The 123,134-nt window shown below is 41.8% G+C and overlaps 8 protein-coding genes and 1 pseudogene across 9 annotated transcripts; 6 read left to right on the top strand and 3 right to left on the bottom strand.

Annotated features, from left to right (window-relative positions):
- Window positions 1-21,800: 21,800 nt before the first annotated feature.
- LOC139656910 (hydroxycarboxylic acid receptor 2-like) lies at window positions 21,801-23,519 on the top strand. Its single transcript, XM_071534552.1, has 2 exons — window positions 21,801-22,193; window positions 22,824-23,519. The coding sequence occupies exons 1-2, from the start codon at window positions 21,801-21,803 to the stop codon at window positions 23,517-23,519; spliced, it is 1,089 nt and encodes a 362-aa protein (XP_071390653.1).
- A 10,700-nt stretch (window positions 23,520-34,219) lies between these two features.
- Window positions 34,220-36,264, top strand: LOC139656911 (hydroxycarboxylic acid receptor 2-like). The gene is made up of 2 exons (XM_071534553.1): window positions 34,220-34,621; window positions 35,569-36,264. Exons 1-2 carry the CDS (start codon window positions 34,220-34,222, stop codon window positions 36,262-36,264), a joined length of 1,098 nt encoding a protein of 365 aa, XP_071390654.1.
- A 12,701-nt stretch (window positions 36,265-48,965) lies between these two features.
- LOC139656912 (hydroxycarboxylic acid receptor 2-like) lies at window positions 48,966-51,215 on the top strand. The gene is made up of 2 exons (XM_071534554.1): window positions 48,966-49,307; window positions 50,553-51,215. Exons 1-2 carry the CDS (start codon window positions 48,966-48,968, stop codon window positions 51,213-51,215), a joined length of 1,005 nt encoding a protein of 334 aa, XP_071390655.1.
- Window positions 51,216-58,068: 6,853 nt separating this feature from the next.
- LOC139656913 (hydroxycarboxylic acid receptor 2-like) lies at window positions 58,069-60,130 on the top strand (annotated as a pseudogene).
- Window positions 60,131-66,388: 6,258 nt separating this feature from the next.
- On the top strand, window positions 66,389-68,492 carry LOC139656914 (hydroxycarboxylic acid receptor 2-like). Its single transcript, XM_071534555.1, has 2 exons — window positions 66,389-66,799; window positions 67,836-68,492. Exons 1-2 carry the CDS (start codon window positions 66,389-66,391, stop codon window positions 68,490-68,492), a joined length of 1,068 nt encoding a protein of 355 aa, XP_071390656.1.
- A 3,083-nt stretch (window positions 68,493-71,575) lies between these two features.
- On the bottom strand, window positions 71,576-73,885 carry LOC139656915 (zinc finger protein 135-like). The gene has a single exon (XM_071534556.1). It carries the CDS (start codon window positions 73,883-73,885, stop codon window positions 72,329-72,331), a length of 1,557 nt encoding a protein of 518 aa, XP_071390657.1. The 3' UTR covers window positions 71,576-72,328.
- A 2,737-nt stretch (window positions 73,886-76,622) lies between these two features.
- LOC139656919 (uncharacterized) lies at window positions 76,623-81,845 on the bottom strand. 2 transcript variants are annotated; one of them, XM_071534561.1, is made up of 3 exons: window positions 81,735-81,845; window positions 79,202-80,277; window positions 76,623-77,143 (listed from the first exon to the last, which is right to left on the bottom strand). In XM_071534561.1, exons 2-3 carry the CDS (start codon window positions 80,037-80,039, stop codon window positions 76,701-76,703), a joined length of 1,281 nt encoding a protein of 426 aa, XP_071390662.1. In that variant the 5' UTR covers window positions 80,040-80,277; window positions 81,735-81,845; the 3' UTR covers window positions 76,623-76,700. The 2 variants fall into 2 exon arrangements, with proteins under 2 accessions (XP_071390662.1, XP_071390663.1); XM_071534562.1 differs by having other exon boundaries at window positions 79,202-80,259; window positions 81,735-81,820.
- Window positions 81,846-82,737: 892 nt separating this feature from the next.
- cunh10orf88 (chromosome unknown C10orf88 homolog) lies at window positions 82,738-103,335 on the top strand. Its single transcript, XM_071534559.1, has 9 exons — window positions 82,738-83,098; window positions 83,750-83,899; window positions 85,611-85,808; window positions 87,149-87,218; window positions 87,531-87,734; window positions 89,033-89,143; window positions 92,065-92,176; window positions 92,644-92,839; window positions 101,749-103,335. The coding sequence occupies exons 2-9, from the start codon at window positions 83,757-83,759 to the stop codon at window positions 101,954-101,956; spliced, it is 1,242 nt and encodes a 413-aa protein (XP_071390660.1). The 5' UTR covers window positions 82,738-83,098; window positions 83,750-83,756; the 3' UTR covers window positions 101,957-103,335.
- A 10,074-nt stretch (window positions 103,336-113,409) lies between these two features.
- LOC139656918 (serine protease HTRA1B) lies at window positions 113,410-121,662 on the bottom strand. The gene is made up of 6 exons (XM_071534560.1): window positions 121,468-121,662; window positions 119,635-119,667; window positions 119,029-119,143; window positions 118,165-118,222; window positions 116,857-116,952; window positions 113,410-114,043 (listed from the first exon to the last, which is right to left on the bottom strand). Exons 1-6 carry the CDS (start codon window positions 121,660-121,662, stop codon window positions 113,875-113,877), a joined length of 666 nt encoding a protein of 221 aa, XP_071390661.1. The 3' UTR covers window positions 113,410-113,874.
- Between the last annotated feature and the right edge of the window lie 1,472 nt (window positions 121,663-123,134).

Consider the following 123,134-nt stretch of genomic DNA (forward strand, 5'->3'; position numbering starts at 1 on the left):
TAAAGCAGGCCGAGAATAACGTCACTATAAACTCATTATCCAGCACCAGACACACTGGAAGTTCCTATAGGAGTATTATAGGAGTATTATAGGAGTATTATGGGAGTATTATAGGAGTATTATAGGAGTATTATAGGAGTATTATAGGAACACTATAGGGCTTTGATAGTGATTCCCTGTGAACAGCGTGCTGACAGACAGTCTGCTGCAGTCTGGTCAAACAAATCATCAAAGTTTAAATTGTCTCCAGACAATAAAAGGCAGCAGCCGCCCGGAGCCGGTCTGAACCGGTTCTGCTCTGACGACAAAAACGCTGATCCTATGGTACATTTCAATAGGATACTATACAAATATCACTGCAACTATAAACTATATATAATATCCCTATAATAGTGATATCATAGGAGGTAAAAACAATCTCACAACAGTGCAATAAACTCATTGTATACCACTATAATCACTATAGGAGTATTATAGAGATAGCCTACTGTAGGAGATACAAACTATAAAGTACAGTAAGGTCACTGTAACCCATACTGAGCACCACAGACACACTGTAAGCACCAAGAGAAATGGAATGGGAGGAATAGGAATATTAGGAGATAGTAAAAAAAATACTATAAAGTAGAATAAAGTCACTATATAAACTCACTAATAGAGAGCACAAGTCTGTATAGTATGAGTATTATAGGAACATATAATACTCATATATTGATAAACATGCAATAGTGATAATAAACATACAACTCACTATAGAGAATAAACAATAAACTCACTATGGAGTACCACTATAATCACTATAGGAATATTATAGGGATATAGTAGTGTTAGGAATAAAAAAAAAAAAACACTAGGCTATATAAACTCACTATGGGCTAGGCCTATAGACACACTGTAAGGACCTATAGGAATATAAGTACTGCAGGACTCGGAGGTTATGTCGGGTGAGCCAGACTGGATGACATCACAGAGTAATTAAAGGCTGTGTAATTAAAGGGTTGCAGTGTTTGCTGACTGGACCAACTGCTGTTTGGGTTTAAACAAAAGCAGACAGTCAAACCCTCCTGAACACAAACAACAAACATTCACATTTTTTTTTTTTTTTTTTTAAATTGTTTATTCTTTCAAAATGTTAATTGATATGTTGTGTATGTAAGCTATGTGTTATGTATGTATATTGCAGCTGAATAATGGCATCATCATTTCATCAAATGTAAACATCATTTTCCAAAATAATAGGCCTAGAGATAATAAACAAATACAAATAATTCAGATTTTTCTGCTTTTTATTTTGCTTTACTGTTGTATATATATGTATGAAACAACAACAGACCCGACTGAGATGTGTCCCTCCCCTCCCGACAGGTCACAGGTCAGCAGCACAGGTCAAAGGTCACCGCCCGACATAACGAGGCAGCGGAGTGTGAATCCTCCTGAGAAACAAACAGTGATGCAACTCTGACTTCATCCTGTGGAAATCATCTGCTGGACTTCAACCAGCCGGATCTGGACCTTCATCAGCTCAGACTCTGCAGGTTCTCCCTCCAAAATGATTTCTGGAACGCAGCTTCAGCCCTTTTTCTGTTTGTCCTCTTGATTTCCTTTTTGTTTTCACCACATTCTGTCTGTTTGTTTGTCTGTTTGCAGGATTTCTCAAAACTTTATCAATGGATTTGCAGGAAAAGTTTGGTCACGGGGCAAAGAAGAACTGATTAACTTTTCATAGCAGTTGACCACAGGGGGCGGGGCTTCTCACGAAAAGACATATAACTTCTGGACAGACTCACGCAACACCATCAGACTTTGAGGCCAATCAGCAGACAGAGGAAGAGATAAATTATTATTGGTATTGAGATAATCAGATCAAATGATTAAAAGTGTGTAGAATGTGAACAGGCAGATCTCATGTCACATTCAGGTCCAGTCAGGAAAATGTGAAACAAGTTGGTGATGTGGCATGGAAGAGATTATTAAGTTTTGGTGAAAATCCAACATGTGGAGCTGGAAGATCTGGACAGCTGCAGAGAGTTATCTTGTTGTTTTGTTTCTCTCGAGCTGAGATGTTTTAGCTCCTTGGTTTTTCTTTTTTTTTCAGCCAAACAATCTGGGGCTGGATTCACAAAACCCTCTTAAGAGAAAAAAACTTAACTTTAGCCTTAAGGAAAAAAAATAGGGAAACATGCTATTCTCAAAAACAGTTCTTATATATTTTCTTAACTTTCTTCTTATGTTTCTTCCTAAGAAAAAACTTAGGAATAAATGGTATTCTTGAAATGAAAGTTGTCAAATTTGTTGTTGATTTTTTTCTTAACTTTAAGACGGCCCTTCACCTGTCTTAAAACTCCTACAGTGAAAAGGTAAGCCTCTAATATCATATATTTAAACACATTTTAGACAAGTAGGTTATAGTTCAAAGTCTTCATAGGTTCCCCTACACCTAACATTAAGATGAACATTTATTGTAAAGCTTTATTTGGTGTAGGGCCAGGTAGGCCTCTGTCTCATGTCTGTTGGAAATAAGCTGCAAATTTTACAGTTACCAACAGCAACCAATGTTTAGATCTTTGCTCTAGTTGCTCTAAATAGGTTTTTCCCCAATTGTTTTGTAGATGGAAGCACTTTGAGTTGCCTCCTAGCCTTGTCTCCTAGCCTCCTAGCCTTGTCTCCTAGCCTCCTAGCCTTGTCTCCTAGCCTCAATGGCAGTAAGCCTAAAGTTTATTAACCAGAATTAATTCAGGCCCTATTTTGAGAAGTTCTTAAGTAGGAAAATAAAAAAAAATTGTAAGAAATTAGACTGTTACTAAGAAAATATTGAGGAATTGCACTTAAGAGCCTTCTTAAGAACTTCCTAAAATTTCCTCTTATGTCATTTCTTCAGATCTATCTTAAGAACACATTGGTGAATCCGGGCCCTGTATTTTTCCCTTTCCGTTGTTTCATAAGTTTTGATGTCTGCATATAAATAATCCCCAATAACACTCGTGAAGACACAGCTAACTCCAGGCTGAAGTCTGTTTGTTTGTGAACGTACCTCTAGCCCAGTGAAGCAGGCATTTTACACAACGCTCAAAGACAAAAATAACATGATCAATCATCCGGGAGTCGATCAATACACCAGCTGACCGCTCGACACACCACACAGCACAACGTCCAACACCATGCAACAGAGCCCATTCTCCATAAGAAATTGCAGTATTTGCATTTTTTCTTTTGTAAATACCAACATTTGTCCAAAAGGAATTTCACATGTTGCACTTTTGTAAAATTGAACTGGAATATGTTCCTCAGGTCTATGATGTAATGGATCTAGTCAGTTTTTTTTTTATTCTGTAAGCTTAATTTCCACATGGCAATGAAGTTTCTATTCTATTGTGTAGGCTAGTAACAAATACCTAACTGTATTGTTATTGTAATATTGTATGTTCTGTGTACTTTTTTTTCTTTCTTTTTTCCACTTTTTTGTTCTCCATCAAGGAACAAGTTGGAAACAAGTGTTTAAGTGCTTTTATGTGTTATCCTCTGGGATGTACTATTGCCTGTGCTTTAATACCCAATAAAGTCAATCAATCAATTATTAATTCAATCAAGGGGAACCAAGAGGAGAACATTAAATAAAAAGTGTGGGTTGTGTTAGTCAGTCATCTGGGGGTGAAAATGTATAAAAATATGACAATATCTAAAAAGAGAAACTAGTCCTGTGTCCAGAATTGTTTTGAAGTGAATCTCTTTCTTTATGTTTATTAAACCTTTCAGTCTGAACAAGTGGAACACCGAAATCTGGTCGGAGGAAACTTATGATGATGGAACAAAGAAAATAATATGTTTATCAATAATTGTAAACAGCGAAAAAAGAGACCCATTTCTTACATTATCATATTGTGAGAATCTGCTGTGTCGGCGTTCCTTTATGTGCTAGAAGTGATTTTCAGTCTGTTCCTCCAGACAATGGCAGTGAATGGAGAGAGAAAAAAACACAATTCTCCAGTCTGCTCTACCGGAGCAACAGATCACAGAATCACTGATTTGGGGGTTTTATCATGGAGGAAGAGACACGACCCAAGACTCTACCAGAGGAACACAGCACTCGAAGACAAAACCCTTCCGGTCCCAAACTGCCAACCCAACACAAGACACCTGGTGTAAACCTGTGACAGGTCGTGATAACATCAGCTTCCCTCCTTTAACAGGAAAGTGAAATTGGAGTCTTGCTGAACACTGAGCCTCCCTCCACTGTCAGTTATCTCCAACAGTGCCGGCTGTAACCTGAGCAGGCTCACTATTATGCAGAGGAGAGGCCTGTTCTGTCTCCAGGGGTCCTGCCCAAGATCAGATCAGCTCTGCCTTTGTGTGTGTGTGTGTGTGTGTGTGTGTGTGTGTGTGTAGGGTTGGGTGTTCAAACGTCCTAAAAATAACCATTGCAAACAATGACAAAAACACACAGACAAGCATCTGTCCCGTCACTTGCCTTCAGCATTGTGTCAACACAATGCTGAGACACACACACACACACACACACACACACACACACACACACACACACACATGGATGGATGCAAACGAATAGATTTGAACAATCCAGTCATTCTTATTTTTTATTGAACCTTTATTTAAAGGAATTTAATATAAATTCTATTCTGCTCCTCTCTCCTCGCCTGATATCAGACAGAACTGTGAACTCGTTCCACTCCGTCTCTATCTCCAGTCTTCATTGCCTCCACTCTAACCGGTTTCCGTGGGGGAGGGGGCTTTGATTTTCCCCTAACCAATCACTAGAGATCAATGTATCCGCCTGAATCTAACGTCATTTTAAGTCGACGCTGATGCGTAGCCATGACAACACAGCGAAGTAAAAACAAGTAAAGTGAGTAAAGCGAAGTAAAAGCCCCTGGTTCTGACTTGGATTTGGACTTTGGTTTTCGGCTCAGTACAAACCCTTTAACTTTTACCCCTGCCTCTGCCTGGTGTGTTCCGCTTCTGGGTCCTAACTACAAACCTGACATTTGTGGCTCCATCCATTAACAGTAACCTCTGGCCTCACTGTGGCGGGGGGGGGGGGGGCGGCGTGTTCGGACCTGTCTGTTTCAGGGAGTCACATTTCAATTTGGCCCATTATTGCTCGTGTCTAGGTAGCTAGCTTGTAGCTCACTAACTAGTAAGCTAGCTAACATCTCTGCTAAATTCTAGCAGTTGTGGCTGTTCCCGGAATTGTTAGCTAATTTGATAACTGTTATATCTATTGAAGTCCTCCCTTATGTGTTGAAGTCTTATCTTCTGGGTAGAGTCCCACTGTGGGAATAAGGTCAATGCACACACACACACACACACACACACACACACACACACACACACACACACACACACACACACACACATCCAGGGAGATGTTACAAGAGGACAAACTGGTCACAAAAACACCAGCAGCAACAGATAAAGCCGACGACACTGTGTTCATTTTCGAGAAGCAACTGGATGGTGAAGAAATGAGTCTGATGTTCTGGTATCCTTCCCCCCCCCGCCAACCACACGTGTGTGTGTGTGTGTGTGTGTGTGTGTGTGTGTGTGTGTGTGTGTGTGTGTTTCCAGTGCTGGCATCCTGTTCCTCCCTGAACCACACTGGAATCTGCTGCTGTGAGTAGATCCAGTCACAACCAGTTCACACACACAAAATCTCCAAACTGTCCATTTTTGAGGAACTAAGAAAAGCAGCCTTGATCTTCTTGATGACAGGACATTTTTGACTTAAATGGTGTTTTGAAGGAACATTTTCTCAAACCATAAACAACCATGTGATCCTAAAATTGAAGTTGAACATGAAAATTAAAGTTACAGCTTTTTCACATGACGACAACAAGCAGCTGTCAGCAGAGAGCAGCTGAGTCAGCTTGTTGTGGTGTGGCTGTAGATCCATTCAGTAACGTTCTCAGTAAAAGTGAATAGTGTGATAAGGTGGATTTGTTTCCAGGTGGAGGTTACTGTGACACAGTAAACTGTTGTAAGATAAGATGAGATAAGATAAGATGATACTTTATTGATCCTCTTGGGGAAATTCAGGCCACAGCAGCAGCTGGCAGACAATGCCAAGGAAGTCAAGCATAATTCAAAAGTACAGGAAAGTAATAGAAGAAACAGGTGCTAAGATAAAAGATTAAAAAAAAAGGTAATGTACATATAGTACAAGATTTACTGTACATTATTTAACAATAGTGATAGTACAAATAGATGCAAATAAATGCAGATAATAAATGCAAATAATAAATAAATGCAATAAATGCAAGTAATGATAATAATAATAATAATAATAATAATAATAATAATAATGATAACAACAATAATAATAATAATAATAATAATGATGATTGCAGAATTGCGGATACGTCTATGGATACATTCCAGATGAACATAATCCATGTGCAGCATGGTCAAGAGTTCAAGTTGAAAAAGAGGGAGAGGGGGAAAAGGCTCGGGTCCAGTTCTTGTGCAGGTTGGATGGAGGGTGCGGGGTGTGGGGTGTAGCCCGGGGGGTGTGGGGTGCGGGCCGGGAGGTGTGGGGTGTGAGCCGGGGTGTGGACCGGGGGTGTGGGCCGGGGGGTGTGGGGTGGGGGCCGGGAGGTGTGGGGTGTGAGCCGGGGTGTGGACCGGGGGTGTGGGCCGGGGGCCTGTGGCTGAAGCTGCATATCCAACGTTTTAGGAAATAATTGAGAATGATTCCTCTGTTATCAGCGACTGAGTCACACTTCCTGTTTCCCTGTTGAATCGAACCCAACCTCAATTCACAAACACTCAGCACAAAGCGACTGACTTCCCACAATATCACACGACATAACTGGAACCCAACAAAGGGCGCACACACACACACACACACAAACACACACACACACACACACAAACACACACACACACACAAACAACACACACAAAACACAATAAATGCATCGTTATTTGTCTTGGTGAAGAGGAAGATGTTTCCTGTTCCATACCACAAAGACAGTAATTTTTGATCTGATGATACCAGAGGTGGGGACTCGAGTCACATGACTTGGACTCGAGTCACATGACTTGGACTCGAGTCACATGACTTGGACTCGTCACAGTTTTAATTGCTTGTCACTTGACTTGCTGCATGAAGAGAAGACTTGACTTGGGTTCTGGTGACTTGGGACTTGACTCTGACTTGTACTTTGATGACTTGAAACGGTTTCTAAAGTCTTGACTTGAGATCTTGCGGGGTGGAGGATGGGCGTTTGCCTTTGACGCCGACGACCGGGGTTTGATTCCCAGCGTGTTCAAAGTACATTTCAACCGTAAGCCACATTTAAATTTTTAACAAACGTTTTTTCTGATTTAACCATGACCTCTTCTCTAACCTTAACCAAGTTGTTTTAGTTGCCTAACCATAACCGTAACATAAGTTGTTTTATTTCTCAAAACGTACGTTTTCAAATTCGTGGTGGAGGAAGGTAATTCAGGTCGTGGTGGAGGAAGGTTTTTTAGGTTGTGCTCATTTCACGAAACAAATGGCAAAATCGTGTCCATGTACACGAATCAATAGATTACATTTTCGTGACTATTTCACAAACTGCCGTGAGACCGTGCTGCTAGATAAAAGTGTGAGTGCAGACAGGAGAGAGGCTGTCTGTCTGCGGTTAAAGGTTTAAAGGAGAAATAAGTAGAATTTTAAAGGGGAAGTAAGTATAATTTTCCTGCCCAAACAGACCACAATACATCAGCGGGGGTTGATTAATATGACTCATTGATTACTCAGCAAGCTGCTCAGATTTGTGGCTTTCAAAACTCAGTTTCTGAGCCGAAGTCAACCCAGTCGCCAGAATAAAATGTTGGCATTTTACGTTTCTGCAAACCACGGATACATAGAATCTCAACGTTTCTGAACCAAAAATAATTTCATATCAATATTTCTAGATACGTGTATATCAACGTTATAGTGTTTTAACCGCTCGTGGTGCTTTTGAGGCGCTTTTGGCGTTTTGAGGAAATAGAATGAGGGTAGGCTATAACAACCATTTTCTGGTTATGAAATAACATAAATTATATATTGTATTACACACCACGTATTTCGAGCATGTGGAACAATGAGATACATTTTTGTTCAGAATCGCCCAGTTCTCGTATATGCGCTTGTTTACGGCCTATGGCCATAATTTAATTTTCTGTGACATGCACACATATTTCCTTTACGAAATATGAACACAATATTCTTAACAACCCCCGATATGATTGGTTCTTGGTTCCTGTGATAGGAACGGGACGCTGTGATGAGGTAAGTTAATGTTTAGAATGTTGCACATTCTCTGCATAATGTTGCAGTTTACGTTGTTTATGAGTTTATGAGTTTATGTAAAGTGTCATTTACACAAACCCAGATGAAGATTCGTCACCTTAACAGTGCACTTCAGTAATCTACTAATTTAAAGATAAATGATTTTAGCTGGCTTTCACTCCAAAGCCTAGCGCACTCGTTGCCATAACGACGGTAGCCCGGACAGATTTGGCAGTGACACAGCGCATAGCAAAGCTCGAGGCACCTTTATTTGACACGATTCATTAATTTATTATTATTCATATTGCAGGTCCAAAGGAAATGCAGTCAAACCTGTAGCCTATCTCAAGTTCCAATCATTCACTTATTCGTCATACCCATTTATATCGGCTACAGTCAATAATAAAGTGTACTTACTTCTTCTTCTTCTTCAGTGGTCAGACCCCAGCGCCAGACAGAACAGCGCCTCCCCGAGTGCCGTGAGAGGACTACAGTCTAGCTTTTTATATGACAATTAAATGTGCATTTTCATTAAAATGTATTTGAGTGGAATGAAAAATAAAGAAATGGCGTTCTGCCGTGCTACTCAGCTCATGTCTTGGCTGTCTCTTGAATTCTGATCTCATTCAGCTGTAAAGGAATTAGTTGTAAACAGATTGACAGGTAGCTACAGTGTGTATTGACTATTTCTGTTGTTGAGAGCAATGATCATGGCAAGCTGCATATTTATAAGGAATAGAGAACCAGATTAATAGTTCTTTCATTTATGAAGATGGAATATGGAATCTATTTCAATTATCTCAATTATCAACCATACTATTGAGTGTGTGAGACAGACGGAAGAGTAGCATGCTCTTTCAACCCGGTCTCCTATGATATCTTTAACATTTCTCAATACAAAAACACGAAAGTGTCCTTGATAACTCAACAATACGATAGGTTAATGTTATGGCCATCTGTTTTAATTATTTCACCTTCCATTCTGAGAAATCAAGGGTTTTTTTGTTAGTTTTGGACGATAGCGGAAGGCTACATTAGCCTACCCATGATCCTCAGCGAACTTTACTATGAAAAAAAGATATAAAAGATATATCTACTGAGTATATCAAATATGTAGTACAGCCGAAATAGTAATTACACTGCATCTAGATGATCTATGTTAAGAAAAAGTAAAGATGTTGGTTTATTTCAGTTATTTTAGCCAAAACATGTGTGTGTGTGTTCGACTCCTGTTTTGGCTAAATTATCTGAAATAAACCAACATCTTTACTTTTTCTTAACATAGATCATCTAGATGCGGTGTAATTACTAGTTCGGCTGTATTAGATATTTGATATATTCAGTAAATATATCTTTTTACCAACCGTACTTTGCAAACCGGAAGAACTACAACCGTAGTGGCGATTTGTATCAAGCTGCATGGCGCGGCTCTAGGGAATTGTAGTTTTTAAAAAATATTAGTGTTTTTCCTAGAATTGGAAGTTGTAAATACTGAGTTGAGAGTACAGTGAGGAGTTTAAGGGGATGGTAAACACATTTTTGTAATCAGATTTTAAATATCTAATTGTTAAATGGGTGAAAATTAATTTTAACCATATTTTACCCATATTTGACAGCGCCCCCAGTTGCTGACTATACTCACATGAGAGCGGAGGTGAACAGCTCTCTATAACAGTTGGTCCCATGTCTGTAACCCCTTTTGTTGCTGAATTATAAGCCTTCAAACATACACCGAGGTCAAGGTTCAAAGGACAGTATTTCAAAGCAGGAGCCATATAGAATCTTCATTCTGACATATGTTACTCTCCAGGTCGAGACCTTTCCAACGATGTGTTTGGTTTAGCTCTACGACAAAGTTTTAATTTTCTCATTTCAGGGACACAAGCCATATCAGGCCTAGTTTCAGAGAGCACTTTGAAGGCCCAATATATAAAATTAAGCTATAAATGGGTATGACGAATAAGTGAATGATTGGAACTTGAGATAGGCTACAGGTTTGACTGCATTTCCTTTGGACGTGCAATATGAATAATAATAAATTAATGAATCGTGTCAAATAAAGGTGCCTCGCTGTGTCACTGCCAAATCTGTCCGGGCTACCGTCGTTATGGCAACGAGTGCGCTGGGCTTTGGAGTGAAAGCCAGCTAAAATCATTTATCTTTAAATTAGTAGATTACTGAAGTGCACTGTTAAGGTGACGAATCTTCATCTGGGTTTGTGTAAATGACACTTTACATAAACTCATAAACTCGTAAACAACGCAAACTGTGCAACATTATGCAGAGAATGTGCAACATTCTAAACATTAATTTACCTCATCACAGCGTCCCGTTCCTATCACAGGAACCAAGAACCAATCATATCGGGGGTTGTTAAGAATATTGTGTTCATATTTCGTAAAGGAAATATGCGTGCATGTCACAGAAAATTAAATTATGGCCATAGGCCATAAACAAGCGCATATACGAGAACTGGGCGATTCCGAACAAAAATGTATCTCATTGTTCCACATGCTCGAAATACGTGGTGTGTAATACAATCTATAATTTATGTTATTTCATAACCAGAAAATGGTTATTATAGCCTACCCTCATTATATTTCCTCAAAACGCCAAAAGCGCCTCAAAAGCACCACGAGCGGTTAAAACACTATAACGTTGATATACACGTATCTAGAAATGTTGATATGAAATTATTTTTGGTTCAGAAACGTTGAGATTCTATGTATCCGTGGTTTGCAGAAACGTAAAATGCCAACATTTTATTCTGGCGACTGGGTTGGCCGGAGTCCGTTTTGCCAAAATGTCAAATGTCAAATCAGTTTTATTATTAAATTTTTTTATATTCAGCATGGTGATATATTCACTGACATTTCTGTTGGATCTCTGCTCTACATTTGTATAATTTCCCTTTATTATGTTATTGCTGAGCTCCTTATCCCAGCCAGTCCCTCTGTACAACAGATCAGTATCCAGCACGAATCAGCCCAGCTCATGCCCACAAAGTCTGCCAGAAACTTGGGTGTCATGATTGATGACCCACTAACCTTCAAGGAGCATGTGGCTTCTGTTGCTCGGTCATGCCGATTTGCTCTGTACAACATCAGAAAGATCAGACCCTCCCTGTCTGAGCATGCAGCACAACTCCTGGTACAGGCTCTTGTAATATCACGCCTTGACTACTGCAGCTCCTTACTGGCAGGGCTCCCGGCATGTAGCTCAAACCTCTGCAGATGATCCAGAACGCGGCGGCGCGTTCGGTCTTCAACCAGCCCAAAAGAGCACATGTCACTCCGCTGTTCATCTCCCTCCACTGGCTCCCAGTCGCCGCCCGCATCAAGTTCAAGTCCTTGATGATCGCCTACAAAGCGGCGACCAAAACGGCTCCGACCTGCCTGAACTCCCTCATTCAGGTCTACGCTCCCTCCCGCTCACTACGCTCTGCCAAGGAGCGGCGCCTGGTGCTGCCACCACAACAAGGCCCTAAGTCTCTATCCAGACTCTTCTTCTGTGGTTCCTCGGTGGTGGAACGAGTTACCAAACTCCATTTGATCCGCAGAGTCCCTCTCAATCTTTAAGAAAAGGCTAAAGACCCAGCTCTTTAGAGAACACCTTCTCACCTAATGGACCGTGTAACCAAACAAAAAAAAAAAAAAATGTGTCTACCTCTATACATTTCCTCATAGCATTGCCTCGTAGCACCTAGGTCCTGTTGGACCAGAACTTAGCTTTATGGCACTTACTTTCGTTGTTCTCTCCTGACTAGAACCTTGCTTGTGTTGTACTAAAATCTCATTTGTACGTCACTTTGGATAAAAGCATCTGCCAAATGGGAAATTGTAATTGTAACGTCAATTTATGTCAAGCTGTACCAGAGATCTGTCGACGTTGTGCCAATTCCTTTATTTCTAAGAGAAGGCATTTGGACTTTTTTTTTTCCAGTAATACAGTTATTTTATCTATCTGGACTGTGGGGTCAGGTTGCACCAACTGGCTGTATCACCGGTTGAAGACGCTCTTCATAGACCGCTGTTGAAATCATACTAGCCGACCCAAAGAGCTTACAGTGAAAATAATGTTTGTCCAACCTGACTGATCTGCTAGCTGCACACTGTAGGCTACTAATATTTACACAATCATAATCAATGTTATTGCCTGATGTCATTACAAAAGTTTCAAAGTCAAATTCAAAATTTCAGTTTTAACACCCTTTTAAAGTTTTCACTCCCCATGTAATGATGACAGTTCTACAGATCAATACCAAATCATCAACAATCAATATCTGCCCTTACAGAGTCCTGAGTCTAAATCTAATCAGAACTGACCTGTAGCTCCTGTACATAAACAAGAAACTAATTAATTGTTAATACTCAATGTCCCTTTAAAGGGTTTTATAGGATTCCTACATGCTGATATATCATCTTAAATAGCTAACATTATTTTTGAAGCAGGTTTTTAAACCCGAGCCTGACCCAAACCCCGGCAGGACGTCCTGCTGCCCGGAGGAACATCTCATCACCAGAAGGGTGTGGGTTTGTTTCCTGTTGAAGTGCCACTGGGCAAGACACCAACCTGCTCACTGACTGCCAGAGTCAGTTAAATCTCTTCACTATAAACAGAATCATGTTGAAAGTCAGTCTGAACCAACAGTGTCAGGCTCTATCTTCTAAAAACTTTAACATTTTTATAGGATTTTGATTTATTTGTCATTTGTCTTTTTTATCTCTTTGCTATGTTTATTTTATTTTATTTTTTACAGTATCTTCAGTTCTTATTATACACTACATGTTTTATTCCTTGCACTTGTTCCTTGTTGTGAAGCACTTTGGAACTTTGGCTTTGAAAAGTGCTCTATAAAGTTTATTGTACTATTCATATAGTACAATAAATCCTCCAAAACCCATAGGATACAGAGTTCAGAGAGTCATTTATGCCAATGAACACACTCCGATTTGAATAACATCATCACCATCATCTACAAACACTATTCAACCTTGTTTTAAGTTGTGTTAAATACTGTTGACACCTGTAATGCCAACAGTTTCCTCTGTCTAAACAGACTATGGTCTGAACTAAAGACACATCCCCCCCTACAGGCCAAACCCCAACATGACATGAAGACTGTGGATCAGGTATAGTGATTATTCTGACAGCAAGACTGAGTCTAAAGAACTTTTGCTGCTCAATTTGTGTTTTTGTGTTCAGAACAACATAAAAACATGTGTTGTTATGAAAATACACTGTGCTGAAAAGTAACACACACGTTGAGTTACATGGATCCTTTTTAAAGCTCCCATATTACAGGAATTCAACTTTCCCTCTATCTGATCAAAGATGTTTAATGAAGACTTTGTTAAAATTAGATTTTGTGGTCTAGATGTTTGGCTTTAGTCTAGGTTGTCAGAAATTACTCAGCAGGAAGAGACATTAAAAAAAAAAAAATCAGTTTATATTCAGTAAGACTTGGTATTAAAAACACTGTTAGTAACACAATATTGATATTTGTGACTGGAAAAACATATAATGCTGGTAAAATATAATAACCAAGGCAAGATGGAGAAAAGTAATTTGAGGGCAGAAGAATTTAACATGCTTACTTCCAATGTATGAACCAAGGTCCTGGTCAGGTAAAAGGCTTTACCATCAGAAAAGATCACAAACAACAATAAGCAATCTAAAATCAATCAAAAAGCCTGCATATGAAACCACCTCACCTGATGTGCCAAAAGTAAAATAAAAAAAGATGGGGGTGAAAGAAAGACACTACTGCACAGGTGCTGTGGACACGGAAGTAGGAGTCGTAGAAATGTTTTCAGCATATGTGCTGGGTGAGCAACTTTCACTGGAATGAATGGGCCCCGATCTTTGAATTCCTCATCCATAGTTTAATACATCCATGAGTCTATCGTTGTTGATTTGCTCCCTCTGCCCTTGAAGAGTCGATCTCAGAAAGTTCACTTGAGTTATCAGAGTGATGAAAAAAACGAACTTCCGGTGCCGTTGAACATGGCTGCGACGCAGAGAGCTCGTCAACAATTTATACATTTTTTGTTGTTATTACTACTGTTTATGCTATTTCACCGACAATCATTTCACCGTCTATCATTCAGTATGATAGACAGATTTTACTGGACATCAGATCTATGATGGAAACTATTTTTTCATCGAGATCCACAACAACAAACATCACGGACTACCCCGACTTGCTACCTGCATTGTTACCTGGGAAACGGCACAGGACGCACAGGAGGGGGGAATGTAGTGGTGATAGGTATTAATGGTGTCTGATATCAATATAATTTAGAGTTAGCTTCAATGAGAATTAAGAACGGGGCACCAGATAACAGACAGCATCAACAGGTCTTATCTGAAGGAGTGACTTCTCGGCATGTTTGAATTTAAACCCACACACTGAACACAGGAGGTGACTTTATGCAAGATAATATGTTTATTACTAAACTAAAGCACACTCAATAATCAGGTAAATACAAGTGAATATAGTACAGTATATACAAGAGGTATACCTATGAATTGTGATGAATCAATGGCAATAGGAATAGATGATCATGTAAATATGCAATACTGATAATTAAACCAACATTTCAGCAGACACAATCATGGAAGAAGAGCAGTGGAAGACATGAGTCAGCAAGATAGGAATAAAGGGGCGACAGTATAACTACCTGGAAAACTGACTCAAATGAATCTTTGAATAACTGAATGGTTAGGCTACTATAACTATAGGGAGCCGTAATAAAGTGTGTGATATGTGTGTTAAGTGTGAATGTAATGGAGTAGCTATGTGTGATGTATGATATGATGCCCAGCGGACAATGATCAGTACATACGACACCAGCGAAGGTCCGGAGGGAGATGAAGCACGCTGAGGCCGGGAGGCTGTGAGGAGTCTCGGCTCGACGAGGTGCTGGAGGATGAAGATCCGACGTCTGTTCAGTTGATCTCAGCAGGCCGCAACAGAGTGAAGCACGCAGGCTGGAGCACGCAGGCTGCTGGACAGGGCTGTGGGTCTCTCAAGGCTAACACCGACCCACTCTGGAGGTTCTGATGATTCTTCAGAGTTAACCTCAGCAGGATAGCTGATAGTGAGGTTGTAGCAGGCAGGACACACAGACACACGTGCTGGTGTGTGTGTGTATTTGTCATGCAGATAGGCAGGCAGCAAGGCAATCTTCACTGTTTCAGATGAAACAGGCTTTCGTCTTGGCTTGTGATGATGATGCAGTTGAGTCCGTCTTTGGAGACAAACTTTGGAACAAAGTTGTTGTCAGACTCCGTTAGCACACGTGTCGCGACCACGTAAAGTGCATGAAATCCGCATTGGAAATGTGAGTGTTTGGTTTTGTTGTGATCAGTTGAGGGGTGTGTGCGTGGGCTGGCATGTCTAGTTTTACGGCTCATTACATATGCATGAAACCCTAATTTTGGTTCCCAGATCTATCCAATATAATTGACCGTCGTAACATTAACATTATTAAACTCAGCACAAATTCCTGAACACTTTAATATCAAACATGGCTATCGAAGCCCTATGTAAAGATAACGAAATTGAATAACGTAAATAACTATTATATAAAACATCACAGTTACACATAAAATTAGTCATATACATTAGAGTCCACCACAATGTGATACCCAAGGTTTCATGAGTCTGTATCAAAGATTTCTCTTGATTTTGGCAACATTCCAATGGGTGTCATCTCAGACTCTCTGTCTCTTTGGGGATTACCAAAGACAGGGCTGAGTGTTGGTGTTTTATGGTTATTTACCAGGTCTGGTCCTTGATACCAGCTCTGGAGAGTGAAAATGGAGTGATTTACCAAGAGGTCAGTGGCCTCCTTTACGATCCAACCACTTTCCATCCACTTTCCTGATCTGTTATCAGGGAAGAGGCTCACACACAGGATGCAAGGCCCTTCCAGATGTGTGATGACAATGACGGTGTGGGTGCAGTTACTACAGGAAAGAGCCGGACTTCTAGCCAGGCTGAGGAAGCGTGAGAATCGGCCTCATATTCTTCTGGCGAATGTCCAGTCACTGGACAATAAACTGGATGAACTTTGGAGCAGGTTGGCTTTTCAATGGGACATTAAGAACTGTAAGGTTATGTTTTTCACAGAGACTTGGCTGGACCCCTCGATCCCCGATGCCGCCATTGTCCCGGAGGGGCGCAGCATTTACAGACACGACCGGACGCCAGAATCGGGGAAAAGCAGGGGGGAGGCGTCTACTTCATGATCAACAACTTATGGTGTTCTAATATGGAGATTATCTCAAAAGGATGTTCTCCGAATGTGGAATACCTTTTGATCAGATGTCTCCCTTATTACCTCCCGTGAGAGTTCACTGTGGTTGTTCTCACGTACGTTCTGCCGCACGCTGACACTACGCATGCACAGGAAGAGCTGTATGGGATTGTAAACAGGCAAGAAAGTACCTATCCGGATGCTGCTTTTATCATCGCTGGTGATTTTAATGGTGCAAATCTGAGCAAAGTATTGCCTGGATACCGTCAACATGTACGCTTTCCTACACAAGGTGGAAACACGCTGGACCATGTGTACTCTCCGTTCCGGGACGGCTACAAAGCAACCCCCTGACCCCCTTTCGGCAAATCGGATCACACATCGATCCTACTGCTCCCTGCATACAGGCAGAGACTAAAGCAGTCTCGGCCTGTAACAAGGAGCATGCAGCAATGGACCAGTCCAGTGACGCTCTCCAGGACTTTGTTTTGAGACGACAGACTGGAGTGTTTTATGCAATGCTGCTGACAATAACATTGACACCTATGCGGAATATGTCACCGAATACATCGGAAAGTGCATCGATGATGTGGTACCGAGGTCTACCATACGGACATTCCCAAATCAGAAACCGTGGGTGAATAGTGACGTTCATGCTAAGCGCAAAGCACGAGCTGCTGCTCACAGCGCAGGGGATTTGGATGAGTATAGGAAGGCCCGGTACGAGTTGAGGAAGGCTATCACGCAGGCGAAGGGACAATACAGGGCCAAAGCGGAGTCACACTACCATAGCTCCAACACCAGGGACATGTGGAGTGGACCGAAAACCATCACGGACTACAAAGGGAATACTAACTGGTCTGCTAAACCGTCTGCATCTCTCCCAGATGAACTGAATGCGTTCTATGCACGCTTTGAGGTCAGTACTACACTACAAGTCTCTAAAAAGGATTAATGCATGCAAGGCACGTGGCCCTGATGGTATCCGCGGCCACGTCCAAGTTTGTGCAGATCATTTTCAATCTCTCCCTGCGTCAGACCACAGTCCCCACATGTTTCAACAAGACGACCATCGTCCCCAAGAGATCCCAAGTAACCTGCCTAAATGACTACCGCCCTGTAGCACTTACACCGATCATCATGAAGTGCTTCGAGCGGCTAGTCAAAGCCTCCATCACCTCATCCCTGCCTGACACACTGGACCCACTGCAGTTTGCCTACAGGCCAAACAGAGCTACAGATGACACCGTTGCCCTCACCCTCCACACCGCCCTCTCCCACCTGGACTAGAGGAACACATATGTGAGAATGCTATTCATCGACATCAGCATTCAACACCATTGTGCCCTCTAAACTGGTCACAAAGCTCAGGGATCTAGGTCTCAACTCCACACTGTGCAGCTGGATCCTGGACTTCCTGACTGACAGACCCCAGGTGGTGCGGATGGGCGCCACCACCTCCTCCAGTCTGACTCTCAGCACTGGAGCCTCTCAAGGCTGCATGCTCAGCCCTCTCCTGTACTCCCTGTTCACACACGACTGTGTGGCCAAACAGCTCCAACACCATAGTCAAGTTTGCTGACGACACCACCATCATAGGCCTGATCTCTGATAACGACGGTCTACAGAGATGAGGTGGGAGCCCTGACAGCATGGTGTCAGGAAAACAACCCCCACCTCAGTGTCAACAAGACTAAGGAGCTGATAGTGGACTACAGGACGCAGCTGGGGGAGGACACGCCCCTCTCCACATCGACGGGGCTGCAGTGGAGAGAGTCAGCAGCTTCAGGTTCCTCGGAGTGAACATCAGCGAGGACCTGACCTGGACCCGGCACACCGGTGTCGTCATCAAAACAGCAAGGCAGCGGCTCTTCTTCCTACGCAGGCTGAGGAAGTTTGGCACGGATACTCTGTAACTTCTACAGATGCTCCATGGAGAGTATCCTGACTGGTTGCATCACCGCCTGGTATGGCAGCTGCACTGTCTGGAGCGTAAGGCTCTACAGAGGACGGTTAAAACAGCGCAGCACATCACCAGGACTGAGCTTCCAGCCGTGCAGGACCTCTACGCCCTGAACATTATTAAAGCCACCCCAGCCACAAACTATTTCAATTGCTACAATCTGGCAAACGGTACAGAAGAATCCGGACCGAACCAGCAGATTCAGGGACAGCTTCTACCCCCAGGCCATAAGACTCTTGAACCCCCTCCTCCAGAAACACACACACACGCACACACACACACACGCACACGCATACTTGCACACTGCCCACTTTAGCCAACCGCACTTTACATCTCAACTTCATTCCATTTCAAACATCCATATATTTTGAAAACTGTACATATCATACATATTTTTATTTTATTGTATTTAATTATTTTATTATACTTCTTATATATTTCTATTACTTCTTATTGATGGTCACTTCACCATTTTGCACTAGTGTACTGCATTTGTTTACTTTGTTTACTTGTTTAGATTGTTGTGGCTAGCTCTAGGCTCAAGAATTTCATATCTAGCATTATCTGCTTCTCACTGTTTTGTCATGCTTATGACAATAAAGAACCTTGAACCTTGATGGAACGGCACTTAAGATGGCAGCGGGGCAAGTCAACGAGTTTGAAATGACTAATGAAACGAGTCTTTACATTCATTCAGTTTAACTTATTCAATTCAACTTTGAACTAAACTGCATTTATCACATCATGAACAACACTATTCTGATCCTGAGACAGAGAGAGTTAGAAACTAAATCATGAAAATTGAATAATATGGAGCTTTAAGATTGAAGCTTATTTTAGTTTAGAAATAGTCAGATATCTGTGAGGGAAACCACAGAGGCTTTGCTGTGGAAAAACACACTTTGCTGTAATCGGGGTAAACCGGTGATTTCAGAACTTCCTGAATCTGTTTTTATGTTTGTATATTTGTCCCAGAGAGGAAACCTTTTTCTAAATCACAGTGTCAGTCACAGTTTGTTTCAGTGCCTCAGTGCCGCATGACGTTTGCCTGCCGATGAGCTGTTGAAATCCTGACTGTGGACGGAGGCTCAGAGGAAATGTCACAAGCAAGCTGCAAAAAATAACAAGAAGTGATTTCTTTTTGTCCTTTCCAAGCTTATCTCAAAGCATTTGAGGCCAAATTTTATTACTGCAGTGCTGAAGTGGCAGTGAATTGTTTCATGATAATGTACTCGCTCTGAGACGGTTACAGAACATGAAAAAATGCAAAAAATGTCATGGGTTTGAACCCGTCCCTGAACCTTTGTTACATGTCATCCCTCTCTCTCTATGATCCTTCTTGTCTCTGTGTCAACTGTCAGTTTAGAAGGGAGCAAACCTCTGCCAACACTGAACTATTCTCCAACTCGCTGTTTCACTTAATGACATCATTCCTACCAAATTTTAAGTTAAATTGATTGCTTGACCTTAAACCAGAGGCTTAGGATTTGGAAGTCTCCATCTCTTTTAGCTTCATAGTTATGGATAAAAAACAATAATCGTCCAGTGGATCAAAGCCAAAATCATCCTTGGCCCAAGGCCAATCTGGCTACCAAATTCAAGTCAAGTTTTTGAGAGACTAACAGCGCAAATACAAAACTGTCTTGGTGGCAGAAAAAAAGCATTTGCTGAAATACTTTTTTACTTTGAGCAATTGCTGTTGCCTGATTTCAATGGAAATCAAGGTTTTGGTCTCTGTTGAAAATTGAACAGGTTTTGTGGTGCTAAAGAGGATCAATTTATCCAACGTCTCCTATTCATTGGTATTGCAAATTGATGCGCTGCTTCAATTGTATTTTAAGTGTGTTTTAATTTCAAGTTTATTTTATTGCTTTGAGATTTTATTTCTTGTTTCATGATTATTTCTACAAAGTAGCACAACTGATTTTTTTTTGAAAACATCAAGACAATTTAACTTGAAATGTTTTGAGAAATAAGCTTGACATCATCTGAATGTTCCTCTCTAGAAATGAATCATCATCATGTGGCAAATATAGAGACAAGATACCTTGAGAAACAGGCTTGACCTAATGTTAACACAGGATCTGAGTTCACATTTCATTTTTTACAGTGAGAGGGTGTGGTAACATCAGTCTTCCTGACAGAGACATAAATACAAGGACAGAGGTCGTCCATCCATTCTCTCCTCCAATACCTTCTGTAGGAGATCCATTCATACAACTGACTGGTGAGTGGTGGATATTAGCCAAATAACTTATATTAAACCTATATGTAAATGTAAATCTATACGTGTGTATATTTTAACAGATAAGAATAGAATACATTTATCATGAGTGGGGAACTCTTCAATATGAGTTGTACCAAACTAGATTCACAAATGTGTTGAGGAGTGTACATCAAGTTTCAAGTTTTGTCTAATATATTTTGATATATTTGGTATATATATATATAATAAAATATAACGTATAAGAAATAACTGTATATATATATATATGTACAGTTATTTCTTATACGTTATATTTTATGTTTTCATAGTTTTCTAATACAACCAGCCATGTTTACTTTGGGTAATGTTTGTTTAATTTGACTGATAATGTTGTATAGAGTATTAACTTAACTAATTTTACAGCTTGTAGTATGAATGTTTGGAGTTTGGACAATATTTGAATTTGTTAAATTCAATTTTGACAGCTGAGAAACCATCTAATTGTCATTCAGCAAGAACAGATGTCTAGGAACAACACTATAGTAGCTTTACACTGCACTAAACATTCAAAATGAATGATTGTTAATAATTAACTTTTGTTTAGTCTTCGTTTATCCATTTTAGTTTTCTGACATAAAATATCTACATTTCAATGCAGATGTGATTACATTTTTCACATGAAAGCCTTGTTTGTCACTCTCTTATTGAAATACAATAAACTTTTCTCTGACCCCGTGGAAGTGCTCAACATACAAACAACTCTTATCTGTTTCTTTTCAACAGATTTCAGCCTCCTGAAATAAGGAAGAAGGTGAAAAGAGGAAGGAGTTGTCAGATTTCCATTTCTAAACTTTCCTCAGTGTAGTCTCACAGTGTTTGATGCCTAGATACCAAACCCACAACTGCTTTTTATAGAAAGGATTTTAAAAGCAATCTCCTTTTGGTTGTTTTGCCAAAAATAACCACCAAACTGAGTGGCTTCTTATCCTGGTTCAACCAAACAATACTGGCTAGATAGAACTGACCAACACAACATTTTAATCTAATAGACAAAGTAAATGCTAAAGCAAACTGCATTACTTTGCCAAAATGCTGAGCAGCAACTTCACCACCATGATGCCAAAATTCACGACCCAGACCCCAGGCGGTGGCTGCCCGCCAACCGGTATTTACCTGGAGGGCCTGATCCTGCCACCCATCCTCACCATTGACGTGGTGCTGGGGCTGCTGGGAAACACTGTCGCCCTGTGGATCTTCTGCTTCCGACTGAAGACCTGGAATCCCAACAACTTGTTCCTCTTCAACCTGGTGATCGCCGACTTCCTGGTTCTAGTGAGTCTGCCGCTGAGGATCGATGCCTTGATCAGGCGCTACTGGATGTTTGGAGACGGCTTGTGCCGCATCAACCTCTTCCTGATGTTCGCCAACCGCTCAGCCAGCATCGGCCTCATGACTGTGGTGGCCATCTACCGCTACTTTAAGGTGGAGAAAGAGTTTACATTCTATTAAGTTAATTTGAGCCAAGCTTACCCAACTCACCTATTTACAGTATCTTAAGTCCAATATCTTATACTCAGGGTGGAATTTATTCAAATTAATCAAGGGGCATGACAGGCAGTTTGTCTTCACTCTGATCTTTCCTAAAATCTATGTTATGTCTACTGCCCAAAAATTGCCACTAGTTACAATGGTTTATAAATCCATCTTCTTTTGCAGATTGTAGTTTTAGTCCTACAAACCTTTCTCTGAGGCAGAGCTGCTCTGGAGGCAGAAATAATCAGATTGGTTGAGTTAAACCTCAGTGGGTGGAGCCTAAGTACTACAGTTTTTCAGAGCGCAAGTTAGCTAACTGGCAAATTTGAATGGCAAAGAAGAAACTCTGTCAAAATATAACTAAAACATAATTATCAATGACTTACTTGTTTTGACTTGTTTTCATTCATTCCTGATGTTGAAGCTCACCAGCTAGCTAGCTTACCTAGATAGCTACAGGCTAGTATAGCTAGTTTGAACTTGAAGGTCAGCTAGCTAACTAGCTAACCTAGATAACTTAGCAGTCTTGTTATATTATAAACTATCTAAACTCTCTTTTTCATTCTCCTCTTCTTCCAGGTCGTCCACCCCCATCACCGGTTCAACCGCATGAACAAGAAGCAGGCTGGGTACGTGGTGGCTTTCCTCTGGCTGCTGGTGATTGGTCCTCGGGTTCCCATGCTGGCCTACAGCCACATCAAGGGCAGCGGTAACAACACCCAGTGCTTCTTCTTCACTTCCTACAAAGAGGCGTCGCGGGCCATCATCATCCTGGTCGGGATGCACCGGATCCTGTCGGTGCTGGAGTTTTTCATCCCGCTGGCCATGCTGCTGTTCTGCTCCGCCCGGATCTCCCGCATCCTGCGGCGGCGGCAGATGGACAAGGCTCAGAAGGTGCGCAGGGCGATGCGGGTGTGCGCCGTGATCGTCGGGGTGTTCGCCGTGTGTTTCCTGCCCGGGACGCTGACGACCATCGGGCTGTGGATCATCAGATCGTACCGGCCGTGGGACTGTGCCTCGTTCTACACCTTCACCCAGCTCACCATCGTGTCGTTCGGCCTGAACTTCCTGAACTCGGCCCTGGATCCCGTCATCTACTGCTTCTCCAGCTCCATGTTCAGGAAGGCGCTCTGCAGCTCGCTGCCCGCCGCCCTGCGCTGTGGTCACAAGGCGAGCGACGGTGAGGCCGCAGCCTCCTCGTCTGGAACTCAGTCGACGACACAGCAGGAACTGAGATCCATGAGGGCCGACAGAGGGAGTGAGGCAGTGGAATAAGCCATTCCACTAGAATAATAAATCTTAAAATGGGTGAAATAATGTCAGTAGAAATGACATATGATAAAGTTATTCCAGATTTTAACATGTGACTGAATGTTTAAAAACTATTTTTCTAACAGCCATAGGTGTGGATGTTGTGTTCTCATGAAACACTGAATGCTAAGCTCAGTCTGCTAGAGAGTTTTTATTGTTTTCATCAGAATCAGCTCAACTAATAAAGAAAAGCAGAACAGAGGAACCTGAAAGCAGAAAGAGTCAGTATTAGAGTTGGACGCAGTTAGGTCGTTTTCATATTAGGTACGATTGCTTCGTACCGTGCCTGAGTACGATTGCCCCCCCTCCACTCCCCCGCCGCTCAGCTTTCACATTAGTAATGTTGTTCTGTACCCGAGTACACTTAAAGGCCCTATATGTAACAATGACACCCAGCGTTTAAAATGGGTACTGTGGTCCAAAATCAAAACATTGGAGAGAGTTGTCCCCCCCCACCCCCAGACTCAAAGCTCATGTGGGTTGCCAGGTGAAAACAGAAATAAAACAGACGCAGTTTCCATTTTCATAAATTGAAGAGTGTGAGGCTAATCAGTATGGTAGATAGTGGTAACGGGACTAAAAGAGACAAGGCTAAAAGAGCTAAGAGGGAGAGGGAGGGGAGCGCGACACCAGAAGCTCCCGAGAGCCCCGCGGATCGTTCGGCTTGAAGTTCCCGTTCCCCGGCCCCCTGCGACACGGCAGACCGGAGACTCCGGTCAGGCTCCGGTACAGCTACTAAGCTACGGTACGTAACCTAGCCTAGCAAATTAGCTTCACTTTGTTGGTACATAGCCAGCCGCCGACAGACAGGTGGTACAGAAGGGAATGAAACTACGGTACCATAGTGACTTACATTTGTCAGCAGACCATGGTGTTACTCATATCCAGTGTGTGTGCAGGTTGTAATTGCGTCGTTTAGTCCGCATTTGGCGTCTGGTTCCGACGTCCGGTGTCCTGCCTTCTGCCGGCTTGATCGGCCGTAATCGCCACGTTTAATACAACTCCATACTCCGATTATGTTACTTGATTTGTGTTTAGTCAAGTTTGTTAGCGGTAGCATTTTCCATTAGCTGCAGCTCGTAGCATCAGAATAGTAAGTGTTGGATAAGATATGTTCACAGTCTCCAGCTTTCAAATGCATCTCCAATATTTACCCGTATTTTACCACAGCTCTGGTCGTGGAGCTTTTTCGAAAGAGGACAAAGTTTTTTCGGTCGGGTAGAATCCATCTCACTTGATCCGGTTCGATTGCTTGCTTCCATGGCTGCAGTACGCTGTGTTTGCGTGCCAATTTGTTTCATATCTGGCAACCCGGGGTGTAGAAATGGGCAGCAGGGGGAGTCACACAGACCAAAACAAAAACAGACGCTCCGCTCCAGAACGGAAATTTCAAAGGAGAACATACTGGCTGTAGCATTGTTGTCGGAGAAGCCAGTATTCAACTTAGCATGTTTCCTTAATATCTGACGACATATCATGGTCATTTTATGATTTAGTACAGTAAATATATTACATATTGGTCCTTTAACGTATCTACACACTCCGATACAGTAGGTGGTGGTATGCACCTAGTTGGTTTGCGATCTGCCAATAAACACAAAGAAGAAGAAGAAGAGTACACTTGTGTCATCAACTACGCAACGTTTGTTTACTCTCGAATTAATCCATAAATCTCGGCATTTTTGTGTGTAATGTCCAGTTGTGATTGTATGTTTTCGTCTGCCCAAATTTCAAGTAAGCATTTTATTTCTTCAGTAGACCAGAGAGATCCTTTCACGGTCATATTCGCGGTCATGTTTTGTACGGGACAGTTGAATAGTTATGACGTCACATTGTAAATAGCAGTCCACTTCCGTGTTTTGGTACAGTAGTTTTCACACCTGATGCGAACCGTACCTGAGTACACATGAACCGTACTCGAGACCACCTTTTCAAGTGGACCCGGGCACGGTTCGTTGATCCGTGCCCGGGTCCAGTACACAGTGTTCACACTAATCAAACAAACTGGACTTTGGGGTCAAGTGTACTCGGATCCGGGCCCGGGTCCCTGATGTGAAAGCGCCCTTAAAGGCTTTCACATCATTTTGCTTCTCTATTCATTTTCACATTAGACTGAAACGGGGCGGGGCCACAATCCCTTAAATGGGACGAAAAATGATGTCACACTTGAGAGGACAACTGGCTCGCCATCTGTCTCACTCTGTCACCCCATCTTCCAAATACGGAGGGCCGGGGGAAAGAGAGAGTGTGTGTGTGTGTGTGTGTGTTTGTTCTCCACACCTGGCACTGTGTTCTAACGATTTGCAGGTGTCCAGGGCAGTTGATGACATCACCCCCTCTGAACATTCCGGGATTTGTGTGTCTTGGAAAATACATTGCAATAAAACTCAAATATCTCAAAAACTGTAAAATGTATTGCGTCGAAAAGTGATAGCACGTTTCACCACCATGCGCTGAATGTTTTGGTGTATAATGTGGATCTGCAGTGTAAAAACTGTAGGAGGAGACACGGTGACGAAATCTGTCACCGCATGTCTATGAGTTCTGGTCTATTTCTTCCCGATCGGCCTGCATCTGTTAAGCGTGGAAATACAATATTTTGACTTGTGTGAGTATCTATACAAAATAAAGAAACAGAAATTCAATATATAATATGATCTCAGTATTTATTGCGACAAAATGTCCTTTTCCCGACTGAAACTTATAAATGAATTTTGACAACCTTTTTTCCTGAAGATGCTTTGCAGCCTGGTTTGTTGTCTGTCTTGTCTTGAATGAATATATAAAGTAACTTTGTGCCAGGAGATTTCTGGTCGAAGCCACTTGGTGAAATGGAAAAAAATGTGAGGGGAGAGACCAATTAAAATATTACAAATAAACCTGCAGTCTGGTTGATGCATGGCTCAGCCATAACTGAGAATAAATAACAAAAAACACTGAAGAAAAAACCCTCAAACAAGCTGCAGCCTGTCTGCCGCTGCTCTGCTGTAAACACTTCCACTAGCTAACGTATACTTCCACAAACAAGTATACTTCCCTTCAGTACCTCATTCTTATCTCTTTACCTCATGTGCTCTTTGCTGTGATGACGCAGTTTCCAGCTTCATCATCTAATGACTTCTTTTTTCTTGTTTAGCTTGAAGGGCCAGTAAGTGATTCATGTCTTTTATCGCCCTCTATAGGCAGCCAGTAGGAACTACAACAACATCAACAGATCTCTGCCACAAATTACTCCACGATTAATAATCATGTAATTTGGTGATATAGAAGTGTTTGTTACTTCCCAGTGTGGAATATCAAGCTCTTCCTTTACTCCAGACCAATCACAGCGAGACATTGTCTGTTATTATAGTAATGAAAAGAAATCAACTGAAATGTGTAGAAATGTTATTATAATCCAAAACTGAAGGTATTCCTATCAGATCATGAATGGTTGAAAATACAAATAAATTATCCCTTTTTTTTCTAACCATCTCCTTAACTTTTATGTATTTTTCTTTCTTTTTTAAATATATTAGTTCTTATTGGTTTTATTTCATTTTATTTATTTTTTCTTCTTTTATATCCTTCCTTGATATGATAGAATTTTCACACAAATTTGCCATATTCAATGTACTTTATAGATTATAACCTTATCTAATCAAATATACTGTTGTATTAACATTATACAACATTAATTATCACTGGAAATTATTTTATATTTGTCAATATAAAATGTGTGTAAGATATTTTGTCAGTGTGTGCTGTACAAAATAGAATTGTTTTCAGAGCAATTGTTAATCTGACAGGCAAAAATAAAAGTGATACACTTTTCTTCTCAAAGGCACAAAACAAACATCCAACAATGTGCTTAATAATCTCTGCACAATAAATCAATTTAAGAGAGAAATCTTGAACTCAACATGAACACTCATAGCTGGTTAAAGCCTCTTCAGCTTGATTCAGAAGCCATTTTGAACTCCCAACAATTAATGATACGACTACAGTACAATGAGCACAGAAACAAGTTTGTAGCTCTCATTACAAATTACACTGGTTGGCCTGTAGAGGGCGCTATAATTACAAGTAAAAAGTTCAAACCTAAACCTAATATCTCAGACACTGCCAGGGCGATTTTGACAAAACTTGGAGCAAAGCTGAACTTAAACACGTAAACTGAATAACGTGGAACCTTTATGACGGAAGCTTAATTTACTTAAGAAATACTCAGAGGTCTGCAAGGCAAACCACACGTCTTCTGTGGAAAACCAGTCATGTGATCAGGCTAGTGGTGACTTCAGAACTTCCTGAATCAGTTTTTACTTTTGTATATTGATCCTGTCGTTTGAATGCCTGTTGAAATCATGAGCTGCAGACTGAGAGGAAATGTGACAACATTTTACCCAGCAGCACCCAGGCTACAAAAAATAACAAGTGACTTTAATTTTTGAAGTCAAATTATTACTAATGCAGTGCTGAAGTGTCAGTATGAACTTGTTTTAACACCTTCTGAGACGGTTACAGCAGTGGTTCTCAACGTGGGGTCCGGGAACAATCAGGGGTCCTTGAGGGTGTTCCAGGGGGTCCGCAACAAATTGATAAATTGTTAAACTTCAGCATTATTTCACTTACTAGAAGTTAACACAATTAGAGAATGTAGAAGAATGACTGTTTTGATAATAGTTTCTCTGTTATCTCTCTACCTATAATACAGATAGTCATGGAATTCTGGACTAAATCATATCTGACAATAAAAATATTCTCAGATTTGGGTAAAAGAGACAAAATCTCATCAAATCGGGGTCTGTGGCTCTAATGTGAACTAAATTAGGGTCCTTGACATGAAAAGGGTTGAGAATCACTGGTTTACAGTAAAATGAAAAAAATAACGTCCCGAGTGTCCCGGCTCTGGTGGCTAAGGTTTGAACCATGAAACTGCGATGTCGTGGATTTGAATCCAGCGCTGGACATTTGTCATGTCATCACTCTCTCTCTGTCTCTGTCTCTTTCATCCTTCTTGTCTCTCTACTAATGGTGAAATGATTTGTTGATCAGTAAAATTTATCAGTAAAAATACCAAACATTTGTTTGTTCCAGCTTCACAGATTTGCTGCTTTTTTGTGTTTCATCTTTTGAATCCTTTGTGTTTTTTGGCTGCTGGTCAGACTGAGGAAGAAATCTGAGGAATCACTTTGGAATCTGGGAACTGTGATAACATTTGGTCTTATTTTAGACATTTTATAGACTAAATGATTGACTGATTAATCGAAAATCGTTAGTTGCAGCCCTGTCAACTGCACAAACCTCCAGCAACGCTGAACAGTTCTTCACATAAAATGGAACGCGTATGATAAGACTCTCTTATCATACATGTTCCATTTTATGTAATACACGTATGATAACACATACTTCTTATTTTACAAGTATGATAAGAAATGTTGCTTATCATGTGGGTATAATAACATATGGGGCCCTATGTTACACTCGGCGCAAATCGCAGCGCAAGTGTCATTGCTAGTTTCCGACCGAGGCAGTTGTGATTTTCACGCCCAGCGCCCACGTTGTTTAAATAGCAAATGTACTTGCACCCATTTTTGCGCCCATGGGCATGTTGGTCTTAAAATGAGGTGTGGTCAGGCACATTGTTGGCGCATTGCTATCTTGAGGCAGCGGAAAGCGATTGCGCCATTGACCAACAAAAACCTGGTCTAAAGTCTGGCGCAGTATTTTCCTGCTATTTAAAGGCCACATTATTCAGATAGTAAGATGCGCCTACATCTGTTGTGTTATACAAACTAATAATTATATGATGCCCATTGTTATTGCCACACAATGACCCACAGCATCAGTCAGTTCTCTCTCTCTCAAACACACACACGCGTTACCATGCAAAATAGAAAAATAGGATCATCTACTATGAACATTTGCACTTTACTTCGTTCCTGACATGCGTTTCGTTGCCAAATTGCCATATGCTTTCACCATTACGCAATGCCAAATGCGCAACGTGCATGTCCGGTTAACCATCATCACACATTGCCAATTGCTAAATACGCAACCTCCAACCAAGAAAAATAACACAGTAAATATGTCAAAAGCACAGCCCAACAAAAAGTCATGAAAATAAACTGCAAAGGCATCTTACCTTCACACAAAGCACAACGTAGGCCTACCCGACGCACACACACATCGCCCTTGATTGGTCAATAGCCTACATACATATTTTACGTACCCTATAGAAACATAGCAAGGCAAGGCAGCTTTATTTGTATAACACATTTCATACACTGAGGCAATTCAAAGTGCTTTACAGAGTAATAAAAAATATAGTAAAGGTAAAAAAATTTACAATTAAAAAGTGCAAAACTACAGACAAGAGATCCACAAGATAAAAGACTTAAAAAGTTAACTAGTGCAGTTCAAATCAAGTGAAATAGAAAGATAAAAGAAAAGACAGTGCAAGAGGATTAGAAAAGTGAAAAGTACATTCAAATCACATTTCAAATAAAATAAAAAAAGATATAAGTAAATAAATATAACAGTGCAGATGAGTGTTGCATAGACAAGTTCTGTATTCTTGTTTTCTGACTCGGGGATCAGACAGTGTGAGACCGCGGTGAAGAGGAGGCTGTAGAGGACGCTGCGCCTGGCACCGGCGTCTCCAATGCGCCCTGCGTGTGATGACGCATCAGTATTTATTACCTTGAGACATCCAGTCCAAATGCCTAACACCTTGAATTTGTCGGATTTAATTGTGACAAACTGGGTCTAAAAGACTGTAATGCATTTAGGCTACTTGAGACTAATTCACACCATGTCAGCCTATAATAGATGCTTTTTGGACGTTCATTTCTCCAACTTGCCGAATCCGCCATTTAAATAGCAATGCACCAAGGTGCAAGCGCACCTGGATTTTAAAGGGAATGGGAGATGACACTCTGGTTTAATTCATGTTACGCCCAAAACACACCTATGATTAATTAAGAGACTAAATACAACCCCTTTACCAGGGCTCTATGCTAATTTTTTCCCCAAGGAGTACATGTGCTCCTAAATGAAAAAATTTAGGAGCACACAAAGAAATTTAGGAGCACAGTGAAAAGTAACACAGTTTATTAACAAACAATTCATTACATACATATTTATACTGTGCGTGCGTGCGTGTGTGTGTGTGTGTATGTACTAAGGGACACACATCTGCAATAGCACATACCACCAAAATCACACACTGGCCCATGCCTACTAGACCATAGAGATATAACACTAGAGGGGACCTGTCATAGAGAATTCCTATTCTGGAATGGGACCATATGGCAGCCATCTTACCTGGGTCAATTTCTCAGCTGACTGTAATTGGAATCAATGGTGATAGTGCCTTATGCTGCCATTATAATGCCAATATTTTTTTATTGAGACATCACTACTACTTTTTATTTAGCTCACTGTATGCAAGACAACTGTGACTGTCTAAAACGGTACCAAACATGAGCATTTTTTGCAGTTTGTAGATAAAAAATAGCTAAATTATGTTAAGTAATGAGTTTTCAATCATAAAGATTACCTTCTGGAAGTATTTTAATGGTGCATTTACTTTACAGAAACTATGAATCCTATTTCCAAGAAGACTTTATAATTCTCAGATTTCTTTGGTACTCTTTGGTACTGAGTAGTTGTATTAAGAGTATATGAAAATCTGCTTATTTTTAATGTAAAACCCCCAAATGATCTGTTGTTGTAGCAATAGACAGATTTTTTTTTTACTATATTGGCATGACATCTTAGCCTACAATTAAGATTACAATCCATAAAGAAATAATTTATATAGATGCCATCATGTAAACAAGTAGGCTACTACAGTAAAAACAAACATCTCTACACTTGAATCAACTTAAAATCCACAGTAGCCTATACAGATATGCAAATGAATGTCCTCTCTGTCTGCGACCACACGCCACTATGTCACTGTGTCACTTCCATCATTAAGGAGCGTCTTGGCAGAAATAGTCCGCAATTAATAAAAAAAAAAAAAACGCTATAGACCGTATGTTTAGCATGGCGGGTCGCGACTTTACGGTGGCGACCTGCCACAGTAGAATATAAACACTGGCTGGACATAATGCTGAATGATGTGTGCTGATTGTTCTCAGAAACGTGTTTGTATGGCAGCAGAGAGCTAGCCAACTAACATACAGCTGAAATGTAAGGATTACATCTAACAGCCAACTAGCTAACACATACCGTTACAAACTGTTTCAAATAGAAATCCAGTCTGTTGGCTACTACTAGCCGGAAATGTTGTGTTTTAAGTTGTGTCAGTTAAATTTCTACAAAAGCCTCGTTAGTTGAACCTTGCGAATCCCCCTTGCCAGATTCCTCTTTCTCCTTATCTCTTTTTCGCTCAAAATAAAAATTAATGGGCTTCATTTTTAGCGATGTCTGCATGTTAACTTATAGCCTATCGTACGGATACTTTTTTCCAGTGTTGTTCACCTGACACCAGCTGCGTCATCACAGAAAACTCTACTGTGGTTGGCGCATTGTGGCTTGTGGAATGTGGGACTTGTAGTTTTTGAACGATTAGCAGTGGGGGCGGGGGGGGCGATTACGGTAGGTTGTAATCTTTATTTTTCCGGTTCGCACATATCTATTTTTAGGGGCAAATGCAAGTGAAATACTTGCACTGTCAAGTCCTGTTTACGCTGTGCACCTTACTTTGCGCGCAGATTATATGCCATTTAACTAGCAAAAGTGGATTTGGACACGCCCTAAATGCACTTGCGCCATGCGCTTTAGACCATGCGCTATGGATCGTTTAAATAGGGCCCATGGAACATGTATAATAAGAAATGTACAGAATCAAATTGATTGTCTGTCCTAGGCTGCAATGGTTTTGATTGGCCATTATTGAACGCATGAGATACGCGTAAAGGTATACACGTTTTGACCTATCTTGCTTGCCATAAGTTTGCAAGTCTGAGACACTTGATAACCAAACGACACGATGGATCTTTAGACACATTTTCTTATTTTTCAATAAAACCACACCAAATGCTCACAAAAATTGGGAGTGTGTCTTGTTGCCTCTCCTGATGCAGGACGTCTGAGTTTAGGTTTAATTTTTTACAGTGTGCCGGTGTGGTAACTGCTGACAGGCGTGATGAAAGCTCCTGAGAACAACAAGTCAACCCCATAAATACACCCGTCCATCCCGTCCAACACCTGCTGCAGAAACCATCACACAATACAATACATACTGGTGAGACAAATAACTTTATATTAAACCTATATGTAAATGTAAACCTACATGTCTGTGTAAATTTTATTAGATAAATTTAACAAGAATATATTTAGCATATATAGATTAGCTTAGCATACTTATCTTACATGGATTATAGTCATATATATTTTAAACCACATGTATATTCATATAATTGGTTTGTCTAATATATTTTGATATATGTGGTATTTATATATGGCCATTTTGACTTTTCCAGTCAAAATCGCCATTAAGTACAAGCTATTTATTTTTCAGTGTCAGAAAAAAACCCATACACTACCAGTCAAAAGTTTGGACACACGCATTTTCCTTTATTTTTACTATTTTCCACATTTTAGAATAATAGCAAAGGCATCAAATCTATGAAATAACACAAATGGAATTATGCAGCGACCAAAAAAGTGTTAAATCCAAACTATCTTATATTTTAGATTCTTTGGAAAGAAATTCATACATAGGATCAACTTCACTATTTATATTTGTCTAAGAAACTCATTTCAAGCATTTAAGCAGAAGACTGTAGATCAGAATGGCTTTAAGCGAATGAGAAACACAGAACATTCAGTCAGGTGGGTCTGAACTTTTGACTGGCAGCGTATGTTTCCTGAATTATTGTTTGACACCAATAAAATAAATAATCTGTACTGAATGGCCGTTATTTCTTATGTATTTTTCTATTTTTGTAGTTTTCTAACACAACTAGCCATGTTTAATTTGGGGAATGTTTGTATAATTTGACTGATACTATTATGGTTTATAGGTATCGATATTTGAAGATAGAAGATATTTTAAATTGTTAAATTAAATTTCGACAGCTGAGAAATCATTTGTCATTCAGCAATGGATATCCATGAACAACATTATAGCATCTTTAAACTGCTCTTAAAAATAGATGTTGATTATTAATTCACTTTTTTTTTTAGATATAATGTTTACATTTCAAGGCATATCTGATTACAATTTTTGACATAAAGGCCTTGTTTATCACTCTCTTATTGAAATACAGACGTTTGGATTTGAGATGCTCCTGAAGTGCCGAATGAACTTTTCTCTGACCCTTGAAAAAGTGGAACTGCTCAACATTACAAAACAATTTTTATCTGTTTCTTTTCAACAGATTTCAGCCTCCTGAAATAAGGAAGAAGGTGAAAAGAGGAAGGCAGGAGTCAGATCTCCTGAATACGCTCCATCTCTGAGCTTTCCTCAGTGTGGCGCCACAGTGTTTGATACCAAACCCACCACTTTCATAAAAAAGGACTTTAAAAAAACAATCACCTTTTGGTTGTTTTGCCAAAATTTGCCACCAAACTGAGTGGCTTGTTGACCAAGCTGCTCTGTCTAGACAGAACTGACCAACACAACATTATTTTTCATCTAAGAGACAAAGTAAGAGCTCCATTTTGCCAAAATGCTGCGAGAGCTTAGCAGCAACTTCACCACCATGATGCCACAATTCACGACCCGGACTGCTGGCGACTGCCCGCCACCGCAAGGAGTCCGCCTGGAGCGCCTGATCCTGCCGCCTATCCTCACCATCGACATGGTGCTGGGGCTGCTGGGAAACGCTGTCGCCCTGTGGATCTTCTGCTTCCGACTGAAGACATGGAATCCCAACAACTTGTTCCTCTTCAACCTGGTGATCGCTGACTTCCTGGTTCTAGTGAGTGTGCCGCTGAAGATTGATGCCTTGCTCAGGGGCTACTGGGTCTTTGGAGACGGCTTGTGCCGCATCAACCTCTTCCTGATGTTCGCCAACTGCTCAGCCAGCATCGGCCTCATGACTGTGGTGGCCATCTACCGCTACTTTAAGGTGGAGAAAGAGTTTACATTCTATTAAGTTCATTTTTTACAAATTGTTTGCTCATGAACCGAGCTTACCCAACTCACCTATGACTTTACAGTATCTTAAGTCCAATATCTTATCGTCAGGGTGGAATTACATTAATCAAGAGGCATAACAGGCAGTTAGTCTTCACCTGGATTTTCCCTATCTATAATTTGGCAGGTTGGGGCTGTTAAGTTGGAGTCTACATTGCCCAAAAATTGCTGCTAGTTACTAGTTTTAGTTTCATAAACATTTCTCAGATGGGGCGTCCCGGTGGCTCAGTGGTCTATGTGGGACCTCCTAGGTTCGAATCCGACCCAGGACCTTTGTCAGATGCAGAGCTGGTCTAGATGCAGAAATAATCTGATTGGTTGAATTAAACCTTAGTGGGTGGAGCCAAAGAACCAGAAAATTACAAGTACAAGTTACCTAACTGACAATCTTCAATGCCAAAGAAGGAACTCTGAATTAAAAATATAAACCACAATTCATTCATGATGTTGAAGGTCAGCAGCTAGCTAACTATCTTATCTAGCTAGCTATATACTAGTATAGCTAGTTTGAACTTGAAGGTCAGCTAGCTAACTAGCTAACCTAGATAACTTAGTATGGCTAGATTGTATTTTTTCAGTTAGCAGCAGAGCGCTAGGCTTCATAATATTAGCCTAGTCCTTTCTTACCAGAGCAGCTCTGCCTCTGAGAAAAGCTCCTAACCAATCTGTCCTTGTATTGCTCTTGTATCATCATTGAAGTAAACTGGAGTCACTGGGTGTTTCAGGTCTTTCAACATCAGATTCACTTGGTCAGGTGACCCATTTTGTTGATCAGTCTTCAGTTTGTGACCCAGCAGGAAGTGTCGTATTCAGTCTTTCTACAGTCTTGTTATATTATAAACTATCTAAACTCTCTTTTTCATTCTCCTCTTCTTCCAGGTCGTCCACCCCCATCACCGGTTCAACCGCATGAACAAGAAGCAGGCTGGGTATGTGGCGGCTTTCCTCTGGCTGCTGATGATTGGTCCTTGGGTTCCCATGCTGGCCTACAGCCACATCAAGGGCAGCGGTAACAACACCCAGTGTGTCTTTTTCAATTCCTACAGCGAGTCGTCGCGGGCCATCATCATCCTGGTCGGGATGCACCGGATCCTGACGGTGCTGGAGTTTTTCATCCCGCTGGCCATGCTGCTGTTCTGCTCCGCCCGGATCTCCTGCATCCTGCGGCGGCGGCAGATGGACAAGGCTCAGAAGGTCCGCAGGGCGATGCGGGTGTGCGCCGTGATCGTCGGGGTGTTTGTGGTGTGTTTCCTGCCCGGGACGCTGACGACCATCGGGCTGTGGATCATCAGATCGTACCGGCCGTGGGACTGCGCCTCATTCTACACCTTCACCCAGCTCACCATCGTGTCGTTGGGCCTGAACTTCCTGAACTCGGCCCTGGATCCCGTCATCTACTGCTTCTCCAGCTCCATGTTCAGGAAGGCGCTCTGCAGCTCGCTGCCCGCCGCCCTGCGCTGCGGTCACAAGGCGAGCGACGGTGAGGCCGCAGCCTCCTCGTCTGGAACTCAGTCGACGACACAGCAGGAACTGAGATCCATGAGGGCCGACAGAGGGAGTGAGGCAGTGGAATAAGCCATTCCACTAGAATAATAAATCTTAAAATGGGTGAAATAATGTCAGTAGAAATGACATATGATAAAGTTATTCCAGATTTTAACATGTGACTGAATGTTTAAAAACTATTTTTCTAACAGCCATGGTGTGGATGTTGTGTTCTCATGAAACACTGAATGCTAAGCTCAGTCTGCTAGAGAGTTTTTATTGTTTTCATCAGAATCAGCTCAACTAATAAAGAAAAGCAGAACAGAGGAACCTGAAAGCAGAAAGAGTCAGTATTAGAGTTGGACGCAGTTAGGTCGTTTTCATATTAGGTACGATTGCTTCGTACCGTGCCTGAGTACGATTGCCCCCCCTCCACTCCCCCGCCGCTCAGCTTTCACATTAGTAATGTTGTTCTGTACCCGAGTACACTTAAAGGCCCTACATGTAACAATGACACCCAGCGTTTAAAATGGGTACTGCGGTCCAAAATCAAAACATTGGAGAGAGTTGTCCCCCCCCACCCCCAGACTCAAAGCTCATGTGGGTTGCCAGGTGAAAACAGAAATAAAACAGACGCAGTTTCCATTTTCATAGATTGAAGAGTGTGAAGCTAATCAGTATGGTAGATAGTGGTAACATGGAAAACGGGACTAAAAGAGACAAGGCTAAAAGAGCTAAGAGGGAGAGGGAGGGGAGCGCGACACCCGAAGCTCCCGAGAGCCCCGCGGATCGTTCGGCTTGAAGTTCCCGTTCCCCGGCCCCCTGCAACACGGCAGACCGGAGACTCCGGTCAGGCTCCGGTACAGCTACTAAGCTACGGTACGTAACCTAGCCTAGCAAATTAGCTTCACTTTGTTGGTACATAAAGCCAGAAGCCAGTATTCAACTTAGCATGTTTCCTTAATATCTGATGACATATCATGGTCATTTTATGATTTAGTACAGTAAATATATTACATATTGGTCCTTTAACGTATCTACACACTCCGATACAGTAGGTGGTAGTATGCACCTAGTTGGTTTGCGATCTGCCAATAAACACAAAGAAGAAGAAGAAGAGTACACTTGTGTCATCAACTACGCAACGTTTGTTTACTCTCGAATTAATCCATAAATCTCGGCATTTTTGTGTGTAATGTCCAGTTGTGATTGTATGTTTTCGTCTGCCCAAATTTCAAGTAAGCATTTTATTTCTTCAGTAGACCAGAGAGATCCTTTCACGGTCATTTTCGCGGTCATGTTTTGTACGGGACAGTCGAATAGTTATGACGTCACATTGTAAATAGCAGTCCACTTCCGTGTTTTGGTACAGTAGTTTTCACACCTGATGCGAACCGTACCTGAGTACACATGAACCGTACTCGAGACCACCTTTTCAAGTGGACCTGGGCACGGTTCGTTGATCCGTGCCCGGGTCCAGTACACAGTGTTCACACTAATCAAACGAACTGGACTTTGGGGTCAAGTGTACTCGGATCCGGGCCCGGGTCCCTGATGTGAAAGCGCCCTTAAAGGCTTTCACATCATTTTGCTTCTCTATTCATTTTCACATTAGACTGAAAGGGGGCGGGGCCACAATCCCTTATATGGGACGAAAAATGATGTCACACTTGAGAGGACAACTGGCTCGCCATCTGTCTCACTCTCTGTCACCCCATCTTCCAAATACGGAGGGCCGGGGGAAAGAGAGAGTGTGTGTGTGTGTGTGTGTTTGTTCTCCACACCTGGCACTGCGTTCTAACGATTTGCAGGTGTCCAGGGCAGTTGATGACATCACCCCCTCTGAACATTCCGGGATTTGTGTGTCTTGGAAAATACATTGCAATAAAACTCAAATATCTCAAAAACTGTAAAATGTATTGCGTCGAAAAGTGATAGCACGTTTCACCACCATGCGCTGAATGTTTTGGTGTATAATGTGGATCTGCAGTGTAAAAACTGTAGGAGGAGACACGGTGACAAAATCTGTCACCGCATGTCTATGACTTCTGGTCTATTTCTTCCCGATCGGCCTGCATCTGTTAAGCGTGGAAATACAATATTTTGACTTGTGTGAGTATCTATACAAAATAAAGAAACAGAAATTCAATATATAATATGATCTCAGTATTTATTGCGACAAAATTTCCTTTTCCCAATTGAAACTTATAAATGAATTTTGACAACCTTTTTTCCTGAAGATGCTCTGCAGCCTGGTTTGTTGTCTGTCTTGTCTTGAATGAATATATAAAGTAACTTTGTGCCAGGAGATTTCTGGTCGAAGCCACTTAGTGAAATGGAAAAAAATGTGAGGGGAGAGACCAATTAAAATATTACAAATAAACCTGCAGTCTGGTTGATGCATGGCTCAGCCATAACAGATAAATAACAAAAAACACTGAAGAAAAAACCCTCAAACAAGCTGCAGCCTGTCTGCCGCTGCTCTGCTGTAAACACTTCCACTAGCTAACGTTCCTTTAGCAACAGGCTAATGGTGTGTAACCCAAGAGACAGACGACTCACTGAGGACCATTTGCTGTGTTGTTATGGTGTGGTTGCTGGTTTTATCTTCAGTATCTTCAGTATACTTCCCTTCAGTACCTCATTCTTTTCTCTTTACCTCATGTGGTCTTTGCTGTGATGACGCAGTTTCCAGCTTCATCATCTAATGACTTCTTTTTTCTTGTTTAGCTTGAAGGGCCAGTAAGTGATTCATGTCTTTTATCGCCCTCTATAGGCAGCCAGTAGGAACTACAACAACATAAACAGATCTCTGCCACAAATTACTCATGTTTCCACGATTAATAATCATGTAATTCGGTGATATAGAAGTGTTTGTTATTTCCCAGTGTGGAATATCAAGCTCTTCCTTTACTCCAGACCAATCACAGCAAGTCTGTTATTATAGTAATGAAAAGAAATCAACTGAAATGTGTAGAAATGTTATTATAATCCAAAACTGAAGGTATTCCTATCAGATCATGAATGGTTGAAAATACAAAGAAATTATCCCTTTTTTTCTAACCCTCTCCTTAACTTTTATGTATTTTTCTTTCTTTTTAAAATTTATTAATTCTTATTGGTCTTATTTCATTTTATTTATTTTTTCTTTTCTTCTCTGGTTTCATATCCTTCCTTGATATGATAGAATTTTCACAAAAATTATCCATATTCAATGTACTTTATAGATTATAACCTTATCTAATCACACATATTGTTGTAGTAACATTATACAATATAATAATATTATTATCAGTGGAAATGATTTAATATTTGTCAATATAAAATGTATGTGAGATATTTTGTCGGTGTGTGCTGTACAAAAGAGAAATAATTGTTAGTCTGACAGAGGCAAAAATAAAAGTAATACACTTTTCTTCCCAAAGGCACAAGATAAACATCCAACAATCTGTACAATAATCTCTATATAATAAATCTATTTAAGAGAGAAATCTTGAACTCTTGAACTACTGACATGAACGGCCATAGCTGGTTAAAGCCTCTTCAGCTTGATTCAGAAGCCATTTTGAACTCTTAACAATTAACAATATGACTACAGTACAGTGAGCACAGAAACGATAGTTATGTATTGTAACTACAGTTCTATGATCACAAGTGGAGCCCTCTAATAGGGCTCTATTGGCTTAGTCACTCATCTAGTCACCTCAGCGCACTGAAAATTTGCGAGACAATGCCCCCCAAAACTGGGGAACTGTCCAGGGTGGAGCCACCAGCAGCTGTCTCATTTCTGTGTACCACGGTGCCGTTGTGCGGTCCGGGGCCACCAGAATGAGCAACAGTCACTCCACTCTCACTCTTGCCAGCAGGGGAGGAATGAGACAGAGGGGAGGAAAAGCATACAGTAGCTTTCCTGGCCATGGCGCGTGTCCGAATGCGTCCACCCCCAATGGGGGAGTGTCTCGGGGAAACAGAGAGAACCACAGGGGAGAGCGGGCATTTTGCTGGGTGGCAAACAGGTCCATTTCCGCCTTCCCGAATCAGGACCAAATCTGGTCCACTATGTCAGGATGCAATCTCCATTCGTCCTCCAGGGGCCGCCCCTCGACATGAGGTCGGCCCCTGTGTTCTCCAGGCATGGAATATGCAGTCTTGAGAGAATGGAGGTGCTCTGTGGCCCAGCACCACAGGTTCTCGGCAGCCTTTAGCAACGATGAGGATCGTACTCCGCCGTGTCTGTTGATGTAGGCCACTGTTGAACAGTTGTCGGTCTTCATTAGCACATCCTTCCCCTTTAACAGAGGCAGGAAGTGCTGTAGAACCAGCATGACTGCAGTCAGCTCTAGTAGGTTGATGTGCTGTGTAGTGGATGCACCTTCATCACCATCATCATCATCACACATCTGGAAGGGCCTCGCATCCTGTGTGAATCTCTTCCCTGATACCAGATCAGGAAAGTGGTTGGATCGTAAAGGAGGTCACTGACCTCTTGGTAAATCACTCCATTTTCACTCTTCATGGATGGTACCAAGAAACAGACTCAGTAAACAACCATAAAACACCAACACACAGCCTGTCTCTGGTAAGCCCCGAGGCTCCAGAGAGTCTGAAATGACACCATTGGAATGTTGCCAAAATGAGAAGAAATCCGTGATACAGACTAATGAAAATTTGGATATCACATTGTGATGGACTTTAATGTATGTCTGTAATTTTGTGTGTGACTGTGATGTTTTATATGATAGTTATTCATAGTATTCGTGTTGTGCATCTTTACATGGGGCTTAGATGACCATGTTTGATATTAAAATACGAGTAATGTGCGCTGAATGCAATCAGGTTAATGTTATGACGGTAAAGTATATTGCATAGAGCTGGGAGACAAAACAAACAAAAAAGTTTTATGCATATGAAATGAGATTTTTCCCGCTGTAACACTACACACACTAACCCACACACACGCCCCCTCACACATCACAACAAAACCACATGCACACAAGCCCAACGTGGATTTCACGCCTACGTGGTCATGAACACGTTACAGTGAATCTACACAACTCTGCCTTAAACTTTGTCTCTGAGACTTTGTCTCCGAGATTCGACTCAACATCAGCTCCACGAGCCAAGAAGAAGAATCTGCTTCACCCTCCAACTGGTGAAGTGAGTCTGCCGCAGCTGCCTGACAAACACACACACGCCTATTCAGCGTGTGTGTCCTGCGTCTGCTACGACATCGCTATTCAGCTAATCCGCAAATCTGACAATCATCGGATCCGCTGGTCGGCGAGAGCCTTGAGAGACCAGCACGTCATTCGTCCAGAACTTCGAGTGCGTCAGCCTTGAGAGACCCACACACCACCAACTCGCCGAGTGTGCAGCCTGCTCCGCCCCGCTGTGACCCTGCCGAGTTCAACTCAGAATCTTCGTTGGATCTTCATCACCTACCAGGCCCGTTGAGCTGAGATTCTTCACAGCCTCCCAGACTCTGCGTGCCTCCTCCTCCTCCAGTCCCCGTCTGTGGCGTATGTATGATCATTGTCCGCTGGGCATCACGCATGCACTACACATAGTTATTCCATTACATGACACTCCACTTCATCCACTTAGTGTCTCCCTATGATTCGTAACTCAGCGCTCTGCAAGTCTGTGCATAATCAGATATAACTCCGTTATTGATTATTCAGCTTGTTCAGTGTTCAGGTATTATTGCCTTTGGTCCCACTTCGTAGCTGGGTCATATCCTCCAGCGTTCAATTTATACCATTGTGTGTTGATTACCTCCTTACTATTATAAACGCATTTATTCATGTTACTCATTCACCACATTTCACTTGTATCTACCTCATATGCCTTTATTGATTTCACTGATCATTGAGTGTGCTTTGATAGAAATAAATGTATTCTTTCACATAAAGTCCTCTCTTGTGTTCATTGTCTGGGTTTAAATTCAAGCAAGCTCGGAATTCATTCCTTCAAATGAGACTAATTGATTTGTTATCTGGTGCCCCATTCTTTAAATTCTATTGAACTAATTCTAAATTGTTTGATATCAGACACCATCAATACGTAACACCCACTACAGCTGGTTTGTCCCTGAAGGCCACACACCACCAGCTGACTGCCCCAGGCAGGTTCCTCATCAACCTGTCAGGGAGCCCAGCAAGCAATAGACGTAATTTCAACGTCTCGGCTAGATATAGCCCCGATTTAGTCCGGCTATGTGTAACCCACTTCTAGCCAAAATGATCTTGAAATTGGTAAGATTTAGTTTTTGCCAACGCAGCTTGCGAGATGTATGATATTCCATCATGTAAGCAAAGTCAACAGTGATTACAAGGTGTTTAGTTTCATTTCTTTGACATGGTCTATGCGTAGCCACGATTTAGCTCCCAATTGGACCGGCTATTTGTAGCCCACTTCTGGCCAAAACTGTTTCATTGTAGTTTATGCCTACGCAGCTTGTGAGATGGATAATATCCCATCATGTTTGAAATGTCAATAATAAATACATGGTAGTATCATTTCATTGACACGGTCTATGTGTAGCCACGATTTAGCTCTGAATTGGACCGGCAACGTATAGTCTGCTTTTAGCCCATCCACTGAAGTCGAGGCAATCAATTGCCGTCATTTCAACGGCTTGGCTATAGCCCTGATCACCGGCTATGTGTATCCCACTTCTAGCCAAAATAGTGTTAAAATTGGTTAAATGTGGTTTTCGCCCACGCAGCTTGTGAGGTGCATGGCATCAGATCATGTTAGCAAGTCAACTATGAAAACAAACTGAGATTAGTATCATTTCATTGAAATGGTCTATGTGTAGCCACGATTTAGCTCTGAATTGGACCGGCTATATAGCCTGCTTAAGCCCATCCGGCGAAGTTAGCATTAACCTTTGAATTAGCATTATTTTTTGCTGTCACACATTCATATACACCATTCAAGTAAATACAAACTGCAATTATGATTCTCAACCGCTAGAGGGCAGCTGTACTGCTTGAGAGACATGACGACTGGCAACGCGAGACTCGACAGTTAGGTCGCATAATGGTCCGCCCGGTTGAAGAAGCAGGCAGAGGCAGAACAGTTCACGCCACGTTTACGGCTTATTTAGTTTATCTTGTAAGTCGCTGTGTTTTTGTCTTGTCATGTGTTCATTATGTATCTACATTATTTGTTATCATGTGCAGGAACCGTGCCATTTTTAGCGGTTAGGAGTGTAGAGTAAGCCATAGTGTGGTTAGTTTAACATGCTACCTAGAAAGCATATGTGCTGGCACAATATTCAAACACATTTAACAGCAGCAGACGATGTGTATTCAAGTTGTATCTGTTTCTGTATTTCCTGCAGTGCCCATTCAAAACGTGCCTGTTAGCGTTAGCATTCGCCTTAGCAGTTAGCCGCGCCTAGCAGTTGTGTTGTTGTTTAAAATGTTCCATGATTGTAGTTTTTGTAATAAATTCTTTATATATTTATCATGTTTTAATATGTTAAGTTGTTTAAAATGTTCCTGTATGTAATTTTTGCAATAAATTCTTTATATATTTATCTTGTTTGTTGTTGTTTGTTGGATGGATTGACATTTATTATCAGAACATGTTATATTTGAGTAAAAAGAATCCTTTAGCCATTATTTTGTTGTCTATTAGACTTATATGTGTAGTTGTTCAGTAGCCGTCTAATTGATGGCTATATACTTGGGCTATGATTGGACGTCTACTAAACTTTCACTGACAGCCCAAATTTAACCGTGTTTTAGCCTAGACATCAGGTCTACATATAGACGCCTATTAGACGTCTTTTAAACGCAAAATTGCTTGCTGGGAGGTGTCTGTGAACACCGACACGTAGGAGGTCACTCTCCCCAGCGGTGTTCCCTTCGCCAGTATTTGGGGTTCTCCCAATATGCCAGGTCCTCCCTGGCTGTCGAAAGCTGTCAAGTGGTCAAAGCTGTCACTGTTCTGCCCTGTCTCGCCCGCTTCAACACGGCCGTCTGTCTGGGTTCTGACACACATACCCGTAGTGTGGCGGAGTTCAGCTGCACTCCCAAATACACCACCTGTTGATGTGGTATGGGTGCGCTCTTTTCCCAATTGATGGCAAAACCTAACCTGGTTAACGGGCCATGAGAATCAAGTCGTCTAGATAAAACAAGACCCGTATTCCCTGACGGTGCAGGGGTTTGAGTGCTGTGTCCCCCTGAAAGGCAAAACGCAGGAATTTCCTGTGTCTCGGCACCACTGGGACATGAAAGCAAGCATTTTTCAAATCCACTGTGGTGAACCAATCACCCGGCTGTACCATCTTTTTCACAGTAACCATGCAAAATGGTCTCTGAGTGATGCATGTGTTGAGCGGGCGGAGATCCAGAATAGGTCTCATATCTCTCCGGTTTTCTTGGGGACCAGGAAGTAACCGGAATAGAGACCTCTCTCTCTGTCTTCCTGGGGAACCACAGACAACAACAACAATTACTCCCTTCTGGAGTAGTTCCTGTATCTCCCTGGAGAGGGCGCTCATGCCTTCCTGAGAAGTTATGATCGACTCTCTCATTCCTGTGAATGGTAGCGGCACGCACTGAAACTGGAGTTGTAATGTCCTGTCCATCCATTCTGTTAACACACTCTGGGTTCTCCATTCCTGATAAAAGACCAGCCTACAACACATGCTGGCTGATGAGACCGGGTGGGGGGGAGTTTACGGAACTACCGAACCGCTCGCCACTCCGCGACGCTTCACCCGAGCAGAGAGCAAAATGATGACTGTGATCGCCACTCTGGCCGGTTTCCCTTGTGGGAGGACAGAGAGCAATCGGCCGTCAGGGTGGTAGGAATAGGCACTTTGTAGAAGTAGTAATTTGTTACAACCAAACAAATTAACATCATTCACACAAAGCAAAATGGGAATATTTCCAGGAACATTGTGGGGGAATGTGAGGACAACGCCACTAACACACAACTGGGGCTGAACAGAAGCCCTGCAGGCCGGGTCAATTCCCCCCCTTCGACAGTCAGTGCCGCTTCTTGCTGGGCGGCTGGTTCCCAGCCTTCCAGGAACAAGCTAGCAGTCGACAGGAACCTCTGGGGCCTCTCTGGGCCGGTGGCGGAGGAGGAGCGTCGCCATCGGAGCGGGCCGGTGGCAGGGCAGGCTGCGTTGAGGACGGGGCTGGTGGGGGGCGAGAGGAGGGCGTAGCAGAAGAAGAAGCCGCATTACGCCGTCCACGCCTCTTGGACGCCGCCGTACGCCGTTCTCTCGAGTCCTGCGGGGAAGTCTTCTGCTTGGTGGACGGCAACGGCAGATGACAGTGCAGCTGGGCCTTTTCCTCTTCTAAGCATTAGAAACGCTGTGTAGCCAAGGTGATGGATGCGCCAAAGAGCCCGTCAGGTGACAGCGGAGCACCCAGCGGGTCCTCCTTGTCCTTCTTCTGAAGGGTTGTCAGACCGAGCCACACGTGCCAAGCACCGGCGGTAGACAGAGCCATGACGCGGCGGCGGTGACTCCCCTGGTTAAATTGTTCATCTGTCCCGCAATACGGGATACATGATCCAAATAAGAAGCGGAGAGGGAGGCTTTCCCTGTCCCTGTGGATAGGGACACCCCCAGCAGTTCCTGCTGCCAGACCAGCTGGTTGAGCCAGGAGAAAAATGAGCGGCCAGCGCATCGAGTGGGGAAGACCAGAGCGGCAGATAGCAGCTTTCCTGTGGACACTGGACAAATAAAAGAGGCCAGAGATAGGAGCCCTGCAGCAGAGCAGCTCCTTCCAGGATGCTTCCACACCTGCCCAAATCTCATCCAAGGCGGGAGCGACGAAGAGCGGCTTGGTTTCAGCCGCCAGCTGATAGACTCCCTGGGGCAGGTGATCAGCGGTGCGAGGGGGTTCGGGGGCGGAAGTGGGATCCTGGCATTCTCAGCGGCTGTCCTCATCACGTTGGGGAAGTCTTGTTTCAACGATGGATGAGGTAGAGCGGCGGAGGTGAAGGATGCAGCCGTAATGGAGACAGAGGAGATGTTGTCATCGCTGTCTCCCGGCGGCGGCATCTCTTCTTCTTCCTCCACTACCAAGGGAGGAACCGGCAGGGGAAGCGCTGTGACAGGGGCAGAGGAGCAGGGCTCGGCCTCCGCCTCGCTGTCATCACAGCGGAGCTCGATCTCAGGAGAACGCTGATGCTGATAGCGTTTAAAATGAGCCCAACGCTGCTGGCATCTCACCATGGAAAGGGCCCTGCAGCTGCTGCAATCCGGTGAGTCGGAGATGCCGTCAGCGGCGTGTTCCGGGCTGCGGCACTCGAAACACGCCTCATGCGGATCCGTCGTCACGATCAGGCCGGGACAGTCCGGGCAGTATTTAGCGATGTTGGGCTCAGACGATGCTATCCCAGGCAAACTTGTTCATCAGGCACTGAAGAAAAAGTGGATGCTGAATGAGGGGCCGCTCGCCATTTATAAGCGCGAGGCCCCATAGGGGGTGTATGAGCTCATCCTGATTGGATGATACGTGAGCATGTGCATGCAAATTTTCAGTTCGCTGAGGCGACTAGATGAGTGGCTAAGCCAATAGAGCCCTGTTAGAGGTCAAAGCCTGTGTGAAATAGAACAAGTTTTCAGCTCTCATTACAAATTACACTGGTTGGCCTGTAGAGGGCGCTATGATTACATTTGAAGTCAAAAGTTCAAATCCAAACCTCAGACACTGCCAGGGTGATTTTGACAAAACTTGGAGCAGAGCTGAGCTGAATCACACAAACTGAATAACATGGAACCTTTATGACGGAAGCATACTTTACTTAAGAAATACTCTTACGTCTTCTGTGGAAAACCAGTCATGTGATCAGGCTAGTGGTGATTTCAGAACTTCCTGAATCTGTGTTTGTCTGACTGCCTCAGCACCGCATTTCGTTTGAATGTCTGTTGAAATCCTGAGCTGCAGACTGAGAGGAAATGTGACAAGATTTTACCCAGCAGCACCCAGGCTGCAAAAAATAACAAGTGACTTTAATTTTAGGTCAAATATGATAACACACTTCTTATTTTACATGTATGATAAAAAAATGTTGCTTATCATGTGTGCATAATAACATAAACACATAAAATAAGAAATGTACAGAATCAAATTGATTGGTCTGTCCTAGGCTGCAATGGTTTTGATTGGCCATTATCTGGCTTGCCATAAGTTTGCAAGTCTGGGACACTTGATAACCAAACGACACGATGGGTCTTTAGACACATTTTTGGATTTTTAACAAAACCACACCAAATACTCACAAAAATTGGGAGTGTGTCTTGTTGCCTCTCCTGATGCAGGACGTCTGAGTTTAGGTTTCATTTTTTACAGTGTGTCGGTGTGGTAACGGCTGACAGTCAGGACAGGTGTGATGAAAGCTCCTGAGAACAAGTCAACCCCAGAAATACACCCGTCCATCCCGTCCAACACCTGCTGCAGAAACCATCATACAATACAATACATACTGGTGAGACAAACAACTTAAACCTACGTGTGTGTACATTTTAATAGATACATTTAACAAGAATATATTTAGCGTACATCGATTCACTTTGCATACTTAGTTTCCATAGTTACATTACATTACATTACATTATAGTCGTATATATTTTAAACCACATGTTTATTCATAAAATTGATTTGTCTAATATATTTTGATATATTTGGTATTTACATATATACAGTGCCAGCCATTAAGTGCAAGTTATTTATTTTTCAGTGTCAGAATGAAATGCAGGAAACATACACTACTTGTCAAAAGTGTTGACACACTTGTTTTCTTTATTTTTTACTATTTTCCACATTTTAGAATAATAGTAAATACATCAAAACTATGAAATAACACAAATGGAATTATGCAGTGACCAAAAAAAATGTTAAACAAATCCAAACTATCTTATATTTTAGATTTTTTGGAAAGAAATTCATACATAGGATCAACTTCACTATTTATATTTGTCTAAGAAACTCATTTCAAGCATTTAAGCAGAAGCCTTTAGATCAAAATGGCTTTAAGCGAATGAGAAACACAGAACATTCAGTCAGGTGGGTCTGAACTTTTGACTGGCAGCGTATGTTTCCTGAATTATTTTTTGACACCAATAAAATAAATAATCTGTACTGAATGGCCGTTATTTCTTATGTATTTTTCTATTTTTGTAGTTTTCTAATACGACTAGCCATGTTTAATTTGGGGAATGTTTGTTGAATTTGACTGATAATATACAGTATTATGGTTTATAGGTATCAATATTTGAAGATGGAAGGTAGATATTTGAATTTGTTGAATTAAACAGCTGAGAAATCACTTGTCATTCAGCAACAGATCGAACCACGAATAACATTATAGCATATTTAAACTGCTTTTAAAAATAGATGATGATTATTAATAATTCACTTTTTTTTTAAGATAAAATGTCTACATTTCAAGGCAGATCTGATTAAATTTTTTGACATGAAAGCCTTGTTTGTCACTCTCTTATTGAAATACGTTTGGATTTGAGCTGATGTTCCTAAAGTGCCGATGCAATTTTTCTCCAAAATTCCCTTTTCTCCGACCCTTGAAAAAGTGGAACTGCTCAACATTACAAAACAACTCTTATCTGTTTCTTTTCAACAGATTTCAGCCTCCTGAAATAAGGAAGAAGGTGAAAAGAGGAAGGCAGGAGTCAGATCTCCTGAATACGCTCCATCTCTGAGCTTTCCTCAGTGTGGCGCCACAGTGTTTGATACCAAACCCACCACTTTCATAAAAAAGGACTGCTGCTGGAGCTTAGCAGCAACTTCACCACCATGATGCCAAACTTCACTTCATGCCAACCACAGCGAGGAGGTCACCTGCAGCTTATCCTCACCACCCTCATCGTGCTGCTGGGGCTGCTGGGAAACACTGTCGCCCTGTGGATCTTCTGCTTCCGACTGAAGAAATGGAATCCCAACAACTTGTTCCTCTTCAACCTGGTGATCGCCGACATCCTGGTTCTAGTGAGTGTGCCGCTGAACATCGATGCCTTGCTCAGGGGCCACTGGGTCTTCAGAGATGGCTTGTGCCGCATCAACCTCTTCCTGATGTTCGCCAACCGCTCAGCCAGCATCGGCCTCATGACTCTGGTGGCCATCTACCGCTACTTTAAGGTGGAGAAAGACTTTACATTCTTTCTTCAGTTCATTTGAGCCAAGCTTACCCAACTCACCTATGACTTTACAGTATCTTAAGTCCAATATCTTATCATCAGGGTGGAATTACATTGATCAAGAGGCATGACAGGCAGTTAGTCTTCACCTGGATTTTCCCTATCTATAATTTGGCAGGTTGGGGCTGTTAAGTTGGAGTCTACATTGCCCAAAAATTGCCACTAGTTACTAGTTTTAGTTCCATAAACATTTCTCAGATGGGTGTCCTGGTGGCTCAGTGGTCTATGTTGGCACAACATCCTGGGTTCAAATCCGGCCCAGGACCTTTGTCAGCTGGTCTAGATGCAGAAATAATCTGATTGGTTGAGTTAAACCTTAGTGGGTGGAGCCAAAGAACCAGAAAATTACAAGTACACGTACAAGTTAGCTAACTGACAAACTTCAATGGCAAAGAAGGAACTCTGAATTCAAAATGTAAACCACAATTCATTCATGATGTTGAAGGTCAGCAGCTAGCTAACTATCTTATCTAGCTAGCTATAGGCTAGTATGGCTAGTTTGAACTTGAAGGTCAGCTAAGCTAAGGGTTTACTGTTGAGTATTTCGATACTATCTATCCCAATATTGTATAGATTTTTTAAAACAATGTTGATCCTTAAGGTTACATAAAAGACATGTTTTTCAAGGTGTTGTTTATATATCCGACCACTATAGGCGGCAGCTGCCTTGTTGTTGTAACTGCTCTAAACAGAACCACAGCAACAGCAGGCATAGTCAGCTAGGCTAACTAGCTAACCTCGGTAACTTAGTATGGTATTCATTTTTTCATTTAGTAGCAGAGCGCTAGGCTTCATAATATTAGCCTCCTCCTTTCTTACCTCTTGTCTTTTTCACTGAGCTTCAGTCTAATGTTACTTAGACAGAAAATCTGTGGTTCTTTGGCTCCGCCCACTGAGATTTAACTTAACCAATCAGAACATTTCTCCCTCCAGAGTAGCTCTGCCTCTGAGAAATCCTCCTAAAACACCAATCTGTCCTTGTATTGCTCTTGTATCATCATTGAAGTAAACTGGAGTCACTGGGTGTTTCAGGTCTTTCAGCATCAGATTCCCTTGGTCAGGTGACCCAGTTTGTTGATCAGTCTTCAGTTTGTGACCCAGCAGGAAGTGTCGTATTCAGTCTTTCTACAGTCTTGTTATATTATAAACTATCTAAACTCTCTTTTTCATTCTCCTCTTCTTCCAGGTCGTCCACCCCCATCACCGGTTCAACCGCATGAACAAGAAGCAGGCTGGGTACGTGGTGGCTTTCCTCTGGCTGCTGGTGATTGGTCCTCGGGTTCCCATGCTGGCCTACAGCCACATCAAGGGCAGCGGTAACAACACCCAGTGCTTCTTCTTCACTTCCTACGAAGAGCCACCGCAGGCCATCATCCTGGTGGGGATCCTGTCGGTGCTGGAGTTTTTCATCCCGCTGGCCATGCTGTTGTTCTGCTCCGCCCGGATCTCCCGCATCCTGCGGCGGCGGCAGATGGACAAGTCTCAGAAGGTGCGCAGGGCGATGCGGGTGTGCGCCGTGATCGTCGGGGTGTTCGCCGTGTGTTTCCTGCCCGTGACGCTGACGACCATCGGGCTGTGTATCATCCGATCGTACCGGCTGGTAGACTGTGACTTGTTCGAAACCTTCGCTAAGCTCACCATCGTGTCGTTGGGGCTGAACTTCCTGAACTCGGCCCTGGATCCCGTCATCTACTGCTTCTCCAGCTCCATGTTCAGGAAGGCGCTCTGCAGCTTGCTGCCCGCCGCCCTGCGCTGCGGTCGGGGGACGGGCGATGGCGAGGCCGCAGCGTCCTCGTCTGAAACTCAGTCGATGACGCAGCAGGAATCAGAGGGCCGACAGAGGGAGTGAGGCGATGGCCGAGGCCCCCTTTAAACTTGTCCTAATTTATTCCCCCTCACCCTCCTTTCACCTCTCTCTTTCTCTTTTTCTGTCTCTCTTATTCTCCACTCCAGTGCTGTCGTCATTTCAGGGCTTTTGGATTCTATCCAGATCTGTTTTTTTTCTCCTATGTTGAAAATGAATGGGATTTTTGTCAATCGTTCTGTTCTTAAAATGTGTGAAATAATGTCAGTAGAAATGATATACGCAAAATGTTATTACAGAGTCATTACAGAGGTAAATATATTTTAATCTGTTACTGTATTTTTAAAAACTATTTTTCTAACAGCCATGGTGTGGATGTTGTGTTCTCATGAAACACTGAATGCTAAGCTCAGTCTGCTAGAGATTTTTTTATTGTTTTCATCAGAATCAGCTCAACTAATAAAGAAAAGCAGAACAGAGGAACCTGAAAGCAGAAACAGTCAATATTGGAGTTGGATGTAGTTAAAGGCTTTAACATCATTTTAATTTTCACATTAGACTGAAAGGGGGCGGGGCCACAATCCCTTATATGGGCTGAAAAATGATGTCACACCTGAGAGGACAACTGGCTCGCCATCTGTCTCACTCTCTGTCACCCCATCTTCCAAATACGGAGGGTTGGGGGAGAGAGAGTGTGTGTGTGTGTGTGGAGAACACACACACACACACACACACACACACACACACACACACCCACACCCGTGTTCTAACGATTTGCAGGTGTGCACGGCAGTTGATGACATCACCCCCTCTGAACATTCCAACATCAGTTTGTGTTGGAAAATACATTGCAATAAAACTCAAATATCTCAAAAACTGCAAAACCTATTGTATAGAAAAGTAATAGCGCAGTTCTCTGCAATCAGCTGAATGTTTTGATGTGTAATGTACCTGAAGTGTGGAAACTGTAGGAGGAGACACGGGGACGAAATCTGTCACTATGTCTCTGAGTTCTGGTCTATTGAAGCGTCTTTGAAGCATGGAAATACAATAGTTGGACTAGTGAGTGTATCTATACAAAATAAATGTAAATTCAATATATTGTATGATCTTGTTATTTGTTGTGACAAAAGTTTGCTGATGGTGATCAATGAATGAATTTTGACAACCTTTGTTCCTGACGTTGCTCTGCAGCCTGGTTTGTTGTCTGTCTTGTCAGCTCTGTGCCTATTAATGAATATATAAAAAAATAACCTATCTTTATTGTGCCAGGAGTTCAGTTTCCTGGTTGAAGCCACGGACTGAAACAAAAAAATGTGAGGGGGGAAAGACAAGGATGTCCTACTCTACCACTGTTATTTTGCTGACATTTTCAGTAAAAGTGCTGTTGAGCTGGTGTCTCTTCCTCCATGATAAAACCCCAAAATCAGTGATTTCTGTATTATCTGTTGCTGTGGCAGAGGAGACTGGAGAATTGTTTCTTTCTCTCTCCATTCATTGCCATTGTATGGAGGAACAGTCTGAAATCACACCTTTAGCACATAAAGCGATGTGTATGTATGTGTATATATGTGTGTGTATTTATGTGTCGTTTCAAGGGCTAGTAAGTGATTTATGTCTATCGCCCTCTATTGGCAGCCAGTAGGAAGTGCAACAACATCAACAGATCTCTGGCACACCTTACTCATGTTTCCACAATTAATAATAATTCACCGATATTGAAGTGTTTGTGTCTTACACACCGAGCAGCTGAAAGGCTTCTCCTAAAGCTGGGCGATATACCGAAAGTTGACCAAAACCAACACTGGCACTCTCTCACTGACCAAATTTCCTCCATGGCGGTCTGTTCTTGTTGGTCTTATATTTCATTTTATTTCCCTTCTTTTTTTTATTTCATTTGTTTTTTTCTTTTCTTCTCTGATTTTATATCCTTCCTTGACATGTTAGAATTTTTTGGCAAAAATTACACATATTCTGTACTGTTACGTTCTTCTTCTTCATCGTCTTCTTCAAAAACATTCTGGGTGAGAAAGGCCTGGCTTCTCCATAGGGAATGTGACAGGAAATGTCACAGCCTACAGAATCAAACATGACAGGGATTTCATTTCCATATTTAAACTATTCTGCTTTATTGACTGTAAACACAGACTGCTGAAGAAGATATCGAGTTTTGTTGCTATGTATTTTATAGGTTATAACCATATCTAATCAAATATACTGTTGTAGTAACATTATACAACATTAATTATCAATGGAAATGATGTAATATTTGTCAATGTAAAATGTATGTAACTTATTTTGTTGGTGTCTGCTGTACAAAAGAGAAATAATTGTTTTCAGAGCAGTTGTTAATCTGACAGAGGCTGTTTCTGTGAAAGATGTCTCCTCCAAGGCTTTCTTGGCTGCCTTCTTTATGATATTCATGATACTTTTTTCAGAGGTTTACACCCCAAATAACAAGTTTTGTTAAAAAACAAAACAAAAGAACTCTTGAGCAGTGCTATGTTTGACATGAGGATTGTGCTTCTGTGAAACTCATCTGTGATCACTTGAGAAATTGCTGTTTTCACATTAAAATGCATTTGCAAAGTGCTTTGTGTTGTTCTTAAAGCAGACAATGACGGCTTATGATTTATAATCATCTTATGTTTTATATCTGCTTGTAGCTTAATCATTTCATTACTTTACTTAAAGCAGTCAGTGACCACTTATAGCTGATTATAATAACATTATAAAACATCATAACAACAGTTATAATTCATTCTAAGTTGATTGTTACTTAACCTTATTAATTTAACCATATTATAAGGTGCAACTTCAATCGTTATAATGTATTATGACAGTTTTGTTGATCGTTATCCACAATGTTTATAATGTATTATACCTACTGGTATTATAATACACTATGATCTTTGGCTGTAATTATAAAGTGTTATGATACATGCTGCTATAAGTTGTTATGAAAAAGATTTATAACAGATTATGAGTAATGTTATATATTATTATTGTTATTATAACTATACTTATAATGCATTATGATGGCATTATAATATGTTCTAAGTATGATTATAATGTATTATAGACACAGGCTTCATAGAAGGTGTTACCCACTTTTCTTCTCAAAGGCACAAAACAAACATTCAACAATCTGTACAATAATCTCTGTATAATAAATCAATTTAAGAGAGAAATCTTGAACTCCTGACAACATGAACACTCATAGCTAGTTGAAGTCTCTTCTGGTTACTTCAGAAGCTGTTTTACACTCCCAACAATTAACGATACCACTACAGTACAATGAGCACAGAAACAACTTTTCCGCTCTCATTACAAATTACACTGATTGGCCTGAAGAGGGCGCTATCAAAAACACTCAAAGCTAATATCTCAGACACTGCCAGGGCGATTTTGACAAAACTTGGAGCAAAGCTGAACTTAAACACGTAAACTGAATAACGTGGAACCTTTATGACGGAAGCATACTTTACTTAAGAAATACTCAGAGGTCTGCAAGGCAAACCACACGTCTTCTGTGGAAAACCAGTCATGTGATCAGGCTAGTGACGACTTCAGAACTTCCTGAATCAGTTTTTACTTTTGTATATTGGTCCTGTCGGTCAGCGTTTGTCTGACCGCCTCAGCGCCGCATTTCGTTTGAATGCCTGTTGAAATCCTGAGCTGCAGACTGAGAGGAAATGTGACAACATTTTACCCAGCAGCACCCAGGCTGCAAAAAATAACAATAATAAATCACTTTAATTTTAGGTCAAATTATTACTAATGCAGTGCTGAAGTGTCAGCATGAACTTGTTTTATGATAATGTAACATGTTCTGAGATGTTTACAGCAGTGGTTCTCAACTTGGGGTCTGGGACCACCAGGGGTCCTTGAGGGGGTCCGCAGCAAATTGATGAATCATTAAAATTAAGCATTATTTCATTTACTAGAATTTAACACAGTTAGAGAATGTAGAGGAATGACTGTTTTGATCAGTTTCTCTGTTATCTCTCTACCTATAATACAGACAGTCATGGAGTTCTGGACAAAATCATATCTGACAATAAAAATATTCTCAGATTTGGGTCAGAGAGACAAAATCTCATCAAATGGGGGTCTGTGGCTCTAATGTGGACTAAATTAGGGTCCTTGATATGATTATTTTGAGGGGCGTCCCGGCTCTGGTGTCTAAGGTTTGAACCATGAAACTGCGATGTCGTGGGTTTGAATCCAGCGCTGGACATTTGTCACATCATCCCTCTCTCTCTCATTCTTCTTGTCTCTCTACTAGTGGTGAAACGATTTGTTGATTAATCGATCAACAGAAAATTAATCAATTATAATGTTGATAAATGATGAATAGTGTTAGTAATTTATCAGTATATATACCAAACATTTGTTGGTTCCAGCTTCACAGATTTGCTTTTTTGTGTTTCATCTTTTTATTAAATGAATCCTTTTTTTTTCTCTGCTGGTCAGACTGAGGAAGAAACCTGAACAATCACTTTGGACTCTGGGAACTGAGACGACATTTGTCATTATTTTAGACATTTTATAGAGTAAATCATGTGTATAATAACATATGGGACACGTATAATAAGAAATGTACAGAATCAAATTGATTGGTCTCTCCTATGGTTTTGATTGGCCATTATCTGGCTTACCATAAATTTGCAAGTCTGAGACACTTGATAACCAAGTTGACTGAGTTTAGGTTTAATTTTTTACAGTGTGCCGGTGTGGTAACGGCTGACGGTCAGCTCCTGAGAACAACAAGTCAACCCCATAAATACACCCGTCCATCCCGTCCAACACCTGCTGCAGAAACCATCATACAATACAATACATACTGGTGAGACAAATAACTTTATATTCAACTGATGTGTAAATGTAAACCTATGTGTGTGTAAATTTTAATAGATAAATTTAACAAGAATATAGTTAGCGTTCATAGATTAGCTTAGCATACTTAGTTTCCATAGTTACATTACATTATAGTCATATATATTTTAAACCACATATTCATGTTCATATAATTGTTTTGTCTAATACATTTTGATATATTTGGTATTTACGTATACAGTGCTGGGCAAAAGTCAGAAAGCACCCTTTTCTAACTAGATGTTTGCAGTCAAAACGTCCATTAAGTGCAAGGTTTTTTCAGTGTCAGAAAAAAATGCAGGAAACATACACTACCTGTCAAAAGTGTTGACACACTTGTTTTCTTTATTTTTACTATTTTCCACATTTTAGAATAATAGTAAATACATCAAAACTATGAAATAACACAAATGGAATTATGCAGTGACCAAAAAAGATGTTAAACAAATCCAAACTATCTTATATTTTAGATTCTTTGGAAAGAAATTCATACATAGGATCAACTTCACTATTTATATCTGTCTAAGAAACTCATTTCAAGCATTTAAGCAGAAGACTGTAGATCAAAATGGTTTAAGAGAATAAGAAACACAGAACGTTCAGTCAGGTGGGTCTAGACTGTTGACTGGCAGCGTATGTTTCCTGAATTATTGTTTGACACCAAAAAAATAAATAATCTGTACTGAATGGCCGTTATTACTTATGTATTTTTCTATTTTTGTGTATTTTTATATTTTTGTAGTTTTCTAATATGACTAGCCATGTTTAATTTAGAGAATGTTTGTTTAATTTGACTGATAATATACAGTATTATGGTTTATAGGTATCGATATTTGAAGATAGAAGGTAGATATTTGAATTTGTTAAATTAAATTTCGACAGCTGAGCAATCACTTGTCATTCAGCAAGAACAGATGTCCACGATCAACATTATACCATCTTTGCGCCCCATCTTTTGCACCGGTGGCTGTCGCTGCTGCGCATGGGGGATTCTTTGATGGGCGGGGGGTTTGGGGAGTGGAGCTAGTGGTTTGTGGCGCTGTCGGGGTCTTGGCTGTATTTTTTTGGTCGGTTTGGTGCTGCCCTGGTGGATTGGAGTATCGGTTTCTCAGGGGCATTGAGATTTCTCGGTGGTTCTGGACTCTTGAGCGGTAGTGTAGCCTACTTGTACGTGTATCTCCATTTTATTGCTTTCTTGTGGTTTGGCACACACTTTTATGTAAAGTTCCATCTGTTTTTAATTGTAATGTTTGTTTGTTTGTTTGTAGTTGTACCTGTTTATCTCATATATTACCTTTTATTTCTATTTTTAATTTTTTTAAATTTATTTTTTATTTTTCAGCGCTATCATTTATTGTGGTAGTTTCACATCACTGTGCTTTTGGGTTTTATTGTTTGTAAAGCACTTTGTAAACATTGTTTTTAGAAAAGTGTTACAAATAAAGTTATTATTATTATCTTTAAACTGCTCTTAAAAAGTAGAGGTTGATCATTAATAATTCACTTTTTTTTTTTTTTAGATAAAATGTCTACATTGGTTTTGACACAAAAACCTTGTTTGTCACTCTGTCACACTGAAATACAGACGTTTGGATTTGAGCTGATGTTCCTAAAGTGCAAATGCAATTTTTCTCCAAAATTCCCTTTTCTCCGACCCTTGAAAAAGTGGAACTGCTCAACATACAAACACAACTCTTATCTGTTTCTTTTCAACAGATTTCAGCCTCCTGAAATAAGGAAGAAGGTGAAAATAAGAAGTCAGGAGTCAGATGTCCTGAATACGCTCCATCTCTGAGCTTTCCTCAGTGTGGCGCCACAGTGTTTGATACCAAACCCACCATTTTCATAAAAAAGGACTTTAAAAAAACGATCACCTTTTGGTTGTTTTGCCAAAATTTGCCACCAAACTGAGTGACTTGTTCTCTTGTTAGTTTGACTAAGCTGCTCTGTCTAGACAGAACTGACCAACACAACATTATTTTTCATCAAAGAAACAAAGTCAGAGCTCAATTTTGTCAAAATGCCTCCGGGGCTTAGCAGCACCTTCACCACCATGATGCCAAACTTCACGAAGCAGACTCCTGGCGCCTGCCAACCAGAGCAAGGAGATCACTTGCAGTGCCTGAAACTGCCGGCCATCCTCATCAATGTCATTGTGGTGCTGGGGCTGCTGGGAAACGCTGTCGCCCTGTGGATCTTCTGCTTCCGACTGAAGACCTGGAATCCCAACAACTTGTTCCTCTTCAACCTGGTGATCGCTGACTTCCTGGTACTAATGAGTGTGCCGCTGAACATCAATACCTTGATCAGGGGCCACTGGGTCTTTGGAGACGGCTTGTGCCGCTTCAACCTCTTCCTGATGTTCGCCAACCGCTCAGCCAGCATCGGCCTCATGACTGTGGTGGCCATCTACCGCTACTTTAAGGTGGAGAAAGACTTTACATTCTATTAAGTTCATTTGAGCCAAGCTTACCCAACTCACCTATTTACAGTATCTTAAGTCCAATATCTTATCATCAGGGTGGAATTACATGAATCAAGAGGCATGATCTATCTATAATTTGGCAGGTTGGGGCTGTTAAGTTGGAGTCTACATTGCCCAAAAATTGCCACTAGTTACTAGTTGTAGTTCCATAAACATTTCTCAGATGGGGCGTCCCGGTGGCTCAGTGGTCTATGTGGGCGCGACCTCCTGGGTTCGAATCCGACCCAGGACCTTTGTCAGATGCAGAGCTGGTCTACAGGCAGAAATAATCTGACTGGCTGAATTAAACCTTAGTGGGCGGAGCCAAAGAACTAGAAAATTACAAGTACAAGTACAAGTTACCTAACTGACAATCTTCAATGGCAAAGAAGTAACTCTGGTCAAAGTATGAATAAAACATATAAACCACAATTCATTCATGATGTTGAAGGTCAGCAGCTAGCAAACTAGCTTACCCAGCTACCTATAGGCTAGTATGTATTATTATGTATGTATTTTTTTCAGTTAGTAGCAGAGCGCTAGGCTTCATAATATTAGCTTCCTCCCCTCTTACCTCTTGTCTTTTTCACTGGGCTTCCATCTAATGTTACTTAGACAGAAAAGCTGTTTTTTTTTGGCTCCGCCCACTTAGGTTTAACTCAACCAATCAGAACATTTCTCCCTCCAGAGTAGCTCTGCCTCTGAGAAAAGCTCCTAAAACACCAATCTGTCCTTGTATTGCTCTTGTATCATCATTGAAGTAAACTGGAGTCACTGCGTGTTTCAGGTCTTTCAACATCAGATTCCCTTGGTCAGGTGACCCAGTTTGTTGATCAGTCTTCAGTTTGTGACCCAGCAGGAAGTGTCGTATTCAGTCTTTCTACAGTCTTGTTATATTATAAACTATCTAAACTCTCTTTTTCATTCTCCTCTTCTTCCAGGTCGTCCACCCCCATCACTGGTTCAACCGCATGAACAAGAAGCAGGCTGGGTTCGTGGTGGCTTTCCTCTGGCTGTTGATGATTGGTCCTCGGGTTCCCATGCTGGCCTACAGCCACATCAAGGGCAGCGGTAACAACACCCAGTGCTTCTTCTTCACTTCCTACAAAGAGGCGTCGCGGGCCATCATCATCCTGGTGGGGATCCTGTCGGTGCTGGAGTTTTTCATCCCGTTGGCCATGCTGCTGTTCTGCTCCGCCCGGATCTCCCGCATCCTGCGGCGGCGGCAGATGGACAAGTCTCAGAAGGTGCGCAGGGCGATGCGGGTGTGCGCCGTGATCGTCGGGGTGTTCGTGGTGTGTTTCCTGCCCGGGACGCTGACGACCATCGGGCTGTGGATCATCCGATCGTACCGGTCGTGGGACTGTGACTTGTTCAACACCTTCACCAAGCTCACCATCGTGTCGTTCGGCCTGAACTTCCTGAACTCGGCCCTGGATCCCGTCATCTACTGCTTCTCCAGCTCCATGTTCAGGAAGGCGCTCTGCAGCTTGCTGCCCGCCGCCCTGCCCTGCGGTCAGGAGGTGAGCGATGGCGAGGCTGCGGCCTCCTCATCTGGAACTCAGTCGATGACGCAGAAGGAACCATGAGGGCGGACAGAGGGAGCGAGGCGATGTAATAACGCCATTCCACTAGAATAATAATTACATCAGGAGAAAATATGAGTGTGCTTGCTGAAAAAGCAACAGTCTGCTTGTGTGTGATTTTTTTTATTGTTTTCATCACAATCAGCTCATCTAATAAAGAAAAGTAGAACAGAGGAACCTGAAAGCTCCTCTACTCATTTTCACATGAGACTGAAAGGAGGTGGGGTCATAATCCCTTATATGGGACTGTCACACTTGAGAGGACAACTGGCTCGCCATCGGTCTCACTCTGTCAGGGTTGGGGGAGAGAGAGGGAGAGAGAGAGAAAGAGAAAGAAAGAGAGAGCAACCTAACCCTAACAAAAAATCCAAAGTAGTAAATGTCGTAGTTAGCCGTCAGTGAACTTAAATAAAAAGCCAAAAGGGAATTCTATGCCATAAAAATATTCCGATTGAAATACCCATCAGCTACACCCGGCAGCTAAAGCCTCTCAATCCAGTATGAGATCTCACATAACTTTCAGCAAAGACCTTGTTGGTTTTTTATTTGTAACAAACTCCTCTTGCATGTTTGACATGTTTTTGTTTTTTACTTCAAGCGGAGAGGAAACGTGATCTCGACGCCAGGGTCCAAAATTAACACCCGCCGAGCGCCAAATGCGGGTAAATTTTGGGTTTGGTGGAAAAATAAAATGGGGTCACCGGCCGGTTGGCCGGTAAATTATTTTGGAATCACAACGCACTGCCAGGTTTACATCGCTGTGTTTCTGTGCTTAGACCAGCCGATACTAATACGACCCTCACTGTACCGGACCTATCATAACATGAGCGAATCAAATCAAAGAGTGAAAGCAGCCTTGTAACAAAACACTGGCTGTTGTTCCGTACTCAGACTTCAGTGTTTCCCCTCGATTTTTTTTCTTACAGCGGCGGCACGGTCCGGGGGAGAAACACGCCCACAGCAGTTATTGTCCTATAGTAAATGACTGAATGATTATAGAAATATTATGGGCAGCAGTGTGTCTGTGTCATAGACTGTAAAAAAAGATGGACGTAGTGAGTGTGACGTCACCCACAGGTTTCTGAAGGGCCGTTTTGAAGCCAAAAGTGCCGCCATGTTGACAGTTTTTGGAGCCGGAGCAGCTAGCGTGAGACCGGGGGTTTCCCACAGAGCCGCAGCGCCGCCTGCTATTGGTCCGTGATCGGCGAGCTGCGCGATCACTGGACAGGCGACCTGTCAATCACTCGGAAAACAGACCCGTTTTATAACCGTTATATTCCGTTAATGACGCAGTTATTTTAAAAATCGCCATATGGTCACATATTAGAAGAAGTGAAATTAGCTACTGAGCCCATAATCTCTTGTTATTGACTGTTATTGAAAATTATTGACTTTATATTTTGAGTGAGAAGTTGTGCCGTGGTCCCATTGACATGAATGGAGTTGGGCGGGATTTAGAGTCTTTTTGGAGGCGCCCCTAGTGGAAGTTAAAGGAACTGCAGCTTTCAGCCACTTCCTTATTGGATTCAAAATTCACCCGTGGCTTCGGCCTCTTGGTCTGTGTGTTTCTCTCGCTCTGTCCGCGACGTTTCAGCAGCAGCGCCTAGAAACTGGTTCTAACAGCAGTTTAGCCTACCAAGTGAGACAATTTAAGCTAAAAACATAATTATTTTGAAAATATTTTAAGCATGGCATGTCATGATCTTACCATGGCAGCCCGCCACAGTAGATACAGGGGAAACACTGGACTTCTACCTGACTTCAACGTCCGTCTATCTTTCTAGTCATAAAAGAAACACCTAGCGTTAGTTACACTTTGTTACCTTACAGATGTGGCGACACAGAGCCGGTGTTAAATCACCTAAAGAAATAAATGAAAAGGAAGAAGTAGACAACGAAAAAAGTCACAGAGGGGATCTGCGTTGGTTGAAAATACAAAGAACTTATCCCTTTATATAATCTCTACCACCTACTTAACTTTTATGTAATTTCTTTATTATTATTTTATAATTATTATATATTTTTTATTTATGAGTTCTTTATGAGTTCTTCCTTGATGTGTCAGAATTTTTTTTTTGCAAAAATGATACATATTCATTATGCACTGATACGTTCTTCTTCTTCATGGTATTCTTCAAAAAAAAAGCCTGGGTGAGGAAGGCCTGGCTTCTCCATATGGAATATGACAGAAAATGTTACAGCTTATTGAATCAAACATGACAGGGATTTAATTTCCATATTTACACTCTTGTCCTTCATTGACTGTAAAATTCATTTTTATGTTTGTATTCATATTCATTTTTTATCCATTTTACTCATTTTTATTTTTAACCTTTATATGCCTCCTCCTCCTACTCCTTACATTTGGTATGCTTTCATACAACTAGAAGGAAAACCTTTTGAGCTGTGGGTATATTCTTTCACTCTGCTTAATAAACCAGCTTGCATATTGATATAAAACCCAGACACTCGTGTTGCTTGTTGTTGTGTGTGATTTAGTGTCACTGTGTGTCAGCCTCATACTCTCTCTTTGAGATAGTTTAAGTCCGAGCGCTCACCACAGGTCACGGTATATATTTAATCTTGAGGGTTCACCAGAACACTCAAAATTCAACGTATTTATACCTCTGGAGGGTGTGGGATTAATTGATGGAATTGATCTATATTTGCACTTAATTTGCATCTGAAGGTCAGGGGGATGAGAGCATCATGGGAGTGTCAGCATTTACCTCATCTACATAATGAGGTATGCTATGGGCGGAGTAGAAACAAGTAACATTATACAACATTAATTATCAAAGAAAGTGATTTAATATTTATCAATGTAAAATGTATGCAAGATATTCTGTCTGTGTGTGCTGTGCAAAAGAGAAATGTTTTCAGAGCAGTTGTTTGTCAACTATCAAGCTGACAGAGGCAAAAATTAAAAGTAACACCCTTTTGTTCCCAAAGGCACAAAACAAACATCCAACAATGTGTATAATGATCACTGTATAATAAATACATTTAAAAGAGAAATCTTGAACTGACAACTTGAACACTCATAGCTAGTTGAAGCCTCCTCATGTTACTTCAGAAGCTGTTTTACACTCCCAACATTTAACAATATGACTACAGTTCAATGAGCACAGAGAAGTTTTCAGCTCTCATTACAAATTACACCGATTGGCCTGTAGAGGGCGCTATAATTACAAGTCAAAATTTCAAACCCAAACCTAATGTCTCAGACACTGCCAGGGTGATTTTGACAAAACTTGGAGCAAAGCTGAACTGAATCACGTAAACTGAATAACATGGAACCTTTATGACGGAAGCTTACTTTACTTAAGAAATACTCAGAGGTCTGCAAGGCAAACCACACGTCTTCTGTGGAAAACCAGTCATGTGATCAGGCTAGTGGTGACTTCAGAACTTCCTGAATCAGTTTTTACTTTTGTATATTGATCCTGTCGTTTGAATGCCTGTTGAAATCCTGAGCTGCAGACTGAGAGGAAATGTGACAACATTTTACCCAGCAGCACCCAGGCTACAAAAAAGTGACTTTAATTTTTGAAGTCAAATTATTACTAATGCAGTGCTGAAGTGTCAGCATGAACTTGTTTTATGATAATGTAACATGTTCTGAGATGTTTACAGCAGTGGTTCTCAACTTGGGGTCTGGGACCATCAGGGGTCCTTGAGGGAGTTCCAGGGGGTCCGCAGCAAATTGATGAATCATTAAAATTAAGCATTATTTCATTTACTAGAATTTAACACAGTTAGAGAATGTAGAGGAATGACTGTTTTGATCAGTTTCTCTGTTATCTCTCTACCTACAATACAGACAGTCATGGAGTTCTGGACAAAATCATATCTGACAATAAAAATATTCTCAGATTTGGGTTAGAGAGACAAAATCTCATCAAATGGGGGTCTGTGGCTCTAATGTGGACTAAATTAGGGTCCTCGATATGATTATTTTGAGGGGCGTCCCGGCTCTGGTGGCTAAGGTTTGAACCATGAAACTGCGATGTCGAGGGTTTGAATCCAGCGCTGGACATTTGTCACGGTCATCCCTCTCTCTCTCTCATTCTTCTTGTCTCTCTACTAGTGGTGAAACGATTTGTTAATTATCGATTAATCGATCAACAGAAAATGAATCAATTATAATGTTGATAAATGATAAATAGTGTTAGTCATTTATCAGTATATATACCAAACATTTGTTGGTTCCAGCTTCACAGATTTGCTTTTTTGTGTTTCATCTTTTTATTAAATGAATCCTTTTTTTTTTTCTCTGCTGGTCAGACTGAGGAAGAAACCTGAAGAATCACTTTGGACTCTGGGAACTGAGACGACATTTGTCATTATTTTAGACATTTTATAGAGTAAATGATTGATTGATTAATCGAAAAAGTCATTGATAGATTAATGGATAATAAAATAATCATTAGTTGCAGCCCTCTCTGTCAACTGTCAATCTAGAGGAGCACAAACCTCCGCCAACGCTGAACAGTTCTCCACATGTATGATAAGACGCTCTTATCATACATGTTCCATTTTATGTAATACACGTATGATAACACATACTTCTTATTTTACACATATGATAAGAAATGTTGCTTATCATGTGTATAATAACATATGGGACACGTATAATAAGAAATGTACAGAATCAAATTGATTGGTCTCTCCTATGGTTTTGATTGGACATTATCTGGCTTACCATAAATTTGCAAGTCTGAGACACTTGATAACCAAGTTAACTGAGTTTAGGATTCATTTTTTACAGTGTGCCGGTGTGGTAACGGCTGACGGTCAGCACGGGCGTGATGAAAGCTCCTGAGAACAACAAGTCAACCCCATAAATACACCCGTCCATCCCGTCCAACACCTGCTGCAGAAACCATCACACAATACAATACATACTGGTGAGACAAATAACTTTATATTCAACCTATATGTATATGTAAACCTACATGTCTACTGGTACGTACATTTTATTAGATAAATTTAACAATATATTTAGCGTACATAGATTACCTTAGCATATTTAGTTTACACAGATTATTTTCGTATATATTTTAAACCACGTTTATTCATATAATTGGTTTGTCTAAAATATTTTGATGTATTTGGTATTCATGTATATACAGTTCTGTGCAACAGTCAGAGACTTTTCCAGTCAAAACGGCCATTAAATGCAAGTTATTTATTTTTCAGTGTCAAAAAGAAATGCAGGAAACATATACTACCAGTCAAAGGTTTGGACACACGCATTTTTCTTTATTTTTTTTACTATTTTCCACATGTTAGAATAAAAGTAAAGACATCAAAACTATGAAATAACACAAATGGAATTATGCAGCAACCAAAAAAGTGTTAAACAAATCTTACAATCTTATATTTTAGATTCTTTAAAGTAGCCGCCCTTTGCCTTGATGGAAAGGCAAAGGCTTTGGAAAGAAATTCATACATAGGATCAACTTCACTATTTATATTTGTCTAAGAAACTCATTTCAAGCATTTAAGCAGAAGACTGTAGATCAAAATGACTTTAAGCGAATGAGAAACACAGAACATTCAGTCAGGTGGGTCTGAACTTTTGACTGGCAGCGTATGTTTCCTGAATTATTGTTTGACAGCTTATTATTACAGTATTGTATACTATTATATACTATACTTATATATTTTTTATATTTTTGTAGTTTTCTAATACGAATAGCCATGTTTAATTTGGGGAATGTTTGTTTAATTTGACTGATATGACAGATGTCCATGAACAACATTATAGCATCTTTAAACTGCTCTTAAAAATAGATGTTGATTATTAATAACTAAAACATTTTTTCAGATGAAATGTCTACATTGATTTTGACACGAAAGGCTTGTTTGTCACTCTGTCACACTTTGAGCTGATGTTCCTAAAGTGCAAATTCAATTTTTCTCCAAAATTCTGACCCCTGAAAAAGTGGAACTGCTCAACATACAAACACAACTCTTATCTGTTTCTTTTCAACAGCTTTCATGCTCCTGAAATAAGGAAGAAGGTGAAAATAAGAAGGCAGGAGTCAGATGTCCTGAATACGCTCCATCTCTGAGCTTTCCTCAGTGTGGCGCCACAGTGTTTGATACCAAACCCACCATTTTCATAAAAAAGGACTTCCTTTTGGTTGTTTTACCAAAATTTGCCACCAAACTGAGTGACTTGTTCTCTTGTTAGCTTGACCAAGCTGCTCTGTCTAGACAGAACTGACCAACACAACATCATTTTAATCTAAGAGACAACGTAAGAGCTCAATTTTGCCAAAATGCTGCCGGAGCTTAGCAGCAACTTCACCACCATGATGCCAGACTTCACGACCCGACCTCCTGCCGGTGATTGCCAATCACAGCTAGGAGATCACCTGGAGTACCTGAAACTGCCGGCCATCCTCACCAGCGTCGTCATCGTGGTGCTGGGGCTGCTGGGAAACGCTGTCGCCCTGTGGATCTTCTGCTTCCGACTGAAGACCTGGAATCCCAACAACTTGTTCCTGTTCAACCTGGTGATCGCTGACTTCCTGGTACTAGTGAGTGTGCCACTGAACATCGATGCCTTGATCAGGGGCCACTGGATGTTTGGAGACGGCTTGTGCCACATCAACCTCTTCCTGATGTTCGCCAACCGCTCAGCCAGCATCGGCCTCATGACTGTGGTGGCCATCTACCGCTACTTTAAGGTGGAGAAAGACTTTACATTCTATTAAGTTCATTTGAGCCAAGCTTACCCAACTCACCTATTTACAGTATCTTAAGTCCAATATCTTATCATCAGGGTGGAATTACATGAATCAAGAGGCATGACAGGCAGTTAGTCTTCACCTGGATTTTCCCTATCTATAATTTGGCAGGTTGGGGCTGTTAAGTTGGAGTCTACATTGGCCAAAAATTTACGCTAGTTCCATAAACATTTCTCAGATGGGGCGTCCCGGTGGCTCAGTGGTCTATGTGGGCGCGACCTCCTGGGTTACAATCCGACCCAGGACCTTTGTCAGATGTGGAGCTGGTCTACAGCCAGAAATAATATGATTGGTTGAATTAAACCTTAGTGGGCGGAGTCAAAGAACTAGAAAATTACAAGTACAAGTTAGCTAACTGACAAACTCCAAAGGCAAAGAAGTAACTCTGGTCAAAGTATGAATAAAACATATAGACCACAATTCATTCATGATGTTGAAAGTCAGCAGCTAGCAACTAGCTTACCTAGCTAGCTTTAGGCTAGTATGGCTAGTTTGAACTTGAAGGTCAGCTAGCTAACTTGCTAACCTAGATAACTTAGTATGGCTAGATTGTATTTTTTTCAGTTAGTAGCAGAGCGCTAGGCTTCATAATATTAGCTTCTTCCCCTCTTACCTCTTGTCTTTTTCACTGGGCTACCATCTAATGTTACTTAGTCAGAAAAACTTTTTTTGGCTCCGCCCACTTAGGTCTAACTCAACCAATCAGAACATTTCTGCATCCAGAGCAGCTCTGCCTCTGAGAAATCCTCCTAAAACACCAATCTGTCCTTGTATTGCTCTTGTATCATCATTGAAGTAAAGTGGAGTCACTGCGTGTTTCAGGTCTTTCAACATCAGATTCCCTTGGTCAGGTGACCCAGTTTGTTGATCAGTCTTCAGTTTGTGACCCAGCAGGAAGTGTCGTATTCAGTCTTTCTACAGTCTTGTTATATTATAAACTATCTAAACTCTCTTTTTCATTCTCCTCTTCTTCCAGGTCGTCCACCCCCATCACTGGTTCAACCGCATGAACAAGAAGCAGGCTGGGTTCGTGGCGGCTTTCCTCTGGCTGCTGATGATTGGTCCTTGGGTTCCCATGCTGGTCTACAACCATATCCAGAACAGCGGTAACAACACCCAGTGCCGCTTCTTCACTTCCTACAGCGAGTCGTCGCGGGCCATCATCATCCTGGTCGGGATGCACCGGATCCTGTCGGTGCTGGAGTTTTTCATCCCGCTGGCCATGCTGTTGTTCTGCTCCGCCCGGATCTCCTGCATCCTGCGGCGGCGGCAGATGGACAAGTCTCAGAAGGTGCGCAGGGCGATGCGGGTGTGCGCCGTGATCGTCGGGGTGTTTGTGGTGTGTTTCCTGCCCGGGACGCTGACGACCATCGGGCTGTGGATCATCAGATCGTACCGGTCGTGGGACTGTGACTTGTTCAACACCTTCACCAAGCTCACCATCGTGTCGTTGGGCCTGAACTTCCTGAACTCGGCCCTGGATCCCGTCATCTACTGCTTCTCCAGCTCCATGTTCAGGAAGGCGCTCTGCAGCTTGCTGCCCGCCGCCCTGCGCTGCGGTCAGGAGGTGAGCGATGGCGAGGCCGCGGCCTCCTCATCTGGAACTCAGTCGATGATGCAGCAGGAACCATGAGGGCGGACAGACGGAGCGAGGCGATGTAATAACGCCATTCCACTAGAATAATAATTACATCAGGAGAAAATATGAGTGTGCTTGCTGAAAAAGCAACAGTCTGCTTGTGTGTGATTTTTACCTCCAACAAGGAGGTTATGTTTTCGGTGCCGTTTGTTTGTTTGTCTATTAGCATGATTACGGAAAAACTACTGGCCCGAAACTTTGTGGAAGGGTGTAGCATGGGCCAAGGAAGAACCCATTAAATTTTGGAGCGGATCCGGATCTGACTCACGAACAAGCAATAATAGCACGAACCTTGGCGGAGGTCTGCACTCTCCGAGTGCCCTTCTAGTTTTTATTGTTTTCATCACAATCAGCTCATCTAATAAAGAAAAGTAGAACAGAGGAACCTGAAAGCTCGTCTACTCATTTTCACATTAGACTGAAAGGAGGTGGGGTCATAATCCCTTATATGGGACTGTCACACTTGAGAGGACAACTGGCTCGCCATCGGTCTCACTCTGTCAGGGTTGGGGGAGAGAGAGGGAGAGAGAGAGAAAGAGAGAGAAAGAGAGAGCAACCTAACCCTAACAAAAAATCCAAAGTAGTAAATGTCGTAGTTAGCCGTCAGTGAACTTAAATAAAAAGCCAAAAGGGAATTCTATGCCATAAAAATATCTATTCCGATTGAAATACCCATCAGCTACACCCGGCAGCTAAAGCCTCTCAATCCAGTATGAGATCTCACATAACTTTCAGCAAAGACCTTGTTGGTTTTTTATTTGTAACAAACTCCTCTTGCATGTTTGACAAGTTTTTTTTTTACTTCAAGCGGAGAGGAAACGTGATCTCGACGCCAGGGTCCAAAATTAACACCCGCCGAGCGCCAAATGCGGGTAAATTTTGGGTTTGGTGGAAAAATAAAATGGGGTCACCGGCCGGTTGGCCGGTAAATTATTTTGGAATCACAACGCACTGCCAGGTTTACATCGCTGTGTTTCTGTGCTTAGACCAGCCGATACTAATACGACCCTCACTGTACCGGACCTATCATAACATGAGCGAATCAAATCAAAGAGTGAAAGCAGCCTTGTAACAAAACACTGGCTGTTGTTCCGTACTCAGACTTCAGTGTTTCCCCTCGATTTTTTTTCTTACAGTGGCGGCACGGTCCGGGGGAGAAACACGCCCACAGCAGTTATTGTCCTATAGTAAATGACTGAATGATTATAGAAATATTATGGGCAGCAGTGTGTCTGTGTCATAGACTGTAAAAAAAGATGGACGTAGTGAGTGTGACGTCACCCACAGGTTTCTGAAGGGCCGTTTTGAAGCCAAAAGTGCCGCCATGTTGACAGTTTTTGGAGCCGGAGCAGCTAGCGTGAGACCGGGGGTTTCCCACAGAGCCGCAGCGCCGCCTGCTATTGGTCCGTGATCGGCGAGCTGCGCGATCACTGGACAGGCGACCTGTCAATCGCTCGGAAAACAGACCCGTTTTATAACCGTTATATTCCGTTAATGACGCGGTTATTTTGAAAATCGCCATACGGACACATATTAGAAGAAGTGAAATTAGCTACTGAGCCCATAATCTCTTGTTATTGACTGTTATTGAAAATTATTGACTTTATATTTTGAGTGAGAAGTTGTGCTGTGGTCCCATTGACATGAATGGAGTTGGGCGGGATTTAGAGTCTTTTTGGAGCCGACCCTAGTGGACATTACAGGAACTGCAGCTTTCAGCCACTTCCTTATTGGATTCAAAATTCACCCGTGGCTTCGGCCTCTTGGTCTGTGTGTTTCTCTCGCTCTGTCCGCGACGTTTCAGCAGCAGCGCCTAGAAACTGGTTCTAACAGCAGTTTAGCTTACCAAGTGAGACCATTTAAGCCAAAAACATAATTATTTTGAAAATATTTTAAGCATGGCATGTCATGATCTTACCATGGCAGCCCGCCACAGTAGATACAGGGGAAACACTGGACTTCTACCTGACTTCAATGTCCGTCTATCTTTCTAGTCATAAAAGAAACACCTAACGTTAGTTACACTTTGTTACCTTACAGATGTGGCGACACAGAGCCGGTGTTAAATCACCTAAAGAAATAAATGAAAAGGAAGTAGACAACGAAAAAAGTCACTGCGTTGGTTGAAAATACAAAGAACTTATCCCTTTATATAATCTCTACCACCTACTTAACTTTTATGTAATTTCTTTATTATTATTTTATAATTATTATATATTTTTTATTTATGAGTTCTTTATGAGTTCTTCCTTGATGTGTCAGAATTTTTTTTTTGCAAAAATGATACATATTCATTCTGCACTGATATGTTCTTCTTCTTCATGGTATTCTTCAAAAAAAAAGCCTGGGTGAGGAAGGCCTGGCTTCTCCATATGGAATATGACAGAAAATGTTACAGCTTATTGAATCAAACATGACAGGGATTTCATTTCCATATTTACACTCTTGTCCTTCATTGACTGTAAAATTCATTTTTATGTTTGTATTCATATTCATTTTTTATCCATTTTACTCATTTTTATTTTTAACCTTTATATGCCTCCTCCTCCTACTCCTTACATTTGGTATGCTTTTATACAACTAGAAGGAAAACCTTTTGAGCTGTGGGTATATTCTTTCACTCTGCTTAATAAACCAGCTTGCATATTGATTTAAAACCCAGACACTCGTGTTGCTTGTTGTTGTGTGTGGTTTAGTGTCACTGTGTGTCAGCCTCATACTCTCTCTTTGAGATAGTTTAAGTCCGAGCGCTCACCACAGGTCACGGTATATATTTAATCTTGAGGGTTCACCAGAACACTCAAAATTCAACGTATTTATACCTCTGGAGGGTGTGGGATTAATTGATGGAATTGATCTATATTTGCACCTAACTTGCATCTGAAAGTCAGGGGGATGAGAGCATCATGGGAGTGTCAGCATTTACCTCATCTACATAATGAGGTATGCTATGGGCGGAGTAAAAACAAGTAACATTATACAACATTAATTATGAAAGAAAGTGATTTAATATTTATCAATGTAAAATGTATGCAAGATATTCTGTCCGTGTGTGCTGTGCAAAAGAGAAATGTTTTCAGAGTAGTTGTTTGTCAACTGTCAAGCTGACAGAGGCAAAAATTAAAAGTAACACCCTTTTGTTCCCAAAGGCACAAAACAAACATCCAACAATGTGTATAATGATCTCTGTATAATAAATACATTTAAAAGAGAAATCTTGAACTGACAACTTGAACACTTATACCTAGTTGAAGCCTCTTCATGTTACTTCAGAAGCTGTTTTACACTCCCAACATTTAACAATATGACTACAGTTCAATGAGCACAGAGAAGTTTTCAGCTCTCATTACAAATTACACTGATTGGCCTGTAGAGGGCGCTATAATTACAAGTCAAAATTTCAAACCCAAACCTAACGTCTCAGACACTGCCAGGGTGATTTTGACAAAACTTGACAAAAAAAAGGAATGACTAATTTCAGTTCTGTGTTTACACTTCACACTGTTTAGCCTGGTGGAGGCGCTGTAATTAAAAGTCAAAATTTCAAACTTCAATTTCAAACTGCTTCACAACACCATCGGTCTGATTTTGATTAAATTTGGAGGGAAGATGTAACTCGTCCCTGATTGGCCCAAGGGGTGCCTGCATTATCATTGGCTGACAACCAGCATTGGGTAGATCACTTTAAAAATGTATTCCATTACAGTTACTAAATACCTCTTTATAACTGTAATCAGAAACATAATCCAAGGGATTACCCAAATTTAGCAATGTATTCTCATTACTTTCAGTTGATTTTGCCATATTTGAGCTAGCAAAGTTAAGTTATTTCAGGGTTGCATAGATTGTGCCACATTTTCTACAGATGTAGAATGTTTCTTTGCCTCGGCTTCTGGTTTTGCCCGTTCAGTTGACGTCTCTACAGCGTGACCTCCGACATGATGATCCAGATGACTTTTAAGGCTGAATCCCGCCCCGCAGGTGGCGCCTCCATGTGTTCGCTCCCCGCTGTGCATCCTCATCATGTGAATCCTCCGGTTTCCCGGCTGAGTGAATCTTTTACCGCAGACGGAGCAGCCGTACGGTTTTTCCCCGGTGTGCACCCTCATGTGTCGCGTCAGGTCTTGTTTCTTGCTGTAGTCTTTCTCACAGACGCTGCAGCGGTATGGTTTTTCCCCCGTGTGCGTTCTCGCGTGAACCGTCAGGCTTTGCTTGTGGTTGAATCTCTTACCACAGACACCGCAGCCGTGCGGCCTGTCGCTCGAGTGCGTCCTCATGTGAAGCTCGAGGCTCGTGTCGGTAGGGAATCCGCTTCCGCAGACGCCGCAGGTGAACGGATTCGCTCTGGTGTGAGTCTTGACGTGCTGCTTCAGGCTGCTGTTCTGGGTGAACCTGGCACCGCAGACGTCGCAGCCGTAAAGTTTCTCTCCCAGGTGTTCTTTGATGTGAGCGGTCACTTTGGAGACTGAGCTGAATTTTCTGTTGCAGACGACGCAGTGGAAGGGTTTCTTTTCCACGTGGCTCCTGGCGTGTTGTTCCAGATCTCTAACTCGCCTGACGCGGAATCCTTTACCGCAGACGCCGCATTTGTACGGATGCATCTTGATGTCCTCTGCCGTTTCGTTTGTACAAGTCTGATGCTTTACAGCCGTCCAGTTCAACGTTGCCGTTGAGTTAGTGACATTTCTTTGGGTGGAACTGGATTCCTCTGCGATCTGAGTGTTGGTTTGGATGTGTGGAAGATGTGAGGATTGGGTTCGATCTTGATCTGAGTCACTTTTGATACAGATTACTGTCAAATTGGAGTCAGTGATACCAGCATCCTCCAGACCTTGAAGCTGCTTTCCCTCCTGACTTGTCAAAAGTTCCTCTGGTTCTTCTTTAATCTGCAAGTTCTCTGGGTCCTCCTGCTCCAGACTGGGACTCCTCTGTTGAACCTCCTCTTTACAGACTGTTTTCTGTGCATGGAGGCAGGAGAGGACACTCAGGCGCTCACTGACTGGTTTTGATAGCCCATAGTCCTCTCCCTCCTTTTTTATCTGTTCTCTGTTAACAATTTCCACTGGTCCGTTAGATTCGGATTTAACCACGCCGAACTCTTCCACTTCCGATTCTGTTTTAGCGACTCCATCACTGTCCTCCTCAGATTCTGTTTTCACCAGTTCTCCTACGTTGCTGACGCTGCGACTGAATGTCTTCTCTCCAGCGTGAACGCTCGTATGAAGCCTCAAGTCTCGGCTCGAGCCAAACCTTTCAGGGCAAACGTGGCACTGAAAGGGATCGTCGCCTTCGTGTTTCACCAGGTGGTTTTTCAAATGCACAACTTTCCGGAACCTTTCCCCGCAGACAATACAGCTGTATGGTTCCTCTGCTGCTGGAGTTTGCATGTTGTTGTTTTTTTCTGTACTTGAGATTTCACGTTTCCATGTGAGGACAGGGTCGGGTCAGCAGGTTAGTCAGATGTTCATTGGTTGATTTTAAAGTCCAGTAGTCCTCATGCTCTCTTCTCATCTATTTCTTCCACATCTTCTATTTCTGCCTGTTTTATTTCTTTTTCCTTGTCTTTTGGTCGTCTTGGTTAAGGAAAGTAGTTTTGCGCTGGATGACTGAGATTGGTGTTGTTTAAGTGGGATAGTTTTAAACTGGGATAGGCTTATGTTGGTCAAATGGGACTGAAGTGAGATGGCTAACTGGGCAAATATGAGCTAATTAACTGGGACAGATTCATACTGGTTAACTGGGATTAGATCAAACTAGCCAACTGGAGTAGTTTTGAGCTAAATGGGAGTTGAATGGGACTGAGTTACTAAACTGGGATAGGTTTTGCTGGTTAACTGGGACTGAATCAGTAAACTGGGATAGGTTTTGCTGGTTAACTGGGACTGAGTTACTAAACTGGGATAGGTTTTGCTGGTTAACTGGGACTGAGTTACTAAACTGGGATAGGTTTTGCTGGTTAAATGGGACTGAATCAGTAAACTGGGATAGGTTTTGCTGGTTAAATGGGACTGAATCAGTAAACTGGGATAGGTTTTCCTGGTTAAATGGGACTGAATCAGTAAACTGGGATAGGTTTTCCTGGTTAAATGGGACTGAATCAGTAAACTGGGATAGGTTTTCCTGGTTAAATGGGACTGAATCAGTAAACTGGGATAGGTTTTCCTGGTTAAATGGGACCAGACGAGCTTGTGAACTGCAGTAGGTTTGAGCTAGTTCACTGGGATAGGTTTCTATTTGTTCACTGTGAAAATGTGTCTCTGACAAAGTGGGATCATTTTTGGTTTAGGCTTGATGGTGGTGACTGGCTGGTGATTGGCTGGTCCTGCTAGGTGGGCGGGGTTAGCTAGGCTGAGCTGGTTCTATTCCTCAGTTTTGGGGGAAATTATTCCAGCCAGCAGCCAAATACTGGAAAATTTCAACTGTGGCTTGTTAGCCTGTGCATTCTACCAGCCACTTTGACAGGTAAGTGATCATCGTTTCAAGGTCCTTTCAGTCAAAAACTGCAGTTGGCTGGTAACACAGTGAATGTGCCTGGAGGAATTTGGGATTTACCAACCGCTGCAGCCAGCAGACACATAACGACAGTTTCCTGCCGTGTCTTCGGTGCCTCTTTCTTTCTCTGTAGTTTCCTTGCTTGGTCAGATCAGACAGACGTTCCTCCTTCCTGTTTAGCCTGTGGAGGATCCGGTTCTTCCTGCTCCAGTCTGCAGACAGGAAAACAGAGTCAAACTTTGTGCTTTCAGTGGTAAACAGCGGTTGTTTATGTGGCACATTGAAAGTGTATGTATGCAATAGTGCTGCATTATTTCATTCCTACACATACACCCCCCTCCCCATGTTCCTTTTTCATTTTATTTGGGATTTATATGGCTAGCCAAGGCAGTCAGAATTTAGAATGCAGACATGGTGAGGTGAGCTCGCGCTGGTTTGTCAGTTGGCAGCTACCAGCCGACTCACTTCACCATTTAATTGTTATTTTCAGGTCAGTAAAATATCACCAAGTGCCTTGATACAACAATAGTAATGTATGTAAGCTAGCCAAACTATTAATTATGTTCTTATTTGGAAATTTTGTGTTTTGTGGTAAGATACCCAAAATAGCCGTTGGTCGCTGCCGCGGTTAGCAAACGATCGCTATTTGCTTGTCATGTTGCCACTTAAAATAATATCAGGAGTTAAATGTAGGGTTGGGTTGACTCATGTGTTACTTGTTTGGGTTTGTGCGTACTGTTCTACCGGATGATTTTAACGTGAAGGGAAGCCAGAGTACGGGTTCGTTTTGGCGATCGCTGACGCTAACATCCGATCAGCTGTACTAGTGTTTAGACCGTCGCCATGGTAACAGGGCGCAGGGCGGACATCCGTTTCTAAATACGTAGTGAATCAGTTTTTATGAATGAAAGTGTAGAGTTACATTGTTATTTGTTTGTAGAACCATTATTACATTAGAGAATGATCATTTTTGGATATTTTATACAGAGAATGAATAGGTTATGTAATTCAGGGATGTTTTATGAATCTAATGTAGTTATAATTTTCTATTGTTGTTATTTTGATTATTTCTCTATTAGTAATCACAATGATTTGTACAGTATTTGGTTTGTCAGTTGGCAGTTATCAGCAGAGAGAGAACTATATTACCAGCTACCAGCCGACTCACTTCACCATTTGTTATTTTCAGAATAAACAACATTCACAAAATATGCCACTCTCAGTTTCCATGTCGTAATATACATCTATTTAACAATAAATGTTTATAAATCTCAGTCTAACTTCTTGGAAAACAGTGCATCTTTAATGGTGACATCATGCTGCACTAGGAGGTGTAAACAAAAACTCCAACCAATAAAACATATGATACACATCAAGTCCCACCCCCCCGCCGCCCCCATCAAATCAAACTGCCTTTCTCTCTCTCTGTTATTCCATTGGTTTACACTTTTGAATGATCCCTCCCTGTGGTATGTCCCGCCCCATCATCCTGTTTCAATAGGAATTACATCACATTAAGGAAGCAAGAAGATCTCAAAATGCTTTTTCATTGGGACTTTAATTCTGATTGGACAAAACAAAACAAAAAAATCTTGTAAAACATCATCACTAATTTCTCATAAGAATGTCCACACTGTGAGCATAAAGCAAACAAAGTTACAGAACCAGATAGTCAGATGTGTTGTGAAACAGCAGTGAGTCAGTTTGGTTTCAGTTGATTTTTCCTCTTGAAGCGACATCGTCCCGCCGAGCTGCGCAGGAGACAAAGAAGTCCTTGAAGTTGTTCCGGACGGCCCGGGCGGCGGCGGACGCCCCGCTCCCCGATGGGCGGCCCAGGTCCAGCAGGCTGCGGTCGCTCGCCACGAGCCGCCGCCACTTCCCCCGCCGGACCCGACCCGACGCCGCGACGGCGTCCGCAAAGCCCGGCGTCAGATACCGAGCCTCCGCCGCGCACCCAGCGTCAGCGTGGGACAGGAAGTTATGGAGGGCGACACACGCCTTCAAGATGTCTACCGCCATCTGTGGAGAGCAGCTGAGCCGCTGGCTGAGGATTCTCCACCTGGCAGACAAAACGCCGAAAGCGTTTTCAGCGGCGTTCCGCGCACGGGAATGTCGGTAGTTATAGACCTGCTCATCTTGCGTGAGATCGGACCCTGAAGGAAAAAAGTGATAAACAATAGATCAGGATCATTAACATCAACTTGACAACATTGGTGAACATTCTTTTTTCTTATTTATTATCTTTTTTGGGGTATTTTAGACTTTAACTGATAGTTCACAGAGGAGACAGACAGGAGAGATTTATGAAAGAGGGAGGTGACATTCGAAGGAGGTCCTGGGTCGTGTCTGAACTCTGATGCTGCAGTTACATGGTGTGCAGCTTAGATTTTTTGTACATTCTTTAAAGACTCCATGAAGTGGCATGTTCCATCGGTTATCAAAAGTTCATCGGATAAAATCAACATTTTTTGTCATTTTTTTTGGCCTGTATTGGTGAACAGGTGAACACCAAGTCCAGCAAGTAAAAAAAATATATATTAGGGCTCGGCGATATGGTTGAAATCAATATCATGATAATCATAAGGATTTTTCTCGATATCAATATATATCACGATATGGTTCATGTATGCAAAATCACATTAAATAATCAAATTAATGTTCATCTCATTGAACCGAATGGTAATGTTAGGTGTGATGTCAAACAAAACAGAAATATTCAAATAATATTCCTACCATACCTCATTTTATCAGTTTTTAAGTAAAATTTACTTCATCATCAATTCAGACAGCAGAAATTTGTGTCATGATATTAAAATATCTTCATATCATGATGATATGATTCCACTGAAAGACGATAAACGATAATATTGAACTAGAAAATTTCAGGAAATTTTGAGTGTGCCTGCTGCTTGGTGCGCATCTCCATCCCTCGCACACACACAAACACAAACAGTATGACAGTATTAAACAGTATTAACTGTCGACCTAGCCAATCACGGGCAGGTGTGACAATTTCTGCCCAGAGACCGAGTCACTAGTTGCTATGGATACAGGCCCCCCTGTGGCGGGAAACTTTGAACTAATGTTTCATTAGCACTCACAGTAAGCCAAGACTGTCCCCGAACAAATCCCTGTATCTCGAAAAGTAAAGCTCGCATCAAAAATGTTTTTCACTTTGAGCGTCCCAAGACTTCACTGGTGACACTGATGTATGACATGTGTCTGTATGATTTAAACTAAAGGAGCTGTGATAAAATATAAATCACCTTCTTTTCTTCTTCTCACTCTGGGTTTGAGCGGTCAAATTGCATGGAAGCGGATGGGAGTGTTGGACAGCACTCCCTGCCCTTTCGGGCGATTTATTCAAAACCGTGGGTCCTATTTCAATGGAAGTAACATTGGGTGAGAGAGGACAAAAATGCCTACAATTTGGTGTATAAATCTTGCTTGTAGAGTGGAAGCTGTGGGACTAAGATGATAATGTTTGGAAGATTTCTGATCAAACTTGAAGGCGTGGAGCTAGAGTGTGTGACGACATCACGTGCTCTAGGTCTGAACATTCCGCGCAATACACACCCATTATAAAATCTGAAACTGGCCAAAAGTCGTATAAAACGTAATCTGCGATTGCGTAAAAACCGTAGTAGCTATTGAAAAGTGTCTTTAGACCAACAGAGTTCAAAGTCTTGTGACCCGTGTAAACTTTTAATCATGTTTCTGCGACAAAGTATGACCGAGTGGCGTGGCTCCAAAGAGGGGCCGATTTGATGAATTTGTGCGATTTTTTTTCCGATTCTCCATTCATTTCAATGGGCCGAAAATCGCACGTTTTCGCACTTTGTGCGAAAACTTTACGTACAATCTCTAAGAAAAGTCATAGCACTTGATTCCCGTTCAAGGCGCACGTTTTGATGTATTTTGAGGGGTGTCGCGGCTACGCTGCGAGACTAGTTACACGCCGAAGTTTTGCAAGGAAGAATAATAATAAGTATGAGCAATATTAAGAGTGTGCTCCTTTGCCTTGCAAAGCAGGCACACTAATTATCGCCCAGCCCTAATATATATATATATATATTTTTTTTTTATTTCATGGAGTCTTTAATTAGTTCAGGCTGAAAGAACAGCATTACTTTGAAGGTTGGAAGATAAACAGCACAAAAAAGTGAGCTTTCAAGTTACATTATGCAAATTGCTGATCAGTTCTACCACACCTGGATAGGGGCTGATGAGGTTCACGCACACGGGGAAAGCAGCGTCTCCCACGAACACAAACGGGCTGCTGGTCTCGGTGCCAGGCAGCACGTCGGGCGGCGGCAGATCCAGTTTCCCTTCGAGGAGGTTTGCTCCGAATTCGCTTTCCCGGAACAAACCTTCAACGCTCTGCTGGCCGGACGCTCCGACATCCACCGCCGTGAATCTGTAGTTCGCGTCACAGGCCGCCATAACAACCATGGAAAACGTCCCGTTATAATCGCGGCGGTCTTCACCGGACCTTCCGCGCCGTCTCACCTCTACGTGTTTCCCGGCGATGCAGCCGAGGCAGTTCGGGAAGTTCCACGTCCTCCAGAAGTCTCCGGCGACGTCCTTCCACCGCTGCGGCCCGTCCGGGAAACACACGAACCGGTCTTTCAGAGCCAGCCAGATCGCCCTGCAGGTCTGGGACACGGACCTGGCTACCGTTGACGTCGCCAGTTTAAAACTCTTAGCGACGCTTCCCAGCGGACGTCCTGACGCGAGAACCCGCAGAGTCAGATCCAGCTTGCCTGACAAATCCAGCACAGAGCTTTGTCGCATCCAGCGCATGTACGGGGAGACTCGATCCATCAAATCACAGAAACTACTTGCAGACATTTTAAAGTACGGAAAGTGCGTCGCCTCGACAACGCCAGGCCTTCTTTGTCGTTTCCGCCGTGTCTTTGCCGTCGCCAAAGGACGCACTAATCGTTCTCTGTTACACCGTTTTCTTTGTCTTCTTCTTCTTAACAGTTGTAAACAAAGCCGTTCCTCCTCCAGATCCAACAGTTGCAGATCCTTTAATACAGCGGCCATGTTGTTGCAGAGTCTCCCTTCCTTCCTTCGGCGGGTTTTGATGGTTCAATTTCCACCTTAGAGCCACTAGAGCCTTTTCAGCCGCGCGCTCGTCACGAAAGCCCGGGAAGCGTGAACGTCCACGTATAGGAGCTCCAAAATGGTTAGGCTACAACCCACCAATAAAATCCAAGAAGAAGAATTAGAAGACGTTAATATACTCGCACGCGCATGGCCACACCTATGAAGTGAGTCAAAGCTGTGAGAGAAAAAACATAGTTAGCGTTAACATGAAATAGGACTGTGCAAAAATCGATTTTCCAGCCCCTCGTATCGATACATTAAAAAAAAATATTCATGTTTTAAACGGACTTAAATTTCCCCCGAATCCCTTTGAATTAAATAGTTTTGACTCAATTTGTCCGCTGAGTTATCAATATAATGTGATGTACATATTAGACTACCCAGGTGGTACACAGCAAGTTGGATTTTCAGCTCTATTTTTAAAATTTCAGTAAATTATGTATCGTATCGCAATGTATCGTGATACAATCGTATCGTGACCCATGTACCGTGATACATATCGTGAAGTCCTTGCCAATACCCAGCCTTAACATAAACCCACTAATGTTGCTTTGTGAGAAAGACCCCTGGCCCCGATACCTATAGTTCCTTCTTGTAGACCGCTATGCTAAACTCCATTGAAAACATTGCACTTTAATGTTGTCTTGCTTGTCGGCAAACGTAACTGACTGAACACAAAAAAGATCCTGTAAGTCATTATAATGAGAAACTTTCTCAAAATTACGACTTAGTATCTCAAAATAATGACATAGTATCTCAAAATAATGAGTTGGTATCTCAAAATAATTAGAAACGTTCTCAAAATAATGATTTAGTATCTCAAAATAATGAGAAACTTTCTCAAAATAATGAGTTAGTATCTCAAAAAAATGAGAAACTTTCTCAAAATAATGACATCTCAAAATAATGAGTTAGTATCTCAAAATAATGAGAAACTTTCTCAAAATAATAAGTTAGTATCTCAAAATATTTAGAAACTTTCTCAAAATAATGATATCTCAAAATAATGAGTTAGTATCTCAAAATAATGAGTTAGCATCTCAAAATAATGAGAAACTTTCTCAAAATAATGAGTTAGTATCTCAAAATAATGAGAAACTCTCAAAATAATGAGTTAGTATCTCAAAATAATGAGAAACTTTCTCAAAATAATGAGTTAGTATGTCAAAGATACTAAATACTCATTATAATGAGTTACAGGACCGTTTTTTTCATCACACTGGCGGAAATGGGCTTCCATAGAATATAGATAATACACCAAGAGGGATTTTCTTTCAATACAATAAAAACGTTACGAATTGGTTCACACGTTCGCTACCGCCATCATCCAGTTTGTGTTTTGGTGGAAGAAGACGGCGGGAACAACAGGCAAAACAATTCTAAAAGTTAAAGTTTTATTGAAATGAGTGGCGCTTGTTGTATTGTTTGTATGCCGAACAGACGAGTGGCTCTTCAGCATCCAAAAAAGGTCTCAAGTCATGTTCTAACAAGTATGGAGGTTCGCCAATAAGCAAGCCGACACTATGTTCAGACTTTGTAATGGAGTTTGTCATCCCGTTTTTCTACTAGCAGGCTGACTAGCTAATGTTTACATGGCTGTTGGTAAAGCGAAGTTGAATGTTGGCTTGTTACCTTGTGAGTCTGATCCAGAGCACACAGACTCTTCTTCTTGTTCGTTTTCGGCATTACCTGTAGGCTACAAAACACTGAATCTGCACGATCCGCTCTGTACACACCAGCCTCCACCTGTGTCAAGCTCCACAGACTAAAGTGGAATTTCCGGTCGTAACCTTCAAAATAAGAGCCATGCTGACTAACGTGTTTCAGCGGTCCTACAGATTACAGAAGAGAAGACAGGATCAATTCAAGGAGGAATCAGGAGTAAATTAAAAAACAATTGCTGTTTGCAGAATGTCCGTATGGGCCGATGTAAGAGTCATTAAATCCTACAGGCTGCCAAACACACACACACACACACACACACACACACACACAAACAATAATAATAATAATAATAATAAGAACAGGACAGGAAGTCACAACTTTGTCAAACCTTTATTGACAAATGTGTTGCTTCTTTTTAATGTTGCTCCACTTTTCCCTGTTATGATTGGATATGTTTTGAAAACCAGAAGTTTCGGGTTTTGTGATGTTATTTTGGTTGGTATTTTTTCCATCACTCTACCAAAGTGAGAGTGAAGAACTTTATTAAACTAAAATGCAAATGCTGTTTTTTTCTGAAAATACATTTACACAGCAGATATTCAGAGTCATACAAGATATATCCATATAGCCTAACAGAAACATCCCAGGTTCGATTCCACTCTGCCTGTTGATGCATGTTGTCCCCTTTTCCTTCCTGTATCTCTTCTGCAATATTTAAAAAAAAGGTGCAGGAACACCTTAAATTTAATCTTAAAATTGATTTTAAAAAAGTACACTTTCACAACGACAAATGTTTTAGTGATTTTATTTTGAAATCAAATCCGCCGTACTTCCTGTCTCAGTCTCCCTCTCTGTAGCTTGACGCACGAAATTCGTTCAGGCATGTGGGACGGCCTACTGTTCTGGGGCCTGTTGGTTGGTGAGTCGCTGTGATATGACGTAATTTCACAACATCCCGTCGTGTGTCTGCTGCTGTCCGATGTATGTAGTTAGAAATTAGGTTAAATCCAGGTTATTATTTATATTTATGGATTGAATTCACGATCTTTCTGTCGACTTATGAAGACACGAGGAGCTGTCAAGTCAGAAACCTGAACATCGCACCGGAAGGGAGCGAGTTAAAAGCTCCTGTCTGGTTGAATGTTGATGGGAACTTTAAATGGCTTCGGGGATTTTTTAAATCTTTTATCTTATTTGACAAATGGACATAGTGCAAAATTATTTCCCTCCAAACCGGCTGCAGAAGTCTCAGTCCTGCTAGTAGCATCTGGAACGAATTTAGGACGAAAATACCGATAAATAACCGTCGACTGGCGATTTCACGATTCACGGTGAGTCACGAAATGCACGTTTATGTTTTTAATGTTGATTTATTATAATGATCAGACAAAAAGGCACGCAAACAGCCACATTAGCACAATAATTTCTGTTTTAAAAAGTGAAAAAAGAAAAAAAAATTGAGGTGTTAATACGAATATAAAACAATCCAGTAGCTTTATCTACTGTAATAAAGCTACTGGATTAATCGTTGTCTCCTAACTTGTCTCTAGAGCTGCAACGATTAATCGATTAATCGATTAGTTGTCAACTATTAAATTAATCGCCAACTATTTTGATAATCGATTAATCGGTTTGAGTAATTTTTGAAGAAAAATAAGTCCAAATTCTCTGATTCCAGCTTCTTAAATGTGAATATTTTCTGGTTTCTTTCCTCCTCTGTGACAGTAAACTGAATATCTTTGGGTTGTGGACAAAACAAGACATTTGAGGACGTCATCTTGGGCTTTGGGAAACACTGATCCACATTTTTCACCATTTTCTGACATTTTATAGACCAAACAACTAATCGATTAATCGAGAAAATAATCGACAATGAAAAGAATCGTTAGTTGCAGCCCTACTTGTCTCCTAACTTGTTCCCTAACTTGTTCCCTAACTTGTTCCCTAACCTGTCCCCTAACCTGTCCCCCCTCTGGTCCCAGTGTCATCATGGCGGACGTTGCTGTGGAGAACGGACCTGGTTGGGTTTGTGGAGCTGCGGAGCGCCGCCTGGCCGACGTTCTGCTTCCTGTTCTCATCGCCGACGGCGACGACAAAGACCTGAGTCAGACGGAGAGAGACGAGTCGGACCGGTACGAGTCACACTTTATATCATGTTACCGTGCGGTTCAGAGTCGATGGTGTAACATGTGACATCGTTATATATCAATCAATATTGAAATAATTTATTATGATTATTCATCACCCTTGTGTCACCCGTAGACGAACAACAGATGTAGTAGTGAGTTTTCTTCATCAGGGTTCTGAAGGGTTTTGAAGCCGAACGATCGGGTTTACGATCTCCGCCATGTTGACATGTTTTGGAGCCGGAGCAGCCGGAGAGAAGCCCGGTGACCCGTCAATCACTAGGAAAACAACCCTGTGTTTTATAACCGTTATATCCCGTTAATGACGCACTTATTTTGAAAATCTCTGTAAGGACACACATAAGAAGAAGTGAAATTAACTACTGAGACCAAAACCTGTTGTTTAAAAAAATGTATTGACTTCATCAGAAGTTGGCTTGTGGTCCGTTGACTTCATGGAGTTGGAGGTCTGGAGTCTTTCTGGAGCCGGACTCTAGCGGACGTTAGAGGAACTGCTGCTGCTGGACTTCCTTGTCGGCTTCAGAACTCACCCGTGGTTGCTCGGTGTCACCGGAACTTTCAATGTCCACAAAACACACAGTAGGGTTGGGCGACAGGACGAATATATCGGCTATCAGCGATTGGCTGAGTCCATCGCCGGTTGATTTTTCATTTTATTCTAATTTAAATGGTAAATAATTGACCTGTAAAGCACAATTCAAAGTGTGCGTGAATAGGAACTGGCAGTGTGAGTCGGGCCATATTTTGCACGTTCTTGTTCCACTGATTTCCGACGAGTCTTTCACAAAACAGGGCAGTGAGCGACTAAATGACAATAAGTCTTCTTTAGCGGCTGCTGTCTGATCGATCGGTGCCGAAAAGCAACGTCAATTCATAAATCATATTTGAGAACTAGACCAAAAGCTGTATGTGCGGTTGTGCATCCTGATCATTTGATAGTATAATATGTTATCCCACCTGTCTGTTCATTTGGAGGCTGCAAGAGGAGGGAGGCTCCTTCATCTGACGCCATCACACTCTTTTTCAAACAGTGTCGGAGCTGTTCAGCCTGTCTGGACTCGTTTGCAAAGACGACAAATTACTTCATTTAGGTCCTTCGGCTTGCCAGTTTCATCCGGTTTAAAACCAAAATAATCCCAAATAGGGGATTTTGTTTTCTTTTTGGCAACGAGCTCTTCCATGATTGTTCGCTGGGGAGTGGGGGGCTGCCCCGCCCCCTGAGCGCCGCACACACACCTGCGCCAATATATCGGCAATCACCGGTTGATGGGCTGACAGTGGCCAGTTGGAAAATTTTAACATATCGCCCAACCCTACCACACAGCGAGTCAGCAGGCAGCTCCATGTCAGCCTGCTCCACAACTGGTGAATCCAAGTGTTCTGAAACTGCGCACAAGTGTGAACGCTTTTGAAAACAGTTTTAGTGAGGAAGACTTGCGCTAAATCCTGCTGTGGATATCGGTCTTTCGGCCTCACAGTGCGATCGATCGGCTTCAGAACACCTGGATTCTGCTGCTGAAGCTGTTTGGAGAAATTTTATGGTAATTTTTTACCTTTATCTGAACTGTAAAGAACGACTCCCTGTTCACTCCAGTTGGTTTGGAGAAGAGCGACTCGCTGTGTGTTATGTGGACAAACAATAAATAATGTCATTTTTGGGTGAACTGTTCCTTTTAACAGTAATCTCCTCCTGCAGTGCGGTGCTGTTGGAGCAGACGGAGGAGGGGTCTCCCTGCATCCTGACGCTCCGCTGTAGCCCCGCCCCCTCCGCCCCCCCCGCCGCCATCAGCAGCCTGCTGGTGGTCAGCGAGGCTCGGACCATGGAGGTTTACAACCACACGGGAGATTACTGCGGGACGGGCCGAGGGGAGAGGGAGGAGGCTCAGACTGACAGGTACACACTCTCTCACACACACACACACACACACACACTCACACACACTCAAGCTATGTACTTGGTGTTAAATATTTTCCATATTTTCCAATAGTTTCCAGGTAAAGCTATTACTTACAGACGATAGAATGTTGAATTATTTTGTTAAAATGACGAAATAGATTAAAAATGTCTAAAATTATGCAGCTTTGTTTTTCAATATCATTATTTTTGTTATTGTTATTAAAAATTGTATACTTACTTATGGTATACAACACTAAATCACATGAGGCAGATGGGAATGTTGTACTTTTTCGTGTTGATTTGCTCTTTAACAAGTCGGTTCTCCAGGTAATCTAAACTTGCGTAGTTAGTTCCAGGTTGAGATTTTTTGACTCTGAGCTGAGACTGTTTTGGTTTAAGATCTGCTGTTTCCTCACATGACAGCAGAGCAGAGGTGTGACCAAGTCACCTTCCCTCGAGTGCCAAGACAGTCTCAAGTCTTGAGGCACAAGTCTCAAGTCTGAAACCCAGTCAAGTCAGAACAAATCAAGAGTCCAGTATCAATTTAATATCTTAAAGAAAACTAAATATCTAGGACTTTTTAATGCAATATGGTTTTAATAGGATAAAAACTTAAGAAACTTAAGGTAAGAGCATCTTGAGTTTGATTTCTATAATCAGTTTCAAATTCAATAAATTCAATCATTCCATACAAATTCAGAAAACAGAATTTAAATTCAGTCGTCTGCTGGAACAAATCTCATCACTTTCAATCTGAGTCATTTACACAAACACAAGATCTCAAGTCAAGACTTTAGAAACCTTTTCAAGTCATCAGAGTACAAGTCAGAGTCAAGTCCCAAGTCACCAGAACCCAAGTCAAGTCAAGTCTCAAGTCTTCTCTTTGTGCATCAAATCAAGTCTCAAGTAGTTAAATTGTGACTTGAGTCCAAGTCATGTGACCAGAGTCTCCACCTCCGCAGCAGAGGAATTTGAACCCAAATGTTTTCATTTCAGCCTCACAGGTCTGGAGTATTTGGTGTTTGCATTTTGTTTGATAGAAAGGACTTGTGATGGACTTGTGATGGACTTGAGATGGACTTGAGATGGACTTGAGATGGACTTGTGATGGACTTGTGATGGACTTGAGATGGACTTGTGATGGACTTGTGATGGAATTGAGATGGACTTGAGATGGACTTGTGATGGACTTGTGATGGACTTGTGATGGACTTGTGATGGACTTGAGATGGACTTGTGATGGAATTGTGATGGACTTGAGATGGACTTGTGATGGACTTGTGATGGACTTGTGATGGACTTGTGATGGTTGTGTCGTCTCTTCTTCCTGCTCACAGTGCAGACAGAGGGCCGTTCTACAGGAAGCAGCTGGTCCTGGATCCTCCCTCCTCCTGCTGTGAGGTGAAGGTGAGCTGAGTTCAGGCTCACAGGCTTTCTGTTGGCCGGTAAAACATGCAGTTGTCTAATAAATAAAAATATTGCCGGCCAAAATGTCCTGCGGAAAATATGAGAAATCAATCAGTAGCCTAATTAAATGATATCACATGACCTATACAGCTGGCTGGCACAGATGGTTTCCTTTCTGTTAAACTCCACTGTTAATAAAATGCATTTGTTGCATCATTACATTTGGTTTGTATTGTTTTATTTTAGAACTGGGAAGAAACAGTGAACTATTCCTTTAATCCACCTCTCTCTCCCCTCCTCTTCCTCCCCCAGCTGCTGTCCCTCGGTGGTAGAAGCAGTGTTTTGGTGTGTCGTATCGTCCTGGGACTCCGCCCCCCCCGCCCCGGCCCGGCCCCCGGCCCCGGCCCCGGCCCCGGCATCGACCTGCAGCGGGTGCAGAGCCTGGTGGAGGAGATGGGCAGCAGCCTGTCCCCCGGAGCCCAGAGCCTCATGGACATGGTGCAGTTCCAGCAGCAGGTAGGAGAAAGACCCCATGAAACTTTAAAGGAGCAGGAAATCAGTTATCGACCCCTATAGACACCCAGGGGGAACTGCAGCGACACTGACTTATCAGAGCTGGAATCGGGCCCCAAAATTCAAGCCCAGACTGTCCTGAGCCCCATTGGTCCAGCCCGAGCCGACTAGACCCTGATTTTTATAGGTTGGAGTCATAAAGACTTAGCTTACTGGGCTGAAGTGGAGTAAAACTACAAGCACACTAGCAGCTGTTATGAGAAAAAACATTGCTGCGTTAAACAAGCAAACAGTAAACATGTTGTCCCACCAGTGATGTAGCTCCACCCTTGGGTCAGTCAGTGATTGCTGAGTGAACTTGAAATATGAGTGAAATTGTATAAGCATTTTGGTATGGGACAATGAAAGGACAGATTGACCATATATTTCTGTTGCCTACTCTCCTCAGAATTAGGCTTACAAGTTATATCTTGAAATGTAGTAACTGTAATTGTCCTGTTTTTACTCAATACAGTACAAAATATAAGAACTACAATACGCAATAAATACAATCCGTACATTACACAATGTACACTACAATACAATTTATAATACAATATACAATATAACATACAACACCAGGAGCGTGAGTCTTATGAATAATATAAATGCTGAATGATAAGTGATATATGGTATTGCACAGTAGGTCAGTGGTAATATGATATCAGTAGTGAACACTGAGGCACAGTGGTAGTGCAGTGATGATGCAATAACAGAACAACAGTCCAACAACTGGACAATAACTACAGTGTCTTGTGGTTAGAGGTTTGACTCTCACTTCAACACATCAACCCAGTCTGATGTGTCCAAGTGTGTAGCGTGTGGAGACTGTTATGTTACCTATGATAACTTTAACTGTGTTGCTTTACCACTGAGTCCCCATTCACTGTCAATGCCGCCCCCTAGCGGCACAAAGTCAACGTTACAGTGTGACTAACTAATGAACGAACAAACTAACGGACGGAGACCGATCCACAGCCCCCCCTTTGGTGGGGGACTGATCTTTAAAGGAAGGTGGGGGACATAATTGTCCCCCACCTTCCTTTAAAGATCAGTGGGAGCTCAGCTTTCCTGCAGTGGAGCCTGAGCGTCAGTCTGTCTGCAGTCCTGATGCTGCAGACCGAACCGAACCGAAACAGTCAGCTCTGTATTTTGAGGTGTAGATGTCTAGTAGAGTATATAACTACTGGAGTTGAGGTTTGGTTCTTTCCATAGACCGTGTCAGGTGACTGTGATCTGTCTCTCTCTCTCTCTCTGTCCAGAACCAGGCCGGCGCTCTGAGCGGCTTCCTGCCTCTCCTGATGGGAGGCGGAGCTTCGTCTGTCCTGAGCAGAGCAGCCGACAGGAACGGGCCGCAGCCTGCACAGCTCCGGGTATCACTGCTTTAATGCTTCAGTCACTCTACAGCAGAGGTGGCAGAAGTACACAAATTCCCTACTCAAGTAAAAGTACAAATACTAATTTAAAAATATACTCTGGTAGAAGTTGAAGTACCGTTTCAAATCCTTTACTCAAAGTATAAAAGTGCATGGCATTTACTTAAAGTATAAAAGTAAAAGTCGTTCTCTAAAAAAGTCATTTCTAATGTTCTAAACTGGTTTCTGTTGAGCGTTCCTCTGAATCCAGATGAGAAAGAGTCTGCAGCTCAGATCAGGAACCTGAACCCCAGCAGCTGAATTCACGAACGCTAATTGCGTTGTTGCTTCTCTCTCTTGTTGCTTCTCTCTCTCTCCCTCTCCCTTTCCCTAATTTTTGGTGTCTCTTTGCTGAACAAGCAGCCGATCACATCTGGCTCTTGATCAGCTGTTTCCGGGATGGAAGCTGTCTGATGCTGAAAATATATTTTTTTTAGAAAATCAGTTGATGATTTCCCGAGAGTAACCAGTCTGTTTTGAAAATGTAGTGAGTAGAAAGTACAGATTTTTCTTTTGAAATGTAGTGAGTAAAAGTAAAAAGTCTTCAGTGAAAGAAAAACTTGAGTAAAGTACAGATACTTGAAAATCTTACTTAAGTACAGTAATGAAGTATTTTTACTTTGTTACATCCCACCTCTGCCTCTGCCCTGTCTAGAGGACAAACACAGCTCAGCACTGTGGGTGGAAACCTTCTCAGAACAGCGAGCTCTGTTGCTATTTCTAAGAAAAAGTTTGACATTTCTTTCTGGCTTAAAATCTGGCTTTTAATTAAGGTTATTCTGTGTACATATCTCTATTTCCTCATTCTTTTAGTCTGATTAACCTTATTAACCAGATACAGTTAGGTTAGCTGTTAGCATTTATGCACGGTCCTTTGCTAGGTTTGTCCTTTGTAGGCCTCTGTAGTGCAGTGGCTTTGCTGAGCTTTATTTACAAATGTTTCACGGTGTCTGTCGCCCTCTAGTGGACAGAAAATCGCTTATTGCAGCTTTAAGTATTTACGGTTTATTTAATTTCCTGTTTTTATTTATTTATTATTATGTGAAGCACTTTGGGCTGCACTTCTGTATGGAAGGCGCTACAGAATAATAATAAAAAAGTACATAAAAAGGAAAAAAGAATAAGTGTTAATTAAAAGCAAGATTAAAAAGGTATGTTTTTAAGTGTCTTTTAAAAAAGTCCACTGAGCCAGCCTGTCTGATGTGCAGTGGCAGGGCGTCCCAGAGCCTAGGGGCACACACACTAAAAGCAGCATCTCCCGTTTTCTTTGTGGGAACCTTTGGGACCTTTGGGACGTTTAGAAGGCATGTTGCAGATAAAATGAAAGACAATCTGTGATGTAGGGAGGAGCCAAACCGTTTAGTGCCTTAAAAGCCATGAGAAGGACTTTAAAATCGATTCTGAAAGACAGAGGGAGCCAGTGTAACTCATGTAAAACAGGTGTAATGTGTTCTCTCAGTTTGTCCTGGTTAGGACCCTGGCAGCAGCGTTTTGTACCGTCTGTAGTCTTGCAATTGCTGCTTTGGGAAGACCGGTATAAAGAGCATTACAAAAGTCCAGCCAGCTGTATGTCAGAGGTGGGAGTAAGTCACACATGTGCAAGTCACAAGCAAGTCTCAAGTCTTAACCTTCAAGTCCCAAGCAAGTCCCAAGTTACTGTGGTGAGAATCAAGCAAGTCAAGTGGAGTCCCTGCTATAAGTCAAGCAAGACAAGTCGAGTCATTGCTCAGGTCAAACAAGTCACAAGTCAAGTCATACGAAATTCTGATGATCTACCCCAGTTTCCACATTTAAATCAGTTAAAAGACAGCGGCCATGAAAAGTTTAGTTTTATTTTCAATATTAACGAAAACTGTTGCAGCCTGCTTACATCTTATAAATCTTACTGATATTTGACATTTTGTGGCAATGAATAACAAGCCTCCTAAATGAACTACAAGTAAATATTTAATTAAAAAAAAAAATCAAGTCCTTTCAAGTCAAGTCTCAAGTCATGAATACCAAGTCAAAGTCAAGTTGAGTCTTTTATCAGTTAGTCAAGCAAGTCTTAAGTCCTCAAATTTGCGAATCGAGTCTGACTCGAGTCAAGTCATGTGACTCGAGTCCCCCACCTCTGCTAAATATATAGGCATGAACAAGTTTCTCTGTGTCTTGTTGTGTTAAAAAAGGTCTCACCTTAGCTATGTTGCGTAAATGAAAGAAAGAAGTTTTGGTCAACAAATTAAAACGAGCTAAGAAATTAAGATCAGAATCTAAAATAACACCCAGGCTTCTAACTTGTGGTCCAGCCTGTGAAGTCAGGGTCCCTAAGTTTGAGCAGATAAGATCTTTCCTGGATTTGGGGCCAACTATGAGAATTTCTGTCTTGTCTTTGTTGATGAACTATCCCACTGAGCAATTTTACGCTGATTAGACATTTAAAACACGTCTAAATGGCCATAGCCGTCTAGGCTAAATTAAGTTTAAATGGGGTTGAAAAGTGAAAGTTTATTAGATGTCTATACAAATTATCCTAGGCTATATGAGAGCTACGCATAGACGCAATGTTGAAATTACTTCTTGTGCTCAGATAATTATCTTGTAGGCTAGTCTACAGGACTTCTCTGGTGCATATTTTTGGTATTTACAGATGTTTATTCATTGTAATAATGTATTTACTGCTTGGTCTAAAATAGGTCTATACATAGCCGTAATGATCCTGGGCGATATGAGAGATAAAGCATAGACGTGACGTTGAAATCACGTCTTTTGCAAATCCCCTCCCAGACAGAAAACTCTTAGCTGTAGTGACTCCACCCGCTCCAGACTTGAAGCCAGTGAAAGTTGGGTAACAGCTGACCTCAGATCAGGTTTGTGACGGAGCGTCTTCTCTCCTCCAGCCTCCGGCCTCCGCCCGGCCGCCGCAGAACGGAGCGCCGCGGTCCGACGGGTCCGGCTCCGACTCTTCGCCCCCCGGACCGAAACTGACCGGTTTAGATACCGAGAAGACAGGTGAGGATCTGTTTTTTCCCCTCAGGTCCGGAAAAGTTTTGGAAAATAAACTTCACTGTCCAGGTTTTCAGGTTAGGTTTTGGAATTGGACAAAACATCAAAAAGAAAATGTAGCTGCAGACCCACTGAAAGCTCACAAATTATGATATTAATATTGATTATTGGTAAGAACTTGAGTGTTGAAATGGAAAATATGTAGGAACTCTGTCTCTGTGTGATGTTATAGAATAGAAGATTATACTGTTTTAGTTTTTTAAGGCTTTTTTATAGCTGGCAACAAATTGATCTTGTATGGATTATGGACCAGAAAGTGAGTTTTAAAGCCAGAAATCTCAGCAGCTGGCCAAGTAATCAATGAGTCATAGGTATTGATCAACAACTCTATCAACCCTGCAGATATATGATGGTCTGTCTGTGTTATGTGACAGTAAAAACCTGCACCTTTAAATATCTCTTTCCACCCCTAGTGAACAGTGGGCGCTCGGGTCCGGTGAGCCACGCCCAGCTGGCACAGATGATGTCACACTTCCTGAACGGACAGGGGCGTGGTCAGGCGTTAAGCCCCGCCCCCGAGCTTCTGCCCATGCTCCAGAGCGTCTGTGGTCAGGTGACGCAGCTGAGGCTCGACGACGCCGAGGAGAGGAGCCGCAGCAACGGAGCGTGGTGAGTGGAGCTCAGAGAGTCCGCTGTCTGTTAGAGGATCAGGTCATAGATTTAGTTCTTCTATATCAGGCAGGCGGACTCCGGGCCAGATCCGGACCCAGTGACGGATCTGTGCAGACCGCGACCCATTTCTTTTTTTTATTTTTATATTTTATTTTCAGCTTTATATTCAAGACACATGTAAACAAGATAAGACAAAAAATAACAAAGAGAAGAAAAAGGAGAAGCGAAAAAAAAAAAAGCTGCCAGACATATACGTATATATACAGTACTGTGCAAAAGTCTTAGGCATATGTCAAAGAAATCCATAAAATGAAGATGCTTTCAAAACTAATGAAATGAAAAGTTTCTGAATATCAAAAATTTACAATAAACAGCAGTCTACTGACACACTAATGCAGAAAACAAATAAACATCTAACGCCCGGGCCACACTGCCTGCGTGAGCGGTGCGTGACGGCTACCTCGCTGAACTGCTGCGGCTCGCACGCCTGTGGTGTCACACAGAGAGCGTTGCTGCTGCGGCGCTGCCTATCTTTCTACATTGAGGTTGCCTTTGATAATGGCCATAGAATGTTTAATTTCATGTCATTATAAATGTAATTAATATGTTGATGAGCGGTCCGAAAAGTCAAGAGTTGTACCAAGGAAGCAGTCGCGTGGTTTTTGTTTACCCTCGTTCAGAGAGAGAGAGAGCGAGCACCGGAAAAATACTGCCTATAGCCTACGTGGGGTTTCTGCTATGACTACCGTATTTCCACAATTAAACTCCACTAATTTAGCCTGCAAGTCACTGAATTTTCTACAACACGGTCCTGCAAATATTTAACAATAGACGTCTTGTGTTAACAAATGAAGGGATTCTGTCCACAGAAACGCTAGAAGGCTTTTAATTTGAAACGGAAACAGATTTTTTTTTTTTTTTCATGTCTGTGACATATTCTACAGATACAGACATTGAAACTGTATTGAAAGGTGTAATGTTGCTGGTATGATGTCAATATGACTATCAACAGATCATTTTCTATTTGTGCTGACAACCGCGCGCGTCACGCTGAACAAAATAGGCGAGACGGCGAATCTCTGGATGAGCCGCGCCTGAGACGCGCTGCTCACGCGGGCTGTGTGGCTGCTCTAACCTGTTAACATGGGCGCCGAAATTAAAAGCAACAGGTTCCGCGACGCACACGCGCCGCTCACGCAGGCGGTGTGGCCCGGGCGTAAGACTTCTAAGAAATTTATACAAAAAATCTAGGGTGCCTAAGACTTTTGCACAGTACTGTATATATAGTATGACTTAGTTCACAGCAATTTTCAAGAAGTTACATAGTCAGGTATTACAAGAGTACAGGTAAAGGGTAAGGAGTACAGGGTTGCATCACTACAGAATATAATTAACAATTATTTATTTTTGAGACAATGAATGGACCCCATATGTTCAAAAATCTATTGGGCACTTTAGATTTGTAGAAGTGTATTCTCTCCATCTGTATGATTATGATCATTTCGTTGAGCCATTTCTGAAAGCAGGGGGCTGTAGGTGATTTCCAATCTGTTAGAATCATTTTTTTAGCAGCTACCACACCAAGCATCAATGCCAATTGTTCCTCAGATATTTAGCTTAAAGCAGTCTCTGAGCATCCAAAGAGTCCCAGTTCTGGATCAGGGGGGGACGTCCTTTCCACAGACTCTGGAAAACCACGGGAATATTTCACACCAAATTTTTTGTAAATGAGGACAGAGCCAGAAAAGATGCGTTGAAGAGCCCTCTGCACCTTTGCATCTGTCACACAACGGAGAAACCGATGGATAAATTTGGTGTAGTTTGGTCTTTGAATCAGTTTGTACCTGACATTAATCGAGCAAGTTTGAATACCGCGACCCATTTCTGATCAATTAATGAGAATTAATAAGATTAAACGGAGCGTTTTTTTAAGTGGAGCTGGGAGGCCAGAGACCAATCACGTGCGTCTACTTCACTGAACTCAGCCAATCACGACAAAACGGGAAATGCACAGAGAGAGAGAGAGAGAGAGAGAGAGACGAAAGCTACACAGAGAGATGACAGCACGTCTTGCTCCAAAATAAGAAAAGTAGATGCAGAAAGCTTTGAAGGATGAACGGACAGACCAACATGTCTTCATTCTCCCCGCAACGAGTTCTAAACCGGTCTGCCTCATATGTTCTGAACCTGTGGCAGAAATGACAAACACAGATCCTGTACAGACCCACAGCGCGAGTTCAACAAGCACTGCGACACGGTTAAATTACCTGATTCCACTAACGTTACTTAAATACCACAAGGTAACGTTAAAGTCTGTAGGGCAGCGAAGACAAGTTACAGAAACAGGACGGACAAACCCCATCTTTATTTGGTCACATGCAACCATCTACACCGCATGCACACACGTGCATTTTCCGCATTTTCCCATCTTGGCCCGTCCTTCCTCCGCGGGACAGGCCAGGAGCAGTGGGCAGCTATTTATTCTTCTTTTTAATGTCCATCGCTGGTCAGGCGACGATCTTCTTGCATGTTTTTTCTGGGGCTTCTTATCCATGTTATATGGAGGAAACCCCCCAAGTGAGCATGGGGAGAACATGCGAACTCCACACAGAAAGGCCCTTTTTACGAGATAACCCACCTGGGCACTAGGCATCGAAGGCATGGGGAGAACATGCCCCCTGTGCCAACAGCACCCCAGGCAGGAATCGAACCCAGGACCTTCTTGCTACCTGACTGACTGACTGACTGACTGACTGACTGACCTGAATTTGCCTCGTGACGCCCTCGGCTGCACCGTGGGAAAAAGTGGCAATGTGAAGCGCCACTATGAAATAAAATGTACATTGTTTATTTTATTTGATAGGAAAACATACAACAACTACATATAAGCCTCTGAATCATAGCACAAGGTAGACATTATGATACTTTGGACCTTTGATGGGAAGAAATTTTAGTGACTGGACCTCCTTGAATTTGAGTATTTCTCTCTGAAAGCGGCGGCACCGACCGTTTCCCCTCTGCAGATCGTCTTCTACTGAACTCTACTGTTTACCATCTGACCCCACCGTCCAGAACCAGATCACTCCACCTGGGAACCGCCTTTCACCCCACAGCGGTCTGTGCTGCTGCAGAGAAAAATAGATCTGTGGTTTCCTGATCAGTGAATGTGTGGCAGTGTAGGAAGTGAGTCGTGTTTGCTCGGCTCTTTCGGTGAGCTGAGGAATCAGCAGCAGGACGAACAGAGTCGGGTCTGATTCACCCTGCTGGGATTATTTTGATAATGACCGACTTGCCACAGTCACATTCGATTCAATTCAGCGTCCTTAACTGGTATGAAGTTGAGCACAACATAACCAAAGCATCAAGGTAGATGATAGATCAATTTTGTTTTATTAAATTAAATTAAATTAAATTAAATTAAATGTGTGTGTGTGGACAGGTGATCTGGGTTTCTGAGCCGTACAGTTCAACAGTAAACAAAACAGTTCAGATATAAATTTCGCTCCCATTCGTTCAGCACAGAGATAGGGACTTGAGTCACATGACCTGGACTCGAGTCACATGACCTGGACTCGAGTCACATGACCTGGACTCGAGTCACATGACTTGGACTCGAGTCACAGTTTTAATAGCTTGAGCCTTGACTTGACGCATGAAGAGAAGACTTGAGACTTGAGACTTGACTTGACTTGGGTTCTGGTGACTTGGGACTTGACTCTGACTTGTACTCTGATGACTTGAAAAGGTTTCTAAAGTCTTGACTTGAGATCTTGTGTTTGTGTAAATGACTCAGATTGAAAGTGATGAGATTTGTTCCAGCGGACGACTGAATTTAAATTCTGTTTTCTGAATTTGTATGGAATGATTGAATTTATTGGAATTTTTATCCCTTTAAAATTATACTGCATTGAAAACTTTTCTCTAAGATATTAATTGATAATGGACTCTTGACTTGTTCTGACTTGACTTGGTAATCTACATTTAGATTTAGGACTTGACTTGAGACTGACTTGGGACTCGAGCTTGGTGACAGTCTGACTCGGGTCAAGCTGTCTGTGGATCTTCATGTTACACAGACAGATCTCCGACTGAATCTTCTGACTCGACTCTTCTGAAGCTCAGACTGCAAGTGAAAACAGCAGTGAGCGTTCTGCTGGTTGTTGTGCAGTCACATGGTGTGGAGCAGAGTGGACACAACAGAGACGTCTTTACTGGACGGGACAATAGAAGAGTCTGTCTGCGGTGGGACCGGAGCCGTCCGTCCCAAACGGTCGTGTCAGCTGACGCCCAAACGGCTCCCACCGCTTCCTGCTGCAGCATCACTGAGCTGGAGCTGCTGGAAACACACAGCAGACACATCAGTCGGGTTTCTCTATAAAACACTGTCAGAATACTAGAGTCATTTAGAGTTACAATCCGTTTACTGCTGTCTACATCTAGTTTACATTTCCCCCAATCATTAATATATATATCGTAATATATCTATATATACACTGCCCATCAAAAGTTTGGACACATCACATTTGTCTTTATTTTTACTTTATTTTCCACATTTTAGAATAACAGTAAAGACTCAAAAGTATGATATACAAGGTCCCCATGGGTCCTTTGAAATCCGTGAAAGTTTGTGAATTTGAAAAAAAAAAAAATAAAGGCCTTGAAAGTTTTTGAAAATGGACATAAATAGACATGGGTCATTGAAAGTGCTTGAATTTATATATTTTGTGCAAGAATAGAAATTTAACTTCTTTTGATATTTTTTTTACTTAACGTTAGTAACAGCTGAGAAGTGTTCACACATTCAAGCCTCTCTCTCTTTTTAATTGTTGTCTCTTCTAGCAGGCTTCTGTAAAGCCTGCTAGTTCTCATTATAAAAATTCTCAGTGTTGTAACAGTAATTAACCTTGATCCGTGTCTCAAACTCTGCCATGTTGGGTCCTTGAATTTGAGGGAATTGGGCCTGGAAAGTCCTTGAAAAGTCCTTGAATTTGATGTTTAAGAAGGTGTGGGAACCCTGGAAATGACATAAATGGAATTATATAGCGACCAAAAAAAGTGTTAAACAAATCAAAACTATCTTATATTTTAGATTCTTTGCCTTGATGGAAAGACAAAGGCTTTGGAAAGAAATTCATACATAGGATCAACTTCACTGTTTATATTTGACTAAAACTGATTTCAAGCATTTAAGCAGAAGACTGGAGATCAGAATGGCTGTAAGACTTGTAGTGTAGATCTATATCTAATGAATTTAATTCGATTTTTTTAAGTTTACTCTTTTTTTCCATCGTTTGTAAAATCTAAACTTGCTTGAACTGAACTGTCCCGGCTAACAGAGACGGCCTGAATAAAAAGCCACGATGGATGTGACAGTAAAGTTTTAGAGGCGACTTGTTTTTCCAGGAATTATTTGTCAGTTTAGGAAGTAAAAAGCACCCAAGATCACCGATATATTCAGTAATATTTGATGGTGAGTTTTACTTTCATGCCGTCAGTCACAGTTTTCAAATAACGGATATGAAATTTCATTACTTATCAAATGTTGTTCATCAGCAAAAGGAAGTTCCAACTGGATTCACTGGAAACAGAAAAAATTAAATGGCATTTTAATGTCGCAACTCATTTAGATATGGGGCTCTGGTTTTTATCCAATGACCGAGGAGCATGGAGAGACAATAGAGTTGATTCATCAGCGTCTCTGTGTGTGTGAAGCTTTAAACAACTGGTGCCATACTTCACCAAAACTGATATAATAAATGAAACCGGCTCTCCAACACTGATATAAAGACTATTATTATCTGGACTGATTCACAGCAAACATTAGCTCCGCTCTTCGTATGGAAAGTGTGTTCATGTGTCGGACCGTGGCTTCATCAGTGAGGCTCTTTGTCCAAACAAAGCTGAGTTGAGAACAGCAGAGTCTGGATCCAGATCCGGACGGGACGGGACGCTCAGGACCACAGCAGACCGGTACGTCTTCATCACAGCAACATCAGTCTGGTTTCACAAATTAAAATATCTGAAGAGTTTAATTCCAAACTGAGAAATCGAGTCACATGACCTGGAGTTGCGTTTTAGTTGCTTGAATCTTGACTTGATGCATGAAGAGAAGACTTGAGACTGGACTTGACTTGGGTTCTGGTGACTTGGGACTTGACTCTGACTTGTACTCTGATGACTTGAAAAGGTTTCTAAAGTCTTGACTTGAGATCTTGTGTTTGTGTAAATGACTTAGATTGAAAGTGATGAGATTTGTTCCAGCAGACGACTGAATTTAAATTCTGTTTTCTGAATTTGTATGGAATGATTGAATTTATTGAAGTTGAAACTGATTATAGAAATCAAACTCATGATGCTCTTACCAAGTTTTTATCCTATTAAAACCATATTGCATTGAAAAGTCCTAGATATTTAGTTTTCTTTAAGATATTAAATTGATACTGGACTCTTGATTTGTTCTGACTTGACTTGCTGTTCTACATTTAGACTTGAGACTTGACTTTAATGACTTGGACTTGACTTGGTAATCTACATTTAGACTTGGGACTCGACTTGAGACTTGTGCCTCAAGACTTGAGACTGACTTGGGACTCGAGCAGAGTGGACTTGCTCACACCTCTGAAGGATAGCAGGTGACTTAAGGAGACAAAAGACTTTTTTTTTCCATATATGAAAGATGCTGAATGTTGAACCCACTTTCCCTCAACCTGCCTTGTCTGCTTCTACTGCAGTTAGTGATTTACTACGTTTCCCAGAATGCCTTTCAACCACCTCCAGAAAGGGGCGGGAACTTGTTGCATACAGCTGTGGGTTTTACATGGAGGAGGAGAGAGAGAAAGTGATAGAATAGTAAGAGCAAGAGAGAGAGAGTTTTTCTATACAACGTGAATGTTTCTCCTCTTACTCAAACCCCCAGGCTGTCTCTCTGCTGCAGTGCATTCTGGTCTCTCTCCTGCTCCTGTGGTGGAGAAACTGGTCTCTCTCCTCTTCTCTGATGGATCTCTCCCTGTATGATTGTTGAACGTCTCTTGGTGCAAAATGGCGGCTCTAGAAAGAAGCCCTCGCTCTTTGATCCTGAGGGACTGACACCAAAACCTGATGTTTACCGCTGAGGTTTTACATCCTGAAACATTTTCTCATATCAGACTCCACTGGAGCTGCTGGAGACATCTGGAGGTGACATCACCTCTTCTGTGATTGGCCGGTTATCCATGAAGAAGAAGAAAAGGGGGGGATTTTCACTTTAATGTCTCACTGGAGGAAGAGGAGTTTTCTGTGGGGATCAGATGGATGTTGATGCTGCAGTCTGGACTTCCTCTGGATCTGAGTGGTGGTTTGGCGGTTTGAAGATTCTCCAAGATCACACAACAAGCATTCTGGGTAAAAAAACTAAGGCCGCTGGAATCTGTTGGGAAACCTCAGAGCAAAGAAACGACAGGAAGTGATTCAGTTTGGGAAAAGAGAAGAAGAGGAGGAAACATTTAAGATGAAGGTTTCCCTTTAGGTGGAAAAAAACCCAAACCAGCTGTGTGTGTGTGTGTGTGTGTGTGTGTGTGTGTGTGTGTGTGTGTGTGTGTGTGTGTGTGTGTCTGTGTGTGTGTGTCTGTGTGTGTGTGTGTGTGTGTGTGTAGGTTAATGTCCTGCTGAGTCTGTTTATATTTGGTGTTTTGTCTGATGTGGCTCTGCTGTTCATGAGTCAGCTCTTTCTTTCTTTCTTTCTTCCATTCTTTCCCTCTTTCTTCCTTTCTTTTTCTTCCTTCCCTCTTTCTCTCTCTCTTTCTTTCTTTTATTCCTTCCTCTCTTTTTCATTCTTCCTTCTTTTGTTTGTTCCTTCCTTCCTTTCTTTTTTCTCTTTCTTTCTTTTGTTCTTTCTTTCTCTGGCTACATTCACATTTCAGGCTCAGTTCTGATTTGCTGCTCATGTCTAATTTTTTTTCTTTTCATGACTGTTCATATCTCCTGTAGGATGTAACTCATATCCCATAATACTCTGAACTGCTAACCCGAGATACACAGCAGAACCGTTTTGCATCCTAAATTTCATCAGTCAATATTTCAAATTCACAGATGATTCTATCCTCAAAAACCTAACTGTTTTGTGAGTAAAGGTGTTAAAATGAATATAAACTGTAATTGTTCCCCATAACGGACTTTAAAGACCTCCCGTTATGCTATTTTTAGCTGTTTAAAACATTTCTCAGTGGTCTTTAAAATAAGGTTACGTCGGGCTTCAATATAAGTTTTGTGGCAAAACCCATCTGTTTTTGTGAAAGATTTTCAAAACTCTGCTCTTGAAAACGGCTGCTGCAAACCTGCGTTTTCTCTGGAAGTTTGGCTGGAACGTTACGATCACCACAAATAAACTGCACACATTTCTCTCTCTCGGTAATAAATGAAGACTCACTGTTTCTCCTTTTGTGAATTTGCAGCCGAAAAACAAAACACGTCTCTGCCATCGTTTTGACACCTGGCTTCTCCTCTGGCACATAATGATATGTAAAGCACCCCCCCCGTCTGTTACGGGATTGGTTCCTTGGGTTTGTGACGTATGAAGTCCTGTCTGACTGAATCTGGTTTTTTGAGCCTGTCCTTGGCACACTGCGGTTTCAAAGCAGATATGCTCAGCCATGGTGTTGACTGCTTATGTTGCTCCTGATATGTGTTGTAACATGAGTGAAATACCACATGGACATGTTAACAAGGTTAAAAATCACAGGGGGTCTTTAATTCAAGTCATGTTGTTAGAGGAGGAGTCTGTTTTTAAATGGTGGATGTCCCATGTTGTCATGGTGCTGTGAGGCGCTCTGGATAAAAGCTCTAGTCAAATGGCGTGTAATACCTTCTGTCCTTCTCCTTCCTCCTTCCTCCTCCTCCTCCTCCTCCTCCCCCCCCCCCCCCCCCTGCAGGGAGTTGGACTCGGCCATGGAGCGCCGTCTGGAGCAGATGGAGCGGAGGCTGAAGGAGCACATCGACCGCCGGCTGGACGCTCTGGAGCAGAAGCTGGAGACGGCCCTACTGAGCGCGCTCAGTCAGGGAGCCGCGCCCGGCTTGACGGGCGGAGCCTCGGAGCCGCCGCCGCCGCACACCGCCCAGACCCCCCCCGTCCCGCAGTGAGGTCATGAACCAGAAAGATCCAGAAAACATAAAAAGACTAAAACGTAACGTGTTTAACCGGGAGGCCTCATCGCCCGGCTGTGACATCACAGTCGGGACGCTGACGGAGGAAAAGCAGAAGAAGAGGCGGGACTGGGACAAAACTAACATCATGATAATCCTAACGATATCTGCTAACATGCAAAGTCTCGTGAAACCAGAAGTCTGTCAGCAGAGTCAAACCTCCAGCCGCTCTGAGCAAAGCTGCAGCTCCTGAACGGTTTCTGTTTGTTTCATCGTTTGATTTCCTGGTTTCATTTTCCGACTAAATCGCACGTGAAAGCAACGCTGTTTAGCAGCCGCCTCGGAAGTCCCGGATGTCGGACTTTCCCAGCAGCACCTGAACGCAGCATGATAGTTAAGGCTAAAAAAAAAAGGGAAATCATCTAACAGTGGAAATCAGCAGCAAAATCTGATCAGCTGATCCTCGGACCGAGAGAGAGATCTGTCCACCAGAACAAACAAAGAGTCTAACTTCCCTCTAACACAGTGGTCCTCAACATGGGGTCCGGGGACCACCAGGGGTCCTTGAGGGGATTCCAGGGGGTCAAATGGGGGTCTGTGGCTCTAATGTGGACTAAATTAGGGTCCTTGATATGGAAAAGGTTGAGAATGACTGCTCTAACAGACACAAAACAGACACAGAAACATGAAGAAAAGCTTAAAACTAACAGGAAAATGAGCTTCTCCAGGTTTTTGTTGATGTTTCCTCAGCAGCAGAAAACTAATTTATCCCCAATAAAGTCTAAATATTGATGTGCATGTAAACACACTGAGACTTTCCCCCTCGCCTGTCATTTTCTCTCAAGTCTTGTTCCTTGTTGTTTCTGTAAAACTCCTGTCACTGGTTGAATCCTGGGTTATAACGCTTTCCACATTCACAGTCTGCACTGTAACCTGTTTACAGACTGATCTGAACAGCTGCAGGAGAGATAATTGACGACTAACAAGTTCAGTTGGGATCGGTTTGGGTTTCAGCCGTAAAAGAGCAACAGAAACTCAGACACAGACTTACAGCTGTTACAGGAGTCTAAGTCCTGCATGTTGATTGATCTTTCTTTTCTATTCTTTCTTTTTCTTTTACCCGTTATGAATGTAAAATAATGGAGGAGGAAGTCATAAATTAATATGTTTTTGTTTTTGGCGTCTTATAATCACTGAAGGGACGAGTCACTTAGACAAGACAGGAAAATATACATAAATTAATTCATGAATTAATTCATACACAGGGTGAATCTGTTTGAAAACACTGTATTGTTTCCATAATGTCTGTAACATGAAGCTTGTCTACTGTAAACTGTTGAATTGACTGTTCTAGCTGTGATGTAAATTAACCAGACGGTTTTTAATAACTGCACTGAAAATAAAATATATTTATACTGCACTAAAATTAAATGCATGCAGCCTTTTATTGAAAATTAAATATAGAATCCCATCATACAAGCACTATTTATAATAATATTAATAAACTTTATTTCTGTAGCACTTATGAAAACTAAGTCACAAAGTGCTTTCCATGGTATAAAAACAAAAAATATATAAAATCCTGAGTAGAAAGGAGAAAGAGGAGGTGAGGTGGTTGTGTTTGGAGCAAGGCACTAACACTGCCGGGGTTGAGGGTTCAAATCCCATAATAAACAGTTGTGGGATTGTCAGCAGAGAAAAGGAAGGCTTACAGTTATGGAGTTCCCAAAAGATTTAACTCACCAGAGAAAAATATTTTTATGGTATAATTATATTCTGGTCTGTGCTGAAATCAGATGAAGTTGGTTTGGAACGTGCTGAAATCAAGTTGAAATTAGATGAAGTCGGTTTGGAAATCAAGTTGAAATTAGATGAAGTCGGTTTGGAAATCAAGTTGAAATTAGATGAAGTCGGTTTGGAAATCAAGTTGAAATCAGATGAAGTTGGTTTGGAAATCAAGTTGAAATCAGATGAATTCGGTTTGGAAATCAAGTTGAAATCAGATGAAGTTCGTTTGGAACATGTTGAAATCAAGTTGAAATTAGATGAAGTCGGTTTGGAAATCAAGTTGAAATCTGATGAAGTTGGTTTGGAAAGTGTTGAAATCAAGCTGAAATTAGATGAAGTCGGTTTGGAAATCAAGTTGAAATCAGATGAAGTTGGTTTGGAACGTGTTCAAATCAAGTTGAAATTAGATGAAGTCGGTTTGGAAATCAAGTTGAAATTAGATGAAGTTGGTTTGGAACGTGCTGAAATCAAGTTGAAATCTGATGAAGTCGGTCTGGAACGTGCTGAAATCAAGTTGAAATCTGCTGAAATCCCTTTGGGATGTGCTGAAGGGCTTAAAATCCTGAGTAGAAAGGAGAAAGAGGAGGTGAGGTGAGGTGGTTGTGTTTGGAGCAAGGCACTAACACTGCCGGGTTCGAGGTTCAAATCCCATAAGAAACAGCTGTGGGACTGTCAGGCGCTTTGGATGAAAGTCTGCACAGAAATGTCTTATTTTCTCCAACAAGTGGAGAGGAAAAAAAGACTTCATGTACTTAAAAAACAATGAAACAGAAGCATGGCTAATCTTCTGCAAAGGGCTTGTGTCAATATTTAAAAGTCAAATATCAAAAGTAATTCAGGATGGAGGAGAACTAATGGTTGGGAACACGTTCTGGCGGAAGGTTTGGTGTCTTTGGTGTCGCTCCAGCGCTGCGTTCCCCGACCGGCCGGCCAGCCACACCCGCTGCCTTCCAGGAACAATGATTCAGTACAAATGAGTCAGAAAATACATAAAGTTGAATTATGCTTGTGTGGATGCTTCATCTGGAGGACAATAGCCTCCAGGCCAGTAGAGCAAAACGCCAGAAGTTTCCCCAAAATATAAAACCAACACAGGCGATATTCCAGTCAGGCTGAGTCAGAAACAGAAAACAAAGTCACTGCATGTCTTCTGATGTGGAGAAGCACAGCGGTCAGGCCAATACACCCTGAAAAATAAAGGTTCCAGTTAGAACCGAAAGTAGTTCTTCACGGTGATGCCGTAGGAGAAGCTGTTTAAAGAAATACTCCATTTAGTTTTAACATGGGGGTTATTTGTCTCTTGACCGCCTTGAAAACCAGAATTTACACCATGGTCTGGGTGAATACTGGATTCTGATTGGCTGCAGGGTGTCCATTAATTCCTGATAATGGACACCTACTAAGTAGTTCCAGTGAAACTGTCTGTTCACCGTTCTAAATTAATGCGCTGGCTACGTAGCATCAGCCTGTATCTAAAATGAGTAACCATAGCAACAGGGACGCAGTCAAAGCCTCCGTTTACAATTTGTATGTTCGTGAAAATCTTGATATTGATTTGGGGACAATGACATGGCTGATAGCTAGCTAGTCTTGTTGTTAAACATACTGTCAAATTATATTTACTGTTTGTTATTGACTTTGAATGTTGCTAGCATAACGTTAGCTTTCTGGCTCCTAGCTGAGCCAAAGGGTTCTATGAGCTGAGCGGACTAGAAATATCTCCTGCTGCCAAGTCCTATCTAAGGTTCGTCCTATTTACTGGAGCAGTGAACAACGTTTCCGTTGCATAAGAACCTTATGGGACGGTAATGATTGTTCCAGGTATTAGACAAACCCTCAGGTGTTACCAGGGAAACTGAGTTATGGCTTGTGAAAAACTTTAGATTTTGATTACAAAACGCATGAAAATATAAATTAATGGTCTTAATTTTTTTTTCTTTGGCAAGTGACCATGGTATAAGCAGGATCATGTCCTTCGAGGAGTCCATTAACAGGAATTAATGGACTCCGCGTCGTCCATTAATTCATGATAATGGACACCTCGTCGGTCATTATCCCTTACTTAACATCTCTTTACCAAGATCAGATGCAGCTGGATGAGTTTGTAGCGTTCAGATTTTTACTTCCAATGCATTTGACAGAAAACTGACATTGATCACGTTGGTGAACAGATTCAACATCAGATCCTGCTATAAGACAATAGAGCAGTAACTGCATTTGCATCTGCATTTTGCATTTCTATTCTTGGTTTACACTAAAATTGGTATTTAAAAATAAAAGTAGATCCGGTCTCCCCAACAGGAACTATATCTCCTAAATGGTATCCCTCCACTGTGTTCTCTTCTATCAGTAAAAATGCTGTTTGGTGAGATTCTGTTCTGAAGCGTCGGACCAACAGTCAGCTGGAAATCACAGCAGCAGGATCTGATGCTGAATCTGTTCACCAACATGTTCAATGTCAGTTTCCATTCAAATGAATGGGAAGAAAAAATCTGCAAAAAATCTACAAACTCGTCCAGCTGCATCTGATCTTGGTGAGGAGATTATATTCTGCTTTTCAAATAAATAACTCCATGTTAAAACTAAGTGGAATATTCCCTTAAGTTCTACAGGGAACCTTTTACCTCTCGGTTCTTCAAAGGACTAAATAAAATAATAAGTAGTAGTACCACTTTTTCTGGGAGTAAAGAACTTTAAAAGCTTCTCCTGTGGCGTCACTGTGAAGAGCCACTTTGGGCTCTAACTTGAATCTTTATTTTTAAGGGTGCAGAGGAAAGGTCTGAAGTGGAATCTGCTGTATGAATCGCCTCGTTTCCCAAAATCTGAAGTGAAACAGAGGTGAAGCTCGGTGCCAAGGTGGAAAACAACTGACAGCTGCAGACGAACGCTGAGTCAGAATCAGAACCGGGTCAGCAGTTACATAAACGAGGACGCCAAATTAGAAAATGATGTCTGCGGATGTTTTGGTCGGCATGTGGAGGACAGACGCCGAGTCAGCAGAGGAGAGGAGACTTCTGGGTAAAAATCTGCTGTGTCAATCAGGAGAAATCAGGTCAGCGGCTCCGTTCACGTCTCATCCCACCGGGTCGAAATTAAATTCAGATCCTCTTCCACTGTTACATATCACCAGCAGTTATTCAGTGATAAAGTATTTTGTTGAACCCACTTTCCCTCAACCTGCCTCGTCTGCTTCTACTGCAGTTAGTGATTTACTACGTTTCCCAGAATGCCTTTTGACAACCTCCTGAGAATGGATGTAAACTTGTTGCATTCAGCTGTGGGTTTTACATGTAGATGGAGAGAGAGAGAGACACAGTGTAGAGAGTTTTTCCAGACTAGAAAAACGGAGTCGTCCCTTACTCAAACCCCAACCTGTCTCGTGGCTGCATTGCATTCTGGTCTATTTCCTGCTCAAACAGTACAGAAAGAAAGACAGATGTTTCTCTTCATTAGTGATGACACACTGATAATGACATAAGCATCCTCAGCTCCCTCTCTTTGTAAGTTTGTAAAATAAAACAACAGCCACCAGAAAACTATCTTTGCTGCAGGGGTCATGATGTTGTTTCTGACCAAAAGCACTTCAATGCAGGAAGATGTATTTGTGACTCATGAGCTCAGAAGCAGGAACTTACGAGGAGCAAGTGAAGGCATCATCTGTTGGGACGTTTGTTGGAAACCACCTGAACATTATCTGAATTTATTTCTGTAAGGACAAAGGTTTGTTTGGTGCCTTTGGTCCAGCTCATAAAGTTTTCTCAGTCTTTAACAGGTGAGTAAAGATATTTTGTTTAGCAGTTCCTTCCTTTTTTAAAGCGGGGAAGGATTGTGCTGCGTTCACGTTCATGAGCACGACGACATCTTGTTGCTATAACTTTGAAGCATTCACGTGTTTTTCCCACATCCAAATTCATTTGTATTTATGAATTTAAAATCAGCCATAAACAAACTGCAGACATTACTCATTTTAATTAAGTAGACTTGATTTTATCGATATGAATATAACTGATCATTTTGATTTGTATTACCCTGGACTGCCAACATCAGTGGATTTGCCTTGTTGGACACACTTCCACAAGTGGGAGAAATCAATTTATATAAAATTCCCAAATGTCCTGCTTGTAATCACCACTAAAAGGCTGGTATGAATGTTTTTTCCCAGTCAGCAGCTTGTATTTTTGGTAAATCTGACATGGCAGGAACGCAGCATTGGTTACCAAACATTAGCTAGTTAGCTTTAGGCTAGCTACATATGGATACTCAAACTACAGAAGTTTGATATCTTAAATCACGGGTATTTAACCATGTGCCCTGGAGGGCTGAGTGTATGTCGGTTTGCGGCCCCGCCCCACTGTGGGACATGGTTGAATATCCCTGCTTTAGTCACATAAATTTAATAAAACTGTCCAAAATCATGTCTCTACCAAGCTACTGTACCTTTCCAGCAGTGTTTGTCCAATCCAGTGTTCGCTGTTGGTAAACTCTAAAACTCTGTTGGTGAGCTCCGTGGCAGCATGACACAGCAGGAACCAGACGACAGAACAGAAGGTGCCAGAAAAACAAACGCACCGCAATTTAGCCACACCCTTGATGCCTACCTATCTTCTGCTTGCCAACTCACACGCACAGAAAAAAAGAGTGAGGAGTGTCCTGGTGGCTCCCTGGTCTAAGATGTACTGTACCATGTGAACATGGTGTCCTGGGTTCCATCCGGTCCGGGAGTTTCTTGCATGTCATCTCCCTGTCTCTAAAGAAATAATCTTTATGAGTGTCAGAGCAGATCTGTTTGGTGGTACTCAGATAGGAGACGGAAAACCATTTGATAACAAAAATTGGTCAACCATTATTTTTGTTTGGTGATCCGATAACTGGCCACTAGACAGATGGACCAGCAACAAACATTAAATGCTTACATGCTTAGTTGAAGAAGGAAATTATCTGGTTGATAGTTGAGCTACCTATCATAGATAAAGGCAGAATCATCAATGCAAATGTAAAGCCTAAACAAATGGGTATCTATATACTGTATGTATTTAATTGGAGAGTGAAACTGAAATAATTTGATCAGTGCTCAGATGTCACCTTTTCTATACACCCTCTCCACCTCAGACTTCCGCTTCAACTCTGGATCGAGCCGCCTACAGAAGTTCTCTGACGACTCCTCCAATGTGGGCTGCATCACAGAGGACAGTGAGGAGGAACACAGAGAGCTGGTGGAGAGCAACAACCACCTGCAGCTCAACACCACGAAGACCAAGGAGCTGGTGGTGGCCTTCAGAAGGAGCAGGAAGCCCCCAAACCCCGTCACCATCCAGGGGGAGGAGGTGGAGAGGGTGAACTCCTATCGGTACCTAGGAGTGCAGCTCAACAACAAACTGGACTGGTCGGACAACACTGAGGCTCTACAGGAAAGGACAGAGCAGCTGTTCTTCCAGAGGAGACTCAGGTCCTTCAACGTGTGCGACAGGCTGCTGCAGATGTTCTACCAGTCTGTAGCAGCCAGTCTCTTCTTGTGCTGGAGAGGCAGCATCAAGGCAGGAGAAGCCAACAGACTGAACAAGCTGGTGAGGAAGGCCGGCTCTGTTGTTGGACACAAACTGGACAGTCTGGAGTCAGTGGCAGCGAGGAGGATGAGGAGAAAGATCAATGCCACCCTGGAGAACCTGATGAGGAGCAGCTTCAGCCACAGGCTCCTCCTCCCAGGCTGCAGGACAGAGCGCCTCAGGTCTTCCTTTGTGCAAGCAGCTAGAAGCAGAGAGCGGCTGAGTCAGCTTGTTGTGGTGTGGCTGTAGATCCATTCAGTAACGTTCTCAGTGAAAGTGAATAGTGTGATAAGGTGGATTTGTTTACACTTGGTTTTAAAATGCGTCTTGGGCGATTGGATCACAAGTGGACAGCGCTAAATACAAGTGTAAACGACCACCAAGACACATTGTGATCCGATCACTCAAACCACTTGCCGAGGTGGTCTGGGACACATTTGACCACATATCTTTTGTAGTGTAAATGCTAATGCGTCCTGATGCGTCCCCGACAAGGACGTAACAGGAAAATAAGTCATCAGCGCAGTTACGTAACACAGGCTGTAACGAAATCTGAACACAAGTGGTCAGCTGGAAACCTTGGAGACGCGTGATAAACACAGGTGTAAACGGCGATGTGTCTCAGCTGTCCACTTGTGATTCAATCGCCCAAGACGCATTTTAAAACCAAGTGTAAACAGGGTGTGAGTTGTAGCTTGAGAAGTCAGTTCAGTTAACCTGAAGAAACTGTTAGCTAGCTAACTAGTCAGCAAACACACTGATGTTAATGTGAACATGCTAACGCTAGCTGCTACTAGATACCCTAGTGTGCGAATCAGATGTGTTAACAACAAGACAGTGATGGTTAGCTGACCAGATGCTATGGTTAGCTAGCTAACAAGCTGACATTATCTAAACACTAAATCAATCAGATGGATCAGTGATGAAATGATCAGTTCAGTCAGAAACAGACAGAAATTAACCGTCTGTTCAATTCTGTTGAGACGGACAAGTTGGATGTTTACAATCACAGTACGAAAACAAACCCTTAATTTTATCCCTGAAATGTTTTTAATTTCTCCATTACATTAAAAATAACAGCTTTAAAAAAGTATCATGTTCTTAAGGGATCTATTCATGGGGTGATAAGTAATTAAGGGATATTTTTAGTTTACAGGGTTATTAATGAGTTATTAATGGAAAGTTCCTGTATCCCTGAATTTTTCATAATATTATAAAGTAAGAAGTCAAAAATGAAGGTGCTGTTTAAGGGGTTTTCGATGGGATCTCCTCCATTAATCACACCCTTAACTCATTTTGGGGGGATTTTGCATGAATTAAGGGGTGAATTAATGTAAATGACCGAAAATGAAAGTGGTTCATAGCACTGTTCACAGATCACTAACAGCCTGACTATAAACTGAGTGTTATGTAACATCCTCCCTTCACTGGGCCCAGACACACACACACACACACACACACACACACACACACACACACACACACACGGCCAGTAAATTGTGTCAAGCTGTGTTGAACTCACTCTGATCTGTGTGTCATGCCACAGGAGGTTAATTATGCGGAGGAAAAACCTGCCAACATAATAAAACGGAGAACATGATGTTTGAGAAATGACTGAATTCTGTCTCCAGTTGTTTTCTGGTTCTGACCTGAGCTCAACACACACTCACTTTATCCTCTGTTTAAGAAAAGTTAGAACAAAATCAAATTTGAACAATGTCTTTATTAAACAAATGTAATCATATATGTACGTATATAAACAGAGAATAATTTGAATGCCTAGAATGTGGGACCTTTTAAATTAACACTTTAACTTCTACTAAGTAAAAGTAACAGTGCTTCTACTTGAGTAGGACACTGTATTGTTGGAGATCTACAAATTTAAGCTTTTCCTGCTGTTTTACACATTGCAAGTCACTGGGTAAAAGAGTCAGATGAGACAAAGTTGTAATACATGCTGGTCACTAGAGGGCGACATGGCCAATAAGAAGCTCTGGCTCTGATCCTGTCTGCTGGGGGAAACACATCTCCACTGGCTTCAGTTCTCCCTCCTGTTAAATATTCTGTCTACCAACTCTGATTATTTGTATTTACATGTGAAGTGTTTAGCTGCTGCCAGATTGGTTGTGTGGATCAAACCTGCTGGTTACAGGACAGTCCGTCTAACTACTGGGTAAGTGTGCTGCCACTCTTAAAGACACAATGAAACGGCATTTTGAGAGCATTAATGCGATGTATTTCCTGTTGAACCAGGAAGTGGGGGCGGGACATAACGCAGGGAGGCATCATTCAAAAGTGTAAAACAATGGAAGATCAGCCCTGACAAAGCCTAGCAAAACGTTTATTTAAACGGAAACGGTGGTGCGTTGAACAGCCTGTTGTGTTACGCAAGCGTTGCAACTACGGCAGCTGAGGAGGACATTCTTTGCGTTCTTTAAATATGTGTTTAATACTAGGCTACAAAATACACTCGATGTTACAGTCACTGCCCTTGCCGTCCAGAATAGCAGAGAACATCCCAGTGGAGTGAAGGGGTTTGTGGAAACTGTGCTTCCTAATTACAGTGATCCAACATTTGCCTCATTTGCATTTCAGGATGACAAGGCAAACATTTCAGGTGAAGGATAATCCACTTCTTACCTTCGAGACTGCGTTAGGATCTATATGAGCGAATTATTTTATTATGAGGCCTATCATTATTGCTGATCACTGTTGTTGTGATATCATAATGTAATATTTACCATTATATATTTAGAGGAGTAGAGTGGAGTAGAAAAGTTTATGAAAGTGTCACTCCACAATGGTACAAACAATAGCAAAAGATACAAACATGTCTTCTAATTAGTTCAGTTGTTGCAGACACCAGCTTGGATCCATTGTGTTCACTGCCTTTTTAATACGGTGGGGTTTATATACACGTCGCTGCTGATTGGGTAACACCTCTGACACACCCACCAAATGAGAGACAACGTACCTCAAAGCCCGATTCACACCGTTTAGAGGAAACATGACGTTCAACCCGGAAACCGTAGCAAAACAGATTGAACGAGCCCCAGTTAGGGAAAGAAAGGCAGTTTTAATTGGATGTGAGGGGCGGAGGGGCGGGACTGTTCAAAAATCTGTGATGTTTTAGTGGTTGGAGTTTATATTTATACTTCCTGGTGTAGCATGATGTCACCATTAAAGACACACTGTTTTTTTTTAGGAAGGAGAAAGACTGAGGTTTTGATATAAAAAAAAATTGGCATTTGTTGTTAAATAGGTGAATATTATGGCATGGGAAATTAGCTAACAAGGTGAAAAAGTCATTTTTCATTTCATTGTGACTTTAACATGGGAGGGCAGCAGTATGTAAGTTGGGAAACTTAAGGGAAACATGAGGTGTCAGGTGTCAGGCTCATTAATAAACCGTCCCACCGGTGAGGTCATCATTACAAACGCATGTTGTGCGGCCAAGCGTTGTTCCAACCCACAGACCCACCCTTTAACTTTGAATTTTAAATTCTAGTCAAGATCCGAAGGTTTCCAAAGACACCAAACATGTCAGGCTGAATCACAGGGAAACGTGTAGAAAATGAAGAACAAGACATCTGAGTTTTTCCATTTGCTGTGATGTTGCAGAGTCTTGGTTTGAATATTTCTCTCAGCATCAGCAGCTGGAGCTTCAGTGAAGAGCTGAACAGCAGAGACACAATATGGACAGAACATTGTCGTAAAACATGTTTTGTTTTTTTACTTTGAAGCTAGTTAAAGGGAAATATAAGGGGAAAGTCAGGGTGCGAGGGGTTAACCACCACTAGAGGAAGAAAAACCTGCAGAACACCGACCCCCCGAGACCAGGATTGATTACCTAGGCTCTGTGTCTTCAGATTGGATCCACAGAGGATCCCAGAAGGTTCCTTGAGGAACGCCTTTATGAAGGGATGAAACTTGAACATGTGGAGTTCTTCAAGGAACACTTAAGGGATTTTTTTTTACAAGATAAAAACTCTCAGCTGCTTCTCATTAGCTTCCTCTGGCTCTTATTAGAACCTGCTGCGGCTCACAGATCTACAGCAGGACTGAAACCAACAGTTATGACATCAAAGAAAGAAAAAAAGACAAAACTTTTAAAAATAATTTTATTCCCTTTTTGAAAATTGACGTCAAACACATAGAGACAAAATACTATTTAAAAAAATATTCCATCAATAACATACACAACGAAACAGAACTACGGTAACCTGCAGCGACCGATGGAGTTAGTAGAATATAAAACATCTGTGATGATGAGAAGTAAATGGAGATAAGGAGAGAAATTAAAAACACAACTGAAAAGTATGAAGGAAGGGTTTAAGCTTCAGTTCCCAGAGTGTTGAACATTCAAGGTGTGTGTGTGTGTGTGTGTGTGTGTGTGTGTGAGTGTAATAGCATGGGAGAGTAGTAGTAGTAGTAGTAATTACAAGTTCTTAACACAGTAGGCGTGGCCCCAGACACACACCGCTATTGGTTGCTTGGTTTTTCAAAGCGTTCATGATTGGTTGAAAAACACTGAGAGCCAGCTCTGGATTGGTCGGTTGGCTGTTTGCTGGGTCAGCTGAGAGGTCAAGGGTCGATCTCCTCGGGGACGATGGTGAGGATGACGTCCTCGTTCCCTCGCCGCACCACCGTTCGCAGCGTCTCGTCCTGCTTTATGGCGGCGCTGACGTCGCTGGCCGAGGTGATTCGCTGGCCGTTGATGCTGATGATGACATCACTCTCCTGCAGGCCGGCTCTGCCAGGAAGAGAGAAGAGCGAAGGTTAATATCACACTCAAAAAAGTATTTTGGTCTATTTGTAAGAGTTAATGTGAGTGTAAGGCAGATTTCCATCACACTGGATTAAAGGGGCAATACGTAAGATTTGTCCTGTCCCACATCACAAACAGACTGTAATATATCTGCAGGGGGCTGATCGGGTTGTTGATCAATACCAATCACTCATCAGAGACTTGTGGAGGAGGAGATGAGGTCTGTCACTGTTGTTGCAATTCCTACTGTTCACCAATAGAGGGCGATATGCCTTTAAATAATTCTGACTTAAATGAAGCATTATCATTTATTAAATTGACCAATAGAACTTAAAGTTAATGAATAAATGTAAATGTATGCAATTTGGGCTCATAAAGCCAATGCATTTCAAATGTGTTGGTGTTATTTGGAAATTTTCTATCAAACTGAAATAATTTAACTATTATCTGGCTATATAGATCCAATAACAGACACTTCAAACCATTTTAGTTAATTTTTTTTTGTTTCTGTCTAGCTGATATGAAACCAAATAAATTTGTTGTGTCTATTTATTTTATATTATATATAGCAAATCAATTTAATCGTTTTTCTTAATACCTAATGGTAATGGTCAATGTTAATTTTCTGTTTTTTACAGTTTTCAGTTTGCTCTCCAGACACACACATCTAATATTCAGTTCATTTAATTAACAATAAAACTGACTGTTTTTTTGTCAAATTTAGAAGATTCACCTCCAGAACTGATCAAAGTGATGTGAATGGTGAGAGTTCAGAAATGAAAACTGTGATTAAAGCAGTTTGTCCAGAGGGAGCTGGAGGAGCAGAGAGGGCAGTATCCACGAGTCAGCATTTCCTCCCAGCTTTCTGCCCCTTTCCAAAAACAAAAAGCAGCTTTAGAAGCAGCAGTGAACTTTCCGTCTCCCTCCGTCTGGACGCACAGAGAGAGAGTTCAGATCTGAAGCCTCTGATCCGGATCCCGACCCACCAGACAACAAGAAAACAAACCAACAAACTGTTTCCTCAGGTGGGAAGCTGCGCTCTCTGTGCAAAATGCTTTTCATGCGGCCAAAAAAACTTTCCAGAGACAAAATATATTCTGCAGGAGAGAGAGAGGACTCTTTTATCTGCTAGTGAAGAAGTGAACCAGTGTGGCTCAACGGGCAGAGCAAGGCACCAACACTGCCAGGGTTGGGGGTTACAAAATGAGATATGAAGTGAAAGATGTGACACCTCCGCCTCCAAAACGATTCCTGACATGATGGTCGATCTCCCTACAGATGATAATTGAAGTTCTCAGATATCCCAAGACCTTTCCTTATTAAAAAAAAAGCAACATTTTGAAGATACAGAGAGTTGTGGTTTTGAAATATGGTCTGCAAGGAATACTAGTTATTGTATTTCCATTCACTCATTTTTTTTGACTTGCACACAGTAATGGTGCTTTGGTGGGATGAAAACTAAGAATTCATAACTGTATAATAATCAAGTTTATAATACAGTTTTTTACAATCACTTTGGCACTAATTTCGGAACCTTGATGTCATTTTTCAAAACTCTAAAACTCTAATACACATAAACCTAAGATCATTTGTTCATTGAACTAAACAAACAACTTAACATCAAAGTATTACCATTTCAAAATGAAATTCACACATTACATCTGAGATGACTGTCTGTTCATTTCATTACAATGATCTAACTATCAACTGATACAGCTGCTCAAAATGAGAAGTAACTGTTGCATTACTCTTAATGCAGTTTTATGGAAACTGAGGAACAATATTCCAAGTTTAGATCATGAAAGTTTCAGGATAACGAGATCCACTGACACCAATTACCGAGGAACATGAACCAGCTGGACGACATTATCTATGGATGTAATATTTCATCATCATTCTTTATCAGACTGTTTCTATGGTCCATGTTCCACTTTTCCAGACCATGTTTTCACATTTCAGAAGATTCTTCCCCAGATGTTTGGCTGAAAACATCCACTGTGATGTGGATGAGAACCTGAGGCCAAATCCACCAGACAGGGCTGATGGAAATATAGAAGAACAGTAATCAATCCTTTGTTTTGCTTTTTAGTGAGCCAGCTGACGTTTTACAGTACTGTAGTTTTTCTCTTTGTTGTATCTAATTATTTTTGCTTTGATTCAAAGAAACCTATGTCGTGATTTTATTGTATTTCATCAATAAATTTCAGATTTTGTTCGATGATTCCACTGTCTGTAGTATTCTCTCTACTAGTCCTTTTACAGTGATGTATTTACGTGTAGTACCATAATGAAACCTGTATCACATATTTTGTACTACAATATTTAATGATTGTACGAACAACTAAACAGTGAAACTATCGGTATCTTGTGTGTGGGTGATCTAAATTAATGTTCCTGTGGTATTTCATGATAAATGAGTTATTTGAACCAGTGATTCTGCAGGTACAAGGTTTCTTTAAAGATATGAACCCACAATGCAATGTTCTGAACATTGGACAGCCTGTGGTACAAGTGATGACCGTTTTGAGTTTTGTGTCTAGAGTTTTGAAAAATGACCTCAAGGTTCTGAAATTAGTGCCAAAGTGATTGTAAAAAACTGTAATACGAATTTTGACCGCGTATTCCTTGAGTAATTTATCACAAGTGATACATATGTTTGTTTGGCTCGTTAAATATTGAGTCATGAACATCAAACGATAATCAAAATGGACGGGTTGAATTTTGGAAAGAAACCCTTGGCGCTCTGAACCCCCGACAGCAGGCAGGACAGGAACAGGACAGAAGCTGGATGGACTCACGTCTCAGCAGGAGTCCGGCTGATGACCTCGATGACGTACGCCCCCGAGGTCACGTCTGGGAAGTCTGACTGCCGCTCCTTCAGCTCCTTCGCCAGCCTGACGGGACGCAGGAAAACACCCGGAAAATTAGTTTGTCTACTAACTGTCCCCAACGCAGTGAAGTCAGACAGTCAGTGAGAACTTCCAGCAGTTAAACAATTACACTGATGAGGTGTAGGGGGAACACGGGCCAGTTTAAAAAGGTTAATGTTATTCAGAAGGTAGTAGAGCATAAACAGACGAGTGCAGAACCACTAGGTGGCGTCTTCACAGTATAAAGCCACAGCCTTCTAATGGGAGAATGAATGGAGCGTAGATTTGCAAAGAAATGAGCGATGTAAATAGATGTTCGGTCACATTCTGAATCTCTTTTATGTGAACAATAAACACTTTAACACAGGAAAACAATGCCACGGCTGTTTGTAAAGAGGAACTAAACCCTAAAACAAAATCTGCTATTGGCTGATCTTTGGTGCCAATAGCAGATGGTGCCAAGATCAGCCAATAGCAGATGGATATTTCAGCAGCATGCTCTTTACCTTTAGAGGTCAGGCTTTACACAGATTTGGGTTTGGGGTTCAGTTCCTCTTTAAGAACTGTCATGAACTGCAGCTTGTTTTGGGTGTTTTCTACTGTGATGCACTCTGGAGGGGCAGTGTGGGCGTGGCCTGACCCCGCAGGCTGTGGGGGCGTGGCCTGACCCACAGGCTGTGGGGGCGGGGCCTGACCCGCAGGCTGTGGGGGGCGTGGCCTGACCCGCAGGCTGTGGGCGGGGCCTGAGCTAACGGACATTCCTATTCACAGTCATCACTTGGGCAGCCGGTGTTTCAGACTGAGGTCACGGTTTGATAGGATCGCCGCCCTTGTTTTGTGTTCAAGACGTTTTTGAATCCCGACCAACAAAAACGTCATCTGACCGACTTTCTCTCTCCGCACAGAAATGACCTCAGATTCTCAGATTTGTGACATTTTTCAAAACAAAAACAGCCAAAAACAACGAAAACAGACTAAGAAAGTACATGTTTTCAGTTAGCATCTGAGTGACGCTACAGATCCCATTACCTTCAGGCTTTATTATGTGTTTTCATAATTAAGACAGCAGAGGTTTAGATAGGACATGAATACACTGGTTCCATCGACAAAAAACTTTATGAGACTGGTGGTGACAAAACATGCATGCACTGGTATTTGTTAGATACCAACAAACGATACCAAAGCATTAAAGTGTAAATGTAACATCTGAAGCTGTCATGAGAAACGGTAACTTACGTTGAAGTGAGCGTCATCATTCTGACGCCGATGTATTTCTTCTTCGGTGATGTTTTACCTGCAGAACGACAGGAAGTGTGATGTGAATACATGACTTTGAATATTGTTGTTAGATATGATGATGTTGATCCTTTTTTTTCTTCTCTCTTTTCTATTCTTCCACTTTGGATATGATACACTTCAGCTATTATCTGTTTATAATAATACAAATCTCTAATCTGGAAATCAGAAAATGCTGACAAGTACCAAACCAAACCCCTTAATATTATCCCTGAAATGTCCTTAATTTCTCCATCACATTAATCACATTAATTATCCATTAAAAATAACACAGCTTTAAAAGAGTAAGGTTAGTATGATGGGTTTATAAGGGATTTATTAATGGGTTGGTTCACAGAGAAACATTCACAGAGAATTTTCCATTGAATTAGAAAGTAAGGAGTCAAGATGAATGGGAGTTTAAGGAGGTTTCGATGGGATCTCCTCCATTAATAACTCCCTTAATTCATTTTAAGGGGATTTTGCATGAATGAAGGGGTGACATTTTTTTTTTTTTTTAACGATCTTGTTGTTGTTTGAGACGTGAACAGGTAACGACAAATTATTTCTTATTAATTATTAGAACACAGAAAAAGCAACTATAGAAAATGTTGATTTATTGGTTTCTTCATTGTTTCACACTTCCTATTCGTGGCCTTTTTGCTGCATCATCGCCATTCTTATCTATGAAATATTGGGGTGCGATAACGACATCATGTCTCCCTCTCTCTTTGCCCCAGTATTTCCCGTCTCTCTCTACTGTGAACTCTCTGACAAAGACAGAAATGTTAACAGTGAACCAGCTGAACCCGCGGCCGTCCGAACCTTTGGCCTGCCTGTCGTGCGACTCTGCCAGAAACTGTCTGATCTTGTCTGATGGGATGGCGAAGGAGATTCCTGCTGTCACCTTCAGGGTGTTGATGCCGATCACCTCTCCGTCCTGCGGGGGACACACACACACACACACACACCAACAGCATGGCTCTTTACTGTGTTCCTCTACAATAAAACGCAGCGTTTCCACATGCAGCTTGTTAAACGGCGTTCTGACGTCACGCCGCCTTCATGTAAAAACACGGCCGGCTGAAAACAAAAGGCCTAATCACAGTCAGCTGCGGATGCTTAATATTTGCCAAGCATTACCTAAACTCTGTATTTACTCTGACATAATAAGGGCTTTATGGCACTGGGTGTTTATTTATATGGGATTACGTATATCTCTGTTTCGCAACTCGTGGATCTGAGCTCAATAACAAAGGAGTGAGAGGTGAAGCAATAAGTCCCAGAGTCCCAGAGTGAGAGACAAATGTATTACATTATTTTTTTAAAATAATGTATTACATTATTTTTCTTAAAAAAAGATAATGTATTACATTATTTTTTATAATAATAATAATGTAATACGTTTTGCGCTGTCAAAAATTCTCTTACCAGGTTGACTAGTGGTCCTCCTGAGTTGCCGTACTGTAAGAAAACAAACAACAGCAGCAGTCAGGTCAGAGAAAAACATCTAGACATCCAACATCTAGACTTCCAACATCTAGACTTCAACATCTAGACTTCCAACATCTAGACTTCCAACATCTAGACATCCAACATCTAGACTTCCAACATCTAGACTTCCAACATCTAGACTTCCAACATCTAGACATCAACATCTAGGCTTCCAACATCTAGACATCAACATCTAGACTTCCAACATCTAGACTTCAACATCTAGACTTCCAACATCTAAACTTCCAACATCTAGACATCAACATCTAGGCTTCCAACATCTAGACTTCAACATCTAGACTTCCAACATCTAGACTTCAACATCTAGACTTCCAACATCTAAACTTCCAACATCTAGGCTTCAACATCTAGACTTCCAACATCTAAGCTTCCAACATCTAGACTTCAACATCTAGACTTCCAACATCTAGACTTCCAACATCTAGACATCAACATCTAGGCTTCCAACATCTAGACTTCAACATCTAGACTTCCAACATCTAGACTTCAACATCTAGACTTCCAACATCTAAACTTCCAACATCTAGGCTTCAACATCTAGACTTCCAACATCTAAGCTTCCAACATCTAGACTTCCAACATCTAGACTTCCAACATCTAGACTTCCAACATCTAAACTTCCAACATCTAGGCTTCAACATCTAGACTTCCAACATCTAAGCTTCCAACATCTAGACTTCCAACATCTAGACTTCCAACATCTAGACTTCCAACATCTAAACTTCCAACATCTAGACTTCCAACATCTAAACTTCCAACATCTAGACTTCCAACATCTAGACATCCAACATCTAGACTTCCAACATCTAGACTTCCAACATCTAGACTTCCAACATCTAGACTTCCAACATCTAGACATCCAACATCTAGACATCCAACATCTAGACATTCAACATCTAGACTTCCAACATCTAGACTTCCAACACCTATACTTTCGACATCTAGACATTCAACATCTAGACTTCCAACATCTAGACTTCCAACATCTAGACATTCAACATCTAGACTTCCAACATCTAGACATTCAACATCTAGACTTCCAACATCTAGACTTCCAACATCTAAACTTTCAACATCTAGACTTCCAACATCTAGACTTCCAGCATCTAGACTTCCAACATCTAAACTTCCAACATCTAGACTTCCAACATCTAGACATCCAACATCTAGACTTCCAACATCTAGACTTCCAACATCTAGACTTCCAACATCTAGACATCCAACATCTAGACATCCAACATCTAGACTTCAACATCTAGACTTCCAACATCTAGACATCCAACATCTAGACTTCCAACATCTAGACTTCCAACATCTAGACTTCCAACATCTAGACTTCCAACATCTAGACATCCAACATCTAGACATCCAACATCTAGACTTCAACATCTAGACTTCCAACATCTAGACATCCAACATCTAAACTCACATAGTTATTATACGTGTATACATGCAAACAATTTAGGTCATGTCATGTTGAATTTTGGAGAAATTATGTCTTTTGTGGGGAAATCAGAATTATTGCAAGACCATGTGAAAGCCACTGAAAAACCTTTTATTCTACCCACAGTCTTTTTTCCCCACTTTGTCCCTTCTGGGCTTCCATAATATGTAGGATGTTCTGTTTGTCCGTCTGTCTGTCTGTCTGTCTGTCTGTCTGTCTGTCTGTCTGTCTGTCTGTCTGCCTGTCTGTCTGTGAGCCTGTCTGTCTGCCTGTCTGTGAGCCTGTCTGTCTGTCTGTGGACTCACGTTGATGATGGCGTCGGTCTGGATGTAGTCCATGTCGGAGTTGCGCAGGCCGAGCTCCTTGCCTCCTCTCTGGGTGGTGCTGACGATGCCGGTGGTGACGGTGTTCTGCAGGGAGAACGGGCTGCCGATGGCGACCACGAACTCGCCGGGCCGCAGGTCAGCGGAGCGGCCGAGCAGCAGCACCGGCAGCTTCATCTGGACCGAGGACAAGACACAGGGGAGAGACAGGTGAGAGACAGGTGAGAGACAGGTGAGAGAGGGGAGAGACAGGTGAGACAGGGGAGAGACAGGTGAGAGAGGGGAGGAGGTGAGGTAAAGGGGCAGTGAGTGAGATTTCTCCTGACCTGAGCTCTGCACGGGACTGTTTTCTTAATCCCGCTCCCGCTGGATTTCTGACCATTACCGCCCGCTCCCGCGATGTGTGTGTTATTGACCGCCCGCCCCCCCCCCCCCACAGCAAAGTTAAAACCGCCGGCTCCTGTGAGATTTGCATCGGGTCCCTCTAGTCCCACCTGTCGGTAATAACGTAGCGAAATTACGTTCTAGTGCATAATTACATTCATGCTAGTGCAATAAGTACACTTATTCTAGGGCAAAATTACATTGTATTTATTTATTTTACTTATTATTTTAGAACATGTGTTGTTGTGGTTGTTCGTTTTGCTGAGGTTGTTGTTGTTTCTATTCTATTCCATTCTATTCTATTCTCCTCCTCTGCATTTTATTTTTTTAATCTTTATCTAATCAGGCAGTCTCATTGAGATTAAGATCTCTTTTCCAAGAGAGACCTGAGAACAAGAAACATTCATAAGACAAGAACACAATCAGCAGACAGAAACAACACAACTACACAATAAATGTAAACATAACACTTTGATTTATCAAAAATATTGCACCATTACACGCAACCAAAAAACTCGGGATAAATCCCAGGACCCGCAGTTTATTTTTTGACCTCCTGCAGCAACGTTAAAGCCGCCCGCTCCCGCAAGATTTGCGTTGCCAATCCCAATGCAGTCCTCTACTCCTGACCCATAACACAAACTGACGATGGAATTTATCTCGAGGGGTTGATGGTGTTGTTGATCGATACCAATGACTCATCAATTACTTCTTCTTCTTCTTCCTAAGCCTGTGAAGACAGCTGTGGATGTCCTGAGTCAGTGTGGGCGGGGCTTCTCTTCATCTACATCCCAGTTACCAAACTTTTACTGTAAATTTCCATCCATATCCATGCCCATTTCTACCGGACGAATAAAAATCCTGAAAGTGTTTTTTATATTTAAAAGTTGATAAACCCCTGCACCACTGAAAAATGTTTTTTTTTAGAGTTGCTTGAGATAAAAAGTTTAGGAGTGAATGTATGAGGTCAATTTAGGGCCAAAAAGACTGAAAGCAAAAAAACAAACAAACCGTAAATGTGAAACCAAACCTGTAAACGAGAAAACTATGGTTTAGTTTTCTTTTTTCGGGTTTGGTTTCATATTTAAATTTTTTTTTTGCTTTCAGACTTTTTGGCCCTAAACTCACCTCATGCATTTACTCCTAAACTTTTTATCTCATGTAAAATAAAGGAACTTTTTCTAAACTTGGTGTGCGGCAAAGAACAGTACTTTACAACAACAGTTTAATGTTGTTCAACTTCAGTTTCATCTGCAGGAAAGGTT

The sequence above is a fragment of the Centroberyx affinis genome, unplaced genomic scaffold, assembly GCF_046629955.1.
Source record: "Centroberyx affinis isolate AG114_WGS23_722 - 3 ecotype Tasmania unplaced genomic scaffold, CSIRO-AGI_Caff_v1 ptg002578l_1, whole genome shotgun sequence".
Lineage (NCBI taxonomy): Eukaryota > Metazoa > Chordata > Actinopteri > Beryciformes > Berycidae > Centroberyx > Centroberyx affinis.

What these genes read in the sequence shown, in the direction of transcription:
- LOC139656910 (XM_071534552.1), top strand. Translation starts at nt 21,801, where the DNA reads ATGCTGAGCAGCAACTTCACCACCATGATGCCAAAATTCACGACCCAG. An exon ending in CCATCTACCGCTACTTTAAG is followed by an intron (nt 22,194 to 22,823) that starts GTGGAGAAAGAG and finishes CTCTTCTTCCAG; the next exon opens with GTCGTCCACCCCCATCACCG.
- LOC139656911 (XM_071534553.1), top strand. Translation starts at nt 34,220, where the DNA reads ATGCTGCGAGAGCTTAGCAGCAACTTCACCACCATGATGCCACAATTC. An exon ending in CCATCTACCGCTACTTTAAG is followed by an intron (nt 34,622 to 35,568) that starts GTGGAGAAAGAG and finishes CTCTTCTTCCAG; the next exon opens with GTCGTCCACCCCCATCACCG.
- LOC139656912 (XM_071534554.1), top strand. Translation starts at nt 48,966, where the DNA reads ATGATGCCAAACTTCACTTCATGCCAACCACAGCGAGGAGGTCACCTG. An exon ending in CCATCTACCGCTACTTTAAG is followed by an intron (nt 49,308 to 50,552) that starts GTGGAGAAAGAC and finishes CTCTTCTTCCAG; the next exon opens with GTCGTCCACCCCCATCACCG.
- LOC139656914 (XM_071534555.1), top strand. Translation starts at nt 66,389, where the DNA reads ATGCTGCCGGAGCTTAGCAGCAACTTCACCACCATGATGCCAGACTTC. An exon ending in CCATCTACCGCTACTTTAAG is followed by an intron (nt 66,800 to 67,835) that starts GTGGAGAAAGAC and finishes CTCTTCTTCCAG; the next exon opens with GTCGTCCACCCCCATCACTG.
- LOC139656915 (XM_071534556.1), bottom strand. Translation starts at nt 73,885, where the DNA reads ATGCAAACTCCAGCAGCAGAGGAACCATACAGCTGTATTGTCTGCGGG.
- LOC139656919 (XM_071534561.1), bottom strand. Translation starts at nt 80,039, where the DNA reads ATGGCCGCTGTATTAAAGGATCTGCAACTGTTGGATCTGGAGGAGGAA. An exon ending in CCTCATCAGCCCCTATCCAG is followed by an intron (nt 77,144 to 79,201) that starts GTGTGGTAGAAC and finishes TTTTTCCTTCAG; the next exon opens with GGTCCGATCTCACGCAAGAT.
- cunh10orf88 (XM_071534559.1), top strand. Translation starts at nt 83,757, where the DNA reads ATGGCGGACGTTGCTGTGGAGAACGGACCTGGTTGGGTTTGTGGAGCT. An exon ending in GAGGAGGCTCAGACTGACAG is followed by an intron (nt 85,809 to 87,148) that starts GTACACACTCTC and finishes TCCTGCTCACAG; the next exon opens with TGCAGACAGAGGGCCGTTCT. An exon ending in CGCAGCCTGCACAGCTCCGG is followed by an intron (nt 89,144 to 92,064) that starts GTATCACTGCTT and finishes TCTCTCCTCCAG; the next exon opens with CCTCCGGCCTCCGCCCGGCC.
- LOC139656918 (XM_071534560.1), bottom strand. Translation starts at nt 121,662, where the DNA reads ATGAAGCTGCCGGTGCTGCTGCTCGGCCGCTCCGCTGACCTGCGGCCC. An exon ending in AGACCGACGCCATCATCAAC is followed by an intron (nt 119,668 to 121,467) that starts GTGAGTCCACAG and finishes GTTTTCTTACAG; the next exon opens with TACGGCAACTCAGGAGGACC. An exon ending in GAGGACCACTAGTCAACCTG is followed by an intron (nt 119,144 to 119,634) that starts GTAAGAGAATTT and finishes TGTCCCCCGCAG; the next exon opens with GACGGAGAGGTGATCGGCAT.